Here is a 105,617-nt window from a genome sequence, read left to right as displayed (position 1 = left end):
TTACCCATGTGAAATGTGAAAAAGTTGTTTTACAATTTATTTTATTTGACAATTTGTATTTTAAATACATGGAGAATAATTGATGCAAATATTACAATCATTCAAATATATTAAATAAATATTATAGGTATATTTTTAATGCAGCGATTATTTTTTTATTTGAAGTTAAGGCTTCAACAACATGGGTTATTAGCTCACAAATTATTAGTTATTAAACATAAAGAGCGAATAGTAGGTTATAAAAAACAAGAATGAAATATTTACAGTTGCTTACAATTTTTTACTTGAATAAATGGTGTGGAAAAATAGTTATTTTTATTTTTAAGATAAATAATAACATTAATTTGATAAAAAATATTATGTAATAACTCAAAGATATGTAGATTTTGAATTCTAACTGAAGAAGGCTGGAGCAATGTGTATTTGCTATTTTGAAGATAACATTTTTCTTTCTATATCACTTGGATTGGTTCTGCAAGTAATTTAAAACATTTGTCAATAGTATTTTATTAATCACAATTGAATGATAGATGGTAATTTAAATACAATTACAATCATTTTTAACAGATAATAAAAAATATTTCACTTTTAAAATGTGATAAGTTTTAAGTAAATGTAATTATTTATTTATTTGGGTCAGACATTATCTACTTTGTATCTTCTATCTATTATTACATCCATTTAAAATTATTTAAAACCTGTTAAATAAATACTTAAGTTGAAATTTTTAATGTTAACATTAAATTACAAGTTTTAATTCAAAAGTTAAATTTATAGTAATAACTAGTAGGCAATTAGGTAGGTAATTAATTTAGAGCAACAAAACCAACTATAGTAACCTCTGATTCAGTTTCCAATTACTATTATCTGAGTAATGTTTGATTATTAAATTCACATCGCAGATTAGAATATTAAAAGTTTATAAGTCATTATCCAATTTTATGTAACTGTTGAAGTATGTAATATTAGCCATGTATACAACATATTAAAAAGTGTGTTAAAAGTTATAAACATTTGTGCATTTTTATTGTTTTACTTTTGCTAATTTTTTTTTTTTGTTTTTTATTATTTACTGTAATTAACATTGGTCATAGACTACAGGATGAATGGAACCATGGGATGAATAAGATTAAATATATGTATCAATTATTAAAGTAAATCACAATAGTACTTGGTAATATCAATAAATCAATCATATAAATTTGTTTTCTGTAAACTAACTACAAAATAATAAGTTATTATTATATTTTATTTATAAAGTAGTTTTTGAATATTTTTTATTTATTTATTTATATAAATTAACGGAATTCGAATTTATTTTGAATCACTTAAATTGATAACACTGCTATATCTAATCATAACACAAGATTATGATAGAATTTGTTTTATATTATTTGGTTCCAGGTTCCATGATGAACTATTTATGACCTGGAACCGCATTAAATTATAAATCTCTAGCTATACACATTGAACATTTTAGAAATCTTTGACTACAAAATAATTAATACATTTCCGTAATTTTGTCAAAATTTGAAATTCAACTGCTTATAGTTATAAAAAAAATGTGTTTCTTTAATATTTCTCAATTTATAAAAAAAGGACCTTGTATTCATTTTTCAAACTTTTTGATTGAGCAACAATTTTTTTATCGAGACTATGATTGAAAAAAAAAATCAAAAAGACCGAATTTCTATAAATACAAAGAATTTTAAAATTAAAATACGAAAGTCATTGCATTTCTACATAATGAGTGTCCATGGTTTAATTTAAAGAAATTTAATAATTGTTGGTAGTGTTATGAACAATTTTTACATGCGAAAAATAATTTTTTTTTTTTTTATTGTTTTTAATTTCAAAACTGATCGAAAAATAGATAATCGATTAAATTTTATCAACACATATCATAATAAGCCGAAAATAAAACAAATGAAACTTTCAAGAGATTAAACATGGTATTTTCAAGTTTTTAATCGATTTTATAGTTTTGGATTGGGTGGGTTTGATCATTTATAAATATAATATATTAATTAATTTAAAGAGTGATTCAATAGCTGCTTTACTCAATAATAATTTTTATATTTAATATTTTAGATTCTGAGCGGAGCGATGAATGTATATGTAGGTATTAATTTTACGATACTGTGTATTTCTTTAATTTTCATTTTTGTATCGTTATTACTTTTTGGAATAGTAAAAAAATAAAAATATTTTGATTTTCAATTTAAAGGATGGTTTCTAATAAAAAATTGGATTAATTTGGTATCTTAGGAAGTCAAAAGTAAAAAAGGCAGGCAAATGGATATCGCTCTGCTATAAATAGGTGTCAAGTAGATAGAATTCTAAATTCAGTAAATCATTAAATTTTAGTTTAATGTTTACACATTGTTATAATTTCTTGCCACCCCCCATACGATGAGTTTTTTCAGTGATGTCCCAGTATTTCATTACATGAAATTAAAATTATATAAATAAATACAATAAAAAACGATTCTAAGCGTAAATTGTCTAAGTTACCAGATAACCCTGTAGGTTACAAAACAATTATTTTAATAATGCTATGTTTTTGCAAAAAAATTCCCGTTTTTCTTTTTTTCTTTTATTTCCTGATAATAAAAAAAAGTACTGGAATTTTTAAATTTGACCTTTTTAAAGTATAATAAACTAGATTCAATTTGCTATCCAAAGCCACCATCAAAGTACCTAATAATTGAAACATCGACTATTTATTACATCCAAAAACAAAAAAAAATAAGTACAAATTTTTGTAAAGTCAATCCATTCAACGTTCAACTCAGAATTTAAAATGATTACCTAGTACTTTTCTTAATAATTAGAAAAAACGGACATTTTTACCATTAGCGCCCAGTGTGAACATATGAAAACGTTTATAGACTCTATTTATAATTTTTTTTCGTGAATACTATCGTTATAGAAATCAAAAAAAAAAATTTAAATTTAAAAAAAAATAATAAGAAAAAAGTTACAAAATAGGTAAGATAAGCGCCTAGAGTTACCATATGGCAATAGGAAATATACACTTTAAAAAAATGAATCGGGCGTTAATGGGTCTAACTAGTTTTGGACAAAACTAATTTTTTTTTGCTTTGAGTAACTCAAAAACGAATAACTAAGAATGATTGAAATTTGCACGTAAAAATTTTCAAATTTATACAGTTCTGTAATATTTACATACATGATTTTGCAAATTTAATTTTTTTAGGTATATACGATTCTGCATGATTTTAAATGCAATGTTGGCAATGTTGCCTCATACTATTATTATTTCATCATTATATTATTGTATATAGGTACGTATATACAAATACATGTATTATTTTGACGGAAATATTATATACCTATATTTTTGTGCAACAATTTTACCGTTTTGAATGTTATATACATTCGGAAAACTCGATTTTAGTATAGAATTTACAAATTGTTGAACTTATTATCGTATTTAATATTTTGACTAGGACTTATGATAAAATATATTTTGAAATATTTTATATTCAAAAACCATCTTATGAAATTATAGCTTTGTTTTAATACTAAAACATCGTGTTTTATCGTATATTCATATGACAGAGAGATTAAAATGTATAGTAAAAATTGAAATATTTTATACTCTATAAGGCGTATAGGCTAAGTATTTGTTTTGTAATAATCTACATATTTTGTGAACTCAGCTGTACGAGAACATAACCCAACCGAAAGCAGCAAACAAAATGGTCATTGTTCTTATGAATTGAAAATTGTCCTTGTTGGTACATTTATATTAGTATAGTGTATTAGTGTATAACTAATACGTTTCTTAACTTTTCAGAACTTTATTGATTTCATGATTGTAATTATTGCGACCTTTAGGCTTTAATTTTAGATTAGATAGAATAGGTTAGGTATAGGTAGTATTTTTACATTTAATAGAACTTGATTGATAAGATAACGCTCGATGATACAATTATTCATTGCTTTATTTTAAATTAATTTTTTTATTATATTTATACTGCATATTTGCGCGTGTACACTTATTTATTAGTTATTATGTACCTATAATGATAATCTATGTATATATATAATATAGAAATATAGAATAACTTCATTAATAGTACCTAAGTATTCTAATTTTTTTTGACACGATTTAAAACAAATTTTATTATATAATCAATGATGCCGTTGTATTGTTACTTACCTGTAGCCTATAGGTATGTATTTTTAAATTCGCCGTTATTATTAAACAAAATAAAAAATCCGAAAAATTCGGTCCACTGTATAGTAGTTGACTATAAGTGTCAAGTGTACTTATTTCATCATTGAGTATGATGCACTGTAATGAATTCGTACAATTTGAATTCAATAATAAAAATCAATGCATACTAAAAACGATTTTATGCATTAAGTTCTATCAGTTCATATTTCTAAAAATATTGTTTTATACATTTATATTACTATCAGTATAATTAATTTTACCAGAAGATTTCTTAGAAATTAAGGACACATTTAAAAAAAATGTTTGTTTTGTTTTTAGAATTTTTTTTATACACAAGTACTATAATAGAAATAAAATTATAATTATGATTTATAATATTGTTGTCCCGATATTGTTATGCCTGTATAATATATTTGTAAATATATACCAATAACTTATAAGTTACTAACCTTATAACTGAGTTATAAGTCATACCTTTCACACTAGACAGTGTGAATAGGTTTGTGATAGCTTAAAATTAATTTAAATACTTTGAAAATTAAATTTTGTACCAATTGTGAAAAATAATAATATATGTAGACACAGTGGTGAAAATTTATTCATACTAAAACTGTTATTTTTCGTTTAAGTATGATCCTAGCGGCCAGTATACTTTTTTTTACAAAACTGTAAATTTTTTGAAATAATTATAAATTGCTTAAAATTAGTCTGCAATTCTACATGTCTTGAAAATTTCATTATGCATAGAAAATAGTAATGTTGGTAATAATAGTGGAATGTATTAAATGCGTATTGTCGTCAACACTGGAATTAAAAATTTTTATTTTTTTTATGATGTATGTGAAGTTTTATGCTTAATTTTTTTTAAATTCCATTAAAATAGCTTATGAGGAAACTTGTATTATATATTTTAAAATAACCAAACAAATTTTTTATCGATCATAATTCGAAAAAACTAATACAAAATTTAAAAAAATAAGTTTTCTATAAATAGATCAAATGAAATAACATAATTTTAAAATGTTATTTCGTCTAGGAGTTGTAAATTTTAGAATGATATATATTAATATTATATAGATTTATAGATACATTATTAGATTCTGAGTTGTGATGAATGTATTTTCGTATTGATTTTATAATAAAGTATTTTTATTTAATTTTATAACACTTTTTATAGTTTTTAATGTTTTTATAGTAGAAAGAATGTGTGGTATTAAATTGAGTCTAGATGGTACTTAGACGAGGAGTGATGAAGAGTAAACAATTCCAAAAGTTTAAAAAAAAAAAATTGAGAATTCAAAAAAATAAACATTTGTAAAAGTTTTAATATTAATATTAAAATAATTATTTGGTAATCTTGGATAATTTTTCATTGTATACAGTGATTTGTCATTGAATTCAACTTCAACATATTCCAATTACATCAGTGACCTCTCGATTTCAGATACACCTTGACAACTACCTACTGCTTGACTATACACTGTACAGTAGAACGGTTACCTTATCGAATTTTTTTATATTATAGATTTAAACATGATATGCCTATGGCTGGAGTTAGACGCAAGCTTTTTATCGGGTTAGCCTAGAGTCTAGACAAATATTTATCATATTTTTTGATAAGAACAAAATTATGCTTTTTTTTCGAAATTAGTTTTTTATTATGGCTTATTCAACCAAGACCATTTAAATTTAGCACTAGATATTTGTAACACTTAAATAATTAATACTTATATACTTTTATATGCTATTTTGATAAAAAAAAAATAATTCATGCAGCTTCTAGGAGTATAAAATATAAATCTATCTAACGTTTAATCAAATATTATCTTTTGCATAAGCCGGTCACAAAAACAAAATATTTATCTTTTAAATATTTTAATTTAATGATTAGAATTAGCACCTTAGTTCCCAAACTTAATTACATATTAAATATTTTATTTAAAAATATAAAAATATATATTTTTTAAAAAAATGTTGTTTTATTTCGACTGGAAATTATAAAAAAAAATATTTTCAAAAAAGTTAATAGATTTTGAAATAGTGTTGTTTTATAATTGAATCACTCTGTATATACAATTCTGAATGACAATACTCGGGTTGTTTTAGCGCGTTGATTAAATGTCACGACAGAGTTTAGTCTCGGCTATTGGGTAGTTCAAAGTTCAAGAACAATAATATGTGTACACAAAACCTATTTCCAATTTATTGATCTATAGAATCATGTAATATGATAAAATATATTGATACTTAAATGTCATACGCGGAATTTTAGCTCATATCAGGCTCAGATTAATGATCGAGTTATAAGTTAACCTAGGACCTATTCAGTTTTACTTTTGGAAGACTATATTGTTTAATATGAGTTTGACAATAAAAGTTTATTGATTTTTTTCAATCCTGACGAGGTATACAATATCGTTTAATACATATAACGATAACATGATAGTTTATAGTATGTTGTATATACTTCAGTAAAATAGCCTGATCGTAAAATATTTTTTTTTGTTCTTACCTGTATAATAAGATAGGTAATATTAAATAGAAATAATATAATATACATATATTATATGTATATACTTTATTATTATTCATTATACTTACCTACTAGTTATATTATTAAAAATTAGTATTTTAATGATGTTTACCGATTTAACTATATTGTAAGTTATTATAAAGTAAAATAAAAATTAAATAATTTGTATAACATTATTTTATTATTTTATTTTTCATTATGGTTATCTATGAATAGCCACTACAGAAAGCCACAGGGTAAAGAGAATACCCATTGGCCATTATGTATTGCTCTTGCATCATGTTATAATACTAAGGACATAAATACATAGTAGTAATCGCAAAATTAGCAATACCATAAAAATGACCAACTTAAAAACGTTATAGTTCTCATAATTTATAAATAGTATATTATCGTGTTTTATTTAAATAACTATAAAAATTATTAAATAGTAAAAATTCTGTAAAAACCCGGTAACAACATATAAATATTATAAAAATATAATGTTTGTGTGATATGTATTATACGTACATTTGTTTCGAAAAGCTGCAAACTAAAACACTAACGCACATAAGTACAATACCGCGAAACCAAAGATTATTATGTATCACACAACACTCAGTCGTTAATAACTATCAACCCATCGATAATTAGAGCGTTCTATTAAACAAAAATTAAAACTGCAGTTGACCATTTGCCATTCTGAGGATAAGACGGTTTACTCGGTGAAGGTCTAGGAATAATAACTACACAGGTTTGTTGAATTCAGTTCATAAAATTGTATGGTACATTTTTTTAATAAATAATAATATTATCATATTCAGTAGCATAGCATGAAACTTGGCCATATGATCAATATGGCCAAGTTATATAGAAGCTGGAACCTCGTAAACACAGAAATTAAATTATTAAATAGTGATGCTAGAAAGAGTTTGATGTTGTAGATTTTTTTTTATATATTAAATCACTTCATTTGCAGTATAAATATAATTTAAATTAAAAAATGTGCAGTGGTTATTTGAATTTAATGATAAAGGTCTTGTGACTTCCCATTTTGAACACATTTTGGGGGTTCCAGTGGCCCTAACCTAAATATATCACTGATCATATAATGCGAGATCAGTAGCAGATGAGTTTCTTGTTATAAGTTAATAATAATAATTTTTATTTAATATATTATGTATTTTGTTCTAATTTATTAATAGAAACATGAGTGATTTATTATTATTAATTAATAATTTTAGAAATTTAGGTTGACATTGGACCGTCTCCACTAAGAATCGTTTTTCATGTGTAATTTTTTATCATAAATTCAAATTTAATATATCAATATTACAGTCACCTATACTCGTAACCAGCAAAATTGACTTACCTAGGTACCTAGTTTTTATTTTATATGTTATACTTATATATAAATATAATTTAAACATTTTTTCTGCTTAATTTAGATTTTCATCATTGAAACAGCATTTTTACAATGGACCGGAGGCTAATGAATATAAGCATATTAGGCTTAGGATTTATGTTTGTATTTACATCTTTTTTGACCGTGAGCAATATCGAGGTAATAACACAATAAAAATATTAATACACGCATTATTATAGTTTAGTGATATAGCTATGAAAAAAGTAGATACATATTACTAAAAACTTTTAATAATTCGCTAATACATAAGTTATTTGAAAATACCTATGATGCATTGATGATGCGTATATTTCCAGATGGTATTCAGAAAATAATTGAGAAATGTATACTAACAACTTTAAACGCAGTCCATACATAATTACTTTAACAGTAAAATGTGGTTTTAATAATGTTTTTTTTATAGAAACATACGATTTATTATTATAATACAATTAAATAAAAACTTTAAAGTCAATAAATTAATAATATTAAATTATCCACATACTATTATACCGAAACGTACTTAGGATATTCGTGAAATAATGTTATATATTATACATATGAATAGTATGATAATCTATTATGCTTATTTCAGAAAACCGTATTGAAAAGTATTGAAAAAGAAGACCCCTCATTTACTGGCGATGGGTACACGAGTTTGTGTATCATATATGGCGTATTTGCTCTATGCAGTTGGTTGGCCCCGGCAATAATTGGCATGATTGGTAGCCGGAAAGCTATTTACTTGGGATCTATATCTTACGTGTATGTTTATACTGAAATATTTATATTATTTATACGTTATAATTTTAAGTGGTCAATTATTATAACTGGCCTTATATTATATTACATTTATGGTATTAAACCATACGTGCATTTCATATATCGTATACGTAATAATATTTACAGAACATTTTTGTTGCCGTTCTTCTGGCCATCCAACATTCTCTTGTACACCATGTCTGTATTTCTGGGTTTCGGTGCATCAATTATTTGGACAGGACAGGCCACTTACTTGACCCTGAATTCGGACGACAAGACCATATCTAGAAATTCAGGAATATTTTGGGCCATGTCGAAAATAAGGTATTTTTATGTTGTGTTATTCTCATAGTGGTATTTACTAATATAAAAATCTAAATTTGAACGATTAGAATTGAAAAAAATAAGATTTTTTTAAATTTTAAATTTCATTCGCAAACACTTTCTAATATGGTATAAAATAGTTTAAGTATTGTAAAAAAATAGGATCCTTAAAGTTAAATAATACTTAAAAATTTCATTCTGAAAATTAGAATTTGATTAAAATGTATTTTTGAAAAAATAATGGAGTGAGTATGCTTGACGAATCACTTGATTCCCGTATACAGTGTTATATGTAGTAGGTAACTAGTAGCCAGTAGGTAAGTAACAAAATGAATTGTATCTCCACAAAACATACCACCCATTTTTCCAGGATTATGTGCCGGATAGTTCATATTATATAAAGATAGAATGCACACACCAGCCACCCAAATACTGGTGATTTCATTTTTTTGTTAATCATAGTAAACAATTATTATTGATATTAAATTAATTTTGAAGCCTTAACTATATAATAAGTATTATTATACTAGATAGTCCAATATCTTTAAGTATGTTATTTATTTATATTTATTGTTTGATAAAAGGGCTGTACTCAAAGTTTGAATAGATGACTTTTCAACTGAAGGAAGGGAGCATTCTAGCAGAACCCTCGTCCCTCCCTTCCCCATAAACGTAAATCTTCTGACTACAATATTGATTACTATCCTTTGAAACTATGTATGATTGTTGTGACAGCATATATAATTATTATATTATAAATCATAAACAAATTATTTTGTTTTTCTCGTCCCATTTATTTACAGCATATGTATCGGAAATGTCTTTGTGATATTGGTGCTCCGTGACAAGACTGAGTTGAACGAATCCGTCAGAATGTTGGTGTTTACTGTGTTGGTAGTAGTGTGTGGTTTTGGTACTCTGATACTGATGGTCTTACGCCCGTCCTTTGACGCTAAAGGGAAGGAAAACGAAGTTTATCTACGGAAATCAAATAGTATAATTCCGAAACAAAAACTCAAGGATTCAATGAGGCTTTTGATGACTAAAGACATGCTTTTACTAAGCACATTGTTTTTGTATACCGGTAGGTGAAACAAACAATGTCTGTGATAAAATTAGGCATACAAAAGTGGTACATTGATATTATTATGGTATTTATCGATAGTTAATTTCTATTTTTTCTATGATTTATAAAAAAAAGAAGTATGGTGACTTAGAAACTATGCTATGTAAAAATCCATAAGTAAAAAAATCAACTACAAAATCGGTATGAAAAGTAAAATTAAGATTTATTTTTTTTTATGAATGTAAAAATAATTACTATAAAATAAAAAATTATAAGTTCAGTTATATGTAGTTATAAACTGTAATTTAAATATATTGGTATTAATTAGTAAATAAAATATGACCAGTAGAGAGTGATTCTTTTATCACGAACCACTCATTATTTCAAAAAGTATTCATGTTTTTGAAAACATATTTTTACACAGTTTCAAGTTGTTAAAAAACAACGTTTTAAAATATTTTTTATCCTTATTTTTTTAAGTTTTTTATTTTTTAGATTGACAACATAGAGTTTTAATTTCATATTCCAAAGCAGAATAATTATTTGAGTATTTTGATCTATAAAAATTGAATTTAGGACAAGTAGTTTAAGAGTTATACGTATTTAAAGTTTAGACAAGCGGAATAGTGGACAAACATTTTGCAGGGTAACCCCGCACCACTTCCACTCCACGCAACTTATAACTCATAAACTAAATCGCCCTAAATTTTTACGTATTAAAATATTCAGAAAAATATTCAGCTTTGGTATATGAAATTAAAAATATGTTGTTATTCAAAAAAGTAAAAATTTAAAAAATATTTAAAAATATAATTTTTAATAAAAACATTGTTTTTTAACAACTTGAAACTATGTAAAAAAATGTTTTCAAAAACATGAATCCTTTTTGAAATAATAAGTGGTTAATGATAAAAGAATCACTCTGTATATCAGACTTTCAATCAATTTTCATCCTAAAATATTTCTTATTTAGATACCTTGGTGTAATTCAGTTAAAAAAATACCCATACTCTTAATGAAACAAAGGTTCTTAAGTAATTATCAAATACACAAAAATATTTAATTATGAAAAGCAATAACAGAGCATAAAATTATAGACTATAAGATCAGGGATTATTTTTGCATTATCATTTTAACCTAGACAATTGCTGTTCTTTTTTGTAGTACAGTCCTAATACCCATCCCTCCCAACACTGTAAAAATGTATTTTGTTTTCGTTTTATTTTTAATTATTATAAACTTTACCTCCTCAAAGGTCTGCACGTATCATTGTACAGTGGTGTATACAGTTCGTGTATTGCGTTCACAAAGTCTATGAGCACTAATTCCAAACAACTGTTAGGTTACACAGGAATATTTGTCGGAGTCGGTGAAGTTGCAGGTTTGGATACACGTTAATTATACTATTAAATTCATTATATATAATTTATATTACGAGATTAAAATTATACCTGATCATGATGCATTCGCAATGTTTATAGGTGGTTTATTATGCAGCGTTTTGGGTAAAAAGTCTGCAAGATCCGATTTAAAGTTCAGTGGTTTAAGTCGTTCGACCGTAATAATTATCAGTTTTTTCATCAACATTGCAGCGTACGGCTTGATTTTTATAAATCTACCAAATGATTCTCCGTTCGGCGATTCTTACACCAAATCGTTTATCAAACCTAAGTATGACATTTATTTTTTTAAATTCATCATCTAAAATTTTTGGTAAGCTATTATATTATTTTCCTATACTACAGTGTTACCTATATTATTAATTATATATCGTTTTTAAACAAACAAAAAAATAATGTTGGCATCTATGGCCATTAGTATACCGCAGTAATTACCTAATGTATTTTACAATGGTATTTTCTACGACGTTTTTATAATAGACAATAGTTGTATGGTTATGTACCAGGTGATTCATTTAACGTAAAACATTCCTTGTTTCAAACTTAACGTTTTTGAAATTATCGTTTTACATAATTTTTATTCGTTAACAATAAAAACACTATATTCTATGAGTAAAAAATGCGTGTCTTATTTTTAGAGGTTCATTATCGAGTCTTATTTACTTTTTAGTTTTGTGACGTAGGTACTAAATAATTTTCGCCAATGTTTTTTCCGATTAGTTGGGAATTATAATTTGTAAGCGGTTTTTTTTTTTTTTTGTGGACGGTGGTCTCTATTCACTGTCGATATAACTGCGATGAAGATTCTTGATCGATTATTTCATTTCCGATTAGACATATTAGAAAATATATTAATGCATTGTATTGGATTTCTATTCTCTTTTTCTATCTTAATTGCTATTAAATATATTATTATTTGCAGTCAATACTTGGCTGTATTTTGCGGTTTCCTCTTGGGTTTAGGAGACAGTGGTTTTACCACGCAAATATATAATATCATCGGTGTGAAATACTCTGATGACAGTGCTTCCGCCATGTCTTTGTTCATGTTTATGCAGGTAATTCACTTTAAATCGAGTAATTTTACTCAATACTCTTTTGTATTTTTATTATATTATTATATAAATTGACTGTTTTTCAGGCAATGTCAGCAGCTATAAGCTTTTTTTACAGTAATCAGTTTGGACTCTATGTACAACTTATCATATTGGCAATCGTAATGACCATTGGTACTTTATCATTTCTCGTAGTGGACAAATTTATTTTCATTTAAATATAAGAATAAGAACAAGGATAGTTTTTAAATGTAAACACGTTACTCATGCTTAACTTTATTAATAATATTATAAAATACTTATTGACTGATTGTATTATTTGTATTTTAAAACTAATACATAGCATAATAATGACTCCTTAATAGTAGGTATCTATCTAAAATATATTCAAATTAAAAAAATTTCATGTGTCTATGAAAAATAATTGCCAAACTTAAATTTTAATTTTAAAAGTATAAGTCTAAAAATATTTTAAAAAAAACAGAATTTAAATGTCAAAATTATTTATTTTTTATTTTGTACAATATTGTTTACAAATCTATCATAATAGACGATATAGTATACGTACCTATAGTATGTAACCAATATTTTATTATTTGACTATACATGCTATTATTTTAATAATGAACATCAAAACGTGTATATTTATTTTAAATCGATGCCATGTTACGCCACCATGGTAACAAAAACAAGTTTAAAAACACATTATCTCCTTGATAATCTTCTTGTAATATATTTTGTTATTGTTGAAGAAATAAGCTATATTAGTATATTATAATACAGCTAATAGATATAATAAATAAATTGTTGAGTACCAGAATCATACAATATTTGTATGAAAAGTGTTTACCGGTATCTGTGGTTTTCATAATTAATGCTATTATTTACGAGTTTGTAATTAATTTTGAAATCATCAGGATTGATATGCTAAATTAAATAGATTTAATGTCTAAATCAAAAATAGTTAGGATTTCCAAGAAAGCTGCTGTTAATTCACATATAGTAATACTAAAGGTTAATAATTGGGAGTTAAACTGCACAATATTTTCTATAATGATACACAAATAGCTGGCAATAATAATAAGTAATATTATCTTATGTTTAGCAACCTCCAGCTGATAATTTAAGCACTACAATTTACAGGATACAGGCCTACAGTATACTAGCTTCTGCAAACTTTAACCAGTGACTAGTCTATCTCATTAAAATGGACTCGAAACTTTATCTCATAACCAATTAAGATCAAAATTAAATTTATCTTACTTTAACAAATATATTGTAATAAAATCTTAGTTCTTTTGGCTCAAAAATGTATAATAAAATCAAATCAACACAACAGTCAATGTAAGTACCAATATACATTTAATATATAAGTAACATCTAAATAAATTAGCTAACTGAACCGATAATAAACAGATATCACAATAATAGTTATTTAATATTAAGTACTTAATTAATGTTAATTTTATAGTAGAGCAGTATATAAATTAATTTTAAAATAAAAATTTGTAAAATAGAAATTCGATGTCGAAAAATTTTTTTGAAAATAATATTAATAAAAAATTATTGTGCATTACTTATAAAAATAAGAAAAAAAATATGTAATAGTAATATAATATTAAGTACATATAATTTAAAAATAAACATAATATATATGGTAAAGCTCACACTACTAAATTTGGAGGCTAGATTGGAGTATAAATTAATCATATGTATGATTAAACTTACATAATTAGCTGAAAGAGCTTTGATGAAGGAGAAATTGATACCGAGAGAGGAAAAAACAGCCTTCAACTCAGTTCTTTATACGAACAATTTAGTGGCAGGTGTTTAGCTTATTAGTTAATATAGCTTATAGTGTAATATACCGATGTATAATTTTTTAATTATTTATAATTTCACATTTTTTATAAGTTTATTTTTTTATATTACTTATAGATTTGAAACTTATTGTAACTTTTATCGTCTAAAATGTCTTATAATAATGTGTAGGATGTACATATTTAGCATATTTTAATTTTTTATTTCTTGAATATTTATTTTTAAGTTTAATACAAAGTGTATAACCAAATTCAAAAATATATTTTGTTGACTTATCAGACGAAAGTGTATATCTTGTGACAAGTTAGTTATGTGAACATTCATCTTTTTATTAGTACGTAAGTATGTATAGCTAAGGAAAATGTATAATCGTTATCGGCCAACATTTTCAAATAATATTACAAGTATACTATCATCCGTAAGTTAGATTCTGAGAGGAATGAACACATGAATATATCGATTTTATAATTAAGTGCGTGTTTTATAATATATGCTACGTAGTCACTAGTCAGTCATCATATAATGACATCTTATGGAGTAGAAAAAAATTCATCAACCATCAAATTTGAGTATGATTTTTGTTTTGTATGTGTGTTGTGAGGGAGGGAAATTAATACAAATATCGTACAATTTTTCTAACATAATAATACTTGTATGGTCGAAATTATACTTAGTTATATTCAATACATTATAACCAAAATAAAGAATAAACTGCTTTTGAATTTTATAACAGTAAATATTTCATTGTTTCGAAAACTAATTTTTTTTTTTATAAAATTTAAGATACCATATTGACTTTACTCTATTTTATAGAAATTTAATTTTACTAAAGATGATTGCTTGATTTATAAACTATACCATTAAGTATAGACTAAATCTACTTTAAAATATGTTTGTTTTAAAAAAATTTTATTTGAATCAAACTACAAGTAATTATAATAAATAATTGGTACTGATGAATAATTTTTAAAATACAACGATGCTCAAGGTCAAATTGATATTGACTAGCAAATATCCTTGTGTCGATGATAATTCGAGTAAATATTTTGAAAAATAATTATTTATTGTATAAAAAAATAGTACATGAAAGTAAGTTATATTCCATTGGACGATGCTTTTTTTTCAATTTTTAATTAAGAAGGCACACGTATATTTCAATTGTTAGAATATAATATTAATACAATGCAATCTTTGAACAAGTGTTTTGAATCAAGTTTTTATAATTTGGTGTAACATTAGTATATATTATGTTGAAAATCTAAAAGTTAATAGATACGATAAAAAACTTCTATTGTAAGTCAAATTTAATGTAAAGTTAAGTTTTTAATTTAAATTATATTTCAAAATCGCTGGAAAATAATTAAAATTTTTTGAAAATTATACCATACAAAGATTTAATGAAAATTTAAAGTATCTACGGTTATTCGTTTTTTGTGTTAAATCAAATATATAATTTTATCTCTCAAAAGTACCCACCAGATCCAATTTATTATTTGAAAGTACCCTTAAAGTTTAACATTATACTAAAAATAAAAACAAAAAAAACAAATATCATTCTTAAGTCAATATATTTATTGTTTTTCTCTTCAGAATCTAAAATGAATACAAACATATGAATCCGATTAGAATCGTTTTAAGATGGATCAATTAAATTAATTCAAATTAATAATATTTTTGTATGAATGTGTAGAGATGTAACTACATAGGATTTATTTTTGTGGCCGATGTGGGAGTGTTGTTTAAATTAAATTTATAGAGGAAATCTGTGCTGTCCATTAGTGACCATAATATTATTCAAAATATATGTATCATTAGAATATTTTTGATATCATAATATGTAATATCTAATCTATATTATTTAGAAAACCCAAAACAGTGGTTATACTCATTAGCCATAGAATAAGTTTGATCGGACACGTTTAAAGAGCACAGTGCATAATTATACGGACAGTCATGATATGGAATTCAGATAAGTTTTTTTATATTAAAAAATAATACAGGAATTTTTAAGCAAATCTGATTTTCGATATAATCAATTTTTGTTTTTTTTTTTTGTTAGAACTCGAAAACGAATTACGTTTTTAATACATGAACATTTCGCTAAAATTATATATTATCGTTTACTATTTATAATAAAATGTTCAACGTTTTTAAGCTATTTTATTATTATACCTATTCTTTTTTTATGATAAATTTTCAATTAATTTTAGTTTTTAATCGATCAATATTGGTTGAAAATTATTTGTCTGGTGGAAATGCTTAACAATTTAATACAAAGCTCTTCATAAATTTCTACTTTTTCAATTAAAAAATATCAAAAACATAAAGTCACAATGGCTTTTTTTAACGTTTTAATTTAAAATTTTAATAAAATTTGTTAAAATTTCAAAAATAAGCAAATTATTTTCTGGTTAAAATTGTTAGAAATGTATAAATAATGTTGTTTTTATTTCTAAGTTTTGACAATCTAATCCAAGTTTATTTATATAAGTCTTCAATATAAATAAAAAAATTCTAACGAATAGCCAAATTAATTTTATTTTTATATAAACATTTGAAGTTCAAATTTTTTTGATATTGAATACTCAATTTTTAAATAATTATTTCTCCTCAAATTTTTTTTAATATTATGTTGTTTTTTAAAAAAAAAATATCAGTAGGTAGGTACTTACAATTTTCACTAAATATTATATTTTTTGTTTATATTATCATTTTCATTATACGTACAATACAATTATAGTACTTTCTATTTTAAATTAATCAAATCGTATTAGAAAATAACTATTACATACAATTTATCTGAATATTTTTAAATGTTATTGCACTTAAATCAAATTATAATTTATTTATTCAAAACAATCGATAATAATTATTTTACTCTGTTTTTATATTGTAGGTATAATTGTATTCGAATCCTATGAAATATCAATAAGTCAATAAGATTTCATATGTTTTAGTATTTGAGTATACTCAGTTGGTTACAAGCAAAGACTACGAGGAACATATTTATGTATGTACTTGAATGTAGTGATTAATATATCATTTCCATTTAAGCATTTAAAAGTTATAGTTGCAAAGTGGATTATACATCAAAATGACTCCAAATATTTCTAACAAAAGTATTTATATTATTTTTATAATGAGCATTAATATTGTATCTGTGGTGTGTGTATACAGTGAGTAAAATTATTTATTTAAATCTCTTTATATAGGTGATAATAGTTTTTTATTTTATAATGTAGTTTTATTTAAATTTAGTAGTGATAAATATTTTATTAGATATTTGAATTACAAAATGATACATATATAATCACAGAATTATCCTTAAATGGTACAAAAATCTTACTATTAAAATAAAATCTTAATATTTGAAAACATTTTCTTCGGATGTGTTTAAAAATTCCAAAAATCAAATTTTTAATAACTCCATTACTACAGAAAAAAGGAGGTTAAGTAAAATATCGATAAAAACCATTAATAATAAAATCATTGTTAATCAATAATAATTTAAAATGAAAAATTGTATGGAATAATTATTATAGATTCATTATATCAAATACAATTAATAAAATTCAATTCTAAACGACTCAATAATTATATTAGTTGTCATAAGTTGATTTATTTAAATAGTATATTATTTCTAACGCGTTTTACAGAACCAATTTTAAAAGAAACAGAAAAAGTCCCAATTTTTCTTTTATATTCAAACTATGTAGATGATAAAAACATGCCAGGTAAGATTTTTTTTAATATTTCATAATTTAATTTTTTTTATAAAAAGCATCTACAATCTAGATATGAAATAAAGCCATAAAGGGATGGTTTATACAAAAAATATGAACACACAAAGGTTTAAAAACAAAAACCATGGAAGATTTTGAAAGGGTAAAGGAGTATAAGGCAAAGAACCTTCACATACAAATAAAGGTACTTGGGCGTCCACAAAAAAATTTTTTGCCTTAACTATAAAGTATAAATAGATCAGAATATTTAAATTAAATTTTTTTATTATTTATTAATTTTTATATTTCCTTACATTTTAGTAATAAGTATTTAAACATTCAATTAAATGTGAATAATATAAACTGTATTTGATAGAAAACTCAATTGTAAACAATAGTTTATACACATTGATTAACAACTAGTTAATTTTGTTCTTTCAATGATTGGTTAACAGTAATTTTGGTCATTACAATCTTTGTTATAATTTATATACATGAACACAGTAAATCAAACACACACATTAAATTAGATTAGTGTTCAATACAATTATAAATATTTTAGTTTAATATATTATTGAATATTATGGCTAAAAAGAAATATTACCATTTATTTTTGACAAAATCATTTTAAATTATAATGTTAATAATAATAGGTATACGCTAAATACAATATATTTCCTACATATATATACCATAAGAAAAATAACCATTATATTATTAGATATTTTTAAAAGACGTAAAAAATTGAGTATGATATTTTCAACAAAAACATAATATACATAGTTTCCTAACAACACCTTTCAGAAAAAAAATAATATTTAATGAATCTATAATATAGACTATTATATTAGAATATTATATCAAAAAATAGATTCACAAATAGATTTATGTAAGAATTTCCCTCATCACCAACATTTCCACCGTAAAAATAAAAATAAAATATAATATATAAAACCATTTTAAATTATATTATGTATAAATAGATTATAATTATACATACGTTCTATATATGGGCAAACTATTTAACTTTTTTATTTTATCAAAAATTATTTTATTGATCTTATTAAATAATTTTGTAAATATAATAAGATTTTCTAAAAGAAAAAATATACGAAAGCAAACACACTCATTAAAAAAAATAATTGTAAGTTCTTACCAAGAACGTAGTCTTTAATTGGAATTATTTACAATTATTTACTCATCATTTACAAATATAAATAGGTAAACAACAATATAACAAATAATATACAAAATTATATAAAATATTTATTAATTATAAATTACTTAAAAGTGTAATTACTGTGTTTACATATACTGTTCTATTCTGATCTCGCACGGGACAGCCGAAGAACCGCTCGGTAAGTCGAGAAACAAAATAACTCACCCCTACAATTTAATGGATAGGCAACCCGTCATGCACGACGACGACACAGAGGAGCGGGAGCGGTTATAAAATCTACGAGGGAAATAGGATGGTACAAGTCAATTATGGGGAGGGGGTTTCTGTGGTCGTTCCGGTCTGGTGCAATGACCACAGAGCTAACAAAATAGGGACAATACTTAAACTAACTTAAAAACTACTGAAGCCTGACGATAGTGCTGATCTGCCATAAGGACTACCGAAGACTGACGAGCTGGGCGGCCTCTCACACAACGTAAGTTGCTGGCGGACTTACGCGGCGGCACTCTCTCGGTGGTGATGTGGAGTCGAGCACAACGACACACAGTAATCGGGAGACGCTGGCTATGTTGATCGTAGGTATGAGATAATATAAAATGCAATGACTTACGAGAGATGGTTATGGAGTATAAAATAATATTTATTGTCCTTTCACAACGTAACTCAGTATAATAATATAGTATGTGTGTGAGGAGTAAGGCTCACTGCTTTATAATAATAATTTCACACAGATTGCGCTCAATGTGACTCTTTAATAAAAAGTATAAAAAACAAAACCGCTGCAATAGCGGGAACAACAATGTTCGAAACGAACGAAAACAGTAGTAATAATAAAAAAAGGCGTTGGACGCAAAACAATTACAAAAACAGAGATAGTAAACATAACGATAATATAAACATGAGGCAAAAGGCCGACCAATAATTGAGTATTTAGAATATAGAACAAAGAGAATAAATATACAATAGAATCATAAAAATTACATAATTAAAAGGACGGAGTGGTGTATGGAGATGAACGGGGATCATAGGGAGATAACTAGGATGGTGTCGCCGTCGCGCATAATTACGTCTAGTGATAAGCAAACATGTTTGGCGCGAACATATACATTGGTATTATATAAAAAAGTAGCTTAAGTTATTGTTTTATTTTAATGTCATTTTTTTACTGAAAAATTTCATAAGGGATTTATACGATACCTGTTACCAAATAATATAGGTCCGGGGGGATGCACATAGCTATATTTAGACATAAACTATGCACTACTAAAATCTTTGAAAATTTTTTTTTTATTGAATATCTCATAATCTTATAGATTATGAAAAACTCGATATAAAACAATTCTACATCTCCTATTATAGTAAGTAATAATGATACATATTTTATAACCTAATATTTTTCATAATTATAAATTATAATGTATAGATCTCTAGTTTGTATAAATTAAATTACACACACACACACACACACACACACATATATATATATACATGTACATAGAAAGAAAGAGAGAGCATTCTGTTATCGAACAAATCATTATTTCAAAATTATTAACTTTTGGAAAATATTTTTTTTTATTATTTCTAGTCAAAATAAAACAAGTCTCAATCCTCATTTATAAGTTATAAGTTATAACTCATAATTTGTTCATCTGAATTTCGATTTTTATGTATTGAAATATTCTAAAACTATTTTGCTGTAAAATATAAAATTAAAAATGTATTTTGTTGTTCAAAAAAATAAAACTTAAGAAATTATAATGATTTAATGTTGTTTTATTTAGACTAGAAATTATGTAAATAAATTTTTTTTCTAAAACGTTAGTATATTTTAAAATAACGAGTGTTATTTGATAAAATAATTAAAATCACCCAGGATTATATATACCGAAATCCACTGATATACTGACTTGATGCAATAACTATATAATATACTTCACTACCATACTGTCTTTATCATTAACTATATTTCTTTAGATTCAAGTTCTAGACTTTTTAAATTTTCTTTCATCACTTCAATCTATCTTTCTGGCGTATTTTATTCATTTTACCCTTTGTAAATTTAGTTGTCATTCTTGTGTAGAGGTTTCCAACCTTTTTTGACTCACGGGAGTACGACACCCTTAGTCATTTTCTAAAAATCCGGAGGCACTTTGATAGACTACTTCGGTTTTATTTAGCAGTGTATAAGTATAAACAAAAGTAGTAAGTCGTAGGTATATAGAATATACACATATTATATTTTATAAAATAAATTATTGCATCGAACATTAACTTACTATATATTTTTATTTTTAATTATTAAAAAAATAAATTTCAAACAATTTCACGGAACTCTAAATAAAGTTCGCGGCACCCTGGTTGGTGTCACAAATATAATATGAGAGAGCAATCAGTCTTACAACAGCTTCGTACAATCTTTAGTATTTAAGTTATCATTTTAGATTTTAATAATTTCATCAATATTTAAAACACTTTTTTGGCTTTATATTACTGAGTACGTCTATTTTACTTTAACCTTTAACCAATCATTCTTAATGCTTAATGCTGCTTCCTGTTATTTTAATTTTTAATATATTAAACTTACAACTATTGAGTCCTTTCACTCTCCACGAGTACTATTATCTTCATTTGTTTAATATTAATTTCTATACTTATTTGCTATGCTGCTTCTCCCAGCATGTTGACCGTATTAATATTGTTAACGCTAGTAATTACCTTAAATTTTTTTGAATAAGGGGCAATGCTTTATTAATATTTTAAAAAATACCTTGTAACCAGAACTCAACAGCCATTTTTATAGGCATCCATAGTTGACACATTCTGTTTAATCTCTCGTTGTATACAACAAAAAATAAGTACCTTATCGTTCTGACTTCTGGTTAGCATTCTTCAATTTTTATATTAATAAAAATAAAGATCATAAATATTATTTTGTGTAGCTTTTTTCCTCTTCATTTTATGTGTTCTTCTAGTAATAATTTTCAAACTAAATATGACTTCTTCATTTCTTTTATGCTATCTTACTTTGTATACAGTGTCGTAGCGAAGGAGAGGGGAGCTAAAAGGGGTATAGACCCACCCCCATTGCCCGTATTTTTTATATTGTTATGAAATATTTAAATTTAAATAAGGTAATTGTCTTACAAATTTTAGTTAGTTAAAATAATAAATACGTTAACGGCAAATCAACGTTAATATGTAATCAGTATTTTTATTTTTATTTTCAATAACTCAAGTTAAAAGTATTTAGCCCTCCCCCATAAAAAAATCCTAGCTATGCCTCTGTCTGTATATAGTTCAGTTTTTATATTTAGTAATATTATTAGCTTATCTGGTCGTTAAAAATGTTTAAAAATATAATTTCCATCTTTCAATTCTTGACTCTAATTCCATTAATTTTTGTTTGTCTTAACTTATTAGTTATTATTGTGTTAAGTCATATTGTTAGTACAATTAGTACATATTTATATATTAACTATGTAGGTATTTAATAATAGTGCGTGTCATTACAGATCCTCAATTTTTGTGTAAGTATGTTTTTCCGGTAGTACCTATTGTGCATTATGAAAAAATGACTATTTAAATGTTATTATACGAGATATTTTATTTTAGTACCAAATTTTGAATAAAATATTTTGGTTATCACAATAATTTTGATTTAATGATCATGTATTTTTTGTGTGGGAATGTTACTACATACATAATATACGTGATGTGGCAATTAAATTATGAAATCGTAGCACTTTCAATGCTTTCCAAAGCCTCATATTGGTGCACTTCTATTGGTCCCTTTAACTTGCAATAGTACTAGGTCAAAACTGTTTCACTTTAAGCATGGTGTGAGCAGGCGTATTACAATGGTGGAGGATCCAACCAATTATGGCTGATTCAGGTCTCATAAGAAAATGAGCATATAAAGACTTTTAAAACTTTGACGTTCACCTCATTGCTCTAACCGTTCTCATTGTAGAATACGTTCTAAAATCTAAATACACATTGTTATTGACATTGAAATATATAGGAGCTTGATGTCTTGGTTTAGTTTTGAGACATCCAAATGTTATTGGACGTTTTTTCATCCCTTAAACTAACAGTATTCGCTGTCACCGAGTTTTAGGATCATGTTTAAAAAATAATTTGTGAATTTTAGACATATTTTAGCCAGATTTAAAAATAATAAAATAAGGTAATAAACATTTTTTCACGTTATACATTTTTTGACGTCATGATTCTACATCGTTAACTTTGAAAATTTTTTAAGCAAAAACTATAACTCCAATCACTATTAAATTTGGTAGACTAATGTCAAAATTAATGAAATTCCCGAACGTTATCATCCGACGTGTTGTATACAAAGAAAATGTGATATTTTTTTAGTTACCCAGCAAAAAGTTTGTCACTGTGGTCCCCAAGATTTGGATATAATATTATATTAATACTTTGAGAAAGCCTTATTTTTAAAATTATATGGACCAAATATTTCATTTGTTGTTGTCTCATCCTTTTATTTATAATTGATAAGTTCCCAGAATTTGACTTGACTATTCTTATTGAATTTTTTTTTTGAGTAGTACATTAATGCTTAGTGTTCGAAACATGATGACTAATTAGTAATTGTAGCCTAATAATAACATTGTATGCGCGTTGCGCAGCATGTTCAATGTGCGAGTATCTCGTACATGTCTAATGTCTAGTGGTCACGGATAACGTGTAGGCTGATAACAACTTTTTCGATTTCGCTTAATGTATACCTAATTAAAATAATCACCATAGCTAGAATAATTATGGTTTGGTTACAAACTTGAAACTGAATAGTATTAATAATTAAATTTGTTAATTATTTACTTTTATTTTCAATTCCTTTGCAGATCCTTAATATACTTTATACACCATCATTAACGCTATAGAAAAAAACTAACACCAGGAATAGTACCCCATGAAAATAAACATACTACTTCACAGAAAAATCAATGGTGTCATAGAAATAAAAACAATAGGCGCTAGAGTAAAACTTTTTTGATATCGTCGTTAACGCTAATTTACGTTTCACAAAAAATCTTCTTATGAGTTCAGAAGTAAAAAACTGTAAATGTGTAAAACCCTCCTACGATAATTTACAGTCTAGAAGTTATTCGGTTGGAACAATCTATATAGGAGTTAAAATTCTTTGATAATCAGAATTAATACACCACGTTTCATACTTTTTCCACATTATTCCGCATCAAGTTGATGATAACTTACTTTCAGTTTAGTGTAAATAAGATTTCCATCTCTAAATCAATTTAAACATTCAATTTTATTTAGGCTTCATTTTCAACATTAACTTAAATTTAAATTTACATATCAAATTTAATTTTAATTGCATTTCAACTTCAATGAATATTGTTGAGTGGTTTTTGTTAAGTTATTAATAGTTTTTATTTAAATGCAATTGACAAAAATATAATAATAATTGAGAAGTTTGTAGTAAGAGATTAACGTAGAGTAAATAATTAGAGAGCTCCAACAAATTCAAACAAGTGTTCAACAAATCTATTTGAACATTGTTGGATATGTTTTACAAAATTCTGCTGTCATTCCAACTTTAAGTGTTTCTGTTATTACTATAATATAATAATATATAGTATTAATATATTTATTGTTATATATCGTAAATAGTAAGTTAAGATACAATAATTTGTATTAAAATCGCATGGTCAAAATCAAAGACAAAAAAATAATAATATAAATTTATTATTTATGTTCAAATTATATTTAAGTAATAGTTAAGGTGTACTCTCAAAAATGTAGATTTAAAATGTAATGAAAATGACATTTTTTTCTGTGTAAATTTGAATTTGAGACACAGCTTTGTCCGGCGTATCCCAAACGGCTTCCGTCAATTGTTTGTTTATTTCCAAATGGCTCTCGTGGAAAAATATTTTACGACTAGGTAAATTATTGCGTTCCTTATATTTTAGAGCCAGTATACCAATTGCGCTTGTATAACACTTGCTAAAATGCTTGTAAATTAAAACTTATTTATTGATCAATTTATTACTGGTTAAAGTGACTAGGTATAATATATTTTATAACCAGGGCTTGGAACCCTAACCTGTTTGTTGTGGCGCACTTTAATAATCTATATGTAGGGCATAGGCTGCACGTAAGCGGCGCGTCGCACTCGTGTAAATTAGAAAACGTAACATTTCATAACATTGTATTCTGTTTCTGTATTATTGTTTATATTATTATTAAAAATCAAAGTGTACTATTATTATTGTAAAAAAAAAATGTTACACGTAACTATAATTAAAAAAAAAAAATGATTTATTTATATTATTTTATGTTTTATTATTCACAAAAAATCGATTAGTGTTTTCATTTATTTTATAATAGTTATAAACTTATAACTAATACATTTTCCTTAGGTAGTGTAAAATATTTTAAACGTAATTAGTATATAAAATGGTAATTTTAGGCGCAATTGGTAAACTGCCGGTAAATTCTCAAACGGCTCTCATTAAAAAAATTTTTACAAACGAGTAAATCCCCAAACTACTGACAGTAATACCGGTATACCGATTTGAGGACAATAAATCGGTATACCGCAATTTTTCACTATGCACAACAATAATATTTTCAGTCGTTTATTTTTCATCTGAAGTTCACAATTTTACTGCTAGGTAGATGTAACTGGCCGTATATGTAGTAATGTTGTAACTTTATTTTTAAAAATAGAAATTACAAAAAACTAATTTGTGTCATTTTTGGTACAATATACAGAAAAGGGTTTTAAGATTTAAATGGTACCTAGTGCTTTTTATTACTTTCGATAAACACAATCTCATAGATATGACGAAACCCGATTAAATTAGTCATTTTTAAATACCTATGTGTATATTCTAACACTATGATAAAATAAAAATTTCCCACATAAACCTAATCGAGTGCCCATATTACGAGACTTTTTCTAACCTTGTTAATATACATTTATATTGGGACCAGACCATTTTGACCATATTAAGAGGATGCCTATATTAACCGGTGCCCACATTAACCGGAATCCACTGTACCTGTTTTTTATAATTTTACGTCGAATACATACATTTTATTTACATTTTTCTAGTGTTTTAACGCTAAAATTTAATAAAAATGAATTCACAGTAATATATAAATTTTTTAAATAATTTTTATAATTAATTAAGTGTACACCAACATAATTTTATCCAAACTTCTTTTGATACAATCCTAAGTTTGTATGAAGTGGGAATTAATTAGTGTTGTAAATATCCGGAGCCGTTTAGGAATTTACCTTTTTGTAAAACGGGAGCCGAATGGGCGACATCCGTTTTGACGTGTTGTCTTTATCTTTATAAGACAAAAAAGTACTTATCTAATGATTCTATACTACCCAAAATAATTGCTTCATACTACTTGCGTCTCTAAAAAAGTTAAATTCAACAGGTAACTTGCATCCCGTTTTGGGAACGCAACTCGGCCATATTATTCTTCTTACTAGCTATGATAGTCGTGATCAAGTTGCGTCCATTAATAATTTATCTATGTTATGTCTGGGACTAACGATAAAAAATTATCAGCATTTACGCTTTTAATTAAACAGATACAAGAATACGTATTATAAAATACAATTTTTAACTTACTCTTTTTATTCTGTAATTAACTTTGACTATTTTATTATTTTAAAATTAACAATAATTATTATTTTTTATATTTTTTAATCCCACATCATTTTTTGAATATGTTTCCATAATCTGTGAATAATTTGTATTTTATTTATTTAAATGTGATGTGATAATATATAGGTAATGCAATATAATCAAATGTATATAGTGGAATTATATGTAGTTAATCTATTCTGTTTTTTAATAGTCTGTAATTTAGTCTGCTTAATTTATACTATACAAAACTGAAATGCAACTAGGTTGTCTAAAAAGATACTTTTGGATGCAAATAGAGTATAGACTATGACCCTTTTTGAATTTTTTTAGTTGGGACACAATTCACTTGACACAGTGACATCTACTGATAATAATCTCGGACGCAAGTAGTATGCACGGTATATAATCATTATAAATTCTAATCTAAACAGTTAACATGGCCGCGTTTTGGTGGTGCTTGATATTGTGTTAGCAATAGAAAACATCGCACAAAACGGACTATTACACTTGAGGCATTTAAAACAAATTCTTGTTACTTAATTGCCACATTCTGTATAGTTTTTTTGATCTATTCGTGGCGCGCCGCAATGTATATAATGGAAATAAATATTCATTAAAAAGTCAAAAGATAGCGAAAAAATAAACAAAAACAAATTTTTATACAAAACATTATAACTTGCTCTACTTAAATCTTAGGTGACGAATTTCTTATTAAGTATAAAGATAGTTATTATTTTAAATTTAACTTGATTAATCAACTAATGATTATTTAAATATTTTTACTTTTTCTTTTTTAAAATTGCTAGTTCCTTATTATTATGAAGAACCACTGGATGTAAGGAAAAATAAAATAAGAAAATATTGTAAGTAATTTTAGATGATACTAATATGCATTAAAATATTAGAAAATACGAGGTAAAGTTACCTTAATATGTAATATAATATTCTGTAAGTCCTTAAATTATTACCTTTTTATAATCGCGGAAAATACCAATGTTACTTTGGTAGTCTATAATAAACAAAAAATGAAAAATCTGGGTATGTCTGAGCTCTCATCGGGTAGTTAGCCCCCGGTGGCAGTTACAAATGGTGTACTTTTTTCGGCCCGCTATCATAATAGTATAAGATAGGAAGTATTTAAACCTCTTTATATCCACATTGCATATAACATAATAGAAGCGATAGCCAAACAGCTGATCGATTTGTTTTCATTTTGACGAAGGCTCAGCATCATTATAGAACAATATGTTTTAAAACGGATTTAATATAACGTTACGGACTTACGGTTACAAAATTATAACGATCCTCCGACGCCCATATGCCGAGCATAAAGTAAAATTTTAAGGTCAACTGAAATATTTATCAGTAAATAATGGGATTTTGATAGCTGTCGCTTCTATTATGTTTTATGGTCCAATCGTACATTGCTGTACAAGAGGATGAACCAAACATTTGGTTGAATAATAAAAATAAAAAATAAATATATGAAAAAATAAAATAAAATTATTAATAATATTAATAATTGAATAGGTTACCAAGTTTATATAATAACAATAGAGTAGATCTTTAGTTGTGTTTAAGAATTTTATTTTATTGCCTACTTCACTCAATATTTTATATATAATTTGAAAAAAAAATTATATAATATTGTGATCTATTTCACTATGTACTTATATAAACCTATGCTTTATAATCTATGACAAAACGTAAACATTATTTATTATAGTATGTACCTACTAAATTAGTAAAATGTACATACATATTGAGTTATTTTTACCCTTGAATGTTGTAAGTATAATGTCAATGTTGAAATTCTGCGTATGTTTATCATTGAATACTTGTTTACCTATTTGAATAACAACGAAGAGTATGCAATTAATATCTCTATTTATTTTTTTTAAACATTTATTGTTTTATTTAGGTAATGATGGTAATTATGTGACGTTCACAAAATTTAGTAAGTCTATGCTAATTCGATTAATTAATAATTTAAGAAAATTAAGTTCAACCACTAGTTAAATTTTAACAACCTAAGTATTTGAAACTGACTTCATTAAAAAGTCAAAGAATCCAATGGCTAGGTCATTTCCTAAGGAGAGAAAAAAATGACCATCTTCGGATTGCTTTCGAATAGAAACCTCAAGGAAAACAACTACAGGGATGTCCCAGAAATAGATCGATTAATGGAGTGACAAAAGATTTAAACTCAATGAATATAGAATATTGATGAGAAATAATTGTGCATGACAAAAAGAAATAATAGAATATTGTAGTGATGGCGAAAACTCTTAGCGAATAATATGGTCAAAAGACAAAGAAATACTCGAAAAAAATATACATTTACAACAGTGGCAGTTTTGGGATTCAATTTTGACTGTGACAACTAGATGTTAATACATATTTCTAAATAGATATACAAAGATATAATGCATACAAAATTATAAACATCTTGAAACGATTAGTCATTAGCAACTATAAAATATATGACTATATGAATGATAGGAGTTGTCTGTCGATTATTCATTCCTATGAACACTAGAGGAAGAACGTCAGCAGGCCTGAACAAAAATCAGAATGATCGTCAGACAGTAGTGATGTCGTTTTACCACGTGATGCATATAATTTATTGGTTTTTAATGTTTTTATTATTATTATTTAAATGGTAGAATTTATGAATAATTATTATAGAATGGTTTTTTAAGCCATATTGTCCTTGATTGAATAGAAGTGTTTTCAAAAATTTACGACTTTTAGATCGATTATTCTATCTGAATTCTTATCCACCATTAAGTTAATAATATAATAAAAACTAACATTTATAAAGAAGAATAAGGTTGGGAAATCAACTCTACCATTTAACAAATCATTCAAGAAGTTAGCACCCATCATCCGCTTGCGCTCCGCTAAAGAAACTAAACCGAGTTGATTGATAACGGGAGCAGGGCCGGGACAAGAAAAATCTGACGGTGGGGGGGGGGGTGTCATACCAAAATTGCCGACTCTAAATACCATCTTTGCTGACTCGAAAAAAAAACAGAGCAATAATAACGAATGCAATTCTAAAATATTTTTTTCCTGTAAATCAAATACATATTATGCATGTTTAGTCTAAAAACAAATGCAATATATATTTAGATACATGTATATTATTATTTATCATAGATGCGTACACAAAATAATATTTTAAGGGAGGGGGTTGAGGTTGTACACTTTTATGATTGTATAATAAAAAGTTAATACAACTTCTATGGTATAATTATTTATTTCTTATTAAAAATTTCAATATATATTATAAAACTTTCAATTGTTTGTAGGTTTTGCATTTAATATTTTATTAATGAATACAATTTCCAAAAATTAAAAATTAAAAATCATATCTATAAGCTAATAAAATTAATATTTTTATAATACACAATCCATTTTTTGTGGTAGTCTCGTAAATCTATTAATAACTTCGTCAACATAAATGGCATAACGTCGATAAATATTTATGAGCTTATACAGTCAGTCAGTTTTGTCCTATGTTATGTCTTAAATAAGTCTTCAATCTCCGTATCTAATGTTGAAAAAGATCGCTCTGCAGTATCAGTCATCACAGGAATATCGTTAAAAGGCATTTTATATTTGGATAGAAATCACTAGATACTTGACTTACTCAGTCGTATTTAATGAACACTTGGGGGCGATTATCATCAGATAAATTTTCCCATTGTGTTTATCAGACTTCAATTTCAGCGTCAAATGTATCAAGATTTGATCATAAAAGTTTGTAAAATAATGCACATAACCAGGTCCGCATTTAGGGGGGTACAACGGGTACAATTGTACCAGGCGGCAAATTTTGTGGGGCGGCTATAGTTTTTAGGAGCAATAGTTAAGAGGTACAAAATGTTGAATAAATTCTATTAATCATGATTGAAAGTAAAACAAATAATTTAATAATTTAAAACCTTTTTAACATTTAACACGTTCGAGACGAAACACAACACGCGCTAAGCGCGATACAGTATTTTAATTAGAAAATTAAAATGTATAGGTAAATGTTAAAATACGCTTCAGAGGGAGGGGTGGTCTACGATTTAATTTTTACCGGGCGCCAACATCTTAAATGCGGCCCTGCAAATAACTTAATTTTTTTTAAATATATAGTCTCATGATACATAATATACTTATTACTTAGGAATTAATGATTGCAAAGTGGATATTATACGATGATGTTTATTGTTTAGAAAACTTTCGAAAACGTTCAATAAACGACGGAAATGTTAATCTACAGAATTAGAAACTACAACAATGACATTAATATAAATAATACAACAAACATTTTATTTATCTTTCTCATTGACAGAAACCACTTAAGTTTCGATACTCTTTTAAAATATTTAAATGTTTCCCTAAAATTTCGGGAGGGGTTTGAATCCCAAGAACCTTCCCTTGTACACAGAATATGATTTTTGTTAAAATGTTAGTAAAGATAAAAAGTATACCTAACCTAATAGCTACAAACGAGTTGTGTCCCTAATACTGAAATGTGTCCCATAGTTTTTTTCGGTTTACACGAACTGTGTCCAACAATTGTAATAAATTCAAATCAGTGAATTTGTCTATTAAAAAATTTAAAGGTATATTATAATATTTTACACGAAAAATGCAAAAGTTTGTATAAAAAAGTCATATACTCATCGTAGCTTCACGTATATCTATTATCTCCACGCGAACAGAACCGAAAATTTTTATTCAGTAAATATTTTATGAAATATATGTTGGTATTTATACAACATTAATAAAATGGACAAATATATAAAAACTTTATTATTTCAATTAACGAAACAACATATTTTATTCTTATGAAAAATATCGATTTGAATTTATCAGAACACAACTTGTGTAAAACTTTATAAAAAAGGTGGGACTCAATTCGCGTATCCCTCTTTTATCACTGGGACACAAATCGTGTGTGAGAAATTTCATCGGGACACAACTCGTTAATTGCGAACCTAACGATAATCTTTATTAAACACACCACCACACTTGAGGGCAAGGCACTCAAGTTTAATTCTTTTCTTTTTATTTTCCATTATAAATTGAAATTAAGAGTGAAAATTATAATAATACCTAATTTGATAACTAATCTTCTATGTACATTACTTCAGTATCTAGTACCTACTCACGCACAGACAAAAGATAGATTTGTGTAATGATTGGTGGCGTGTAGTTGATGGGTGTACGTAGTACGGTAAAATGTTTATTAGTTTATACTATTTTTTTTATTTATTTAAATAATTAATTTCCCATTTGCTAACTGATAACGAAACTATTTATATCTTATTATTCAAATGTTTTTAAAAGATGTTCAATTGTCATTTGTAAATAAAACAAATAGGTTATTTTGTCTAAAAAATTCCGATAGCCGAAAGTACTGACTTTCAATACGATTATCCGATGGTGGGGTGTCACGACCCCCATACCACACTTCCCTCCGGCCAGTTACGGAAGTGTAGTAATATAGCACAAGAATTTACGCTATATCGTTAATAGAAGAATAAAACAAGATTAAAAAATCTATTTAAAAAGTGAGACAATATGAATTTATATTGGATTATTAGATAATAGCCACGTGTACAATAGATAATAGTACATTTTAAAATATTATAAATTCAATTCTAAATAGAGAGCGATTTACCAGAAAATTAAACTAATATAATTTTAAACAGTCATTTACTTATGATGCTAATAAGAAAAAAAAAATCACCATATAATACAATATGTTGATTTTAAACATTTCGAAAATTATGTCGGCGCAGGTCAACTTTTACGGTACTATTATTGTCAACAATTAAATCCTGCACACATATTTTACCGTCGGTGAAACGCATTCTAGAGTCCAGTCGATGTAAATTATATAACAATAGGGGAGATATAAATAGGTAATATAATTTAAATGTAAAATAAAATTTCCACTGCTGTCTTCTATCAAGAATACCATTTTAAATACTTGAAAATATGGTCTTTATGAGGTATACTTAAATGCTAAAAAATCAGAATTTAATAAAATCATATCAAGGGATAAAGTGAGATGAAAATACTTGGATAAGCACTTCATATACTGCAAGTTTAAATTTGAGTAGAATTATTTTTTTTCTCTTCTTTTCAATTCAATTTTACATCGTATTAAATTGATTTATTAAAATACTATAATACAATTAACATTTTATTTTTAGAGAAAATGTATGAGACCTTTTCGCTTGGAAGTCTTATAGTGAAATTTAAATTTTGTCTACAATCTGGTAAGTTGTATAAACCATAAAAAAAAAAAAATTCTTAAAACAGTATTTCCCATAGAACATTTTTGTTTTAGTAAAAATGTAACTTGTCTTGTGGAATACAGTTATACACTGTTTGTAAACAAAATAATATAAATATGTTGGTACCTATATTTGATCAATTATGAATACGATTTGAAGTCAGATTTTGTTAATGAACCATATTTAATTTTCTTTTGATTTTATCAGAAGATCGATTTTAGCTGACAATATATAGATTATTATTTGTCATATTAACATTCAAAACGACGAGTCAACGATAAATCATGATTATTAACAGTAAACATTAAATTGCTAAATGATATGATGTATAAAAATATACTTGAAAAATATATAATAATACAATATAGTGATTAATTTTATGATATTTTGCTTCTTAATTTTGGACATATTTCTGATTTAAACACAAAAAAATTGGAAAAAGATTCAACATATGCTTAAAGTTCAACGTAAAACCAATATCGTTAAAATTCTTCTTCTATTTTATATGCTTTTAATTTTATATAAAATATATATATATATATATTCAAAATTAAGATAAAAAATCATGGTTACAATTAATAAAGATATAATTATTGTAATCGTGTTCATTTGATTTAAAAATTTGTTTTTTTTTTAAATATATTTTTTATAAACATGTTTATACCCCATATTTTTACTATATAATAATTAATAACACAGATATAAATAATATAATATATTCTGTGGATAATAATAATATAAACTGTAACCAGTGGCCACCATTTAAATAAACGAAAAAATATTTAATTTATGTGATCATAAGTTAAATTCGTGCGTGGCTCACTTAATATCAACCTATAATGGTTGGAAAAATGCTATTAACACCTTCTGAGTCTCAATAAATCTATCGATATATTTTTTTAATGAAAATGGTTCAGTAGTTTTTGAGTCTATAATTGAGGACAAAGTAAAGATTAATTTATACATACCTATATATTTATATGGATATTAATATTACTGTAATATAATATATTCACATCATTTTAGAAACTAATCCTTTTGAAAAGATAAAATATTGCTGTAAAAGTAAGTATGTTATGAAATTATTCTCTAACGATAAATCACAATAAATATTCATTTATTTAGGTTTTAAAATTATAAGAATATAATCAACAGTCTTATCATACTCATACATTTATAAAATTAAATAATTTGTTTTACTTTTCTTTTAGATAAAACGAAAAATAATGATGACCAATTTATTTCTTGTTTGGGTTTGTTATTAAAATAATAATAATAATAATTTATTTAATATTAATTTAAATAATCGTATACTACCTTAAAAATATTTTATGTCTGAAAAGAATATAGATGTTGTTCAAATGTATAAAATTAAAAACATATAGTTAATATATACTGGAAAGAAGTTCAATTACTTACAATATATTGTTTTCGCTTTTTAATTGATCAGTCATGTTTAAATCTTCTCAATATAAAAATATAGTATTTATCATAGCTACAATATTAAATTGAATTTATAATTTACTATAATAATATAAAATAATATACCTTATAATCTCTATAACTGAAATGTCTTTTGTATTTAATTTACTTTAAAATGAATACAAAAAAAATATATTAAATATGTCTGTTATATTAGATTATAATTATAATCAAACTTTAAGAAATGTGTTTAATTTATTACCGATTTTAGTAGTTTTTAATAAAAATATATTTCATTTTCCTCAACGTATTGACATGTGCTTGTGTATACAAGAGTAGCATTCAACCATAATCGATAATAGATTACATACACTAATGTTCGTTTACTATTCACACAACGATACAAATAATAATATTTTGATTTGAATTACATTTCATTTGAATTGTCTAAATATTACTCCACGCGATACGCTCTAAGTCTATGCTTCTTAATTTTATTCATCATAATTATACTTGAAATTGGTTCGATAACATTAAATAATTTTTACTTTTAAATTATAAAAATAAGATAACACATTGGGTAATACCAGAGGCATAACTAATGGGGCTAAACCCCCCTATATGGTTTTAATTTTTAGCCTAAATTAGTCTTCAAATTATTTTTAATTTTGGTTTTCTAGGACTCTAGCCCTTGTAACTATTAAATCCTAGTTATGCCCATGGGTAACACACGTTATTAATTGTAATTTATAATACCTAACAAGAGAAAAAATGAAACAGCAATGTTGCATAAAAATTATCCAAAATCGTTACGATTCTAAAAATTTGCAAAATCATTCTACACCGATTAATTCATTCTGCACCAGTTTTTTATATGACTGACTAAATTATGGCTGATGAATTAACTAGATTCGTTACCAGAATATAATCAAACATTTTCCAACGGATTTATTAAAAATCTCCAGTGTAATAAAATATGATACATTACGTGAATAGCAACCTAATATTGTCTTTTTAATATAATATGGACATGGATAAATATTAAATTGATTACTTTATTACATTAACTTAAATGACACATTTCATTATATTAATTAATTATTAGCATTATTTTAAACAAAACTTACAACTACATAATAATATAGATATTATATAATATAATAATAGACCTCAGATTAATAACTTATAATTTATGGTATTATATAAAATATTGTATTTTTTCAACTATTGAATAATTACATATAATAATATAATAAGTAATATAGGATTTTACATATGTATCTTATACTATCGTGTAAGAACTAAAATATGTATTTATTTTATCGGCTAAGTCACGTGTAGGAACTTACAATTTCCCCATCCAAGTACCGAACCACTACAATATAATGCATATACATAAACATAACACTACCTATATTCTATATAACATTGATATATGATTAGTAAAAACTTAGAAATTACGTTTAAAATTATATTTAAGGTATAATAAATATTTTAATAATATATAAAATTCATAGTTCAGTTTTATACATTTAAGTAACTGTAAAATATATTCTTTAAACAACACACAACACATAACTGTGTTAATAAACCTTTTGTATTTCTAATTTTATTTTAATAGATCAATCCCTTGAACCAACTCAGAAAACTGAAATGGACAACTGCTTTGGTACGTAAAGTAAAAAAAGTAAATAATTTATTGTTAGTATAGTGTACAATGGCGTATTTAAAACTTTTTTTTGAAGGGGAGAGTGAAAAATGTATTACTTTATATATTTATATGTATAAATGTAATCAAATTATAAAATTAAATCAAACTTTCTATTCTTATTTTCCGAACATTAATTCCTGGGAAGGGGAAAACACCAGCACTACCCCCACAATAAATACGACGCTGATAATGTATATTAGGTATCAGGTATGTCTATCTAACTTTTATACATTTTATTTATTATAGCCAAAAAACTCATGATATTCAGTTATTATTGTTATGAAATTGTGTGTATTAGCTGTGCAATGCACATTATGCATCGAACGTAGCTATCATTTGTGCACTGTTTTCTGTTTAGATACACCAAATTATTGTACGTCAAATGCGTATTAATATTCTGTACAATAGTACAAATAGTACAATAGTATAATAGTATAAAAAATAATTTTTGGTTGAAAATTCAATGATTGTCAAAAATCATTTGTAATAAATACATACAAATAATTAAAAATAAATTGGATTAATTCAATTGAATCGTAGTCATAATATTATATAAATACACATATTGAAATAAACTTGTGTTCATTTCAATATTGGCACATTACAGTAATAATATTACAAACGTACGTCTCGAAAGGTCTCCGTTTTACTATCCAAATTGATATACTTATGACGATAAAAATCGATTGGTCACCCGTATACAGGTACAATTTAGTTGTAAATTTCGTCGTTTTATTGCTAACTTATTATTTATTATTATTAACTACAAAATATTACTACGGTACATATTATTTATTTTAAAATAGAAATATCCATATAATATTTTAAAATATTACTAGAGTAAATTTTAAGATCAAATTTAGAAAACCACTAGCACTTTTGGGTATTCACCTTTTTTTAGTTTTATTGTTAAATAATATTGATACGTAAATAATGAACGAACTTTTAAAACAGCTGATGTTCAAACGATGTATAACACTTAAAATCAAACGATACGCAATTGTTATATAAAAAAAGTCAAAATTAGCAATATTGATACACAAACGACAACTGGCGATCGTGCGTAAATATTTTTTGATGATTTCGACGTGATATGCATGTTTTGAATATTGTATTTGTTTTTTTTTATGGCTTATTTCTTAAAAGACTTAATTAACTTAATTATTAAAAAACTTAAGTAGTTAAAGTTGTAAGCATAATTTACATGAGTATGGTTTATTTATTATATTAGTATTAATATTGGTTTTTTTTTTTAATGTTATTTTTACTGTTATCCAAGAAGTCTGTACCTATTAATCATTTTTTTTTTATAGTTGATCTTTAAATTGTTATATATTATACATATTAAATTATTCAGAAACCCTAAGATTACCTTTTAGAGTCTAAAAAAAAAATCAACCATACAAGATATTTCCATGTTAATATCTTGTACTTAAAATATATGTCAGAAATTAAAATATTATGATTGACGTTTTGACCAATAAAAATACGGTGAAGTGGAAAATAGATAAACATCTAAAATCATTAATTAAAAAGTAACTGTCAATGATAAATTACAAAAAAATCTCATTACTTATTCTACAAAAATATGTTGTTTATGATTTTGAATATAATTATAAATATTTATAATGTAAAATATTTAAAAACTTACCAATAAAAGAGCGCAGAGATACTAAATAAAACAATCAATATGAACACTAAAATAGTGACTATTTATATAATATTGTGATTCCGGTTTGAATCAATCAGCCATGACTAGTGCTCAAATTGGAAAAATAATAGAAAGGGGTAGAATAAACTTAAAAAAAATAGCGTTCCTTACAACCATTAATCTTAACGCCCCTATACCGCCTTTCTACACCCACTATAGAATCAACATTACCAATTGAAATATAATACACCAATACCAATAACATTTAGTAACAATCAATAAATATTATTTTATTTCTCATTTATTAAAATAAAGATTAATGTCACACATTATTAAAACTTATGATTAATTAATTAATTTTTAATTTTTTAATTACACTTCATAAATGTTTATGAGTATGGTTTACTTCAGTATTATTTATTTTAGGACAACATTCTTCTTTAGCAGATCTCTTTCCTCTAAAATTTTCAAAACAGTAGGTATATACGATTCTGGTTTAAAATTTTTAATTAAAGGTCCAACACATTTTATAAACATTAGAGAAGAAATATGAATATAACTTAGTTCATATTCTTTTTGAAAATCACTAAATTATTCATAGAACTAAAAGCACGCTCACACTAACTTGATGATATTGCAATTGTCTTAATTGCGGTTAACAGAGGGTTCAGATCCTGTGTATAAAGTTTTTTTTTTAAGATATTCGGATTACTATACGTTTGGTTGACAGGCTGTTAAAGTAAGCCATCATTCATCAACTGATCATAACCAAATTTTTGAAAAAATTCTGAACGAAATTCAGTGAAAACGTACTTATGTATTATTACTATTATTATATTTATATAGCTATTACCATTGGTTATAAATATTATAAATATAAATTTTAAATTATATTATTTATTATAATAAAGATTATAGATGGCTATAATACAGTGAAAACTTTTTATAATGAATCTGAAGGGACCAAGAAATTTCTTTTGTTAAAGAGAGTTTTCATAATAGAGAGATTTAAAAAAAAACAAAATTATTGTTAAAAATTACGTCGATTATAAAATAAATATATTCAATATCAATAATAATAGTATTATTACGATATTAAAATTTAAAAGTAGATAATGAAAGAATGTAATCGTTCTTGAAAATTTTGGCATTTTTGCCGATTTCTTTTATAATTTATAATACGATAACAGGTAAATCGTATTATGAAACATAAAATATTGTTTCGTTATTGAGAGTGACTATACGTTATAGAGAATGAATTGGGTAATGAATTATAAAGCAAACCAACCATTATTATGTAATGTTTACGTTATATAGAGTTTTTCGTTGTAAAGTGTTTCGTTATAAAACGTTTTCACTGTTTATTAAAATATCTTAAGGAGGGCTTAATATGTCTCAGCGTAATGGCTAAGCTCTCATAAGGCCCTCCCCTATTTACATCCATGATAATAATATAGAAAACGTATATTTCAAGTTTAAACAATAAAATTAGTGGTGGCCTACTGCTTCGGAAATGATAACTTTTTTTATGAAATAGTATCACGTGTCGTTATGTTTTGTACACAGAATTAGATATTTTGTACCTAATAACGTGAGAACACAGTGACGCGTTTATCTTGACTAACAGAGACTAAAGAAGTAGGACAGAGGGAATCGATTATATGAGGGATCCTTGGTTAGGATTCCGATAAATATGATTCAGCAGAGCTAGTACGAGCACCTTAACGTCAGCCTATATCGCAAATCAATCATTTGGGCTTAATCTAATTTTTTAATTAAAAAACACTGAAATATTTTTAATAAAAATACTTAGAAAATATTTGCATCATCTTTTTATTTTACCACGACTACGACATCACTATTCAACGGTAACTTTGATTGGCTCATTTCAATATTAATGTGATTTATGGGGCAAGTATAAACCGTTGCTACCACGTCGCCCAGGATTAAGTAAGCGAACGGTTGCGGGCGGTGGTGCCTGGGTGCGAACAGACGGTATGTCGTATGTGTGTTTATATTTAAATTAGTGAATTTTGTGTATGTACTAATATTTAGTAACATGGGTAACAACCAATGGGGATGAAGTTGAACACCGGCAACGTGTAGTTTTAGCAAGTGGCTACTGGACTGACGAATCAAGTTCTAGTTACGGCGATACTTAAGCAAGTGGTCCGGTAGGGAGAGACGGTCGTTTCCGCTGTTGGCTTGGGATGCATAATCAATAATTATTGTTGTAATAATATTGTGTATTGATCAATGATTTTATTAAATTATTATATCCCATACACGCGTGTATCATGTATTCTAATATTTTTGATTTTATGTTTCAGAGAAATTTATGCAAAAATATAGAGATATATTTGGAGAAGATCAAATAGGTATCCATGCAATTACAAATTATATTAGTTTTGATATAACTCAGTTATTATATGTTTGATTGTGTGACCCACTGCACAATATTATCAAATGAGGTGGAGGGAGATCGTTTCTGGTCATAAGGTTAGGTTATATGTGTTGTGTTTTGTAATAGTTTTTAATAAAATATAAAATATAATTATCGTTGAGAATTATCTATGTGACCGTACTCCACATTACTTTAGCACGTTTCATTAGAAATGTAACCGGTGAAATTCGGTATTTTAATCGAAATATTATTGATTGCTTTAGTGATTATGTTATGGGGTATAATATTAGTTGAACTTTAAATATTTCCTTTAACTAAACGAATGTTTAGTCGAGACTCGAGTTGATAAGATAACGGAACGTAGGTACTAGGAAACATTTATCAAATGAAACTATGTTATACAAATATAGAAATTATTAAAGTAAATAAAATAATACTTACTAATTATAATAGTAATATATATAATATTAAACTAATAAACGTTTAAACTACAATTGAATGGCAACGTTAATTAAATTAAAAAAACTTATCAATGGGTATAGTTTATAATTTTCAATATTTTTTTATAGACTTCCACTATACATTTAGCATCCCACGTAAGTACATTTAATTTTAAAAAATATACATAATTATCTATACAATGTAAAACGCACTAATAAATTTTGTTAAAATACAAACTGAATTTTATGTTTGAATGTTATTGTTGAATAGATAATTCAAAATAGAAACATATAAATACTTTTATCATTATAAAATAGTATTATATATTTTTAGTATTAAATATAAGTATAGATATACCTATATAATCAATAGTTAATAATTTATGCCAAAATTGTATAAAAAACTTTTTATAAAAACATAGAAATATAATTTTACTATTATTTAAAAATATTAATTTAAAATATAAATAAAAATAATAAATCGGGAGTTTCTAATGATAAATACATTTTTTCCAATACATTTAAAAAAAATTGCTTTATTTAAATAAATATTCTTATTACTAAAGCATTTTCTAAAAATCATATTTTCAAATTGGCTAATTTAAAATTTTCAAATACTTTTAAGCATTTTATTGCGTCATATATATTATTACCTACTCATTGACGAGATATATTCAAAACGTATTGCATATAGCAGAGGTGGCCAACTTCAATTGACTTGTAATCGACTCTGAGTTTTCCCAGGTTGTTGCGATTAAAAGAAAAAGGTTGTCAATAAACAAAAATATATTTTATATACATGCATGTTACTCTTACGAGTATAAGTACTGTTTAATTTCACAGTCTTACACAACACGTATTTTAATATGCCTATATAAAATATGCTATTTAAAAATCGGCTAGTGTATATTATAATCTCGTTTTTCATAGTTATTTATTGCTTTTTTCTAAATCTAATTTTTGTATTCATGAGTTAAACAAAGAAAAATAAATTTAAAAAAAAAAAATATTTTATTAGTTTTCTGAAACAAGTTGAAAAATTTAAGAAAATTCGAAGGGAGTCACGATCAACCTGTTGGCCACCCCTGGCATATAGTATTGTACAAAAATACAAAATAGCGATATTTCATATATTTTCAATGTTTTCAAAATATAAAGTTTTTAATAAGAGTTAACTAATATTTCATAAATAGTTAGTTGCTATAATTATTAATTAATATAATATATTAAATTTTACTTCAAAAATTTTATATATAAACATTTCGGGAATGAAATTTTTTTTTCGAATACTTGATTAAATTATTTAAATTTCAGTTTCTTTCAGCATTAAAAATCTAAGGAATAATTTTTATATTTAATATAATTATCTTACTACAAGGCATGATTTCATTATTATTGCTATTTTTAGAAGAAATTGGGAAAGATACTTTTAAATTATTCAATACTGTTACTAGTAAGTTATTATGCATTTTATATATTTTTTAATTTTTAATAAATAGATGGTATTTAAAATATCAAATAATTTTTATTTAAATTACATTTTATACTGGTGCTATATAAAATAATAAATGATGTACATTAGAAATATATAATAAATTATCGTTATAATACACCTAATTATTATTTATTATAATATTTAATCCTTAGAATGGATTAGATCTAGATAAGATTTCCTAAAAACTAGATAACATTCTTTAATGCTTACCTTTACTTTTATAACAGGTAAATGTAAGCTAACAATATAAAAACACAAATTTGCTATGCTATGTATATGTAAGACAGAGACGTAGGTATGTAGAAAAAAAGGTCGAAAAAATGTAATACCAAAGAATTAATGCACGGAATCGTGTCATAATCCTTTGTATTATGTTAGATAAAAATGAATTTTTAAGATTGTGGACATTTTTTACAGTTTAGAAAAGTGGTTCTCAATCTTTTTAGTACCGCGACCCAAATTTCTCCCGAAAAATCTTTCGTGACCCATTTGGTTTCACTTTTCAAAAAGTAGTAAAGTTATTAAAAACAAAATTTGTATTATATAAATATGTATACATTTTTATTATGTATTTAGTATTTTATAGGTTTATAATCAATATATTTTTACAAATGTACTCTTAATAATGAGGTGTTTGCGAAAATGTGCTTGTTTTCTGTTTTGGTTAATAACAGCATTGACATCATAAATCAAAAAATTGTTCGCGACCCACCAAAAATTGACTGACGAGTGACGACCCACACTTTGAGAAAGACTGGTCATCTAGAAGAATATGTAAATTATAGATCGTGGACACTTGGTACTATAGTTTATATATATCACATGATATAAAACACATAGCTTAGCTTATGATATAACGACGTATGAAAAATTGTATTCATAAATAATAGTAGTATTTTAAAGTTGAATACAATTTCTATTGAATTGAGACCAAAACTCGCCAAATATGGTTTCGACTATAAACATATTAGAAATTGACCATTATGTATAATCTATATTTTATATCGGGCTTTCAGTCAATGTTCTCTGTGCGTTTCTAGTATCCTAGCACGTACGCAGATCGTTGCGAACGAACGCTGCACGGAGCCATGAACACGTTTTACTACGTTGAGAGGCGTATGGGTCAACCAGGCGATTGTAATTTCTCCCGATGGTAAACTCTCCCGGGTCTTCAGTACTACTTATTAATTTTAATAAAAATCATAAAATAAATCTAATATAGATTTAAGTTTCATTTAAAAATAGTCAATCATATAATAATAATAATATAAATTAATGCCTTTAACTGCTATGAGCTATAATATTATAGTCAAAATACAATAACAAATAAAAATTCATAAAATAAATCTAAGATGCAAAATAAATACAAAATATATAATAAAATAAAAATGTTTAAATTTAATTTTTTTTGAAAATAGAAATACACAGATTTTAAAAAACTTATGGTATCTTTTTCTAATCTAATATTTTTTGAGATAATATAGTTCTTTCATTATTTTTTGTATTACAGTTTTTACTTGTTTTGTCTAATTTATTGCAACTTTTAATTTAATGTATATTTCAATTTGAAAATGTTGACCCGGGAGAGCTTACTATTTCCTACAGGTAACCATAATGTTGACCCGGCAGAGTTTACTATTTTTAAAAATCGGGAGAGTTTACCACCGCCCGGTCAACCACCATCGGTCTACTAATAACCTTCCACCGCCGACTGTGCAGCCGGACGGATGTAAGGTAATAAGGCGGGTTTCCACTGAACCGTTCGCGTGTACGTGCACGTCATTATATGTTCCTATGTATGTAATTTTTTTCTTATAATAAAATGTATGTAATTCTAATAAAATATTAATAATAATAATAATAATAATAATAAATATATAAAAATATATAATATTTAATTCCCGATATCCGAAATTTTGCGTATCCGAACCAGGAGCGGTCCCAATTAGTTCGGATAATCGAGGTTCTACTGTAAAATACATTGTGGTTGAGTAAAATATGATAAATTATAAATAATAATATAATAATAATAATTACTTAAATGTATATTATACGTGAACATGTTTGGCGTTTTATCTCCAACGAGATAGCTCCTTTTTGTTAGCCTAAGTCACTTAAACTAAGTCGTATGGATTTAGGAGTTTGTGGCGCCTAATGTCTTGCGAGTTGTCAACAAGTTGTTTAGCAGTTGCATTGGGATGCAGCTCAAGTTTTTTCACTTGTTTTTTTAGCAAAAATGTTGATTTTGTCCTGGTTGGATGATATTCAAATCTCGGTGGATGATTTCATGGATGTCGTTCATAACCGCACACTTTCAAAAAAAGGTCGTCGTTCAAAACCACACACTTTTATACCTTAATCCCGCATATTTTCCCCAAATCGAGTCGTTCAATTCCGTACACATTGATTTATATATTAATAATGTATACATTTATCTAAAATAATATTATCGTTTATTACCGCACACAAGTTAATCATATTTAATCAAGATCACAAAATCATGAGAATAAAACTTTCGGGATTATACAGAAAAATCAGTTATATTCCAATATTAAAATAAAATTACAATGATAAAAATTCACAATCTGGATTATGGTTAAAACTTTTTTTTAATTACCTTATTTACCATCACATTTGATTCCTAAGGTGTTTTTCGAGATTATGACTACTTGTCTAGATGAAAAACAGTTTTATGATTTTGTTATTTAATTTTTGACTGTCAATCAAATTTGTATGGTTTTGAACTATCGACCTTTCAAATTTACATTGTTAACAATAAAATAAATGTGTGTGGTATTGAATGGTGTAATATTTGCGGTTATGAACGGTAAGTGTGTGGTCATGACAACCACCGGATTTCATACCTATCGAGCCGATATGCTGCAACAATGGAACGAAGGGTAATATTCTGACAGCATTGAATAACTTCAATGATAAATTTGCTGGCACAACCCTACAGTTGTATGCCATAAGTCAAAATCGGTTTGATAATAGCTACACATAGAAACCGTTTGTTTGTCAGGTCGAGTGTGGAATGTCTTCCAACTAGCCAGTACAGCTTGCGCAATTTTTCTTTTATTTGAAATTTTTTCTGGTGGACATGGTGTTTTCAATTAATGCGAGAATTAAGGTGAATACCAACGTATTTAGCTGAGTCTTTTTGTAGGATTATCGTGTGATCCAACAACACTTGGAAATTTTCGGTTTTACGTAATGTATAATTTATGTGCATCGATTTATCACCATTGATTAATACCAAATAATGATAAAATCTCATCGAACATTATGATTTATGACACTTTTAACGTGATTTGTCGGGATTTGTTTATTACCTATATCATATAATTTATAGGTAACTATAATGTTAATTTGCATAAAATAGTATAAAGTGTACGCGTTTTGCAATGCATATTTTTACCAGACCGCGTTTTAGATTTTAAACAATAAACCGTACAAAATGGTACCATTAAAATCAATATGCTAATAAATTAACATACCTATACTTAAATATTCTAATGTTAATTAAATTTTTTTTTAAATAAAAATAAACATGTTTATTATCTGACTTTATTACATAATTAATCATGTTTAACATAGATCTCGCTGAATATAATAATACAATCAAAGGTGTCAGTATTGAAATATTTCCTGTGTTTTATAAAGGTAATAATAATATTATTTTACATTATAAACCGTGTTTTCAATGATACAAAATATTATTTTAACAGCATAATTTGTAAGTTGTCACGTGAACAAATATGGGCTATGCCGAAAGTCTAACTGAAATTTACTTTATAATTTAAGTTTTATTTCTAATAAATTCCATAAACCCAATCAGTCCATCACTATCGTAATCTAATTTCAAGTCATAAAATCATTTCTATATTATGGGGAGTTAATAAATATCATTTATACTTGCATTTTTTTTCATTCCTATTTTAATATGTTTAGTTGGTTGTAATCACTACCTAACTCATATAATATCGTATTGTACATTATTTTGACGACTTGTGTGATTATGGATCTCCATTGTTTTTAAAATAAAACGAAAATATTAACTAATTATAAATCGACAATCGTTGACAAAAATATTAAAATATTGCACAAAAGTGTAAGTTGTTTTGTAATTAAATAGTTATTTTACAATAGTCAATAACAACCGCGTCACAAGTACCAATAGGCTATAGAAACTGGTCCAATATTATTTCCTTTATTAAGCAATTGAAACAAATAACAGAATATAAACTGGAAGAAAACGAAAAAATGTCTCAACTTGTCACATCACTTTCAAAAAATATCGAAATATTTTTAATTTGCAATAAGTCTGGACGGTATGCTATGTGATTAATTATTATGGAAACTCAAAATTCAGAATATTAAGAAAATATTGTTATCGAAGGTTATAACATTAAAAAAAATATGTTGATTAAAATTAGCCATGCAACTTGTAAACAGCGATATCGGTCAATTAGATCATTGACAAGTAAGTGGAAACGATCAAATGCTAAAAGCAATGCAAGTAAAAAGATCAACAGAAAAGGTTAAAATTTCAGAATAAAAAATCGGAAGTAAAAAATATGGAAATAGTTTTGGGAAGCAAAAAGTTGCCTGTGAAACTCAGTCCATACCAAATCTGATTATAATTTATAATCATAAATTTTAACCTGTTTCAAATGTAAAAAAGTTAGGACATTTAAAAAAGGTATATTAAGTTAAAATGAAAGTATCTTTATTTTTTATATTATATTATTAAAACATGAAGGATTTTTTTGGTTACCTATATCTGAAGTTCTACTGGATTGATTTTCATGATTTTTTTTTTTCAAACGCTAGTAATCAGTGAGCATGAGCAGATGAGCCATCTAATGAGAAAAATCCAAAAATATATCAATTAAACAGTGTTTAGAAATATTTAGTTTTCCGTGTAGGGATGCACGTTAATTGCCGTGCGCACACACACATCTTTGTAACCCCCACTACTCCTATATACATCTACTGTCAAGATTCTCAAATAAATTTGAGTTGATCCAAAAATAGAGCTAGGCTCTTCGAAAATCATACTCAAGATGTATTCTTTTTTAACACCATGTCACCAAGCAATGGAACATACATAATAATTTATAAATTATAAAATTATATAAGAATAAGATAATACTTAGCAATAATTATAATGATAATTAGAATAAGATATATAATATAATATTTAATATTTTAAGTCTTAACTATACTTAAATGGCGATGTTAATTAATTTCAATAATGTCAACGATAAGTATAATTTATAATTTTTTATAATATAAGTATATTTTTTTTATAAATCATTTAGCAATCAAAAGTAAGCACATTAAATTTTATAAAAATATTTTATAGACTTAATTATGTTTAAAATATAAACACAAAACTTTATTTTGTTTAAAAATACAGGTATACATTTATATTTTAAATTTGTGGTTAAGCATAGATGAAGGAATGTAGTTATTTTCAATGATGTTTTTTTTTTTAAAAAAGTTTGCATCACTTTTCGGGGCAGAAAAAAATGATTTAATTTTCTATTCTGAGGATAATTCCTGGTAGCAAATTTTTTAAAGTCGATTCTTCATCTGGTATAATGTAGGATTCACAATTTTTCTAAATTAATTGCATAACTTTTAAAATAATAGGAAAGCAAATATTTATATTTTATTCAGCTTCTGTATTTGACAAAATTGATCTTGTACACAAATATATTTAAAATTAATAACATAATTATTGTAAAGACTTGCAATTTACAACAAATATTCATATCATGAGCATTATATTTCTTTGATAATTTACAGTTTTCAATATGTTTTGGGACTTTTTGAGATATTTGTAAACATTTGAAATGTTGACTTTTTTATTTTTTTATTCGATTAAAAGTGTAAAATAGCGAAGTTTAGAAAAATGAGAGCCGTCACGAGACGCCTGACAGATGTGAAACATCGAAATCGATAGTTATTAAAATAGTTAATAATTAATGAAAACCAATAAATAAATATAGAGTGAAATAAACAAACACAATTTCGTTATTAATTCTTATTTTGGGTGATTGTAAATTCTCCCGGTGGTAAATTTTCCCGGGTCTACTCCAGTACTACCTGACGGAAACATGTAAACTCTCCTGGGTCTTCAGTACTACTTATTTAATTTAATAAAAATCATAAAAAAAATCTAATATAGATTTAAGTTTTATTTAAAAGTAGTCAATCTATAATAATAATAATAATTTAAATTAATGCCTTTAACTGATATGAGCTATAATATTATAGTCAAAATACAATAACAAATAAAAATTCATAAAAAGATTTAAGATGCAAAATAAAAATGTTTAAATTTAATTTTTTTTGGAAATAGAAATACACAGATTTTAAAAATCTTATGGTATCTTTTTCTAATCTAATATTTTTTGAGATAATATAGTTCTTTCATTATTTTTTGTATTACAGTTTTTACTTGTTTTGTCTAATTTATTGCAACTTTTAATTTAATGTATATTTCAGTTTGAAAATGTTGACCCGGGAGAGCTTACTATTTCCTACCGGTAACCATAATGTTAACCTGGGAGAGTTTACTGTCGGGAGAGTTTACTATTTTTAAAAATCGGGAGAGTTTACCATAAAATCAGGAGTTTACCACCGCCCCTTATTTTGTTTATTATAGTGTATATTGTATACACAATACATAGTGTACACAATAACAATATTATTAGAAAAAAGTTAGTAACCATTATGTATAGAAGCGGGGATCGTAAAATTGATTATAAACAACACGCGTATGAAAACATTGAAAACGTTACGTGTGAAAACACACACCGCGATTATTTCGGGATACATTTTCTGATCAGCGCCGCCGCTACACAATATCAACAACAAATCAGTTCATCTAATCTGTGCCCTGTGGTTTTACTCCTAAGGAACGTCAATAGATGTTTCACATCAAAAATAAGAACACCGACACCGTATAGAATCGGTTTTCAGGTATGCACAAAGGTTTTTCATTCAATTCAAATTTAACACGTCCATTGCAACCATAAGTCATTGTAGTCATTGTACCCAATGCTACTTGACGAAATAAATTATTTACAACAGATAAAGTTCCTAGGTTATTTGTATTTATCTGTGTGACTGTGTTTATATTATATAGATCGTTGGTTACATATTCACATTATATAGAGTTTAAAATAAATATTATTTCATAAAACTTTTGTGCCAATAGTATTATTATTAACTAGGTTTAATTTAAAAAAAATTTATATGGACAAATTAAAAACAAAAATTGTTTATACGTTAAATTGTTTCAGATGAAGATGTATCTAATATTTTTAAATTATCTAGTGATGACGTGCAAGAATGCAATTGTAAGTAATATAATAGTTTTTAATTAATTACAATATTTTAAATTATATAGACAATATAATATTATAATTAATGAGGTGTTAGAGAGCTCACATAAACGCAAGTAGCTTAACTAGTACCTAAACATAATTCATTATTTCTTAGTGACACTCCGAAAGTGATTTAAGTCCAACTTCATTGTCACTAGATCAATTGGTATAAATAAAAAGAGGCGATTTGCGCCTACAAATAATTAAGGACGTGCGACTCACGTTTACACAATATAAGTATAATAAATTAATGTGACGCAAGAATGTGTCACATTAGTGCACACAAGAATTTAAGAGATACAGCGCACTCATTAAATAGAGAAAAAGAACAATGTTCTAAATTAATCAATAATAATACATTTAACAAAAACTGTCACGGTCGACGATACGGTTCAACGACGGTGAGGTTTTTCGGACTGGTTATAGAAAAAATTGTACAATAATGTCAATAAGCATGAATACGCAATTGGACAGCGACCACATGTTATTCCGCGCACTCGGTGGACAATAACGCGTCATTGTAGTAATCTAAACTTAACATAATATTATTATTTATTATACATTTCCAAAGATACATAGACTTATAATATAAGTTATATTATAAGTTTATGTATGATTCACATTTATTATTATCCTCTATTTTCTTCCGTGTTCCATCCCACTCCTAGAGTGTATATTTTTTTTCTGTTCAACTTGTCATGCTAAATTTGTTGATAGTTAATACTTATATTAATACATTGATACAAATTATATAATTTGGATTCTGAATGTCAGTGTTGTTTACGAATTATTATTTTTAATCATTATATTAGCCATTTTATTAAAACTTTGACAGATTTAAATAACTGAAACACATTCGACTATAATATTAAATTGTTATTGTAAATAATTTCATAATTAATAGTATTACTTTATTTTGTAAGATATTTATCATTAACTAAATTTTTTATTAGCATTTTATAAGTATGCTGAAGTTGAAGAAAACATAATATTATATGATAGTAAGTTATTTAATCATACATTTTTCGTTTTTAAAGAATAATTTAAAATAATTTAAAATAAATGCAAATTTTAACGTATCAATAATAAATAAATACGAAATTGTTATTAAATTCATTAGAAGTTTTAAAGAAAATCCAAAAAAAATAAATATAAAAAAATGCATTATATATTTAAATAGGATGTTGAGTTTCTTTACCATTATTTACAGTGAAAATAATAAATACAATATTATTCTATTATTCACTATTAATGTATACCTAAATAGTAAATACATAACAATTAAAAAAAACATTAACATTATTATTTTTTTTTTTTAATTAAACATTATTGCAAAATTTGTATGGGAAACAATAGGAAATATAAATTATGTATTAATGCTATTCTTGAATATCTTAATTGATTAAAAAACAATTTAGGTATAAAAATGAATTTTAATTTTTTTTAATATATAATACAAATTATGTCTCAGCTACTATAGATATAATGATGCTAATGCTAATGGCTAATGAAACAACCATCATTGAATTATTTAATTTTAATTTCCTTAGGTAAATTTTTTTAATAATTATATAAATAAAGATTTTTTTGAAATATTTTATTTATTATATTAAATTTATTGTTAAAATAAGAGTCATTTATTTGTTGAAATATACAATAATAAAAAAATCTTTGTCAATTATTTAATTAGTTTTGATAAGTTAACAGAGTAGGTACTAAGGAAATAGTGTTGAGGATTTGATTTAACGATTTTTAAATGTTAGTGACTTGAATGCATTTATTTGAAAATAAAGTAAAATGGTGTGGTTAATATTAGATATGAATAACATTGCAAAACCATAATGAGAAGTTGAATTATCTCAAATTCTGAAAGAAAAGTATGAAGTACCTAACGTGTTTTTAATTTATTGAAATTATATTGATATTTATTTCATTAAGAAGAGTTTTTATTTCGCTTATTTGTTGATCGTTATCATTGTAATTTAAAAGTAGGTTAAACATCGGATAAAAAAATAGCTTAATTTTAGTTTATTTAAAATTATTGAAAATTATATAAGTATATCTAAACCGATGAATATAACAAAGATTATGAGGCTCATTGAATATTTGAAATTATCATGGGAAGATGAGATTTTAAGAGATTTGAATAATTATTTGATTTATCAGTTATGGCTAGCTTAAGCCATAGGATTTATCAGAAGCTGAGGTTAAATGTTAAGTAGTGTTTTCAATGTATGTGTTAGAATTTATGGCTGAAACACGAATGAGCATAGAACACCTTTTTTGCGACACGATTGAGCAAAATTGTCGGCGTATCAAAGGAAATTAAAATACAAAAGAAAATCTACACGATTGAGCATATAAATTTCTGCAACGTCGCCATTTTCAATTTCGAACAGTATTATACAAAAATATTTATTAAAATAATTATAATAATTCAAAATATAACATATCAAAGATGATTTCATAGTTAATATGTAATATACCTAGTCACATAATAATAGTATTTAGATCTGTTTGATAATAATAATAATAAATTAAATTGATGGTACTGTTTCCAAATTGGCTTAAATATATTAATAAAGATTTCGTATTCTTACGATTTAAATATTGGTTGAAAGCTTGAATATTAAATAATAATAATAAATTACAACATTTTGGTAACATGAATGTGGCAACATCGCATAAAATATTCTACTGCTCAATCGTGTTGCTAAAAAGGTATCAAATTGTACTTTACCGGAATTTATAGAACCCTACGGTTTTTTTGAATTTATAATATGTGTACATTAACTCTGTATGAATAGAGTACCTATTGACCATAGTTTGCCGGACAGTCATCCCACTGCGTTCAAATTTTGCTGTAAGGTCGAATATATTCCTTAGTCGTATGTTGAACTGTTGTCATCACAAAAAAACCGTCCAAATTGAGTATTTCTTTACTCCAAAAACTGTCTTGTTTTAATTATTAAATGCGAAAGCTAACTTGTATAAATTCACTACAGCACGAGTGAGACATATTTCATTTTTAACGGTCATCGTGATTAATTTTCCTGAAATCTAATAAAGAATTAAGTTTGATCCATTGTTTAATGTACTTAAAAAATACAGCTTAACACGTTTCTTTCAACATATCAACTCATGAAATTATATATTATATATATTAAACCAATTTTAATAACGAGTCTTTTCGCATCCATTATAAAAAATTAAGTATAAAATATTTAAATATCTCTCAGGCGTATATTGTGTTCAAAAGTTATTTATTCTTATAGCTACAAGTTTTTCATCGCCGTTTATTTAATTATATGATACAATTTATATGCTTTATCAAGATCTATAATAAGAATGATGTTATCATATAGCTAAATGGAAATATTAATTTAAAAAAGAAACAACACTTAATACAGTTACGAGTATATAAATAAAAAATTTAATTAACAATCAGGAATGTCTTCACCTGCATCTCATCTCAATAAACCAAGCTATTAAGACAATTTAAGATTATTATATAATAATTGTAAAAATTATAGATTATTCAACCCATAAAAATAAAATATGCTCATAAAATGTATTAATTATATAATATATATCTATGCTTTTCATGTAAACATATGTTTTGTATTTGTTTTTAATCTAATCTTATGTGTTACAGTTTTTGAAGGATTCGAATCTTACAGTGACTTTATGCTATACACATCAACAATAGGTATGTTAATAATTGATTTCTTATTGCTGATAACTATAAGAGAGTTGGAAAATAGACATTAGAAAAACAAATAAAATACATATAATAAATTAATAAATATTGAAATATTAAATAAACATAAAGAAATCGAGAATGGATGCTAAAATAGTTTACTATAAATAACATACATTTTAATGTAGTTTTAATTTAATCTGATAATCTATCATTTTTGTCTATCAATTCTATAAACATATTAATGTATTCTGTATTCAGTAATTCATAAAACTAAAAAAATTATAATAAACACAGGTATTGGTAGGTTGTTATTATTTTGATTTTAAGAACATAGAAAACATAATAAAAAAACTATTCTAAACTATAGGTTAAACTGTGACACGCGTGCCTTTCGAAACAAATTTTATACTATTGAATGCCACACTATAGCGTAATTTGACACACAAATACGCAATACACAATTTTAAATTATTTCAAAAAAATCGTCAATAATATAGAACATTATAACACAATAGTTTTATTTCAAAATAACATTAAAAATACGTAATATAACAAAACTATATTGGATAACAAATTATTAATTATAATACAGTAAATTCCCGTTACAACGAATACCAATACAACGAAAAATCCCGTTATAACGAAAGTCATAGAAATCCCCTGCCGAAAATTGGGGCTTATAAAGAGCTTATTCGAATTCTCGTTACAACAAAATTTCCGTTATAACGAAAAAAAAATTCGGTCCACTGGAGTTCGTTCTAACTGGATTTTACTGTATATTAATTAACAATCATATTATGCTATATTTACTATACTTACCCTATTATTATCATATTAGATTTAATTTATAATAAACAATTTTTTTTTAATTTTATATTTGGCTTAATTCTGTTAACTGTTACGAATTAAATAATACAACATTAATGATTTAATCTAATTTACAGTAAAATATCTAAGTAAGTAAAATTCAACTTGGTTATGAGTCATAACTTATGACTTATAACAAAACAAATACTAGGGATGGGCTGATACTTTAATTTACATCTGTATTTGAACTAATACCAAAAACAAAAAATCAAATCAATGAGCATAATATATTATTATCACAAATGTATAGATTCATTGTTATAAATATTAAAAAAAAAATTGAAATTAATTGTGTCAGTTACTTGAACTAAATTGACTACTAAATGTCCAAATGATATTCCCATGGCCAGAATGTACAGTTTTTAACAAAATGGTTTGTAAAGGAAGTACAAATTTGTATATATTATTTATTATTATATTATTATTATTATTTATATCTTATTTATTTATCATGAATGTTATAAGTGTTATATAGCTATAAAAATGAATAATAACATTATTTTTTTAAATTATATGCGTGTACAGAAGGCATAGGTAAGTGAATCATAATTAACTTATTTAGGAAATTAGATCTTTAATTATTTAAAAAAATATATCCATCAGTTAGTTATTTAAAATATTATTATATTTTTTTTTTTTTGTAATATCGTTCTTAGTTTTATGAACTTACCTTTCTTGGAAGACTATATTATTTGTCAGCATGATTTTCATGGATTAAATTTTACACATATATTCAATCCAACTAAAATACATTAAACTATAAAAGATGATGAATTAATTTTTTACGTTGTCTTATTTGTTAATTATAGAAGGACCACGTAAGTAAATCATTAACATAACATTTTAGTAAGGAGTTTAATAATTTTGTTGAGTTATCTTAAAATCTTAGTAGATTTTTTATTACTTGTATATAAAAAATGATAAATATCACACAATGAAAATAACTGTATTAGTAACAATATACGAACGTCATAAAACACAAATTTTCAATGCATTTATATTAAAAATATGTAATTACTAATTATAAAAAAAAATATTGTTTCTTTATGAAATTATTTATAAGAACAATTTTTATAGACAATTATCTCTTCTATAATTATTTATTATATAATATTTAGGTATTTTTCATCTTATCTTAATAATAACTGAGTTATTTGTGAAAAACTGATTTTTTTGTACAACGCCTGCTCTAACGGATAGCGGAGATAGCGGTCAACCAATTAGGGAACTTATTGATTTAGTTTATTTAGTACATTTATTATATTTTAATCAATGATTTTACACAGTACCAGTATTTAATTGTTAAAGATTGTTTATAAACTATACAATAATAATAATTAAAACACAGTGTACCTATACTATAAATATTTTTGAAAATAAATTGTTATTAATAAAAATACCTTTTGGCCATTGGGAAACATGTTATCTTACACAGTATACTTAATTCCTAAAAGTATATATTTAAAATTATTTGTGTCTAATAGTTATATTCATAAATTATTATTATAGTTGTAAATAATGCAGAACTATATGATACATTTCTTAAAAGTAAGTTATTATTTTAAAAAATGTTACCACTTTTTATTTAAAACTATTAAAGATGAAGCTTAATTTAATTATTGTGTCATTTATAAACTACAATATCTTCTGGTGGAAAATGATAATTTCAATACGATCTTAATATCAAATAAATTATATTGCTTACATCATAGGTTTTATTCGCTCAAGATAAAGTTTGCATAAAAGTTTCATTATCATTATCTACGATCCAGTACATGTAGGTGCTAAAAATAGAAGTCATCGACGTACTGACACATGTCTGGTTGTTTGATTGATCTATAATATAATATATTGTATACTTACTGTTATAAGTTATTACTCCCTAACTGATGTGACATTATTATAAAAAATTACCAATGTAAGCAATAAAAACAAAAGAAAAGTTACACAGTGGTGTTACTGTGTCATCGGGATTGTCCTCATCATTATAAGATTTTTCTTTGTGTTTTGATTTTTTTCTGTCCTTCTTATGACGATGGATTGGGAAAACATAGCTATAAATATTAATACTGTTGTACAAAGTAGACACATAATATTTTCGTTGAAATGAAATAAATTCTATAGGTACTTAGATATATGCCTAACAGCCCAATAGTTGTCTATAAAATAAAATTATATAAAAATAGATTTTTTTAGATAATACATTTTATTTAACCGAACATATATCGCATAATATATTATATTATTGAGTTTGCAAAATATTGTATAAACTAAATATCTGTAAATGTTTTTTTTTCAAATCTAGACATTGTTATTCAACATATTGATGTATCATTATAGTTGTCAGCTTAAATATAATTATTATACTTTCAGATCAGATAAGTTTCGATGATTACCGTGAGTTACACAAACGTAAGTCAAATTATATAACTGTATTATTTCTTTAATCCCTTTAACACATAAATCTGTACTTACTGCTTAAAGTTTTAACTATAATATGACATATGCTAAATATGATCAAAATCAAGTTATACATTTGTTTTTAATTATTCATTCAACGTCATGTTATACTTTTGTGTGAATTTGATATTTTATTTTTCACGCTGTTTTCCATATTTATAAAACAATTTTAATATTATTTTATTTTGTCGAGTTTTTATTCAATAATATTTAAAAGCAATTCAATTCAGCTCAGATAATAATTTATGAAATCTAATAATAATTATTTAATTTTATGTTAAAATGTTTATGCGCTTTCTATTAAATATCTAAGACATAAATAATAACTTATGACTATTATAGTCAAAGGCGTAGGGTGATCTAATATTCAAATGTATTAGTGGGCGGGACTGAAACCCCACAATAAATTTTCAACGTACTATAGTTGTATTTTTTGCAGTTTTTAATAGTATCATAAATATATATTACTGGCTGTTCCGTCACGGCGTTGCCCGTGTAATAGATGCATTAATAATATGGGAAGCTCACGTTAATCAAACGGTTTTTAAAGTGTATTCGAATAAATACGTGTTTAACAGTCGCAAGATGCATTGGAAATGAAATACGTTATTATTTAGATTTTATTTTGTACTATTACATATTTATTAGTTAAATAAAAAATTCCAGCCGACCCTATCTAATAGTTGCATGTATTTTATGACTCCACAAAGGAAAACATATTCTATTCTCATTTCTCAGTATAATTTTATCAAAAACTTTGGCCGAAGAAATTGGTTAGGTCAGAGCTAAATGTTGAAATCTATATACATTAGAAAGAGTTAAAACTGTTTTTTGAATAAATTAATTTAATATTTGTGTTCCGGTTCATTAGTATAATATTGAATACAATTTTTGGCAACCATAATTTCAGCTTAAAGTGAACTTAAATCAATAGTAATTCCTACATCAATTGGAACAAATTTTTAATATAATTAAGTGAATTATTTTTATAATTCTTCACTAACATTCGTTAATTTTGGCGCATCCCAAACGGCTCTCGTCCATTGTTTGTTTATTCCAAAACGGCTACCATCGAAAAAAAATTTACAAACAGAAAAATTCCCAAACTGCTAACGGTAATACCGGTATACTAATTTGAGCTTTTTTAAGTCTCTGGTATAAGTAAACGAATTTTATGAAAAAAAAAACAGAAGCCCACTGCGCAAATAATTAACGAGTTTTCATTAAACAAAATAACACGCATTGAGTTTATAAGAAAATTGTGCCAAAAAAATTTACCAATAATTTAAATTTTTGATTTTTTTTTTATATATTTATATACACACGTTTTACATTTTTTTTAACTTATTCTTAATTTAATTCACAATTACGCAATAATATAATATAATTTTTTTATATTTTTTTAACTTTAAAATGTAACTCACAATAATATGTGCTTTTTGTATAATTTTTATACATTTTTTTTATAATTTATTTAGTGTTCACCAATACATTTTTAGCCACACCTCTATTGAGACAGTCCTAAGTCTGTATGAGGTAGAATAGAATTTGTGTTGTAAAAAACCGGAGCCGTTTGGGTAATTACCTGATCGTAAAACTTTTTTTGACGGGAGTCGTTTAGGAAAACGGGAGCCGAATGGGCTACGTCCGTTAAATTATTTAAAATGAACCTTATTATATTGAATAAAAGTTAACTTTTTCATAAAAAACCTATAAATCATATTTAGAAATTTTGTTGCCATTTGGTCCATATGAACGAATTTGATAAGATAATGATAGGGTATCGGTTTACTATTTTCATCGACCATAATATTACGACCCATAGGTATATTAAATATTATCTCCGATAAATAATTACAAAAGTGAAAATTTTAGTATTATATTATTATTCATCGCAAGTTCAAAATAATAAGAACAATTATTTACTTTAATGAAATATACAACAAATAATTCTGAGGGGGTGGTTACCCCCCTCCCTCCACCTCCCCCTAGATACGCTTATGAGTATAGTACATAGGACATAGGTATTGTATAAATCGAGGATGTTAATAAAGTGAACATTATCATTTAATTAGTATTATATTTTTCAGCTATACCACTGTTACATGAAACATTGTATCCATTATATTCGATGAGATTACAAAAACTAGGTAATTAATTTTCAAAATTAATTATTTTATCTATACACTTTTTATCATGTTAAATTGAAAGTACCTATATGTTTGTAAATTATTTTATTACGAACGATTGTTGAAAAAGATTACCAAGCCTAATGAAACTTACGTAATTACGTTGGAGTTGACTCAAACATAGATTTCTACTTTCAACTTTTTAACTTAAAATAAACATACTTAGACGCACTTTATTCAATTCATCAGAATCTGCAAATTGCCAATCTCAGGTTTAACTTTCACATGAATGAATTACACTCAGACCAAAATGCACCTGAAATATACTGGTGACATATAAGTATTAATAATTTATAATATTTTATTAATTTGTACGTCTGAACTTAAAATATATAGTATTTCGGGAATCCGGAGATAGGCTCGCAATGTAGTGATAGTATACGTTACGGTTAAATAATTATATGATGATGATTTGTCCAACGTATTTTCCAATCAAAAAAGTCGACAAAAAGGACTCTGATTCAAAAATATACTAGTATTTAATTTGTTAATTTATTTATTATTTCATGTACATATTTAATATAACTCTTGATTAATGATCATAAACAATTATCAACAACCTAAATCGATATGGACACCTTGCGTTTTTTTTCATGTGAGTAGTATGTCGCCCTTAAATTTAAAGGAGCGACGACATAAGTGATTAAAAGGTATACTAGGTATAGATATTGATGAAACTGGGAATGTTAATTTTAAGTTAACATTTTGACTAATTAAAATCACAAAAATCTTCATCAAAGATTGCTCTAAGTCAATATCGAATTAATTGAAGAAAAAAAAATTATGATATTTTAATTAGCAATCGATTTTAATCATGTGCTTTCCTCCCGCACAAATTATTTTCAATTTTTAATTCATTTAATTCAAGGTTTACTAGTTGCGGTCAAAATAAAAATTACGTAATAGTTGCGGTCAACCAACTGAAAGGTTACCTACTAATTGCAGTCACTGTTTGCGCTTTTATACCTTAATAGTGGGATATAAGCACAAAAATAAATACATATTTCTTAAATAATATATAATATTTTTTTATATAAAAACAATAGTGATCGATCTCAGTTGAAGTTTAGTATTATAATTATTGTAACAAACTACGGTGACGGTTGATAATCATTTAAGATTACTATACAGTATATGTTCGAGCGCGAAACGATTCTACGACGATATAAACTTGCTCCGGACACCATAGGTGTGGTGGCGGAGATAAAAGTGTCCAGCAAGTTCCCCCCTCCATTGTCCGGTGACAGTTCGTCTGCCGGTGACCGATCCGCCAGCCAGCCCGGCGACACATACAGCTTTTTTGGTCTCTTGTCTTTTCCTAACGGTTGGGCTCGACGTATACGTATCTGTGTCCGCCCATCGTTATTGCGCACTGTTTTGTGCCGCCGCCCAAAACCTTGTTGTCAATTTTTTATACCCAACGGTTTTTTATTTGTGTGCGTTAACACCGTGGTTTAATAGCATCGCAAGCTGACTTAAACGGTCGTTAAATTATTCAAATATTATTGTGCTGTGCCTCCTCGTGTGCGACTCCCACTTTGTCGTCTGTGGATCATCTCGCCGTCCTCCAACTGCGAAGGATCTACGCGTCGCCATCTACCAAGAAGCTGCCGCCAACCAAGTCATCTTATTTATGTGCATTTTTTTTTTGTATTTGATTTATTTCATTATAAACATAGTAACTATTTTTAAGATATAAAGGTGTTTGGATTAGTATTATTATTAGATTATTAATTATTCCCGGGGCGCCCTATAATAGGTCCATTATAATTATTTATTATTTTTCTATTTGTTTAATATACCTTTTTGTAGTGTTATATGCACTCGTATTATAATTGACGTGCTATTATATTATATATATATGTATATATATTTGGGTAACCCATTCCGCTCCTGTCTTAACACATACGCAAGTCGTTGCCGATAACCGCCAACAAGGCAACAACCGTAGGATCGGTATCAGCGTAAACAGTATAAATAGTATAAACTTACATCAAATGGTATTTAATAGCTCTAAAGTCAACTCCAATATAAAAGTATGGAACTTGTACATGCCAAAACAATTTCCAAGTTATACTACTTAAAAACCGTGGGCTTTAAATTTCAAATTAAATTTTTAGTTACTCATTATAATATTATGCTAATTTCTACTAATATATAATTTAAATTTTAAATTTTTTAACTCATTTTATTATCACTGTAAAAGCTCAGTCTTTGCTGTGACCGCAACTATTATTATTATTATTATTTAATTAAATTTATTTATTACATAAAATATAAAAATTACATAATATATCTACCTTCTAAAAGCAAGGTTTATTATATGTGCTCATCTCAAAAATCATCCATGACCGCAACTAGTAGGCAGCCATTTAATTTTGACAATTTTGATATAAATATATAACTAATTTATTTTAAGGATATATTCCAATAGAAGAAAGTTTATGGAATGAAGGATATTCAAAAACGTCGGATCAATTATGTAAGTATTCTTATTTAAAAATATTGTGTACAATATTTAATTTTGACGAATTAACGTGTTTTTTTTAACTAAATAAATTTATTAAACGGATCAAAAACGATATGAATTTCCCAAAAATTAGGTAATACTCAATATTAAAAATAAATAGGTTACAGTATATTATATTACGTCATAGTGCCTTTTTTTGTGTTTGAACTACGGCGCTACAGAGGGGCACTTCATGCGTAGTGGACTGTCCTTACCCTTGTATCCGTTTTTGTATTGTTTATTGCAAATTATTATATAATACATAACTGTATACGCTTAAACAAACCATTTCTGCTTTTACGTATATTAGAAGTGTGGTATATTGTAATATACCGTTATTATAAAGCTCTATCATTCCTAATTTGACATTCGGGGTATAAAAAATAGTTATAACTAATTATATTTCTTTATATTCTCTGTGTAACTCGTTCCTCCTCCCCCTCTCTGATTGACAACATATTTTCCACAAACTGCTTAACCGCACCCAAATTATTTTTTTTCTCCAACATTAATTTTATGATAGAATCTGGCTCCATTTATTCACCTAGAGTGATCTCCAAGCTCCTTCTAGAATGCCACCATCCATCGCATCTGAACAAAAGTGTATGCTCAGCGCCGTCCTCTACCACTCCACAATACTCACACATGTAAGAACCTGTCGTCTCTTGAATCTATGAAAATACTGACCAAAATCACCATGTCCCGTTAGCATTTATGTTAAACAAAAATTTAAACTCTCAAATTTCCATAACGTCCATTTTTATTAATATCCTCGATTAATCTTATCGTCTATCCGCCGTTCTTCGTATAATTCCACTCTTCTTAGCATTTACTAATATTGTTTTCGTTCTTTCCTCAGCTTTATCAACAATCGCACCCATTTGGTCTCAACATATTATATTTTATGACTTTCTAATGCCGCGAGGTGTACAGAAATCAAACCAGTCTCTACTCATCCATTCTGCCATCGCCTCCAACGCCATATTTATTGTTTTCGCGTTCCGGGGACGTTAGTGGTGTTCTCTAAGACTTTTTTTGGTGGGATCAGCCCCAAAAGCGTATCTACGGATGCTTCTGGACGGACGCCCGGTTTCCAATTCCTTAATAAGCGGTAGCCCAAAGACTAAATCAAAACTTTTAATGAAGAAACCTCTCGGTCTCTAGCGTAATTCACTTATTAGTTAAACTTAAACCAAAAACAGAGTGGTGGGGGTAATTTTTAATATGTTGTATAAAGGTACTCCTAAAACGATGTCCTAGCAACCGATACATAATATTGTTTGCGCCGCCGCCGATAGTACGTTATATCGGGCTAATTAAAAGGTAGGCCGAATTCACGGACTTCGCCGGCCGACCACACACACACGCGCGCGCACATTAATTGTTATTTTTATTTGTATTATTTGTATTATATTTTTTTGTGAATTATTCTATTATATAATATGTAGATTACGGCGACGCGCTATTGACCGCCGCCAACTCGCAGGTGCGCGGATATTTAGCACGGCCGCCGTAATTCGTCAGTCTCTTTCGTACCGTACTTCGTTGTATTTTTTTTTTTTTTTTTTTGTTCGAACTCCACAAATGTAACTATCAGTTTTGTTGAATAAACGTTATTTTATTATATTTATTGGCAAGGCGCGATTCGCCATTTGCTGTTAATATTATATTTGTGTGCGCGGAATCGCCACAGTTTTAGTAGCCTTATACTATATGCGTGCGCGAATCACCGTATTTTTATTATAATATTCTATAATTTGTATGCGCAAATCACCTTATAAATTATATTGTTCTATACTTGTAAACGCGAATCATCTAAAGACTCTAACGTGTTGCAATTTTTATTTATTGTTTTGTGTGTGTGTATTATTATTATATATAGTAAGCAAGTTGCAGCTGGCCAGCAATTCGTCGAAAAAATGTGAGTTCTTTAATATTATAATTTTATTTATATTATTTATTAGTTGTGCCCAATTGGCATTAGGAACAATTTTATTATACATTATTATTTTATACTTAGCTGTATAATATTTGTTTGCGCCGCTTTAATGAGCGCAGCAATAGGTTCGGTCGCCGCTGCCGCCGATCGACACACACACACACACACACACACATACACATAAATTATTTTTGTTTTAATTGTTTATTTTATTTTTATACCATTGTAATATCTTCGTTCGTTAATTATATAATTGTAAAATATAATAAGATTACGGCAACGCGTTATCAGCCGCCGCCGGTTCGCTAATGTGCGAAATTTAACACGGCCGCCCATTTTGTCGTTCTCCATCCGTCGTCCGAAACAAAAGTCTCTTTTTTTTATACGTATCCGCCAATACTATATTTATATTGTTTTTTTATATAATATTTATTTATATTATCAAGTGCATTAGCCGTGCGCGCGAATCGCCACGGTATTGTTTTTTTTTTATACTTATATTCTTATTGGCAATTAATTATGAATTATTATTACATTACGTGCGCAAATCGTCGTTACCTTTTCATATTATATTATTATATTTATACAGCGTGGACGCGAATCGCCATATGTATTAAATAGTATATTAAAATATTTAATACTTGAATATTATAATAATTGCAAGTTATAACTTACAAGTTCGCTCTAATCGCCACTTGATTTTTATGCATATGTAGTTACGTGTCGTGTGTTATTATTTTATTTCATTATAGTTATATCAAACCAGCTGACCAATCTGCGTTCCAAGAGTTGTGAGTTTTTTAACTATTTATTATTATTTGTAAAATTATCACTCATATATATTATTGATATATTATTGAGCCACCTATTATTATTGCTACCCTTTTATGTTAACATTTTCATTTGTTGGACCAAAAGGGTCGTAAATTATTAAATTAATTTCTATCTTATTATATTATATTTTGTTTTTTAACAATATCTATACTGCGTTACCATTTTCTTAGAGTTATCTTGTCATTTAGTATTAAGTTTCACACACACACCATCCATACACTAGCACTCGTAGGATTTGCTCGGCGAACCTGTCCACCTCCTGTCGAGTGCTATATACATAAATATACACAAATACACACACCACCCACATACTATTACTCACAGGTTTTGCTCGGCAACCCTGTCCAACTCCTGCTGAGTTCTATAAACACATATACACATTTACACAGGTCAGACGGTGTGTGAGTGCAGCGCACGATAAAGCTAAGTAACCGGACGCGCGTATTAATACTATACGCTCCCGGTCCGTACAAATATAATTGTGTTATCTCAATAGTAACAAAAAAAAAAAAAAATTGGATTTACAAATTTTTTTTAAAAGGTCACATCTAACAGCATATGATTAATATAATTACATCACCATAGAAACCTTATTGTTAATTGCTTTTTTTAATCATAATTTTAAACATTTAATATAGGGTTAAAAAAAAAGACCGAAAAAGGGATGAGTTATTTGGTACGCTAATTTTTATTATATTACTGTAATTACGCTATAGTTTTGTATAAACGTTATTCTAGGGCTCAGAAGTTGATGCATTTTGCATTTTTTTTTTTTTTTTTTTGAAACTTTTTAGACGATGTTCTTCTGGCCACAAATGTGTTTCATTAACATGTAAATCTGAACAACTAATTTTATTTTTTGCATTTTTTTGGTGTTAATTACTTTTTAAGTCATTTTTTGACATTTTTATATCATATTTGCATTTTTTTAGGCCATTTTTTAACGTTTTAAGGTCATCAACTTCCGAGTCCTAAATTAATTACATACGTATTATATTGTAAATTTCATTTTCATAATTTTTTTATTCGAATTATTTTGTAAAATATGTACAGATTGTGCAATAGGGTCTTGATAATCCGAACGGGTTTGAGAATATAAACTTATGATCTAAAAAAAAAATCAACTTTCTTAAAAATTAAATTTTAGCTGCGATTGAAAAAGACAGTAAATACCAAATTACAATTAAAATTATTATTATTATATTAGATTACAATATATTAAATTTCATTTATATATATTTTGTTTAATTAAAATATTATTATTGTCCATATCTGCGAAAAAATAAATCTTATAATTATATAGTATATCAAGCATAGAGGGCCTCTTCCCCCAATCATGTCACTCATGTCAATTTTATACTTGTATATATCATATTTACTTATTGTTCTGTACTGTACAGATTGTAAATTTCTCTTTTAATAATAAAAAAAAAAATAGATGAGTATAATAATACGATAATTATCAAGACCGTTCAGATTATCACAACTTCTTGATTAACCAGTAAACAAGACCCGACCATATGGATATTCAAATTGTTGTTATGGTTATTGAATTAATTTGTTTTAACAACTATAGAAGTACTTTAACGTTATATTGTATTATTGAAAATAAATATGATTATTAATAGTAAATTAATATTTCTCTGCAGGGTTTTAAAAACAATTAAAAGTCATTGTATTACATTCTACAGATAATAAATATTAATTTTAAGTAGTAATCATGGAATATTTCTCGCTCTATTATGGATCGCTTGGACCAAATAATAAGAATCTAGTAACCATTATCTATTGTACTATTATATCATAAGCTTAGAATATTTTATTAAAATATAATTAAATTATGTGTTATAATCAGTATAATAATATATTAATGCTAATGATGTATATTTATTCAAATTTCGATTAAAAATGTTTCAATTATAACAAATAAAACTAATATTGCAATAAATAAAAAAGAAAATAACTACAGATAATGATTTTAAATTATAAAATGACGGAGGTTAATTTAGAAAAAAAAAATAATCATTTAGTTAATTAATTATTTCAATTATAGTAGTTTATTAATAGTATTAATTATAGAATAGTTTATTCTAAATTTTTCACATTTTTCTAAATTTGCCCCTGTCTGATTTTAAAAGCAGCCCAATGAGCCGGTGTCCGGTTTTTACATTTAACCATTATTCTATTTTATTAGTGAAAAAACATGATTATTTTTATAATATTTTAAGAATATATTTTACAGTCTAACTATTAATTATTGTCACAATGATACATTTTTAATTAATTGATAGTTGGAATAAATTTATATTTAGACGCATGCGAGACGTGCATGTATGTTTTGTGTGTGCGTATGTGTATATGTTTTGTGAAGAAAAAAAAGACGTAATTCACAATTTACTAATTTAATTTAGTTCAGTTTCAGTAACCGCTTATTCTACATATATTAATTTTTTTTTTCGTGACGAGTGTTTACATTATTCTTTTGATATGGACATAACATTTCTTAAAATAAAATAAATGGGTAGTGCGGTTAAAAACCATCGTGCAAAAAAAAAAAAAACTACAGAAAGTCACCCAAGAATCAAAAACAATTACTGAAATGTTTAATAAGCAAACAAAACCTGAACCAGTAACCGGTTTTTTTTACCCATTCGGGCTGATCAAAACCTTTGCCCCCTCTATTGAAAATGCCACTGGTCTACAAGAGAAATTTATCGTTCACAAATCATTCAACATCAATGAAATCGACTAATCTGCGATAACATCGTAATCAACACGATAATTTCATCAACAGAACAGATCGGAAGCGTGGTTGACAGTGAACCGACGTACACGACGAAGACACGGAAAATATCGTAGTATCGATCATCGTGAAACGTCAAGAAGTAGGTAATAAACAGTTTCGGAGATCTAGTTGATTAGCTTGATCCGGGGCTAACCCCCGAACCACGTATTCCACGCAAACGATTGCGATTTTTCGCGGCTCGAAGATTCGTCAAACGTGTGGTACTGCCTGTTTGCAGATGTTATGCCTAAGACGAGCGTAGCGTCAACAGACGACTTTTTCAAATAACAAAAAAAAACTAAATTTACGTTTTTTTTAAGAGTGTAGAGCAGGCCCTATTTTTATGTGCACCACGACACACAATGTGCATTACGAATGTACAAGTATGCACTCCAATTTGAACGTGTGTGCACTACTGTCAACAAAAAAAAAAAAAAAATTAAATAATATACGAGCTACTAGAAAATATGAGTGTTTCCTGGATTTTTTTAAATTTAAATTATATTTAGTTATAATTAATTTTTTATCAATTTTCAAACATTCAGCAAGATACAGTATCTGATGCATGTGTCGTAGGCCATATGGAAAATTAGTATTTTTGCAAAAAGACTAGGCTCTTTGCATTGGGGTAGCCCGTTTGCGAACTACTTATTATTTTTCCACACAGCCTGCATTTTTTCAGGCTCATTGCATACAGACTAACAGCAGTTAGGCCTTTTAAGAATTACAATCATTTTATGGTAGAGACCATTTTAATCATTTTATAATCAACAAAGTTCAGGCTGCACATTTTTTTACGATTGTGCATGAGGAATGGCCACTGTGTACAATTCACAGATTATATATTATAATAAAGTATACAAATATTGAAATATACCTATTTTGGAGAATTTAGAACAGCTTGCTGTCATATCGTACTTATAAACTAAATGGTATCTAGATTTTATAATTTACTTTACGGGTTTTGACTTAATTTATTATGGTATTATTGGAAAGGCTTGAGTTTTGCAATAATACTTTAAGAACAGTGGTGGCGCTAGATATTTTTTATTGGAAAGGCGATACTGAGCCAAATTGTTTTCTGGCGAGGCATTTATGTATGACTATTGGCCACTTGATCACCCATTATTTTTTTCATACCATATTTTCAGTAAAGTATTGCTGAAAATGTTTTGGATATAATATGTTATATTTCTAAATAAATAATCAAGAAATATGCCTACAATATTATTATTACAAGTAAAACTTCAAATTTCTTCCGTTTTCTTTTTTTTTGTTTTTTGTATGTGATAAATGATAATACATAACTTTTTATTTTTTAACATATGATATTTCAGAAAGTGTGCAGTTAGTATTCAGTATTTTTATTTCTATAAATATGTAGAAAAAAAGCATATTTAAATTGAATAAAACAGTTAAACTTAAAATAATATACTTTAATAAATTTAAAAACTCTTTAAAGTAATAATTAATACTATTTTACATATTAATAATGATGTACAATTTCTTTATTCACTCACACATTTTTAACATTAAACTATAGCGGGGCAATAGAGTGACATAATCAAACGTTGGGAGGGGGGGGGGGCACTTGCCCACCCTTTCCCCCATGTAGCACCACCCCTGTTAAAAACTAATAAATATTGTTAGTCAAAAGTCATTATTGCAATTTCTGGTGACTGAATCGAACATTTATCATTTTTCAAATTGTTTTCATTGGAAAAATGTGTCCGTAGAGTTAAATCGAAAAATAAAAAATGAAATATAAAAAAATACCATCTAAGAATATAAAACAAGTACAGAATATATAATGATACAAATCGAAATACGGATCCTCGCTAAAATTCTACTTACCGTACGTGTAGTACGTGTTATGCATAAAAATAATCGTATTTGTAAAACAAAAAGGACGTTAAATCCTAATGCTGGTGGATAAGAATGATGAACGTACTAGCTGGCTAGTAATAAACAACGTTGTACTCGTCGTAGTCTGAGAGGCACAGCATCGGACAAAACTCGAATTTAGTTCATTTGCAATTCAAAATTTAGACGTCAAACACGACTGTACAAGAAGAATGTATTATTGTTGTGAACCCCTGTCTGTATGCTATACCCAGAATAGGAAATAGTTATAATATAATATAATATAGTATAGTGTGTAAGCATATTAACATGTGAACCGATAGAGTCACACGGTTTTAGGGAATTCGCTGTGTGGGCAGTTTTGAGCCCGAGCGAGCCCCTACCGTGTCTCGCCGTCTGTGTAATATTTAGTGTAGTCCTGGCAGACCATCGAGCAGGGCCTCTGTTATTTTCTTAAGGCTAACAATTATTCTGTGTAACTAATTTCTTTTAAAATTGATTATATTAATAAAGTATTAGTGATAACTTAAACACTGCGTATTTATTACTAACGAACAAACTCGGTTGTGGAGACGTCCAGAACAATTATAGACTGTCCGCAGACCACGGATCAGCCAACATCGACGAAATCGAATTGACTGTCTCTCACCGTTATTATTATTAATGAAGTCGTCGACAATAATAACGTCATCGTTATCAATATGACGATTTCGTGGATGGAGGAAACAGCAGCCGACGGAATCGACGACGTACGTAAAATTGTGGTCGTCGGGTAGGACGACAGCGATGCGGGATCGCGGGGGCACCGGAAAGATGAGGCGCTACGGAGTCCGGCGATAAGTGACCAACGCACGTTCTCCGGCACCACGCGACGGCGTGACGAGTTCGCGGGCGTCGCACACTCTGTTGGACATTTGTTAGGCTCCCTCCGAACGGTACTCGCCTTTTACAAACGCGCGGCCCGGCGGCGACACGGTGACTATCGGCACCGGAACGGACAGCGACGCTGTCTTAACGGCGCCAATAGCAGTCGTTGTGGCAATCGTTACTGGTTCACGAGAGCTCGACAATTACTGACCATACCGGTAACCGCGACGGTTCGTGCCCGCCAAGCAAACGTCGGTCGCAACGAATAGAGCGGTACTGTACCGCGTTGCGCGTGCAAATTAGGCGACGGACGAACGGTAGAGAAGTTGTCGGGCGGCGATGGAACAGTCGTCACATTAAGCGTTTGACGCGGAGTAGATAACCACGTGAAGTGGTGTTCGCGCGTCGCACGCGGGCGGAGGCTGACGAACGGCCGAACGCATAAAAATAATACGGCGGCCGATCCAAACGGCAAATGGTATTTTGCGATCGCGTAATGTCCACGTCGGAAAGATATTGTAAAAGTAAAAAAAAAAAAACAAATATCGTGTGATATGGGAATTACGGGAACACACGACCGATGGTCGGCATGCCTTTGAATGCGGTGACCACGTCTAGTTGACATGACGGTACCGAACGATATCCATTATTATGTATCAAAATGCCGTGGTGACATTACTGACATCGTGTCACGGACTAAACGGAACACATTGATCTGCAACGTATATATATATATATGCACGTACGAGCGAACCTCGCGATGTTCTTCGACGATTCGCGTACGGCACAGGTCTCTGTGACCGCCCACAGAGAAACTTGCAAATATGAAAAACACGAAATCGCTATAAACTAACGATCGCGACACGCGATTAACCGCAATCGTTTTCGTTCGTACCACACGGGATCTAACGACGCACACACGCGTGCGCGATATGCAGTCGTGACGATAACCGTAACGGTTGTTATTTAACTGGTCACGCACAAGTGAGATAATAGGACGGTGGCGACGTATGCACACTCGAAGCCGTTCGGATTACCGCGTCGCTACTACCGCGTACAATATTTATACCGCGGTGGCTGTCGCTATCGCTATCGCGGTTCGACGGATACCGTCGTACAGCGGTTATGGGTACGCGCGCGGGCCGCCACTCGGGCCCGACACAGCGACGGCGTATCCGTGGCAAAGACGGTCGCTTGGAATAAAAATGCCAGTGGCCAGTGACTCGGCTGCGGTTGCCGGGCACACGGAAAATCGGGCGCGCGACGTCGGCGGTGACCGTGTACGACAGACATTACCCACGTGGCGACCAATGACGATTACACGGTATCAGCACCTGTCCGGCGGCGGCTGCACTCTGCCTTCCTCACTCCTCCTGTCCGCAGTCGTTTACTCGTGTACGCGTCGAAGTCGAAACGCACGTACTACAAACGCGCTTGTGGCTATTTTCAGCCAACGAGAATAAACGACGTCAAGGCGATCGCTAATCACACACGATCGGTGGCTGTATGATTTGAACGAAATCCCATCGGTGTGACACAATGTGTCGATGTACACGATTATTACCATACTCTTTTAATGTTGTTTGAAACGATAATGGATATGCATAATAAATGGAGTATGCCCACACATAAATAAAATTACATTATGTGGAAAACAATTTTTTATTTTACGCGTTATCGGTTGTGCAATATGCGTAAATCTGATTAGACACAACTATTGATAATATCGTTTAGTCAGCGGTCGTCCGAGTCGAGCAGAATTCATTTTCATCGCACGCCTACAACGCCCGTCCACATAAAACCGCAAAATATGCGTAAAACCATTTATAATTATTTATTGTCGGTTCCTTTTTTACACGTGTTAAATTATATAAAGCACATACAAATGTTCAAAAATTAATTAATAATAAATAATTATAAATGGTTTTATGCATTTTAGTGAATCGTAAAAAATGTGGGTATTATGTATTTATTAAAATTGAAAAATGGTTCTTATTTAGTCCATTTTGGTTTTAGAGCCATGGTTAATGTTTCAAAATGACTTAAAAAAATTCAGTTTATCCGAATTTTGTATCAAAAACATCGATTGCCATTTAAAAAATGCAAATTGTATTGCACATGCGCGTACCGAGAGACTTAAAAATTTGAAATTTATCTGAAAACGTGTCTTTACAACTAGCTTGTAAAAATTTCGATTTCTTCTAATATAATCCGGTCGAACAGTGGTGGAGTCGTATATATTTTTTTGGGTACACACCTAAATATTGAGAAATAAGTAATGCGTGGAGGGCTCTGCCACTGGTCTAAACTAATACAGAGGTTTAACTTACTACAAATTATTATTTATTTAATTAATAATTTTAGAAATTTATATTGTACATTTTCAACCTGATTAATATAAAAAACTAAGACAACAGTTAAAAATAAATAAAATTATTGTTTGAAAAAAAAACTTTGGTGTGGAAAACATTGATTTAACTATTTAAGTTAAATATGTCTCAACATGTATTAAATGATTATATACATATATTATATAACAAATGTAGAATATGCATTTATATGTGCAAAATACAATTTCAAAACCATACAGCTTTGCGTGAAAATATGAAACGTATTTGTTTCGTACTTTGCTTTTTAAATGACTGTACAAAATAAATATGCAAACGCTTCGATAGTCTTCAGTCCTAATGATTACCTTTGCCCAGAAGACCAATTTTATTGGGGGGATCAGGTGTGCGGTTGTACCCCTTAATTTTAAAATAGTTCCAATTAGCCTTCACCCTGATGAAATAATGCGCGATTAAATTGTATTTAAATTTTTTTTACTGTCATTTATCAATATTGATATAATGTCAATCATGATTACAACTTAAAATTCCATTGGTTATAGACAAATATCGTACTATTATATTTTATTATATTTTAGTTTTTAAATAGATTTTTCCTATTTATGAATTGATGCGATAAATTCGGTCCACCATCCATAGTGTATGGAAATAATTTTTGAAAGCAGGTTAATGTACATATGTCATATACGATATACATTACATTTATACCTATTTTGGCTGCGTACGAGTTGATTCTCGGGTAGGTACCTATTTACCTACACCCAGTACACCGGGAGGAATACGATTTCGCACGTTCTATTATTTATTGAAATACAATAGGAGTTAGATACAGCGTTGTCAAATTTATTTACGTTATTTATTTATTTACGAGTCGTCATTACAAAAATTAAATTTAGTACAATTTATTTTTATAGAGTCGTCATTACAAAAATTTAGTTTAATACTATTTTTTCCCTTGGTACATAAAAGCCAAAAGTAATTAAATATTTTAATATATTATTATGTATTTTATAATTATTAAAATGATCGACGCTATCTATGCCGGATGCAGCACGCTCCCAACACAAAGCCCTTGACGCTCCGTCAAAACGTCGCAGAGCGCTTTGCGCGGGTGTCTCATCCAGACGAAGCCAACACACGATCTCGCCATAACTATTTCTGACTTCCGGACCTTTGGCCGGCTCCAAGATCACGCAGCAATCCTCTGCGAGTTTTCCGCCATCTAACGACCGGTTTTCGTCAACTACGGCAGGCATTCCTAGTGTGCAGGACTTGTCGGCGGATTCGTCAGCGGACTCGTCTGCGGACTTTTCAGCTTCTATCAAGATTATTACTACAGGCACGTATGCAGGAAGGTTTGAGAATTCAAACCTCTTGCGAAATGCTTTCAAAAAATATATATTTTTCGACATAGCTATCTAAAAGTAAAATACAATTTTCAATTTGTTTTATTAATCGGATAAATAAGTAAGATCTGACTAATGAAATTAATTTTCCACATAACACATATGACACATTTACAATCCATTTACAGTTATACCTAGTTTATATACCTATCCTTTCTGTATCCGTTGGTACAACGTAATAGTATTTACAATTCACTGCGTGTGTTTTATGTTTACGATGTATCAACTATTTTTGAATTATTTAATACGTTTTTATAGTATTTATATCGTATGTAGTTCCATACACCGACCATGAACATGTTTGTGTAACTCTATGTGTACAAACAAATCTTCTGTTAAGCATAAATAAATATTAACGATTTTATTAGTCATTATTTCGATAATTAGGTAAAATAATTTAAGTATTATATCCTTGACAATATAAAAAAGAAAAAACAATAATTAAATATCAGCAGACATTTTATTAACATTTTTAATAAATGGAAAAAATGTCGCTTATCGATTCACGCAGATATATACATTTTAAATTTCCAAATAACTATACGGATAAAAAAAAATCAGGTGGCTCAAAGTGGCACAAAATTTAGTATAAAAAAACAAAATATAAACATTTAAATCAGAAAAAAATTGCTAAAATGTAGCTTTAAGAAAAAAAAACAATTAATAAGGTGTAGAAAAATATAAAGTGAGAATAATTGAAAAAAGTTGCCTAAAGTGGCTTATTACAAAAAATGAATAAAACAAAATATAAATACATGAATCAGGAAAAAGTCGCTAATACTTAAAGAAACACAACAAAAAAACAATAAAAAAAAGACACATCGGACGACAGAACGACACAAAAAACGAGGATCGGAGGGAGGGGGGTACGAGATGGCGTATTCGGTGCAAAATATCGCGAGTTAAAGGCCACTGGTCGCCTCTGCATATTCCCGTGACCGGTGCTGCGGGCAAACGACTAGTGTCGCGGGTCCGTTTGCTCGGGCGCGCGATGCGTCGACCATTACGGAGGACGAGACCGTCGGGGCGGAATCGTTGCCCGCGTCGGTACCATCACTAGCCACCGCGTCACCGTCGTCCATCGTTCCGCGCGTTCCGAACGTCCGGAGCCCGCACAACCGCCAGAAGGCCGACCGCGAGCGCACGACCACCGCGGACCCGTCGCGCCCGCAGGTGACCGTCATCCTGCGACCGATGTATCCGGCCTTGGGGGCCAGTTCCGGGACGCTATCTAAGCCGGATGCAACACGCTCCCAACACGAAGCGCTTGACGCTCCGCCACGCCGTGGCAAAACGGCGCGGACGGCGCAGATCGCTTTGCGCGTGCGTCTCACCCAGGCGAAACCAACCCACGATCTCGCCGAGACTATTTCTGACTTCCGGTCCTTTGGCCGGCTCCGAAATCACGCACCGGTCCTCCGCGAGTTTCCCTTCGTCTGACGTCCCGTTTTCGTCGACTGTATTTTAATGTTAATATAATATAGCACATTCACTGGAACTAATAATGTAAATATGTATTTGACACTTTATAATTCTTTTTTATGTATGCCTATAATCAATTCAACTATGTGTGTATTTAATTATCTACGTTGCATTTGTAATGTATTTTAGTAATTTTTCTATGTGTAATACATGTATAATATATCATGTTACAGCGTGTGATAGACTTGAATTTCAAACGACTGTAAAAGACAATTGTGCTAAGGTAATTTTAATATTTAAAAAAATGGTATAACCTTTTAAACATTTTTCAAAATGTTTTACTTAAGTACAAACAAGTTAAATGTCTTTATATAGCGCATACAGCTTCAAATATAAGTTTTAAATTGAGTTTTGAAGATGATAATACAAATATTTCACGAACATTTCCAATCTCTGTTCTCTATACCGTTATTATTTTATGAATTAAAACATAAATAACATGAGGCTTTCTCTGCCGTACGCAAAAACATCGAATCGTGTATGTATATTGTATAGTATATCACATATTATGTTATTAAAATAATGATTTAATATAATAGTAATTATATCGGTCTAGAAATTCAGCGTTCTTTAAATTGGTAAACACACCGTATACGTTGTCATTTTAAACACATATTGACATATTATTGGTACATTTAGATCACTATTATAGACGCTTGATCTGACTGTATGTACGAGCAAATTTACACCAACCCACGGCAAGATGATAGATCTATTTAAACATTTTTTTTCGGACGCAACAGCCGAAAGGAACTTGCAAACATTTATTAGGTTATCATAATCCATAATATTATATCGCAGCGATAGTCGAACGACTAGAACGTGACAGTGACGTTTAAAGGTGCGATGATTGAAATGATTGAATACCGTCGTGCAGATGAACTTTTGCTCGTTATAAATATTCGTAAATTACACAAAACGATTGAGGAATACATAGACATGACCTTCGACAGTGATATCCCTTGCCTACGCGACATTTATAATATAAAAAATTAAGTGTCCCGAAGTGAATCAGATGAACCTGATGGGTTAATTTAAGATATAAATACATTACAGTGTTAAATATTTGCTGACCGATAAGAATGATGAACGTACTCGCTGGCTGGTAATAATCAATGTTGTCAGGGTAATTTTCAATGTCTTAGTCATATAGTATTGGACGAAACTCAAATTTATAGTTCATTTGCGACTCGCAGTTCAGAATCTAACTCTATAATACTGAAACTACAACTCACACAACATTTAGACGATGTAGTTACTACTGATCTCACATAGCTCATTAGTTGTGAAAGTTTAAAGTGAATTAGCTTTACTACATTATTATTTATTATCACTTATCAGCACGGCCAGCACGGGTCACACGCCGACTAGACGCGATAACAGTGATAAATGTTAAACTTCGAAACGAAGTTTGATCACTAAATTCTGACTTCACCATCATTTTCAATAAGCCAACTTAGTACATAAGTTGAAGAAAAAAATTTCAATTTAATGGTGTCCAGTAAAGTAATAAAATACCCAAATAAAAACACACGAAGCAGAGACTTATTAGGAGTTAGGGACTGGAATAACGAATTGATCTAAAGAATAAAATAAAATATTTTAAATACCTAATATAATTTTAAAGTATTTGTCGAAACGTAACAATGATATATGACTAACTGCCTAGATCGATATGTATCGCTTACCTCAGAAATATCTATAGGCCTTAAAGTTAGAGGATCCAGCATATTTAAAAGAATAAAAAAATGGATGCTCTACCCCCATCACACCTCCCACGCGTGTGTACCTTCATTCGTTATTAAATTATAATATTATTCAATTATTATACAGTGTGTAGTGTGACATATGTTGCGTGTTTTGAGTCTATAAAACAAATTAAAAAAAGTGATATTAAGGTAAGCATTAAATGATTAAAATACTATTAAGTATTATTTTAGATAGGTATAAATTCAAGTTTAATTTTTTTAAATTAATATAAGTGAAAAATAAAAATTAAAGGATTTATTTAAGTGACATTATAACAAAATACACTTGTCATTATACAGCTTGAGCCTTCGGCACCTTCGCTTAATATTGACAAATCTATTTAAAATATCTTCTGTATTTAGAATAAATATATATAATATATAAAATAAAATCCCCTGATGGTTGCTAATCTTTTATAACTGATTATCATAACAAATGTTTGCAACCAGAATTTCGGATTTTAATTCAGTTTCATTAATAATTAATAAAACCTATTTTTTTGGTATAAGCTACACAACATGATACGTCTTAAATAGGGTCATCACATACAGATTACAATAATATTATAGTTTGTCAATAATCAAAAAAAAAAAAAATAAATATTTTTCCAAAATGTTAATAAAAAAAAAAAATAAAACGATATTTTAAATTGAGGTTTAAATGTTACTTTATATTTTTTACGGAACTTGAAATTATGACAGGGGACTAAGTTAATGACTAATGTCATAATAATGTTAGTCGTGTCATAGAAAAAAATCCACTTTTGACATCTGGATCATCAACAGAAATGTTATTTATTTGGTGGTTATATAGGCTAATGAGAATGATCAGTGGCGAAGCTTAAGTTTTTAGTTGGGGAAACATAGAATAAAATTACATTAATACGCTTGGATTCCTTCCTTTTTATTTTACCTATTCGATAATACATTTTTTTTTCATATGAGTAATTAATAATTCCATCGTTCAAAATGACATAAATTAAATCGTCAGCCATGAGGACAAACTACAATATAAAAACAACAATTTAAAGAAATACGTAGGTACCTATTGGCTATCAGTAATTTTACAGCGATTTACAGGGGACGATCGCGTTGTTGATGGCGATGTCGATAATCGAGGAAATTCGAATAGCGAGACGTGTCTCATAGCGAAGATAGTAAACCCCACTTACATTGAAATCCCCCCTGTACCCGCGAGCCCATAATTGGGAGACGTTGCGATGTAACGTCTCTTTGATATAATACAAAATTTGGAATCAACCGCATGGCCGTATCGCGCGCACCTAATCTATTTTAATAATTCTTAAAGACTGTAATAACTGTACAACGAAAAACCAATTTTAACAAATATTAAAATACATATCATTTTTATACTATAAATTACGTTAAAATTTGTAAATATTTCATAAAACAAAATTATTTTTCCTGTGTCCTTATTTCTTAGTGGATAGACGTTGTCTCCCATGACGCTTCGCCACTGGGTATGATAAAACTATATTTTATTATTATGGTATCCTGTGGGTAATATCGAAATTTGAAATATAAAGTGCTGAGTGGTTTATCCTAAAAACGCAATCTGTAGTTAATATAATAATTACGTATTTGTATTTTGCGTTTGACGTTTAGGCACCACCTGTTTAAAATTGGGAACTAATAATTTATCTTATCACTGTTTATACAATGCATATTAATCCGGTTATCAGTTGTCGCGGACTATCCGTCCGTGTCCTGCGTGGCGTGGCTGATTGTCATTGACTGTGTAATCAGTGTACTTAGAATTATAGAAGATAATATTTAAATACAAATCCGATAACTGGTTATAATATTTATTACTACACTTTCGAGATTTGACCAAGTTTTACTCCCTACTCCCTAGTGTCTTTTATGCGGAGTTTGTCGTTTGTCTGTTTACTGTTCAGTATTTTCTAATCTTTATAAATTATTGGTATGTAATAGACAGTTGTAGTCAATAATCATCTGGAACGCAAGTAGGACGGCGTCAAGTTCAGGTATATTCTCCTTATTAGTGTTTTACAAAAAAATCTAATAATTTGTTACATTATATTTTGTATTTATAAATTTTTTTTTTCAATATTATACTATGTCTATAGTTAAAATTACTACTGATTTAGGTTTGTTCTATTATTTCATGTGAAATACTAAAATAATCAACTTACCGATTATACCTAATAGTGTTAGAAACAAATTACTTTTCTCACTAAAAGTCACCTATACTTTATATACAGTATACACTTTATACTTTTAATCTATTCATCAAAAAGACAAAAATCATTGCTTACTTATTAAATTAGCTTAAGTTCATTTTGCATTAGGTCATGCATATAATATATGTAACAACTGGTTGATTCTATAGTGATATTATGGTCGATAACATTCTTTTTTAGTTGAATTTCTCATGTATTATAAATTTTTTACTGATTTTAGAATATACATTTTATCACCAGCATAGTTCACTTACCTCTCTAGAATATGAGTTGCTTTTTGTTGTTTTTATAGTATACATATATTATGTAAGTTAAAGAAAGTTTTCTGTGATTTAAGAATATTTTTATTTAATTTCTTATTATAGCATTAGCTAAAATAATATGTTGTCAAACCTAAAATACTAGTCAAAATAATTTATTTTTATTATAGTACATTAAAGTTTATTTTTAATAGGTATATAATAATAATTGTAATCAACGAGCAAACGTTTTAGACTAATTGGATAATCAATGTTTATGAAAAATTAAAAAGTTTCTTTACCTATTCCGTTCTTCAATGTATATTACCATTGATTATTATTTATAATGAAAAATTCATATACTTAATATATTAGATAGTTACAAAATTACAAAATACATATTCTGTACTAATTTTCTTCTATATTATGATTACTATAACCATTGTCGCAACTAGGGAGAGGGGCTTGGGTGAGCTTAGCTCATCCAGTTATATATGTTATCAATACTAGTGGTGTAGGGGCAAAGACCCCACGGGTTACTTATGCAGAAATAACTTACCCAGAAATAGAGCTATAGCTGCGCCTATAACTATAACCTATTGTACCTATAACATTTTTTGTTTTGTTATTACTAAAAAATGTAATAACTTTTATATCATATTATAATGTTTTGTTACTAATTATTTTCAAGTAAAAAATTGACTGTTCCCTGTAAATATATTAAAACATAATATAAATTGCTTGCTCTTAGCATTCATGTAATTTAATTTACAAACAACGTATCATATTATTATAAATATTAAATTAAGTATTTTGTTAACTTAACTAATTACTCTTAAATAAATTAGTATTTATACATTTAAAAAAATATAATTTGTTCTAAGTACATCCATATGTGCTCATGAGGAATTTATTTTATTAGGTAGATAAACAATAATAGTGAATTTATCATTTAGATTGAAGACGGATTATTAGGGGTCAGCTAGTAGCTTTTAATGGGTTCCATATATTTAAAAAATATTATATTTAGATCCAAAAAGATAATAATTTAGAACACAATTTTTTTATCATTAAAACTAAAACTTTATAAACATTAATATTCTGGTTATAACTTAAATAAAAACTATAACAATTAACTTCAAACTTTTAATAATTTAATCAAAATAATTATAAATTTTAAAATTAAATTAGGTAGCATCATATTAATTGTATTAAAGTATAAAGTAATTTAACTGTATAGTTTTCTTCTCTAACACAGTCTGATAGTTACTTACTCATAGTTACATGTCTATGTTACCTATAACGAATAAGAAATATACTTTTAGGTCTTCCAATCATTTAAATAATTTTTGTTTTGGTATAAACCACATTTATCTCTGTTATTGTATACAACATTGTAGTTTATTAATTAAAATTTTAACCATGGTATGAAGCAAATTGAGTAAATATTTTATGTATTAATTAATTAATATTAATATTTACAGACACTCAAAAACAAGTTGGCTGATCAATATAAAAAAAATCAAACAAAATGGATAAAAGGCTATTAAATGTTAGCCTGTTAGGCTTGGCCTTCATGTTTGTTTTTACTGCATTTCAAACAATGGGAAATATTGAAGTAAAAACCTCATATTAATATTATTGATATATTGTTACTTGTTGGGTTTGAAGTATATTTTCAAAGGTTTGGGGATAATTTTTACATTTAGAGACCTTTCATATGAAGCCACGGTGCTTCTGTGAATTCTACTGATAATAAAAGTCCTAAAGATATAAATAGTTTTTACATACAACCAAAATTACTGTTTGGAAGCACTATAAACTGTGACACTAGTGACAGAGGTTGCCTATGCTACCAATTGCAGCATCTAAAAGTTGTGTTGCTGAGTGGCCTTATGTCCTTATGTGAAAGAGCCATAAAAGTGTAATCCTGTTAATGAATACTATATTACCATACTATTAAGAAATAGTGATGTTCTATCTTGTTTTAATAATGAATTGTGCAGTGATGACTCTACAGACTACCACGTCCAATGTTTCAGGATCAATTGTAAATTTAATAATACTAAGTCAATAAATGAGTTGTATAGGTTTCACTAATTAATGTATATTTATTAACAAAAGGAACAAAAAATATTACATCGCACAGCACAATTTTAGTATTAGTAGGAATAAATGATTAGTCAGCTGGTGTCGCACACACTTGACCAAATATGATCATCGACTGTGGCACCACCAATCACCAAATTATATTACTACAAAAATAGTAATAATAATAATAAACAGTAAATTTATATTAATTTTACTACAATTATAAATTACCAAAAAAAAACTTACAAGTCTTTTTAATAAAATTAAATGCAACTATTAATAATCAATAATAATAATAATTCTAATATTTTGCAATAACTTGTTATTTATAATAATTTCAAATTTATTTTTTTTAACATAAAAAATATTTATAGTTATATTTTAAATTGAGTATACACTTTAGAAAACTTGAAATGTAATGTATGGGTGGCTATATATATAGTTATCATCTATAGATTAATTTATGAATAACAAACTTTTTACAAAGTCTATAATATTTCATTTTGAAATCGATAGCCCTTAATATTTATAAAAATTAGTCTAGAAATATAGAATATTGATACTTTAGATCTTACTATATGATAATTACTAATTACATATTAGGTATCCATATTTATGTAAATGTGTATCAAATAAATTTAACTATACGTATTGATGATAAACCAAGAAGTTGTACTTATATGACATGTATGAGGTGTTATTAATGAGAAAACATTTTTGTTTATTTATGTAAATCAGTGTTATCCACTTCAAAATAGTCCACATTAGAATAAATATTATACACTATTGCCAATTCTCAAAACACTCAATATTTTGTGATCGTAACTCTCTCAGTCTCTCAGGAATGTTTTTTAATTTCATTTTTGTTTTCAAAACGTCAGCTTTTCAATATTTTTTGATTTTTGAAAACAAAAAAAAAAAATTGAATTTGCAATTGGTCTCTATATTAATCATTTGACCTAGTGATAAAATCCATGGCGCTCTATGCTGTTAAAATTGAAGAATACAAAATTACGAAATTTCAATTTCTTTTTGAACATGTCTTCTACCCCCACCATATTTATTGAATGTTGTTTTATGTTTATTCATTTTTTTTTTTTTCAGAAAACTATACTGAAAAGTATTCAAAATGATTATCCATCATTTACTGGTGATGGATATACTAGTTTGTCCATTATCTATGTTGTGTTTGCTTTATGTAATTGGATATCTCCATCAATTGTCAGTTTTGCAGGTTCTAGAATAGCTATGTTTATTGGATCATGTTGTTACACGTTTGTACTTACTTACAAATAATGCAGTTGTGTCTTATAATAAACTTATATTAAACATAAAAATTTTATTTAGTATGTTCCTGGTATCATTTCTTTGGCCGACTACCTTTTTACTTTATTTTATGTCTGCAATAATTGGTTTTGGTGCTTCAGTTATTTGGACAGGACAAGGGACGTATTTAACTTTAAATTCTGATTCTTCTACGATGTCCAGAAATTCAGGAATATTTTGGGCGTTGTTGCAAATGAGGTATTTTAACTATTTAATTATTATATTGATATTATAAATATTATAATCGTTTTGTTTGGATTTTAGTATGTTTTTAGGAAATACATTTGTGTTTTTTGCACTTCGGGATAAAAATCATTTGGACGAATCAACAAGAACATTAGTCTTCACTGTCCTCATAGCTGTATGTTTTTTGGGCACATTATTATTTTTACTTTTACGATCCCCTGTAAGTTCGGAAGGAACTGAAAATGAACGAGGAGAAACTTTATCACCTATTCAAGAAATAAAAAATTCTTTATCCCTTTTTTTAACTGAAGACATGTGCTTATTAAATATGTCATTTTTTTTTACTGGTAAATGGAAAAATTATCATAAAACTTGTTTCAGAAGTATAATACATGCTTATAACCTAATTATTTTGATTTCTTTTACAGGTTTACATTTGTCATTTTATAGTGGTGTCTATAGTTCAAGTATTGGATTTACTACAGCAATGGGGACTAACAGCAAACAGCTTGTTGGCTTATCCGGAATCTTGATTGGTGTTGGCGAAATTTTAGGTTAAAGCAATATGACTATTGCTTCGACGATTACAATACATTCCAATTTTTTGTAGGAGGTTTTCTGTTCAGCATTTTGGGTAAAAAAACTTCTGATAACAACGTTGAATCTAAAGGATTCAGTCATTCAGCAGTGGTTGCTTTAGGTTTTATTATAAATATTGTTGCATACGGTTTGATATTTATAAATTTACCAGACGATTCACCGTTTGGTGATACAAACGCCAAATCATTTATTGAACCTAAGTAATATTAATCGTTTGTATATTAAATTAAACATAGGTAATAACTAATAACTATTATACATTTTACATTTAAATAATATTTTAGTCAATACCTGGCAATTTTCTGCAGTTTTCTTTTGGGTTTTGGCGACAGTTGTTTCAATACCCAAATTTACAATGTGATAGGACAAAGATATTCTGAAAATAGTGCTCCAGCTATGGCTTTGTTCAAATTCATGCAGGTATATATTTTATATCGGTTCATTAATTGTGATATATATTATATATATTTATAAATTTATACTGTGTTATTATTAAGTAAGTATAATATCATTTTATTTTTTAGTCAATAGCTGCTGCTGTTAGTTTCTTCTACAGCAATCATTTTGGAATGTATGTTCAACTAACCTTGTTGGTCATCACATTAATCATGGGTACTCTGTCATTTTTCAAAGTAGATAAGTCTATTGATAACCGGTAAGAAAAGTACATAGACAGCTTCATTCATCACAATTTTGGAATATCAAACATTACATATTAGTATTCTAATATTACATTCCAATTTTAATTTTTTTTATTTTAATTATTTCTTACTAGTTATTACATAACTTTTTTATATAAATACCAGCATTGATTTTATAATTAATTTATTGTAAAATCAATGATACCAGTATAGTGTATATTCAATTTTTTTTTCAAGTATTCCATGTGCCAAAACTGCTATTAATTAATTTATTCATTAAAAAAATATTTATATATACATATATGAATTTATCTTGTTTTTACTATTTATAATTTATTGTTTTTTAGATATAAAGAATTTTAGAATTTTAATATTCATTGGACCAAATTATTTGAATCATAAGTTAAGCTATACGTCATGTTATATTAGAAAGAAAATTTATTTAAAACTAGTTTGACTGATATAATGGTATATGAACAAAAAAGTTTCAATGTGTCATACAAAATATATTTGTTCTAGGTTAATATTATAATTTATTAAGAATTAAAAAGAATATTATTATTAATAAAGACTGTACCAACTAACAATATTTTTCAATATTAGAGAAAGTTAATATTTATTTTGTTTCTTCTTTAATTGTATTAACTATAATTAAATTAAAAAGAAGTCATGCCCGCATTTGTTGTCTTCGTCTTATTCACGTACAATATAGCAAATTTCATTCAGTAGAATCCATTTTATGTTGTTTGTTTTAATAGTAGAGTAAATTTACTTACTTTTAAGTTGAATAATAAGTACATTTAATCTATAAACAGTATAAAATGGATTTTACTGAACTCAAATTTGGTATGGTTTATATAAAATAAAGGCAGCATATTCGGGTTTGATGTCCTTTTAAGCTCTCAAACTTAAAAATATTGAGGCATTATTATACAATCTGTTATAATATTATAAAATATTAGATTTGTTAGAAAATGCTAAATATTAGATTGTTATTGATAGATACTAATGTCTAGTCATTAAATGTAAGAAAGATTTAAGGAATAAGATAATTTTTTATAATGAAGTATAATATTTTTAATTATATTTTTATATTAACATATTTTATTTTATTCTTCAAAATTAAAAACAAAATAACGTCAAATGTTTAAATGTAGCAATATTGTGTTTAAAATCAATGATATTTTATTTTTTTTATTTTTATACATTTTTTATATATTTATAATTAAGTTAAGCTTCAGGATCTTTCATAGGTTTTTGATAAAGTCGCATTTTTGAATTATATAATAACAAAAATTTTATTTTTCTTACCAACAATAAAAAACAAAAGAAATAACAAATTAATACAAGCTGAAAACTCCCTTATAAGCGTAATGTTTGTGGTGGAGATTAAGAATTTAAAGTTCAGTATAATATAGAGTATAGTTAATTAAAATAAAAATACATTATATAATAACAAGAAAAAAGACATCATAAATATTTTTTTTAAATAGAGAATAGAACAAAATGTAAATACATAAATAGGATTATAGTGACTGAAATTTAGAAAAATCTATTAAATCTTTTTGAAATAGTGTAAATACTTATTATTTAAATACTGTTTAGAATAATAGGTCAAGTGATGAAATATATTTAATTTTTATTTAAAGAAAATTCAAAATGGTATACCTATGATCCAATATCCATACTATAATTAGATTATATGATTCAATTACTTAGTTTAAATTTGTTAAGTCAAATAGGTCTTTCCTACTGTTTATTTCCCCTTCATCCTGTACATGTATTTTAAAATATATGGTATATAATAAGAATAAAATAATAATAATTGTTTAATTCACAACTAAAATATATATTCTAATTAATACATGTATGTGATATATTATAAAATATTAAAATGTATATAGTCTAAACTGTATAAAATGATAGGTAATAATAGTTGTATAAAGTATAATTTAAAATTAAAATGTTTAATCTAATTAATATAAATGTAACTACTTTTGGTAATATTTGGACACATGTTTTAAATAAGTGATCTTAGAAATTTTATTATCGTTCAAATCATTTGATAAATTTTTAATAATTTGTTTTTTTTAGTTAGAAGCAAGAATCATCATTAACATTTATATGTAGCGTAATACGTTATAGCAATACGCACGGAATAAAATAAAATATATTGACTAGTTTTATTTTTATTATTTTATACAATTTAGACTATACATTTTAGTTTTTAATTATTATACGATTATTGTTATTATTATTATTATTATTTATTAATATATATATATTATATAGTATATTATGTAAGACTGTATTTTTAAAATACATTTACAAATTACAAGGGAGGGATGAACATTAAACAATAGCCGGCGGAATCAATATGTAGATATTATAAACGGTAGCCGACAGAATTGATAACCGGCGGAATCGATATGCGCCCATGATAAATCTCTGTTTAATCACGTAAGTACCTACGAATTACATTGATATGTATAAAAAAATAAAATAGGTAATAATAATAATATAAATAAGTATAAGTATACTTGGTAATAATATAGGCTGACAGACCATTTTCACCCATAATAATCATATTCATATGCAATGGTTTATTAGTTTATTACTAAATTCTAATTTAACACGTAGGTAAATGTTATGCAATGACTTAAGAGGATGCCAACGTAGTATTTGTTATCTCTCTCTAACCCACGCGCAACATAGCAAATTTTACGTTCACAAAAATGATTATAACCATATTAATTTCTCAAATTAGATTGAAATGACCTATTATAAAATTTAAAGTTAAGAACATTATCTAGGGCATCTCATAGGCGTTTTATTATATTTTTATTTTAAAGCGAGTTATGAGATTTTTAAAATGTATAAAAAATTTACACTTTTTAAATATGGTTAGCTAAATTATTATTAACAATTTAATATAAACATTTTTCTTTAATTATATAGAGGTATAAATACTTTTATTATAGGTAAAGGTAAAATATATAGGTAAAAGGTAGGTACTCTAGAACAGCGGTGGCCAACCAGTCGATCGCGACATCTTTTCGTATTTTCTTAAATTTTTTAAGTTTTTCAGAAAACAATTAAAATATTATTTTTTTTGTAAATTTGTACCTATATACATATTTGTATATCCCACAAATATAAAAATTATATTAAGAAAAAAGCAATAAATAATTACAAAAAACTTAAAAACGAGATTATACACAGCTATATTGACAACCTTTATTTTTTGGTCGATCGCGACTACCTCGAGTTGAGTCCCAAATTTCAAAAACTCCATGAATTACGTCCTGACGTATTTTATTGATTACATATATACCTACATTTTTTGGACATATTTATTAATATTTTTAAAATTCAAGTTTATTTTGTCTATTTAATTAGCGTCAATTAATTTGTATTAGTATTTTTTTGATCAGCTATGTTGTACAAAGCTCTGAAGTGAAGTGATATGTACATTTCAGTCATGTTTTCCGGCGACACACAACTGAGGTATCGATAAGACGATGATTATCCGGTTAAGTACGTCAAGATCAAGATTTAAGATATGATCATAAAAATATTACAGTGATCCAAATCCTACAATTTTCCCTTCCAACTTAAGTAAAATGTTTATTTTTCTTCTAATATACCTAGTAATAATTAATACGCTATTTATAATTATTAATTATTATAGTTCAAAATAAATAGGTTTCCACTATTTTTTTATTGTTTATGTATTATATAATTTAATCTACCTTAATATTGCACTGCAAGTAAAACTGTTTTTAAGAACTTTAATAATAAAAATAATAAATCAATTTATAATAAGCAATAAAAATGAATAAAAATTGTATTTTATATTTTAAAATGTATATAATATACAGGGTGTCTCGCGAGGATTTACCCATTGCATAATAGATATCATAATTCTGGTTTTTTAATAAGATTAACTGGGACAAGAACTACAAATATTTCATGTTTTAATTTATTTTTATGTTTTAGTAAAAAAGTTAAAAAATGTATTTTTTTATTTAATTATTTAAAAAAAAGTTGAAGATAACAATTTTGTAGAGTTTTTTTTTTCTAAAAATATTAACGTTTTAACATTTAAATTTCATCAATTTCCTGATTTTTAATATTTTTTCTAGTTTCGAGAAAAACTGCGAATTATTTAATACGATAGTGATATCGCGGGCCACATGTTTGATACAATGATACCACTATGGTACTATCGTATTAAATAATTCGCAGTTTTTTTCGAGATATCGCATTGGGTAAATTCTCGCAGGACATACTGTATAGTAATATATTGCAATATAGAAAATATACCTTGGTTAGGTATATTTAATACGATATCGTCGATATCTAAGGTTTATTAATGTTAATTAAAATTTTGGAAACTGATTTATTACTTATGATGTATAAATAAAATATAAAATCCATTTCAGATTAAAAATAAATTTATTGATCAGCTATCTTTATTTTTGATACCTGTGTAATAATAATTATGATTGATGAGCGTTAATATATATTTTTTTGATTACATGACAATACTAAAGATAACTATTAAAGTTTATTAAATTCAATAATCTATCAATTAATTAAATAATTATATATATAATATATTATTATTTATTTGTATAAATCAAACAAGTATGTTAATAAATTAACGCTATAGATTTGTATTTTTATTTTTAATTTCGATTTCGTTGAATTGTGGGAACTTGATTAATTATTAATATTAGGTATACCTATAGTGAGTTAATGTGTGTAATTTTTATAAATCGTGCATATATTTTTAAATATATGAAAAAATATTCTTTAGTAGGTACCTATCGACTATCGTTAATGTTATAAAAATAAAAGCTTTTTAAACTTATAAATCTAACACACATGATAACCTGTCATCAATATATATGTTCTATTTAACCACGTAGGTAGTATCATAAATAGCATGACGCGTGAGATGATATGACCATATCATATATTAAGGTAATTTATGTTTATCATCGCAGTAAGGATAAATAAACACTTTCTGCTAGGGGAGTTGTTCATCAGATCAATAGGGATTTGTCAGATGCAGTATTACAGAGCTTGTAACGACACTTCTCACTCAGCTACCACATTAGTGTAAATTTTTTATTGCCACATGGACTTGGACGTATTTTGATAAACAATTATAAATTAGAAATATTCACCAAAACTGTATTAAAATTTTTAAGCTCAATTCATTGACCTGTACAACTAGGCATTTTCAAAAATTTTATTTAAATATTAATAAGTATTGCATTTCTTAGTAAAGAATTATTATGTCGATACGTCTAAACAAGATTTAAGTGGAGTGACAAAAGAAAAACGATAGAAAATGGTTGTGTTGTTTAATACATTTTTAGACAACATTTTAGTCAAATATTTTTAAGAAAGTATGCATAATTACTTGGTTTAAATTTCAACAACAAAATAAAATAATCTATTCAATTATAATATTTCAAAATAGTTTACTAAATATAGGTAAGTAGGAGGTACCTACTTATTTAAATGTAATGATTAAGTTACGCGCCTATATCTTAATTAAATTTTAATTAAATGGTGTTATGCAATACCTAATAATATGTATAATGTATATAAGTATAATATGGAGTGTGATTTTAAGTATTTCTTTCATTATTATTGCCGTTAAAGTTTTCCATAGTAATTCAAACCTACCTACTTTTAACCGGTATGTGCATAGTTATAAAAAAATATGATTTTAAAATCATCGCAATTGTAGATCATATAATATCACAGTTTTAAATAAATAAGACGTTTCATAGGTCTTTAAATTATTGAGATATTACCGATACGGCGATACTTGTCGAAATTGAATAAATCGAATAGTATATATCCTATATTATAATCACGGTTGTACATATAGGTACCGTCACGTGTATTTATATTTGTTAATTGTTAGCAACAAAAATAGGATGCGGCTTTGATGCCGAATTTTCAAATTATTATTGAATAATTATGTTAAATAATTTTTAAACTTGAAAGTAAAACTGAGCTCCAAAAAAAAAAAATCATGAACTCACCATTGCGTCCAAGACATTATAATAGTATAAACGTATAGTATATACTTAGTTCAGTCAACTGTTACCGATAGCGCTCTACGTCGACGTTTACAAAAATAACATTCGAGCACTGCTTATCATTACCCATTCCGCAACCATATAACCGTGGGTATGAGTACCAAGCACAGAAACTACAATTAATTAATACATAATATTTATATTTTAATCTATTTTTTTATTCTATAGCTATGGTATTGTATTATACATTTATACCTGAAGTATAGGTATTTTGAATTGTAGTTAAACAGAAGTGGTTCACCGTCGAGTGGCGACATCTACATAGACAAACCGGTTATTTACATATGATGATCAGTGATCACCCTTTCACGAATTATTATTATTATTACTGCGTTGGTGCGTTACTGACCTACATAACGATGTTCTCGTATTATAAACCGTTTCAAATGTTGGTTAGTTGATTACAAATTACCATGCGAAAAACATCGTTAAATTTGAGTTTTTAGATTCTTTAGTAAATAATTGAGTTGATTGCTTAGCGATTTAATAATAATAATATGTATGTCATACAGCTATATGGATAATAATTTATTATAATTTATTTATTGTTTTGAAGTCGTCTAATGTATAAACGAGAATCATTCAAAATTTAATTTACGAACGAAAAAATACAACGTCTGTATGCGGTTAAAATGTCATCAAATTACATTAATTGTGTAATTCCGTAATAATTGATAAAGTCAAGTTGTACCGGTCTCAGGTATGTAAAACTGCACACATTATTGCAATATATTATTTCTTTTTTTTTATTTTAAACAGATTATACATGTATATTATGGATAATCATTACAATTTATACCTATATTAAAATAAAAATCAAGAAAAATTAATTTTTTTTGTTTTATTACGAAAAATTACGTAACTTAATTATTCAGTCCTCAGTAACTAGTATACCTTAGTATTATTTTGAATGATATACAATTATTTTAAATTTTTGAAACCAATTATTATTGATAATTTTTTGTTATAAAACTAATAACACCTGGACCGTATATACACATAATATATAGGTATCTAATATTTGTAATATATTTTATATGCCGATATGATATATTATATTTTATAAAAAATATTGAGATTATTAATTGATATCTTTTAGTACTTATTTAAAACTCATCTTATATTACCGTAAACGGTCATATATATACCTGAATACATATTTCAATAGTTAACATTTATTTTAGCCTAATATATCTTAATATTAATTGATTTACAAACCTAAAAGCAATAACTTAAATATAACACTAGATTGAAATTATAGAATTTCCATCACATTAATACATTGATTAAACATATAAATTATTATTACTAAATATTAAATTACATAATTTATGTCTGTCAATAAAACCTATAATTTCTATATTACTCTCGTCAACTCTATACTTATGTCATTATATCGATTTATTTTATATTTCCATTTTTATATTTGCATACTTTTTTTATAGTTTGCTAGTTTTTATTTATATAGTATAGTAGTAGTATACTAATATATTACTCAAATTACTCAAAATCCTCAAATACTTTATCAATGTATATAATATAAGCTATATGAGGAAGGCTTTTTTCATTTATAAATAATTTCAGAAAAAAAAACATTGTTCTTTTTAAATAACGGAAACTCACTGTTATAATACTTATATATATATAACACCATCTTAATACAAAAGTATATATGAATCATATTGTACTCAAATACATTTATTTTTTATCGACTACTTACTAAAATGCATACTTAATTGCTTTAAACACTTACTGAATGATAAATGCTCATTGTTTAATAATTTCCAAACTATATACTACACGTTAACAAATATAACTGATAATGGTTTGTGTATAATAGTTTTTAAATTTTGAACAACAATGAATGTAGGTATTGGTTTTATAATACCTAACGTCTGTATATATTTTTTTTTGTCATTACCGTGGATCAGTAAAAATGCTTTATCTTCAAATTTGATAAAATCAATTTTGTTATTTTGTTTTGCTAAATTTAAAAACGAATTACCCCCGAAATTACCACGGGTAGTTGAAATTTTTTCCAAATGTTTGTAATAGCACTTAATGTAATTAAAAAAAAAATATTTTCTATAAGATATATCAATAAATTAGACAATAAATCATCAAAAGGCTTGAAAATGGTATTACCAAAATAAAAATAAATAAATAAAAATTTGAGCTGAAATATACAATAAATTTTATGAATGTTTGAAGTTTGAAATAAGAATTTCGTACAATTGTCAACAATTTTAAAATTTTGTTTTAGTAATATTTTTCCAAAATATTTTGTAGTTAAAAATATATACATTTTTAAATTTTAATTGCTTTTTTTAGTTTGTATACAGGGTTCTTTATGAGTATTTCTATTACAAAAAACTAAAAATTTAAAAATCAATTAATTGATTAGGTTAAATTTAACCTACTGTATAACTATAATAGCTGTATAAATTACTGTACCAAGTAATTAACATAGCAATATAAAAATACAATAAAATATACTTAAAACACAAGTTGACAGACTATTTCTGCTCAAAACCGTTTATTATATGCAATGATTTCTGACTGAATTCAAATTTAACACAATCCATTATAGTAGCCTATTCAATGACTATAAAAGCGACTTGGTATAAGTTATACAATTATAGATAGTAAGTACACGTCTTAATACTTACTTCATAACAGAGCACAGTAATATTTTTTCGTTATACCATAAACCTAAGCGTAATAATAATTGACAAATTTTTGTGAAATTTAAAACTTAATAAAAATTGGGAACCCATGTTTCTTCTTATCGCTGTTTATTATTATAAAAAATAAAGACAATTAAAATGTTTATTATTATTATATTTATATAATATTGAAGATAACCGGTCAGTAATTTTTGTATTCAACGTTGGGCGTTTCCTACTACATATAATAATATAACCTCTGCCTAACTTGGCTGCTCAACTGTTCAGTTTCAGACTTGTCGTGTTTTCTGACGGTTGTTCTGAAGTAGTCGTCCGGTTCGCCGGTCACAAATGTATATACACTATATACAATACTTGGTACTTGGTGTTACATACATATATAATGTAATATATTAATAATGGGTATGGTGGTTAAAATTACTTATAAGTGCCTATAATTCTACAGATTAATTGTATGTATACTTTGGTCTTTGTTTGGATTTAAATCGATTTAATTATTTTAATATAAGTTTCAACGCTGCAGAATAGACACATAATACGTTATAGCAGTACCTATACATATTATTTACAATAGTCAATAATATATCATGTACTAAATATTGGATACACGATATAGATTACGATTCACAATTCCAAGGTAAACCATATATTGTGTATTTTTAATAAATAATCGAAAATATTAAATTATTATTCAAATCAAATTTAAAAAAAACAACCTTAAAATCTAGACATAAAGAAATTACTAAAAAAAACTATAGAACTAAAATAAAAAAAAAAATGTCTAACAAAATTAATTAAAATCGTATTATTTTACGTATTGATACGTAAAATCGACACCTCTACTAATTAAAGTCAAGAGATTTCAGTATGTAATAGTAAATAATAATAAAATACTATGTATTTGCTTGAGATTACAGTGTCTGCTGAACATACATTTAATATTAAAACTTACCTATATTATTATTTAGACATAATCTACAAGAATTGCTTTTAGTATTATTTTTTTTGAAATTCAAAGTATTTTGTTTACATTGATTGTTTCATTTAAAATATAAACTACTTCAATCACAAAAATGTCGATTGCCAATGTAAGAATTAAATAGTTACTTATTTTCACAATTATTGCGGTTGAAGTGCATAATTCTAGATAGCAACTAGCATTTAGCACTGCACATTTATAGTGATTGTATAATAATTGTAGCTCCTAAGAATAATATAATATCGCGACTTCGCGAGACACCCAACAAACAAGTGCTATAATTTATAAAATTAATTAATCTAGATAATTTATCGTAACAAAAACATAAGATATGTAAAAAAATCCTAAACTATCATTTATATCATATTATTATTATTAGGAAAAAATATATACAAATAATGACCAAATTTATAAGGCTTTTATTAATTGGCAATAAAAAAAATATTCATGTATTTTGCATTTAACTACATAATTGATTAAGCTACATAGTGGTACAATTTAATATTATATTAAAAGTGTATACTAAAAATGGTAGATATTATATTATAGGAATTAGGATTTGCCAGATTTGGATTTATATTATTTATATTCAACTATAGTATATATTATTATTGGTTGGTATTTAATTTAATTATAAATTATTGGTATTAGTCAACATTAAGTTATTTTTATTTATAAGTTTATAACTAAATTGCTATTATTTCTTGAATATTTTATAAGATATAATTGTTAAAATGTAGTGAACTAATAAATATATAATAATATATAATTGAAGATTTGAAGTACTAATTAATATTATATTTACAGAAAGTACTCAAAATATCAAGTTGATAGCTAGTTCAAAATTAAGTAAAACAAAATGGATAAGAGGTTATACAATATAAGCCTGTTAGGCTTGTCCTTCACGTTTCTTTTTGCGGCATATCAGTCAATGGGAAATATCGAAGTAAATATCGTACAAACATTTCTGATTGGAAATGTATAAATATATTTCGAAGAATATTTTTTTTACAGTTAAAATTATGACTGTCATTTATATAGACCTGCATAATGACTATTACGGATATCTTTATAATTATAATAATAACAATCATAATATACCTACAGTGATCAATTAAAAAAATACCATTACTACCCATATGCATTTATTTGAAAAATGGAATAATGTTTTATACTCATTTTAGAAAACCTTACTGAGAAGTGTGCAACATGACTATCCTTCATTTACTGGCGATGGTTATACTAGTTTGTCAATTAGCTATTTTGTTTTTGGGTTTGCTAATTGGATTTCTCCATCAGTTGTCAATTTTACAGGATGTAAGATAGCTATGATCATTGGCGCAATTTGTTACACGTTTGTATTTGTTTACGTAATATTATTATAATTTATAATATACTGGATTTTTAAAATAATTTCCTACGAGTAATAAATGCCATCATTGGATTTAGTATGTTTTTAGTATCATTTTTCTGGCTGTCTTCATTTTTATTATATCTTATGTCTGCGGTACAAGGTTTTGGTGCTGCAATTCTTTGGACAGCACAAGGAACATACTTAACATTAAACTCTGATTCATCTACAATGTCTAGAAACACTGGAGTATTTTGGATGATATCGAATATGAGGTTTTAGCTTTAGTACATAATATATGTCACGTATAATCTAAATATTAAATCATTACGCATACAATGTATTATTTATATACTATCTATGTATAATTTTTGTTTATGTTTTAAGTATGCTTTTAGGAAATGCATTTGTGTCTTATGCCCTACGCGATAAAGATAATTTTGATGAATCAACCCGAACATTCATATACACTGTGCTCATAGCTGTAAGTGTATTTGGTGCATTATTATTCTTACTTTTAAGATCTCCTGTGAGCTCAGAAGGAACAGTAAACGAACGAGTAGAAACAATAAGTTTTATTCAGCAAATCAAAAATACCAAATCGCTTTTTTTAACAAAAGACATGCGCTTATTAAATATATCATTTTTTTTTACGGGTTAGTAGAAAAATAGTTTTCAGAAGTATATTATATGATTTATTATTTTTTTCCATGATTTTTGTACAGGTTTACATTTGTCTTTCTATGCTAGTGTCTATAGTTCAAGTATTGGATTCACTAAAAGAATGGGTTCCAATAGTAAGCAACTTGTGGCATTATCAGGACTATTTATTGGCATTGGCGAAATTCTAGGTTAAAACATTTGATTATTACTTTGAAAAATTCAAATACATTCAAGTTTTTATAGGAGGTTTGATATTCAGTATTTTGGGCCAAAAAACTTTTGATAACAACATTATCTCGAAAGGATTAAGTCATTCAGCAGTCATTGCATTAGGTTTTATCGTTAACATTGTTGCATATGGTTTGATATTTATAAATTTACCTGACGACTCACCATTTGGTGATACAACTGCCAAATCGTTCATTAATCCCAAGTAATTCATAAACATTTTTTTACTATACATTATTATTATATTATTATAAGATATACAGAGTGTCCCGCGAGGATATACCTATTGCAATATCTCCTGAAATAATGGAGATATCATAATTCTGGTTTTTTAATAAGATTCAAAGGGGCAAGAATTACTATTATTTCATGTTTTAATTTATTTTTATGTTTTGGTAAAAAAGTTAAAATATGTATTTTTTTATTTAATTATTTAAAAAAAAATTGAAGATAGCCATTTTGTAGAGTTTTTTTTCTGAAAATATTGACGTTTTAACATTTTAATTTCATCAATTTCCTGATTTTTAATATTTTTTCTAGTTTCGAAAAAACTGCGATATGCCATAGTGGTATCATTGTATCACACATGTGGCCCGCGTGCTCGTACGGCTGGCAAACAGGTTACAGTGTGGCTCGCAATAAACGTCATATTTTATTTCTTCAACATTGTTAAATTTTTAAATAAAGTTAATAACTATTTTACAAAATATCAATATGTACATTTTTGTTATACATAGTTTTATTAAATACGGTTATATTATAATAATTATAATAAATAGATAAAACAAATGTATTTTGTTTACTTTGAATTTAGTAAAAAAGGTGTTTTGTCTGCCAACGTATAAATACGTAATAGTTAATATTTTATGGCTTGTTGGTAATTTGAGTATGGCATAGTCCACAATTTAAATACCTAATTAAATGTTTTGATATTATTATCTTGTCCTATTTTTTGGCAAGACATAAACATAATAATAATTTCGCAGTTTTTTCGAAACTAGAAAAAATATTAAAAATCAGGAAATTTATGAAATTAAAATATTAAAACGTCAATATTTTCAGAAAAAAAAACTCTACAAAATGACTATCTTAAATTTTTTTTAAATAATTAAATAAAATAATACTTTTTTTACCAAAACATAAAAATAAATTAAAACATGAAATATTTATAGATCTTGTCCCTAAGAAATCTTATTAAAAAACCAGAATTATGATATCTCCATTATTTCAGGAGATATCGCAATGGGTTAATCCTCGCGGGACACTCTGTATATGTATAATAAGTGGTGCAAGTACATTCATAGTTATTTACAATTTTAGCCAGTATCTAGCAATTTTCTGCAGTTTTCTTTTGGGTTTTGGGGATAGTTGTTTCAATACTCAACTTTATAATATAGTTGGACTGAAATATTCTGAAAATAGTGCTCCGCCCATGGCCTTGTTCAATTTCATGCAGGTATTTGGTTTTTATTTAATAATTTTATTACCTGTAACCTATAACATTTATAAATAATATCTATAATATTGTCTTTTAGTCAATAGCAGCTGCTCTAAGTTTTTACTATAGCAATTATTTTGGAATACAAATTCAACTAATATTATTGATGGTCTCATTAACTATGGCTACTTTATCATTCTTTAAAGTGGAAGAATCTACTGATAAACGGTGAGATAAGTTTTGTATTATTCAAAAAACGTTCTACTCATATTATGCTACTATAGTAGGTACTATTATAAACTTTTAGATGCCATCTTACATAAACTTATCATTTCGATACTTTTTCATTTGTGTTAGGTACATTTAATTTTTTAACTTTCATAGAACCATCACTTTAGGCTTTTGATTTACATATTTAATTTAATTGATCTATTACCAATTAGAAATAGTAAATATTATCGTTGTATTGAGTTAATTGTATTATTTTCAAATTCACTTGTTTTAATAGGTATTTAATATTTACTTAATTAAAAATGTATGGATCATAGAAAACCGACCAATAATCATTTGATCACAGATAATAGTTTCAATATTTAATTATATAATTAAATCAATTGACTTCTTGATATTATAACCTACAATCTTCACCCATAAAGTCAAGGTTAATGAAAAATATATTACAATGCCTTTAAAATGATAATGATGGATAAAGATAACAACATTTATTAATTATATTAGGTGATTTAGCCGTTTGAGGTTAGATTATTAGAACACATTTTAATATTTTAAATGTCTTTACTTACAATAATTTTGGAAATTTGGAATATCAAATATTATATGTATAAAATTCTGCATTCGTCATTAAAATATTTGTGATTAGATATAGTAGTTTTTTCTACTAATTTTATTGATTTTAAAAAGGTAACTGATAACCATGAGTTTATTTATTATTATTATAGTAAATATTTGTCCTAAAATTGCCTATTTATATAATATCGCGATGTATACAAATGGCTAATATCTTTTTTTATCAATTTTCTCTATGCATTATGGAACATACAATTATTAATTATTACTCATTAATCATTTAGTCTTAAATGATTTATAATTATTAAATCTATTATAGTTTGATGAAAGATTAGATAAATTTATATCAATATCAATATTCTCATATAAATACTCTCAATAATGTATACTTACTCGCTGTTTTATATAACATTTAAAGTGATAATGTGCCAAATATAATATATATTTATTATTTTTCATAAATTAAAAATATTTATCTACAGAAATTTATTTATGTATCTGTTTGTTCTACTTATTTACAATTCTTTATTTGTTTTTAGATATTATGAAGCAATATAAGAATTAAATGTTCATTAAGTGAATTATTTGACCCATCATAATTGTACGTCAAGTTATTTGTATTTAATTTATTTTATAATTTGTAAAGAAATAAATAACTTATATACATACCTGACGGCTGACATGTAATAAAAATAAAAATCTCAAAATTGTCATACCAAAGATATAAGTAGGTTATAATATTTCATAGATTATTTATAATTTATATATTAAAAATGTTAATAAAATACTAAAAAATATACTTTAATGTTATATAAAAGTTAATTTATATTTTAGACTTAAAATTTTAAATTTTACTACTATTATTATTATTAATATTATTAATAGTATACATTTAATATATGTATATATGTATATATATAATTGTATTTAAAATACCTAGTCATATTCCACTTTATCTAAATCATAAGCATTTAATTCATAATAAAAGTAACTATACTGTCTATCGTTATTAGATAAATGAAATAATATGAAACAAAATAATTTTGTATTAAGTATACTATGACATACATGTAAAATTATATATTTTAGTTATACATTATTAATGTATAAATATTATATCAAAGGTCTTGAAAAAAATTGTAATTAATGTTTTTTATTTATATTTATATTAAAAGGTGTTGTCTTATAAATAGCGAAATGATTTAAAACGCATAAAACAGTTGAACATTAATTTTAAAAAACGAATACCTACTGTTAGTTTAATAATTACAATTAAATAATAGGAGACATTAAATCTACGATAAATCGATAAAAAATGTTTGGTATAATTTAATATACCTACTACATTCTGTTATTATATTTTTCGTGTCTGTCGCTCTTTCATCACTTTCTAGAACAATAAAAAAATAATTATATTTTTGATGTTGAGGATGGATTTTGATAGCAAATTAAATCGATTTGGTACTTTTGGAAATAGATGGAAATATAACACTTAGAAAACTTAGTTCAATTTTGTTTAAGAGTTTAGCTGTTTGTTAAAGATCTTTAAAAAACCAAATGTATGTCAAATTTGATTAAAATTTTAAGTAATTAGAATTTATATTCTAGATTTATTACCTCAACGGGCTCAACGTATAATATAATCGACATTATAATATTATTACTTTAAATAATTTTCAAATTTGAAATATAGTTTTAGTTTATGTTAACAATAATAATGTTCGCATCATATCATCAGTGCCTAGGAGACCAGTACAAACTATAAATAGATAGTGATTTATACATAATGTCATGTTTCTATAAATAATGATTTATTACCTTTTAGTCTATAAATTATACATATAAGTTATATTTAAGTACCAATATATCATATTCTAGCATTATGGAAATACGAATGAATAATACATAACTAGTCAACTGATATTTTCGTGTTTATTTTATTATTTATTTTTAATTTGCGATCAATGAAATGCACCTATAATAGATTATTACGGTGAAATAGAATAATGACGAGAAATGTTTTATTTTATTTTATGTATAGTTTACATCTTGTTTATCAAAATAATGTTTAATGTGGACTAAGTTCATAATAATTTAAAACAATTCCTCTCATTAATATAAATATTAATTCTGTGTACTAAATCATTACATAGTTGATCGATATCATATTGATTCCTAATATTTCGGAAGACAATTTTAAGATTACTAATTAAATTAAACGAATATATTATTTTATATGACCATATATATGTCCTCCGATATGAGCCAATATCTTTCCAAGTATTTAGCCATTATGTAAACTCTAACTACTAAGATATCGCATTTGCTAGAAACAATAGAGCAATAAAATAAACAAAGATTTTAAAACATTGGACTAAACTCACGTGCTTTGTTATTGTTAGTATAAATTATCAGATACAACAGAAATAAAATAAAACGTAAACAAATTCTTAACCCTTTGCCATATATAGAAACTAGAATTTGAAAAAGAAAAATACATATTAGATTTCCTGAATTTGTAGTTACTAGCTAAGCTTTGCCTCAGATAATCATATTATTTATTCGGGTGCTATTGAATAAATCTTGTGTTCAAACATTGGAATAAATTTTTCAACACATTTTTAAGTTTTAATAGCAGTTATTATTTGCGTTAATATGAATTAACACGGATGTCTATAATAGGCAGTAGTTCAGGAAAAATTTTTTCTTAACTAATATTAAAAGAGTATATAATCAAATAAATTACTTAAATATACGAGTATAGCATTACTCATAAGAAAAAAATTTCTCAAACGTCATTAAAATAACTTAGTCCCTCGAAGTTCTGATCACATTTATGAGTATATAAAATAATTAATATTTATTTAGTTTCTTTTTAAACAACTACTTACAAAACCAAATTAATATTTGTGCGTGAAATTTTTAAATTAAAAAATTATTCCTGTTTCTGTTAATTCTGGGCGTTTGAAAAAAAATCATTCTGGTTGAATAGTAGATTATTTTTTTAAAGGCTTTTTAGGGTTTGGGTTAATTTTAGCGCAAAGTTCTTTGTATAACCTTCGAAATTTGATCATTCTACAAGACATGTGAGTATTTCCCGTCATATTTTGTTCGAAAAAGTAGGTAACGCGCAGGCTTCTTAAGCATAAAATAAACAAAACTTCGAATTTTTTTTTTAATTAGGTATAATAAAGACAATATTATATAACAATGAAAAAGTCATAAATTAATTTTATTTATTTATAATAATTGTATTGTTATTATTATTATAGCAATGATTAAAATATTGCAGTTTATAAAACACTATGCAAGATAATATTGGAAAATTTATAAATATTTTAATTCGACAGAAATGATGATTCATGAATTATTAGTACGTATTTGAATATATTTTGTACAAAGGGTTGCAGTCTATTTTTAAAAAGTTTATTATAGGCAACACGGAAAGAATACGTACAAGGCGTATGCATATTGCATACTAAATAGTTTTAGGCTTGCATGCAATACTGCCAATACTTTTCAAAACACATAATTTTTGCACGCACGTACATTGGCACTTAAACAACTTTGACCATAACCCCACCACTAAATTGCGATTATATTATTATATCAAGTATTAAATGAAATTAAAATTTAAAACAAATACAATACAATTTGTAGAATAATTTATTAATTTCACTTTCATCGTATTTGATTTAGATATTTTGGTTTTAAAATAAACATTTATTATGTTATAATTTTTAGTGGTTGTATTTATAAAGAAAACATTTAATTATTACAAAATTGTATCACACTGTCACATTTAGATTTTTTAAATTTTAAAATATTTCTTATTTGTTAAATCCCAGACGTAGTATAAAAAGATCAACAAATTATAATTTATGACTGTTTACAATATTTCCAAATTTCATTACAAACCTTTTTATTTCAAATTAATTTCCAATACTAACCTTTTATTAAAACTAATTTACGGACTCTTCTCTGTTTTACTGCCATCACCTTCTCGACGGTTGTTTTAAGCTAGTAGTTTTTAACTGAAATCGCGATTTTATGAAATTAATAAATACAATAATTGAATGAAGTGTAGATCAATAATGAGTAACTTCGTCTTCGTGCCATTTACATATCTTACAGTTGCAATTTTATACATAGTCGTAATTATTTATTATATTATTATGAAAGCAATTTATAGGAATAGAAACTATATTATACTTTCCAGATTATTTTGTTTTACATTTTAAATAGTATTAATCAAAAAAAGTCAAAATTACAATATTATCAATTGAAATTAAATAAAACTGTCTTACACATCCTAAAACTTATCAATGTTAGTTGGTAAATATAGGCGCAATTTTTTTGGGAGGGGGACTTGGGTATGCTTAGCACCCCCAATTTTAAAAGTAGTATCAGAATTGTTTCATATTAATTTAGATTTAAATAGTAATAAGTATCGATAATCATAACATAAAAATATAGAGGCTTCAGAACCCTTAGTTTTTCATTGAAATTGCAGTGCCCCTGCAAGTAAAAAACCTACATGTTTATATCAATTTTCCTTGTAGATTTTTATGTAGGAATTTAATATTTATCATAGTGATGCATTATTTAATCAAAATGCCTATTTATTATATTTTAAGTGGATTTTTTCAATACACCAAGTTCAAACAGATAACTTATACACGTCTATATACCCAGTGAAAATACTTTGCACACATTTTAGAAATTTGATCAGTGCGCAAATCGTGGTCTATCAATATCAAAAAAGTTAACAATCCATATTTACTATCACTCACCAGTAATTTATATTATATCACATTACGACCTAAGGTAATACTGTTGTATTTGATTTATTATTTATTATTGTAATATCATTGCACAAGTGGCGTATTCGCAGAGGAAGTGCCAAAAATCACAGCAGTATCTGCGACGATAATAATAGAGTACTAAAACTCAAAAATCATTGCTTTGAAGATCATGAAATGCGCATGCAAAATACATTCAAATTTCATAAAATATGAACAAAAAAAGTTATGCGCATGTAAATATGTAAATAAAATTATAACAATATGCATGACAGTGTATAGCTGTTATGTAAAGCTAATATATATGTATGCAATTACTATATGAAACTAAAAAAAGGTATACAAAAAAAAAATTAAGATTTATATAAAATAAAATATTAAATATTTTATAATAATTTAAATACATTTTTACGTTTCAAATATTATCATACAACTATATAAATATAAAAATTATGAAACATTTACAAAAATAAGAATCGTCAACAAAATATATAAAAAAATATATTATTTTTTGAGTGTCATCATCATCACATGCATTATACATAATAATGTATTGAGCTGCAACTGGGGTTAGGTATATACAAATATAATGTATTTTATAACTGCTGTATATAATATATAAATGTAGAAGTTCAAGACAGACCTAAGTTTTGGCAGTAAAATAAAAATAATCGTCTGGAAAAAACCGTTTCGGTGATAAAATAAACGTCAGAGACAAAAAAAAACCCGTTTCGGTAATATAATAATCGTCAAAGACAAAAAAAAAACCGTTTCGGTACGTAATAATAATAATATAATAATCGTTACTCTGCGCACTTGAAGTACTGAATCGGTCTTTTTCAGTCTTTCGTATGTACAAATGTACAATATTGTACACACACACACACACACACACAAATATTTATATATATAATATAAAAGTACAAAAACGTCACTCCCACTTGTCGCACATACGTCGATCGTAAATAATCATCAGATCGCAGTCCCACGGTGTATAAAATATATTTTTTATTTTACGCGCACCTCGTGTTGTGACACGTTGAGCCGTACACATAATAAACGTATCGTATCAGCTGTGTATTACGGTATATATCTTATTGTATATAATAAATATATCACGTGCACGGGGGAGGCCAAGAGGGCCGTATTAAAATCAGTGCACGCCGGTCTATCGTCACCGCACATAATGAAACAAAAAACAAAATAAATAATAAAAAATAGTTTTTAAAAGGTCGAGACCGTCGTACATCATAAACGTCGTGTGCACATGACGTGCACGGTTTATACGCTTTCGGTCGAATACGCGCGCGTTAATTGGCTCAAATGTTGATAAAGTCGATATTAATATATTTTATATTATATTATTATTACGTCGGAAGCGTATACGCATGGGGACCCATTACCCGTATACATATAATATAATGTATAATGCACTCACCCGCCGCCTGCAGCAGTGCAGCGGGCGGCGATCTTGAATGGGTTCGAGCACATGATATTATTATTACTATTACATATTGTTACGACTTTCGGCGGTGATGTATGAGCAGTGAGCACACAAATCACGGTTTGTCAATAATAATAATATTATTATTATTAACATTATACGTGCACCACGGTTATGATCAACGCGTTAAGTGACCCATCAAACGACACTTCAATTTCCAAGGGCCCTGTCGTCATTACACAACCGAGGGGATGTGTATACTCTCGCCGGCCAAAACACGCTCTGCAGCGTATATCATATCATATGATGTTATACATTCGTTACAATATATAGATTCGACGGTCTATACTTTATATTATTATACATTTATAAATATTAACGTTGACAATTTTTATGTTTATGCGCGCACGCCGGGCCGACTCTTTATTTTTAAGTACGTATAGATACAGAAATGTATTTCTTTCTATGGCAAATGGGGAGGAGGCCATCGAACCGGGCGAGTGGAACTTTTTATGATAGGCATACGATATTTGTTGATATTTGGGTTTATCATATTTTGATTAATAATCAAAAAAATTCCAATATAATGTTCAACCCTTATTATTGACCGTGCTTATTTTCTAATCGTTGAAGATACGTTTTTACTACATCTACAGTGCCTTTTAGATACAAGTAAATACGTAATCTACCTATGTTAATTTTATTTTCATTGAAATCTTTTCGGGTGTCTTTCGTAACAAATGAACATCACACCTGAGTGCATTATAAATCGTATTTCTGTATTAATATCCACAATTCTTATAATTGTATTTTAATATTAATTATGCATAATATTATAAGCG

At 26.7% G+C, this 105,617-nt stretch overlaps 4 protein-coding genes across 9 annotated transcripts; all 4 read left to right on the top strand.

The window, feature by feature from the left end:
• Positions 1-785: 785 nt before the first annotated feature.
• On the top strand, positions 786-13,062 carry LOC113553651 (UNC93-like protein MFSD11). 4 transcript variants are annotated; one of them, XM_026957098.1, is made up of 10 exons: positions 786-1,154; positions 7,964-8,095; positions 8,168-8,283; positions 8,720-8,889; positions 9,034-9,210; positions 10,014-10,294; positions 11,532-11,657; positions 11,758-11,947; positions 12,599-12,734; positions 12,818-13,061. In XM_026957098.1, the coding sequence occupies exons 3-10, from the start codon at positions 8,197-8,199 to the stop codon at positions 12,947-12,949; spliced, it is 1,299 nt and encodes a 432-aa protein (XP_026812899.1). In that variant the 5' UTR covers positions 786-1,154; positions 7,964-8,095; positions 8,168-8,196; the 3' UTR covers positions 12,950-13,061. The 4 variants fall into 4 exon arrangements, with proteins under 4 accessions (XP_026812899.1, XP_026812898.1, XP_026812896.1 ...); XM_026957097.1 differs by having other exon boundaries at positions 786-1,174; XM_026957095.1 differs by lacking the exon at positions 786-1,154 and adding an exon at positions 7,394-7,473.
• A 4,543-nt stretch (positions 13,063-17,605) lies between these two features.
• LOC113552423 lies at positions 17,606-66,308 on the top strand. The gene is made up of 27 exons (XM_026955307.1): positions 17,606-17,728; positions 18,209-18,286; positions 27,922-27,978; positions 29,037-29,072; positions 33,337-33,402; positions 34,447-34,485; positions 34,632-34,673; positions 36,464-36,511; positions 40,535-40,582; positions 41,178-41,204; positions 42,457-42,501; positions 46,141-46,206; positions 47,868-47,876; positions 49,860-49,916; positions 50,897-50,944; positions 53,599-53,652; positions 54,591-54,602; positions 55,039-55,047; positions 55,323-55,331; positions 56,023-56,061; positions 56,887-56,925; positions 59,064-59,123; positions 61,582-61,644; positions 63,554-63,592; positions 64,363-64,401; positions 65,083-65,120; positions 66,094-66,308. Exons 1-27 carry the CDS (start codon positions 17,647-17,649, stop codon positions 66,109-66,111), a joined length of 1,167 nt encoding a protein of 388 aa, XP_026811108.1. The 5' UTR covers positions 17,606-17,646; the 3' UTR covers positions 66,112-66,308.
• A 12,364-nt stretch (positions 66,309-78,672) lies between these two features.
• On the top strand, positions 78,673-84,759 carry LOC113554274 (UNC93-like protein MFSD11). Its single transcript, XM_026958037.1, has 10 exons — positions 78,673-78,952; positions 80,892-81,025; positions 82,603-82,772; positions 82,846-83,022; positions 83,089-83,357; positions 83,439-83,564; positions 83,621-83,810; positions 83,895-84,030; positions 84,135-84,265; positions 84,599-84,759. Exons 2-10 carry the CDS (start codon positions 80,939-80,941, stop codon positions 84,612-84,614), a joined length of 1,302 nt encoding a protein of 433 aa, XP_026813838.1. The 5' UTR covers positions 78,673-78,952; positions 80,892-80,938; the 3' UTR covers positions 84,615-84,759.
• Positions 84,760-90,691: 5,932 nt separating this feature from the next.
• On the top strand, positions 90,692-99,206 carry LOC113552711 (UNC93-like protein MFSD11). Of its 3 annotated transcripts, XM_026955571.1 has the most exons (11): positions 90,692-90,768; positions 90,933-91,076; positions 94,850-94,988; positions 95,227-95,396; positions 95,492-95,668; positions 95,781-96,049; positions 96,119-96,244; positions 96,300-96,489; positions 97,605-97,740; positions 97,820-97,950; positions 99,069-99,206. In XM_026955571.1, the coding sequence occupies exons 3-11, from the start codon at positions 94,902-94,904 to the stop codon at positions 99,085-99,087; spliced, it is 1,305 nt and encodes a 434-aa protein (XP_026811372.1). In that variant the 5' UTR covers positions 90,692-90,768; positions 90,933-91,076; positions 94,850-94,901; the 3' UTR covers positions 99,088-99,206. The 3 variants fall into 3 exon arrangements, with proteins under 3 accessions (XP_026811372.1, XP_026811373.1, XP_026811374.1); XM_026955572.1 differs by lacking the exons at positions 90,692-90,768; positions 90,933-91,076 and adding an exon at positions 93,415-93,700; XM_026955573.1 differs by lacking the exons at positions 90,692-90,768; positions 90,933-91,076; positions 94,850-94,988 and having other exon boundaries at positions 95,277-95,396; positions 95,503-95,668.
• The last annotated feature ends 6,411 nt before the right edge of the window (positions 99,207-105,617 follow it).

This window comes from Rhopalosiphum maidis, chromosome 2 (assembly GCF_003676215.2).
Source record: "Rhopalosiphum maidis isolate BTI-1 chromosome 2, ASM367621v3, whole genome shotgun sequence".
NCBI lineage: Eukaryota > Metazoa > Arthropoda > Insecta > Hemiptera > Aphididae > Rhopalosiphum > Rhopalosiphum maidis.
This window is presented reverse-complemented; position numbering and strand designations above follow the sequence as displayed.

What these genes read in the sequence shown, in the direction of transcription:
- LOC113553651 (XM_026957099.1), top strand. Translation starts at nt 8,197, where the DNA reads ATGGACCGGAGGCTAATGAATATAAGCATATTAGGCTTAGGATTTATG. An exon ending in TGACCGTGAGCAATATCGAG is followed by an intron (nt 8,284 to 8,719) that starts GTAATAACACAA and finishes TGCTTATTTCAG; the next exon opens with AAAACCGTATTGAAAAGTAT. An exon ending in CTTTGTTCATGTTTATGCAG is followed by an intron (nt 12,735 to 12,817) that starts GTAATTCACTTT and finishes ACTGTTTTTCAG; the next exon opens with GCAATGTCAGCAGCTATAAG.
- LOC113552423 (XM_026955307.1), top strand. Translation starts at nt 17,647, where the DNA reads ATGACTCCAAATATTTCTAACAAAAGTATTTATATTATTTTTATAATG. An exon ending in ATCTGTGGTGTGTGTATACA is followed by an intron (nt 17,729 to 18,208) that starts GTGAGTAAAATT and finishes CGCGTTTTACAG; the next exon opens with AACCAATTTTAAAAGAAACA. An exon ending in CAGCAATTCGTCGAAAAAAT is followed by an intron (nt 63,593 to 64,362) that starts GTGAGTTCTTTA and finishes ATTTCATTATAG; the next exon opens with TTATATCAAACCAGCTGACC.
- LOC113554274 (XM_026958037.1), top strand. Translation starts at nt 80,939, where the DNA reads ATGGATAAAAGGCTATTAAATGTTAGCCTGTTAGGCTTGGCCTTCATG. An exon ending in TATGTCATTTTTTTTTACTG is followed by an intron (nt 83,358 to 83,438) that starts GTAAATGGAAAA and finishes TTTCTTTTACAG; the next exon opens with GTTTACATTTGTCATTTTAT. An exon ending in AAATCATTTATTGAACCTAA is followed by an intron (nt 83,811 to 83,894) that starts GTAATATTAATC and finishes ATAATATTTTAG; the next exon opens with TCAATACCTGGCAATTTTCT.
- LOC113552711 (XM_026955571.1), top strand. Translation starts at nt 94,902, where the DNA reads ATGGATAAGAGGTTATACAATATAAGCCTGTTAGGCTTGTCCTTCACG. An exon ending in AGTCAATGGGAAATATCGAA is followed by an intron (nt 94,989 to 95,226) that starts GTAAATATCGTA and finishes TACTCATTTTAG; the next exon opens with AAAACCTTACTGAGAAGTGT. An exon ending in ATTGGCGCAATTTGTTACAC is followed by an intron (nt 95,397 to 95,491) that starts GTTTGTATTTGT and finishes CATTGGATTTAG; the next exon opens with TATGTTTTTAGTATCATTTT.